Below are 144,179 nucleotides of genomic sequence, written 5' to 3' on the forward strand. Positions count from 1 at the left end.
GTGTTGAGTTATTTTGAGGGGACAACAAATTTACACTGTTATACAAGCTGTACACTCACTACTTTACATTGTAGCAAAGTGTAATTTCTTCAGTGTTGTCACATGAAAAGATATAATAAAATATTTACAATAATTTGAGGGGTGTACTCACTTTTGTAATATACTTTATATACAGTTGTGCTAATAAGTTTACATACCCTGGCAGAATTTATGATTTCTTGGCCATTTTTCAGAGAATATGAATAACACAAAAACTTTTCTTTCACTCATGTTTAGTGTTTGGCTGAAGCCATTTATTATCAATCAACTGTGTTTACTCTTTTTAAATCATAATCACAACAGAAACTACCCAAATGACCCTGATCAAAAGTTTACATACCCCAGTTCTTAATACCGTGTATTGCCCCCTTTAACATCAATGACAGCTTGAAGTCTTTTATGGTATTTGTGGATGAGGCTCTTTATCTTCCCAGATGGTAAAGCTGCTCATTCCTCTTGGCAAAAAGCCTCCAGTTCCTGTAAATTCTTGGGCTGTCTTGCATGAACTGCACGTTTGATATCTCCCCAGAGTGGCCCAATGATTTTGAGGTCAGGAGACTGAGATGGCCACTCCAGAACCTTCACTTTATTCTGCTGTAGCCAATGGCTTGGCCTTGTGTTTTGGATCATTGCCATGTTGGAATGTCCAAGTACATCCCATGCGCAGCTTCCTGGCTGATGAATGCAAATGTTCCTCCAGTATTTTTTGATAACATACTGCATTCATCTTGCCATCAATTTTGACCAAATTTCCTGTGGCTTTGTAGCTCGCACATCTGCAAAACATCAGCGATCCACCTCCATGTTTCACAGTAGGAATGGTGTACCTTTCATCATAGGCCTTGTTGACTCCACTCCAAATGTAGTGTTTATGGTGGTGGCCAAAAAGCTCAATTATGGTCTCATCACTCCAAATGACTTTGTGCCAGAAGGTTTGAGGCTTGTCTCTGTGCTGTTTGGCGTATTGTAAGTGGGATACTTTGTAGCATTTGCATAATACAGGGGGTCCCCGGGTTACAAACAAGTTAGGGACTGTAGGTTTGTTCTTAAGTTGAATCTGTTTGTAAGTCGGAACAGGTACATTTTTTAAGTGTAGCTCCAGCCAAAAAAACTATTTTTAAGCTTTTTGGATAGCATAGGGAAGGGTTAACACCCCTGTAACATTTGTTTTGCTGTGTGTGCCCCTGTTCAGAAGATTTCACCTCACTTTCTGTCCCAATGACAATTGGATTTTGAAAATTTTGGGTTGTTGTGGAAACAAGCCTTGGTAATAAAGCATCAGTGGGGGTACCTTTTCCCCAAAATAGCTCTTACAGGAGAGAATTTCCCTTCCTAGGGGTAGATTTCATCTTCCGTTGTCTGCCTCCGTTTGTAAGTAGGAGTCGTTTGTAAGTGGGATGTTTGTAACTAGGGGACCCCCTGTAATGGCTTTCTTCTGGCGACTCGACCATGCAGCCCATCTTTCTTCAAGTGCCTTCTTATTGTGCATCTTGAAACAGCCACACCACATGTTTTCAGAGAGCCCTGTATTTCACCTGAAGTTATTTGTGGGTTTTTCTTTGGATCCCGAACAATTTTCCTGGCAGTTGTGGCTGAAATTTTAGTTGATCTACTTGACCATGGTTTGCTTTCAACAGAACTCTTTATTTTCCACTTCTTGATTAGAGTTTGAACAGTGCTGATTGGCATTCTCAATTTCTTGGATATCTTTTTATATCCCTTTCCTTTTTTATACAGTTCAACTACCTTTTCCCGCACATCTCTTGACAATTCTTTTGCTTTCCCCATGACTCAGAATCCAGAAATGTCAGTGCAGCACTGGATGAAAGATGCAAGAGTCTGAAAGGAGTCCAGAAACTCATTGACCTTTTATACACACACACTAATTACAAGCAAACAGATCACAGGTGAGGATGGCTACCTTTAAAAGTCATTCAAACCCCTTTGTGTCAAGTTGTGTGCATGTTATCAGGCCAAAATCACCGGGGTCATTTGGGTAGTTTCTGTTGTGACTATGATTTAAAAAGAGTAAACACAGTTGATTGATAATAAATGGCTTTAGCCAAACACTAACCATGAGTGAAAGAAAAGTTTTTGTGTTATTCATATTCTCTGAAAAATGGCTTATGAGCACAACTGTTTATATATCTATATATATATATATATATATATATATATATATATATATATATACACACACACACTGTATTACCACAAGTATTGGGACGCCTGCCTTTACACGCACATGAACTTTAATGGCATCCCAGTCTTAGTCCTTAGGATTTAATATTGAGTTAGTCCACCATTTGCAGCTATAACAGCTTTAACTCTTGAAGGCTGTCCACAAGGTTTAGGAGTGTGTCTATGGGAATGTTTGACCAATGTTTAGAGAAGTGCATTTGTGAGGTCAAGCACTGATGTGGACCAGAAGGCCTGGCTTGCAGTCTCCACTCTAATTCATACCAAAGGTGTTCTATTGGGTTGAGGTCAGGACTCTGTGCAGACCAAGTCAAGTTCCTCCACCCCAAACTCCCTTGCTTGCTCATGTCTTTGTGTTGTGCACTGGTCCAAATCATTTGGTGGAAGGGGGATTATGGTGTAGGGTGTTTTTTAGGGTTTGGGCTTGGCCCCTTAGTTCCGGTGAAGGGAACTCTTAAGGCATCAGCATACTAAGACATTTTGGACAATTTCACGTTTCATGCTTTGGGGATGGCCCCTTCCTGTTCCAACACGACTGTCGATCCATGTGGCCACTGTGGATATCACCACTGTCAGATTTAGCTGCTCAATCAGCGCTGCAGGATATAGCACACAGTGGGGAGAATTCCCCCAACTACCTCGAATATATGGCTGGGGGAACTGGGTCAGTTTTTTTGCGTTATTCAACATTTTTTTTTTTGTGGTTGAAGTGCTGTTGGAGATTTTCCTCACTTCCTGCCTGAGGAAATTTTTGTCACTGTGGCAATAAGTTAGGATGTCAAGGGAAATCTTTCTGTCTGAGCTCCAGATAGCAGTACAAATCATAAAAGGGCTTTTAACCCTTCCCTGCTCTATCCAAAACAACATATTGTACATCAATGATACCTTTTCTGTCTTAAACCATGTACAGTATATTGTTTGTTGCTTTTTTAAATAGCGACCTGTGGAATATAACCGTTTCACATAATCCAGGAGATTTCTTTATTTAAAACAATATAAACATCAAATCTCAATTTATTTGTACTGATTAGGCAGCTACCAGGCTGCACCAGACATAGAGTTATGGCTTCCCTTCCAGGTATGGTATACCACCCCTCCCACTCATGATATGACAGTGAGAAAAGGTGTGACAACACCACCCCATATTCACAAAGGCTTTAGCATCACAATGGTCACGTCATTTCCTCAGTGCTCATCAACTATTAGATGTCACTCAGACAGATATTTCCTGTGTTTTCAAAAGATCATTGTACAAATAATCTGACCTATCTTTTTGGTGTTTACCATAAATCCCTCTCTTTCACCTCAACAGAGCAGTCCTGTAAAGCTCTGCCTTCCAGAAAAGCATTGCCTATGAGCACTTTCTACTCCAAAGATGACACATCATTGTTCCATTAGCTTCATCCACATATCTGCTACAGGAATACAATGGGTTCTTCACTTCTTTTCTTTTTCCGAGATTGACATCTGTCAGTTCTGCTAATCTTGTCAGTGGCCATACTCCTACCAGTGCACAGAACACATGGACTGCGTGCGGCACAAACTCCACAACACGTCATTGTGGCAATTTGCAAAAAATGTTAAGGGAACAAAGAGGACTATATAGGGCAATATAAGAAGGGCTCTTTATACACACAGTGTGTGTGCAGTCATACTTCCACAGTCACTTTGCACATGGTAGACAAACATACAAGGTACACAAAGCTCACATCCTTCCATGGCCTATTCCCACTTGATGCAGCCTTATACCATTTGGAGGCACACTTTCCCCATTTTATAGGGTTGTGCTATTCTACCTATAGGTTAATCGAATCTCTCTTCTCTACTTCATATTAGGAAAATTAGGATGCCAGTGCCTTCAAGATTTCAGGTTCTCATACATACTCTCAGCATAACCCTTCCCTTATTATTTTCGTATTTATCATGTTGGTGGCTCTGAACATTTTGGGTGTTCAGATCTTACTTTTTACTTTACAAGAGCATAGAGGGATGCTAACTAGCAGAGACGTATTGCTCCTGCTAAACATTAGGTCTGTGCACTCTCAGTCTAGTAATCAATGACTTGTAGAACTTGGTACATATCATGTTGAAGGTCATGAATGGAGGTCATGTATGTAGACTTGGTTAGCAGAAGCCAGGGACAGTTCTATGGCTGCACGTAGCCATTGTGACAGCTGGCCTAAGAGCACCCTGGAAGGTGGACAAAGTCTATGTACTGCCTGATTAGGGCAGTTCCTGAAATGAACAAATATTGCAATGTATGAAATACAAGAATCATTTTTCTGCAAAGTTTAATAAGTGGATATAGATGCTTAAGAGGGTGCAGAGAATTAATTAGACTATTGAGTGTTAAAAAATCGCAGCTCATGTGAGCCTTAGATGGCTTGTAATACTTACTGATGCTTAATATGGTGCCCACAGATGATCCATGATGGACCACTAGCTTTAGAGGACTTAAGAGTATACACTTACACATTATAATACTGATACCCGTTACACGTGTGCTACATCCCAGTGGGTTCCTAAACAGAACCTAAAATATAAAGTGTGGTCTGATTTAATCAAACAGGAAGGTATTGGGCAACGAGAGTAGGGTCTGAAAAATTTTACCTTATAACTTTATCCATCAGGTCCTGCTCTTGTTGCAGAATATATGACCTGAATCTGTGGCAGTTAAGCAATAGAGCAGTGACACCAGTAAAATCATTAGTCAAAGTGAATTAAGACTGCACAGCTGAACCTAATACCTCTCCCCCTGATCTTGTTTGATGCAATCAATCTCAGATAATAATACTGTATGGGTCCTAGTCTCAAGATTATGACCATATCAATGCCAATAAATGCATACTGTCTTTTCCTGGTACGGCCTTCTTATACACGTTTAATATGTTTTTTTTTTCTACTTTTTCCCAATCACCTTTATCTTATGTATCTTTATAAAATACCTTAAATAAAGAATTTAAAAGAAAAAGACTGGGCTGCCCACAACAGAGGGGCAGCTGTGTTTAAGTGATTTTTTGCAAAGTATAATTCTCCTACTTGCCTTCCCTAATATATGTCCATTTAACTAATGAAAGCCTAACATGAAAAAGGCAAGGGCTGATGTATTCTAGAATATGTAAAAAATGCAGTATGGCCTAGATCCATTATTAAAACTCTAGCAGCAGAATTACAGTGCTCATTGGGGACAAAGCTGAAACTGGAACATAAAGGCTAAACAACGCCCGATCTGGGCCTCCTGTGGTTTTCACTAGGGGAGGTTTGGAGCCTGGTTTATGGGGAAGAACTATGGGATAACATTTTGTATCTTTTTCCACCCTAAGAAAAAAGGAGTCAAAGCTTCGAGGTCATGTGGCAACGCTAAATCTGCAAATGTATAATATGTTTCCAGATGAGCCTTTCCCAAATGGCTTCCCATATGTCTATAGGCTGGAGCAGTTTATTTTCTCCACTGCAGGTGGCAATGAACCGCAGTTGCTCTGCAGCTGGAGAAGGAGTCAGAAGGAACCTGGTTCCTCTATGGTTTCCTGGGTTACTGGGGAAGCGATCCAGTTGGATGTTGTTGCCCCATATGACTCTGACAGCCATCTTAGGTCAGGCAGGGCCTATTTTAGGCCCTGCCTCCCGGGTTTGGCTAACTTTTATGCCAGTGGGTAGTGCAGGGAAAGGTACCGTCTTTTAGGGACAGTACTAGGAGCAGGGAAAGGTTCCTGACAAGGAGGGACTACATAGGGTCTCATCTCTTCTGGACATCTTTACGATTGGGCACGATGTTACCATTGCTATAACCATAAGTGCAACTGGTTGGGTAGTCTTCCCACTGGGAATGTTGTAAACTGTTGCTGCATTGCTTCAATACATATTTATTATTGCACCCATCTGTGTGAATTATTGTCACCGCACCATACTGCACCCCACTTACATGTCTAAAGGAAGAAGTGTTACCCACAGTAACCAATTAGGGTCTACTGTACTGAACCAAAAATGCAGTGAGAATTTGCTTGGTTACTATGGGAAGTTTTATTTCGGTAGTTCAGCAGTCTAGCAGGGGAGAACTCAGATAAGACTGGGATTGCATCAGAGGTAGTGTTTTCAGTTTACAAAGTAATTTTGCTTATTGTATATCTGGCAGATCAACAGGTATTTTCTGTTTTTGCAGCATTTGAAAAAAATGAAAACATAGGGAGACGTGCATGTATTGCAGAGATGCACTGTTTTTTGGGGTTTTTTTTGCACAGACATACACTTTAACTGTTATCAGAGTGAGATGTGAAAAAATTGATGTATGTGAAGTTGGACTTGACAATCAACTAGATAGTAAAATCATCAAGGCTTTGGTAAGGTGAACCAAAAAGTCTTTATGGTGGTTGGATACATGGCTCTATGTTTTAGTCTGTATCTATGGGTAAAACCAGCAGCTTTTGATGCAATTTGATATGGGAATGTTTGGCCACAAAGGCTGAAATCTAGCCACTTTTTCTCACTGGATAAATAATTTCAGCCCTACAACGGATCTTGTTAGGGTTTCTAGCGTTGCTCTCTAGCATCTCAGCTGCCATTACCCTTCAACCCATACAAATGAAGAAATCACCGCTCTAGGTGAATAAGCTGTGTCTGATAAGAGCTTTAATCAAGTGCTAGCCCTGGCCCACCTCCGTGGATATGTGGAATAGAGAAGAAATGGCTGCACATCGAAAAAGTCCAATTAGCCGTTTATTAAATCACCAAAGTGACATAAAGGGAAATCACCAAAGTGGCACCAGAATACAAGACTGTATTCTGGTGTCCTTTATGTCACTTTGGTGATTTAATAAACGGCTAATTGAACTTTCTTTCTATGTGCAGCCATTTCTTCTCTATTCCCTTCAACCCATGCTAAAATGGACAGGGACTACAAGGGCACTTTTTGAGATTAGGCCTAGGTTCACACTGCAGCGGGATTGAAATCGTCCATGTTCAGCTGAACTCGCATGATTTCATGCCCGCATGTCAGTCTGAATTCGAGGGGCAATTTCAGGGACATTTGTGCGGGTTCCTGCACAGATGTCTATCGAAGTCGCCAAACGTAGTACAGAAACTACTTTTGGGAACCAGTGCGGTGCCACAATGTCAGCGTCACACTGATTCAGACGGTGCCATTGCTGGCAATAGCCGCCTATTTGGCATACGATTTGACATGTCAAATCGCATCAATGTGAACCTAGGCTAAAGCTCCTCCAGGCTGGCTCCTCTTTCCCTTTAAAATGTGTCCTGATAGTATAAAGATCTTCCGTGCTCTTATTGCCATCTTCATGGTGAGCCAGAACAATTTTCGAATTGTCACCTGCAAGAAACATCCTTCATCCTTGGCAATCTGCTGGTCATTACCCAGCGGTCAAGCCAAATTCTCTGCATTATACACCTGCATCCTAATTAAAAATTGCTAAATTGAATGCTACGAATTCATCCTTTGCCTGACCAACTGTTTGTCCAGTTACTCATGCCCTTAAAGTGGTTGTAAACCCTTTACAACCACTTGAAACTACAGGCAAGCCTATAATTAGGCTTACCTGTAGCTGCACTGGATATCTCCTAAACCTGCACGGTTTAGGAGATATCCCTGTATTTGTATGTACCAACGTCATCGGCACATGCGCACTTAAGCCAACTGAAGCAACGGCACAAACGTGCCGTTGCTTCAGTTGTACTGTGCTGTTCCGGTGGCTCCCACACGCATGAGTTGACGTCATCGCAGCTGCGGCCAATCACAGCACCTGGAAGTAAGTCCCCGGGGAGATGTCGGCCGCCTGAGCAATGAAGGAGGACCACTGCCGGGGCTTCGATCTCAGGTAAGTCATTCATATTGAGCTAGTATGCTATGCATACTAGCTCATTATGCCTTTGTCTTGCAGGGTTTTTTTTTTAGGATTTCTAAAAACGAGTTTACAACCACTTGAATATAGGTCTATCTGTCTCTTAGTTTTGTCTTAGGCCTCTTTCACACCGGTGGCTGAGCCAAGGTTTTACAATCCCCTGGCCAACCACCTAAGCTCTGGAATATTGCCGGAGGAGGCTGTTCACATGCTGCAGCTATGGTGTTTTATGGTGTTTTACATCCCAGCAAACGTAATGCAGCATGTCAAGTTGCCAGTTGTCTAACTCAGCTATTCAAGTCATTGGAGCTATGCCATTCCAATGAGTCAAACCCTTGACTTTCAGTTGCAGTGCATTAGCCCTATTCTAAAAAAAGGCATTTAGGAGGAACGCCTGACTGCAGCTGCTTAGCTACACTCTAAAAAGTGATCCACCGCAGACCCCTTTCAGAGCCAGCCTAGTGTGAAGCTAGTCTAACTGTTCGTTCCCTGGATTATTCCTGTATTTGTACTAAACTTGCTGTGCATATGCTGATTATCAGCCTCTTGACTTTGCTATTGCTCCATTTTTTGTTTCGAACCTGGGGTCTGTTTGTCTGGGCCTGAGCTGGCCATCAGTCAGGTGACTCTGCTATTGTCTGTTGTTTGCTCTGGCCATCACTTTGAGGATTTAAAGATTATCTAAATCCAAAACCAAAAATTTAATATATTGCAGCGTATTGTGTGGCAGCTGCATTGTTTTCAATTTATTTTCACCTGGGAATCCTGCAAATAACACACTTCCTATCCCTGGGTGGCTACATCTTCCCTTCATTGTATCTATGGAGGGAGCCATCATTGTCACCCTAGGCTGCTCTGCTGATGTAGACTACAAACATGTCCTTATCTCTTCATCTCTGTTACTTTGGGGGGGGGGGGGGGGGTAGAGCAATTGGTAGCTTACAGAAGATGTCAAGAAAAGAAGAAAAGAAGATAATCTACGGTGCAGCTCACAGGAACTGAGGATGTTGCATTTCTGTCAACATCAACAGGTATTTTCTGTATTTGCTGAAAATGTCCTTATTGTGTTTCCCCAAAAATAAAATACTGTTATTTTCCAGAAGGGCTACAATATAAGCCCTACCCTGAAAATAAGCCCTAGTTTAAAATGCTTGTAAAATCCTATAATCCACTCTATTACAGTAGTATATAATATACAATTAGTGTGTTTCTGTAATATAATTGTGCCAAATACCTTCAGTACAGCGTCAGAAGAGGATCTTGCCCCCCCCGCAGTGCTCGTAGTGGGGAAGAAACCTCCAGTGGGTTGAGGTGCTATAAGAAGGTATTTGGCACAATTATATTACAGAAACACACACATTGTACATTATTTACTACTGTAATAGAGAGGATTATAGGATTTTACAAGCATTTTAACTTGGTTCACACTGGGGATTACTGACAGGGGGGGGGGGGGGGGTAAGACAGCACATTACATGGTAAGACCTACCCCGAAAATAAGCCCTACTGTGTCTTTTGCTGGGAAAATTTAATAAACGACCCAGGCTTATTTTCGGGGAAACATGGTAGCTTGAAAAAAGTATAAAACTAATGTGGCCAGGACATCTAAGAACTTTAGGCTTCAATATATTGCATTTTTGCTCTGGGTTTAGTAATTGTAATCTTTCAAGCTAGCCATGCGTGTTTAGATGTCTCTTGTTCAGCCCCATGGGGTAAACAAAAGAAATCAATTGATTTCCCCATTTATGCTTAACAGCGTGAATGGAGGAATTTACCCTGTCTGCTATTGTATTCAGTGGTATACATAGTTGTAACTAGGGGAACATGGCAGGTGAAGCTTCTTAAATCACAGCTATATACATTTTTTTAGCAAATGACACTGTTGAATTTCAAAAATGGAAGGGCTTAAGTGTGCCAGAATAAGTAAAAAATGCAATATGGTGTCGTCCTCCCTTGGGGGTTATGGGGTGAATCAATTTAATAAGAAATGCAATATGGCCTGTTTTATTAGGAGGGAATGGGGGTGTTATTACAACCTCTGTTCCCAAAATGCAAAGCCCCTATTTACAACTCTGGCAACAGAATTATGGTGCTCAATGGGGCAAAGCTGCTATTGGAACCTAAAGGCTGAACTGGGTTTGAGCTAACCCCCTGTGGTCTTTTTCAAACAAAGCCTGAAGCTGGCTCATGAAGAGAACTATTAGAATTTTGCACCCTAAAAAAATAACAAGCCAGGACTTGGAGGCCACATGGCTTCACTAAATTTGCAGAATTATAAAATGATAATTCAAATGACATCCAATGTCTCGAGATGGACGGGTCCCCAATTACTTTCCTGGTGTCTAAAGGAAGAAATGTTGCGCACAGTAACAAGTTAAGGTCTCCTGTATTGAACCACAAATTGCAAGGGAGAATTTTACTGGTTGCTATGGGCAAAAGAAACAGACTTTCAGTAATGAGGTCCGACATGTCTCCATGCACAGTCCCATTCTCACTCGTACACACCACATACAGTCACAACCAGCCTCTCTCACTCCAATCAGATCTCAGTGGCTAATATGTCCTGGAAGGAGAGCTCCATATCAGGCAGAGTCATGATGGGCCCGTCGTCCAGGTCCTCTCCACTCAGAGCCCTCAGCCTTTGCTCCAGAGCCTGGCATCGCTGGCACATGTGAAGATAGTTTTGCTGCAGCTGGCGCTGATACCGAATGACCTTTTCTTTCTCATCCCGCCATGTTTTCCTCTCCCTCTGGAACACATCGGTCATCTGCTCATTGTTCTGCCGCTCTGCCTCAAGCTCTGTACGAAGGGACTCTAGCTCGACTTCTGTTACCACCGTATCATCCCTCTCATCCCTCTCTGCCTCTACTACACGCAATCTTTCCTCTGCCTCTCTTGCCCGCTGCTCCAGGGCCTCTCCGCGGCCTTTTGTTTCCCGAAGTTGAGCTTTCAAGCTTAGAATTTCACTAGCACGTAGAGACGCCTCTTCCTGAGTGTCCCGTAACTGCTGGCGTAGGGAAGCAATTTCCCCAGATTTCTGACATACCTGTAAAAAATATCAGTATAGAAAAATTACTGGCATCTGAAAACCTGAAGTAACATTTCTGCAGCAATATCAAATCATCCACTTAACATGGATTATAAAGCTTAACTACAGAGAAACATAAAAATATACAGATGAAACACATATATTAGAGCCGTCTTACCTGCAGAATTATTTGTATTTATGTCCATTCAGTCCTGAAATTTACACAATCCCAATAGAAAGCTTAGCCAGCTTGGTGACCTGACTTTTCTATACTGCAGTTAAGCAAAACAGTTTGGTTGCTTCCCCACCCCCAGCCAGCGATTAGTTAATAAAGGAACAGCAGCAGCATGTTGGGGAGTCTTTACTCTGTTCAGTCTTCCTTCTCTTCTTGTCAGAATGTACCTTATTAGCTCAAATACTTTGCAGGTAGAGCTGAACGATTAATAAAGAATCTTTATCGCAATTTTTTTCCCCCTTGCGATCTTGACAAAATATTTCCTGATTCTTTCTATGCAAAGAATTCTCTCTGCTCTGCTGAAGCCACAGCCGTCAAAAGAAAGGAAAAAAAAAAAAAAAAACGGGCAGTCTGCCAAGAATCACAACATTCTTTAGCAGTGGAACTTAAGTATAAACATTGTAACGATTTGTCCTTTAGATCAAAGGAATACACTTTGGTGTGTAAATGAGGGAAGGTAAAAGCACTTAAACACTAAACTTTTTTCTGACATTTGTTGGTTTCAAGTTAAAAATAATTTTTTTTTTGCTAGAAAATTACTTAGAACCCCCAAACATTATATATATATATATATATATATATATATATATATATATATATATATATATATATATATATATATATATATATATATATATATATATATATATGTATGTATGTATATATATATATATATATATATATATATATATATATATATGTATATATATATTTTAGTAGAGACCCTAGAGAATAAAATGGTGGTTGTTGCAAAATTATATGTCACACTGTATTTGCGCAGCAGTCGTTCAAATGCAATTTTTTGGGAAAAAATGACACTTAAATGAATAATAAAAAAAAAAAACCTGACCAGTAAAGTTAGCCCATTTTTTTTTTTTTTTTTATATATGTGAAAGATTTTACGCCGCGAGAATCGTGAGAGAACCGTGATCTTTTTATTCTAAGCAAAAAAAATGTGATTCTCATTTTGGCCGGAATCGTGTAGCTCTATTTGCAGGATGCCTGATCTTCAGTCCTCCAGTCTTACTGTTGCATTAAGGGGGGCGTAGGCTGATACCAAATCAAATTTGGGCACCTACTCTAGCAGCATTCAAAAATACATTTATTTTTTTTTTTTTTTTTAGTTGAACCCATAACTGGTATTTTTTTTGCTTAATGGCACATTATAGATATGTTTTTTTTAAAACGTATTTAAACGAAACATATGTGAGAAAAGGTTCTTCTTGTCAATTTTTCGTTTGGTGCTGTAATTCAACCTTTCTTAACCGGGGTGTCATGGAACCCTAGGGTTCCTCCGAAGTAACCACTATCTACAATGATCTTTTCTAGCTATCTGTAAGGGGAAAGTCTTTCCAATGATCCCCAATGTAAGAAACATTTTTCTAAGTGACCATCACACCAATTTACTGTGAACTTTTGATATGGTAATTTTTAGCAGGGATTTCCTGACACTGGCATGTTATTTCAAGGGTTCCTCCATGTTACAAAGTTTGAGAAAGACTGCTTTAATTTCCGCTGCTTTTCAGCTTAAAGCTTGGTACACGTGGGCTGAATGACAGACGACATCGGCCGGTTCAATAAAAAACGGCCGACATTTGGCCCCGCTCCAATAGAAGCCGGCTGGATTCGGTCGGACAAACATGCTGGAACACCAGCAACCAACTGGCTCCCGACCGATTCTTAGCCAATGGCTCCCTATCAGAACACAATAGAACAGCAGGGGAGATCTCTGTACCAACATTGGGTTGTTAGTACAGCAGCTCCGACTGAAGCTGTTTTTTTTCATTCAACCTGCTGGGTTGAAAGAAAAAAAATCTAGTGGTGTGTACTAAGCTTAAGACTTGCTCAAAGAAACTGAGCCCATTGCAATGTTTATAAATAATTCCCTGCAAGGGAATGTCATAATGTGCTCATATGCATCATATACTAGCACATTATGAGAAACGTACCTTAGAATGAAGCCCTCCAGCACCACGCTGTCACCGCTGAGAGGGCTGAAATCTTCCCCCGGACAGCCTTCCGACTTTGCTGGCCTCCCGCTACATGAGTGGCCAGGGGCGCGATGACGTCACTCCCGTGCATGCTTGCGAGAGCCGCCATTTACGGCACAGGCTCTGAAGGTCCGGCACTGTAAGCCAGGCCTTCAGAGTGCATGTGGCGGTGATGTCACCGGCTGCATGCACTCTGAATATCTCCTACATTGTGCAAGTTTAGGAGATATTTACAGCACCTACAGGTAAGCCTTATTATAATGGAAACAGAGTTTGTCCACTTTAAGGTAAAAAACACCTTTATTCAGCTCCCCTCAGCCTCCCCATTATACTTGCCTGAGCCCAATCTCGATCCAGTGCTGTGAAGCAAACTCTATCCTCACTGGAGATTAGGCAGACTTTTGCTCTTGTTGCTGTCAATCACAGCAAGTGAGGCCGGGGCTGGTGGCGGGGCCGAGCCACGCTGTGTGTGTAAATGGACACACACATCGCTGCTCAGGAATGAGCCAGCATGAGTGCCCCCATAGCAAGGAGCTTGCTATGGGGATATTTGGGGGGAAGGGGGGAGCCAGTAGAGCTGTTGGTGGACCCCAGTAGAGGAGGATCGAGGCTGTTCTGTGCAAAACAATTACACAGGGCAGGTAAGTATAACATGTTTATTTATCTATTTTAAAATTTTCTTTAGAATCACTTTAAAACTACCCGTACAAGAATTTGTCTTGATATCACCACCTTGTAATCCTCTGCACAGCAGCACTCACACTGGGAGCCAGTCAGGATTGCATTGCTTGGTGCAGTGAGCAAAGGCATGACCTCATCAGTGTGCTATTGTTTAATCACAGGCGGAGGTGTGTTCCTGACCAAAGCTGTATTTGTTAACTCAGTGTTTCTCAACTCCAGTCCTCAAGGCGCCCCAACAGGTCATGTTTTCAGGATTTCACCTGTGCAAAATAACGGAAAGCCTAAAAACATGACCTGTTGGGGCGCCTTGAGGACTGGAGTTGAGAAACACTGTGTTAACTGCTGTGTAGTTTTCTTGCTTTGCTGGCTGATTGGGGTGCCTGAGTAACAAGGCTGAATGTTTTTGATAGAGTAGAAAAGTGTAAGAAAAAAGGAATAGGATCTCTGTTAGTTTTCAATTGTTGTCTTTGACTTTGCTGTCATTAGACAGATATCAATGCGCATGCTGTCCCTGACACAAGAAGCATGGGAAATTTTTCCCAACAGGTATACAAAGGGCCCTAAACATATGAAAAAGTTCTAAGCGCTTTTCTGTGAAAAAAATTATAATTTTATGACTCTATGCGTTTCCTTTAGGACGATTCCCCTCACTTCCTGTGTCTGTGACCACATGTGAAGGGAAAATCTCCCAGAAGAGGCACTGTCAACAGAACAAACCTACAGTTGCCACCTCATCCCTTTAAACCTGAACACATATGAATTACACAGGTTCTGAGGATAATTTCATGCAGATAAGGCACCAAGTGAGTTTAATTACCACCTTAATCAGTCACAGAACCTGTGTAATTCATATGTGTTCGGGTTTAAAGGGATGAGGTGGCAACCCTATACAAACCTGAGAAATATCTGACCTTTACCGTGCATTCGTGTTGCAAAGACAAACAAAAATCCATTTGCTTGTGACGGTGATATTTGGGAGCTGCATTGCTGGCACCCATACCACTGGTCAGCTGGCTTTAATTGATAATTTGCCCTGAATAAAAAATTTTTGAGCCTTCTGTTTTTACCCTTACCTCCCATTGTGTTTCATCCATAGAAGGGCTAATAGTGATCTTCTTCTCTTTTTCATACCCTCGCATCTTGCCTTCCATGGGCTCCCTTTCTGTCACCTGGATAGAAAGCATGTGCTGGGGTCTCTGGCCTCTCTGAGAGCTTTGCCTTGACCTGGAAATACCTCCTCGGTGACCTTCATCTGCATTTTCGCTAGACTCTGCTCTTGCCAATTTCTCACAGGATGGAGGAGACCTCAGACCTGGCTTTGTGGGTACACTGAGTATCTTGTTAGCATTGCCGCCATCTGACAAAGACATAGCCCTGAGGCTCAGCATGTTGCTCCTGTTGCTCTGAGTGATGTTGTGGGCACTACCTCCAAAACGCCCTGTTGGCATAAGTAGAGCATCCAAGTGGCATGCAGTGCCCAGCTTGCTGGGATGAGTGGGTAGGCTAGACATTGAGTTCCTGCCGGACTGTGACATGCCATCTTTACAGTGCCCACCCCGACTCTCTGCTTCTCTTGCCCGGTCTGGCCGATAGTAAAGAGAAAGTTGTGGGCCACTTTCTACAGCTGGATAACATGTGACGGCTGAGTTCCTGCGCATGCCAGGCTTCAGTGGTGATGGGCGCAGGGCATTCATTTCCTGTTTAAAAAAAAACACCATTATTGTAACACACCAAGTTTGTTCATGCCTTGTTTATAACTACTGCTAAGTATGAAAAGTAGCCTGTTTAGAGGAGCACTACACTAAGTACCGTCTGAATAAAAAAAAAAGAATACACGATACAAGTCTTATGTCATTTCACAACAACAGCAACCTTTTCTTGAAAAAAAGTATTTCTTTATAGAGTCCCTTGCCTAACAGTCCTACATACATGTATGTAGGGTCATGTCTTCTTCTCAGGGGAGCAGTCAATGGTAGGGGTAGGAACAGACACTGCCTACTTCCCGCTGACTTCTATAATCATAAAACAATGTGGGCACCAAGATTAAATTATTCTGCATGTCTGGAACAGGATTCAGCCATATATTAGCCATCCCACAATTTCAGAAACAAGTAACAAATTTGTTAATAGGTTATGTTTATTAATCAAAGCAGATCTCTTCTTGCTTTAACAGAGCTTTTGTTTGGACTAAAGCTCTTATTTAAAGCGGTTCTTCACCCTGTTTGAAAAAATTAAAAGTCAGCAGCTACAAATAGTGTAGCTGCTGACTTTTTTAAAAAAGGACACTCACCTGTGCAGGGCTCCAGCACCATCCTCACCTGAGCTGGTTCTTCACAGGGCTTCAGGTCCCCAGCACGGCCATGTTTACTGTGGGCAGCCGGCTGTGACGAAATTTGTATTTCATGAGGTTTGTATGAAATTATATAAGAGAAAGCTTTTAAGCTTTTTTAAACTTTAAAGTAAACCTGTCAGTACCCAAAGAGCGACTGCTCAAGTACTGGGGAAACCCAAAATCATGGAAGCAATAAAGGTATTTTCCACAAATGTTAGTTTTGTTGAAGGCAGGTTAGCATCTTCCTGCCTTTTTCTACTCCTATGGGTCAGTAAGACTGCTCATAGGAGTCTCACTCCTATGAGCAGTCTTACTGACCCATAGAAGTAGAAAAATCATAGCAATAGGCCAATAGGGATGGGCGAACTTGCCTGGGTTAGATTCTCAGGGGGTTCTTAGAATCCAAATAACTGAACTTAAACCTTCTGTGTGCTGCCCCCCTCCCCCCCCCCTTACCTGTGCTCCCTTAGATCCAGTGATGTTTACAATAACCTTGGCTGCAATGGGATTCTCCCGCCTCATTGGCTGAAACAGCAGCGGGTGGCCATTGCCTCCCACTGCTGTCAATCACAGCCGGTGAGCCAATAAGGAGAGATGGGGGGGCCACGGCTCTATGTGTCTTATGGACGCATAGAGCAGCGGCTTGGGAGCGAGCACACAGCAGTGCCCTGGGACAAGCAGCTTTCTCTGGGGGCACTGCTCGAGGGGGAGGAGCCAGAATTGCCAGCTGGGGATCCGAAAAGAAGAGGAGTGCAAAACCACTGCACAGAGCAGGCAAGTATAACATGTTTGTCATTTAAAAAAAAATTAAAATGAAGCTTTAATACCACTTTAAAGAGGAAGTAAACCCTGATGGGTTTTACTTCCTCTTTGTTCCTCTGCAAAGTAAAAGCATAATGGGCTAGTGTGCAGTCACGGCACTTGTGAGTGAAGAAATGGCACGGAGGTCCATTTCTTTACAGCGCATGCACCGATGACATCATCGGCACACTACAAGGTAAATATCTTCTAAACGGCGCAGGTTTAGGAGATATTTCCACTACCTATAGGTAAGCCTTATTCTAGGCTTACCTATAGGTACACATGAAAATCGGAGTTTACAACCACTTTAAAGTGGTTATAAAGGCTGAAGGTTTTTTTTTTTACCTTAATGCATTCTCTGCATTAAGGTAAAAAACCTTCTATTGTCAGCAACCCCCCAGAGCCCCCAAATACTTACTTGAGTTTGATCTTGATCCAGCGCTGTGCCCAAGAGCAGTGGTTCTCTCTGCTCTCTCCCTCCTGACTGGAATGAGAGCAGCAAGAACCACTGTCAATCAAATCCAGGGACGAGGGAGCAGGGGGTGGGGCCGAGCGCACTATTTGTGTTAATGGTTTCCTATAATGAAACACGGAGAAGAGAAGGAGCCCAGAGCTCCAGCGGGGAACCAAGAAAGAAGAGGATTAGGGCTGCTCTGTGTAAAACCATTGCAAAAGCAGGTAAGTATGGCATGTTCGTTATTAAAAAAAAAAAAAAATAAAATAACTTTAAAATCACTTTAAAATCAAATCTCATTGAAGTCTTTGAGGGGCAAATCTTGAAATCATATTCTGGTCATTTTCAGGGCTAACAGTCAGGGTATTGTAAAAAGGGGCATAAGGAGCTCGGCAATTCCATGGGGATCATTGTGGAAACAAAAATATAAAAAAAATACCATACAGTAGGTAGAGGGTCCTCCTTTTATTGTCACTTCGAGGGAAACATGGGAAAGCCACAAATCCTTCAAATTACATGCTTGGGAGACCATTCTTAAAAAAAAACAAACAGCTAAAACCCTCAACTTTGTACAAATTGGCCAGTGGCACAACTATGATTTGTGTGCTTCTTTTTTTATTGTAAAGTTTAATGAAACGGCAAAACAGAGTGCTAACCCCCTTCTCTTGTAGCCCTTAATATTCCCAAAATTATCAAAATATAGATTTCAGGCATGTCTTTGGTAGATTTTGGCTAGTGTTAGGACAGTATGTGAGCACTTGAATAAGCAGCAAATAGAAAGAGATAATGTAAGAGGACGAGACTAAGGGCCCTTTCACATGGGACGGATCTGTGATGATCCGCCCCGTGAACATCTGCTTGCTCAGCGGGGATCGCTCCGTTGATCCCCGTTGAGCCGGCGGATCACAGGGTGGTTCCTGAACCCTGTGCAGGGACCGCCCTGTCAGATCTCCGCTCTCCCCTATGGGGGATCGGATGAACATGGATCGTCTGTCCGTGTTCATCCGATCCGCTCTGCAGACGGATAGAAAAATAGGATATTCCTCCGTCTGCATAATCGGACCGTAGCGGGGGCGGATGATATCGGGTGTCAGCGGATGTTCATCTGCTGACACCCGCTATCCCATGTATGCATGTATGTCCATATTTCATCCAAAAAAGATGGATGAAATACGGACATACTGTCCGCATGTGTGAAAGGGGGGGTTTTATTGTTAAATAAATATTAGAGTGTATTATCTGATAGGCAATAGCTACAAATATTTGTGAGTGCTGGAGCACCAGAAAAGGCCACAAACTTGTAGACACAAAGCCCAGCAAACAACAGAGATTGGCAGCTGAGATTCGGCCAAAGAAACATTGTTGGCACCTTTACAGTGCTGGAGTACTGAAATAGGCTAAAAACTTTACAGTGATTCTAAAATATATATTTTTTAAATAACAAACATGTTATACTTACCTGCTCTGTGTCATGGTTTTGCACAGAGCAGCCTCAATCCTTATCTTTTTGGGTTCCCTGCCAGTGGTCCTGGCTCCTTCCCCCTGTTGAGTGCCCCCAATAGCAAGCCTGTGTCCATGTACACACATAGCATGGCTCAGGCCCGGCTCCACCTCCTTATTGGCTCACTGGCTGTGATTGACATCAAAAGCCAATGGCGCTCGCTGCTGTGTGAGCCAAAGAGGTTAGACCCGGGAGGGCCGCTGCTCTCGTGCATATTGCTGGATTGAGATGGGGCTTAGGTATGTATAAGGTGGGGCTGAGGGGGGACCTGCACCCAGAAGGTTTTTTTACCATAATACATAGAATGCGTTAAGTTAAAAAAACACTTTGAGGTACAATGCAGAATTTACTTTACAGGAACATTGGACAGTTGAGGTCCAAGTGCAAAGACATCATATGCAGCACCTTTACACCTAAATGTGCCGCAAACTTGGAGCTGCAATGTAAGAGTTACCCCGTAGTAAAATTAAAACTTTGTCATCTGAGGTCCAGCTGCAGAAATATTATGTGTGACACCTTACAAGGATTTATCTTGCAGCAAACATTACAAACTGGGCAACCAAGGTTGATCTGCGGAAACATTATGTGTGGCACTTTTTAGTGTCAGATCACTGGACTAGGCCAGGAGAGGTCCCAGATGTTGGTAATGCCAGGGCTGTCTTACTGAGTGGGCACACCTGGGCACTGCCCAGGGATCCCAGCTTCATGGGGCGCCCCTGCACTTTCCCCAAAGCAGCTGGTCCCTGAGTCCACGTTGCCCCAAAATTGGGGGCCCCATGATGGCACTGAGAATGATGGATACACAGGGGAGGCAGGCTGGCAGCGGTGCGCCGTACTGTGCAGAATGATACCTATTATTTCACAGCCAGCAGGGAGGGGAAGGGCAGGAGCGCCAGTGATGCTCTAACCCCACCCCATGCAGCTTGAATGTTTGGGACTCGAAAGCTTGAGGGGTAGGAGCTGAAGTGGGAGCTGCTGAGTCAGCAGCACTGAGAACCTACCTGCGGAAGTAGCATTGTGGATGGTGTCATGGTGAGCCCAGCTGTCCAGCACTGTTTCCACCTCCACCCCCCTTTCTGCCTGCTTGATTGGTATAGGTGAGTCCAGTGCTGGAGGTGGGCACATAGCCAAAAGTTTACATGCACTGTATCTCCACTGGAAAAGGGGGTACTACATGGATGCAATAATGGCGCTGGGGGATATGAAGGGTGTATGGGGGGAAACAATTCTGAGGGGGGGTCTAGGGTGTATAGGGGAGAAGCAATACTTGAAGTAGCTTGGGTGGCTATAGTGCTAGAGGTATCAGGGAAGTAGAGAGGTCACAACACAAAGGGTATCTTATGGTATATGGTAACAGTGCTGGGGGGATATCTGGGGTGTAGAGGGGTGAGAGTGCTGGGGGGATATCTAGGGGTGTAGAGGGGTGAGAGTGCTGGGGGGATATCTGGAGTGTAGAGGGATCAGAGTGCTGGGGAGGATATCTGGGGTGTAGAGGAGTCAGAGTGCTGGGGGGATACCTGGGCCTTAGAGGGGTCCAGAGTGCTGGGGGGATATCTGGGGTGTAGAGGGGTCAGCGTGCTGGGAGATATCTAGGGTGTAGAGGGGTGAGAGTGCTGGGGGATATCTGGAGTGTAGAGGGATCACAGTGCTAGGGGGATATCTGGGGTGTAGAGGAGTCAGAGTTCTGGGGGGATATCTGGGCTGTAGAGGGGTCCAGAGTGCTGGGGGGATATCTGGGGTGTAGAGGGGTTAGAGTGCTGAAGGGATATCTGGGGTGTAGAGGAGTCAGAATGCTGGGGGGATATCTGGGGTGTAGAGGGGTTAGAGTGCTGGGGGGATATCTGTGTTGTAGAGGGGTCCAGAGTGCTGGGGGGATATCTGGGGTGTAGAGGGGTCAGAGTGTGGGGGGATATATGGGGTGTAGAGGGGTTAGAGTGCTGAAGGGATATCTGGGGTGTAGAGGAGTCAGAATGCTGGGGGGATATCTGGGGTGTAGAGGGGTTAGAGTGCTGGGGGGATATCTGGGTTGTAGAGGGGTCCAGAGTGCTGGGGGGATATCTGGGGTGTAGAGGGGTCAGAGTGTGGGGGGATATTTGGGGTGTAGATGGATCAGAGTGCTGGGGGGATATCTGGGATGTAGAGAAGTCAGAGTGCTGGGGGATATCTAGGGTGTAGAGGGGTCAGAGTGCTGGGGGGATATCTGAGGTGTACAGGGGTCAGAGTGCTGGGGGGATATCTGGGGTGTAGAGGGGTCAGAGTGCTGGGGGGATATCTGGGGTGTAGAGGGGTCAGAGTGCTGGGGGGATATCTGGGGTGTAGAGGGGTCAGAGTGCTGGGGGGATATCTAGGGTGTAGAGGGGCTATAGTGCTGGGGAGGCATCAATCTAGCAGATATATTATATGAACAGGACAGCTTTGTTACTTTATGTATGTAGTATTTTCCCAGTTTCTTTGCTGTACAGAATGATTGTTCATGTAATTAATGCGGAGCTCCACCCAAAAGGGGGAACTCCGCTTGTCTGCCTCCTACCTACTTGATATCTGTTTACCTGCGCTGTCTCCATTGCAGGGGCCCCAGAGCATTACTTTGCCCAGGGGCCCATGATGCTATTAAGATGTCCCTGGGTAATGCTTGTAGGTACCAAACCCAACTCCCACAAATTTTGAGCAGCAACACAGGATTTACCCTGCAGCCAACGTTACAAATTTGGCAGCTGAGGTCCAGCTGCAGAAACACTATGTGTGGCCTCTTTACAGTGCAGGAGCACTGGACTACGCCAGAAGAGGTTGCAGGAGCTGGTAATGCTTGTAGGTACCAAACCCAACTCCCAGGGTTTGGGAGGATTGAAACATCACCCTGGGAGCCGGCCCCATTTCCTCCTCAGTTGGAGCACCTTAACCCTCCTTCTCCACATCTAATTCCTCCTGCTGCTTCTGCCTTAGTTTCCTGCTGACCCTGAGACAACAACAAGCCCTCCTCTTCAGCATTTCCTCCTGCTACAATGCCTGAAGTGGCTAACCATTCTGGTCATCTCTCCAAAAGGTACCAAGATGCTGCATGGGTCTTGAATGGTAAACCACTGAGGTGTAAAAAGTACCCCAGTTCTCCAGAGCCTGTCCTTGTATCGTAAATGAACAGGTAATCATTGATGGCCCACTGGTGCAGCCTTTGCTACATGGCCAACATTGAATTTCAGTGCATGCTGGTGTCACAGGTCAGGTGATTGTCAGGTGGCATGCGTTGGCACTGCATTTCTTCAACTTGGCAAACACTGGCTGGGTATGACTGTCTAAAGTGGCCACAAACTCTTCTGACCTGACACAGAACCTCCTGGAAGCCAATGTACTTAACCAGGAACCGCTGCACCACCAGGTTGGCAAGGTACATGTGTGAACTTTTTCTTCTGAAGGGCACCGATAGGTTTGTCCCATTGTCACACATGACTTTGCCTGGTGCAAGATGGCGTGAGGTTGCCACTTGTCAGCCTGGCCCCAAAGAGCTGCCACAGCTGCTGGCTGTGGCAGCTGTGGCTCATCACAATAAGCGTATATTGATTGGTTTGCGTAAAAGTTATAGCTTCTACAAAATAGGGGATAGATTTATGGCATTTTTATTATATTTTTACTAGTAATGGCGGTGATCAGCGATTTTTTTCGGGACTGCGATATTGTGCCAGACAGATTGGACACTTTTGACACTTTTTTGGGACCATTGATATTTATACCGCGATCAGAGCTAAAAATAGCCACTGATTACTGTATAAATGTCACTGCGATCAAGGGGTTAAATGTGTGTTCTCTAGGTGTGTTCTAACTGTGAGGGGATTGGACTGACTGGGGGGAGGAGACATATCGTTGTTCCTACTTAGTAGGAACACACAATCTGTTTCTCCTCTCCGTTCCTGCTCTCATGCCCACAAGCGCAGGTGCTATGGCTCTTAAGGGAGCAGCAGTATATATATGGCGATGCCGTATATATACAGAACCGGTTAAGTTAACTGAAATCTGACCTGTTCTTCTGAAAAAAATGCTATCTAACTGTCTGTCACAGTGATTTAGTCCTTGAGTCACCAACCAAGAACAAATATGAACAGTGCCTTGAAAAAGTATTCATACCCCTTGAAATTTTCCACATTTTGTCATGTTTCAACCAAAAACGTAACTGTATTTTATTGGGATTTTCTGTAATAGACCAACACAAAGTGACACATAATTGTGAAGTGGAAGGAAAATGATAAATGATTTTCACATTTTTTTACAAATAAATATCTGAAAAGTGTGGCGTGCATTTGTATTTAGCCCCCTTTACTCTGATACCCCTAACTAAAATCTAGTTAAACCAATTGCCTTCAGAAGTCACCTAATTAGTAAATAGAGTCCACCTGTGTGTAATTTACCCTCAGTATAAATACAGCTCTGTGAAGCCCTCAGAGGTTTGTTAGAGAACCTTAGTGAACGAACAGCATCATGAAGGCCAAGGAACACACCAGAGAGGTCAGGGATAAAGTTGTGGTGAAGTTTAACGCGGGGTTAGGTTATAAAAAAAATATCCCAAGCTTTGAACATCTCATGGAGCACTGTTCAATCCATCATCTGAAAATGGAAAGAGTATGGCACAACTGCAAACCTACCAAGACATGGCCGTCCATCTAAACTGACAGGCCGGGGAAGGAGAGCATTAATCAGATCCACAGTTCAGGAGGGAGAATCTGTCCACAGTACAACTATTATGCCCCGTACACACGATAGGATTTTCCGTCAGAATTTCCGTCACACAAAATTTGAGGGCTGGTTCTCAAATTTTCTGACAACAGAATCCGTTGTCGTAAATTCCGATCGTATGTACACAATTCTGACGCACAAAGTTCCACACATGCTCGGAATCAAGCAGCAGAGCCGCACTGGATAGTGAACTTAATTTCTCTCGGCTCGTCGTACGTGTTGTACGTCACTGCGTCCTTGACTTCAGAATTTCCGACAAGATTTGTGTGACCTTGTGTATGCAAGACAAGTTTGAGCCAACATCCGTCAGAAAAAAAACATGGATTTTGTTGTTGGAAAATCCTATCGTGTGTACAGGGCATTGGTAGGGCACTCCACAAATCTGGCCTTTATGGAAGTAGCAAGAAGAAAGCCATTGTTGAAAGAAAGCCATAAGAAGTCCCATTTGCAGTTTGTGAGAAGCCATGTGGGTGGACACAGCAAACATGTGGAAGAAGGTGCTCTGGTCAGATGAGACCATAATTGAAATTTTTGATCTAAAAGCAAAACGCTATGTGTGGCAGAAAACTAACACTGCACATCACCCTGAACACACCATCCCCACCGTGAAACATAGTGGTGGAAGCATCATGTTGTGAGGATACTTTTCTTCAGTAGGGACAGGGAAGTTGGAGTTGATGGTAAGATGAATGGAGCCAAATACAGGGCAATCTTAGAAGAAAACCTGTTACAGTCTGCAAACGACTTGAGACTGGGGTGGAGGTTCACTTTCCAGCAGGACAGCGACCCTAAACATACAGCCAGAGCTACAATGAAATTGTTTAGATCAAAGCATATTCATGTGTTAGATAGGCCCAGTCAAAGTCCAGACCTAAATCCAATTTAGAATCTGTGGCTAGACTTGAAAATCGCTGTTCACAAACGCTCTCCATCTAATCTGAGAGAGCTTGAGCTATTTTGCAAAGAAGAATGGCCAAAAATGTCACTCTCTAGATGTGCAAAGCTGGTAGAGAAGTACCAAAAAGACGTGCAGCTATAGTTGAAGCGAAAGGTGGTTCTACAATGTATTGACTTAGGGGGGCTGAATACAAATTTCACATATTTAGTTGTAAAAAAATATTGAAAATCATTTATAATTTTCCTTACACATCAAAATTATGTGCCACTTTGTGTTGGTCTATCACATAAAATCCCAATAAAATACATTTACGTTTCTGGTTGAAACATGACAAAATGTGGAAAATTTCAAGGGGTGTGAATACTTTTTCAAGGCATTGTAGATCAGAAGTTCTCACTGCATTTGCTTCATACTTGTTCTGAGCCAGTACGTGTTTGTTTATTCTTGCAGTCGGAGGCAGTAAAAATAGGATGTGTAGCCACTGTTTTACTTCCCCCTTTAAAGCAGTATTAAACCCAAAACCAAGGGGGGGCGTGGTCAAGGTGGCAACCTAATAGGACGTGTAGGACGGGAGCTCCGCACCTGGCAGGCTAAATTCCCCAGTCTTAAGGGATTTATAACCACCCTGATCTGTCTAAAAGGCTGAGGCTGAGGTCAGGCATGCGAAGGGGGAACTCTGGTTCACAGAGGAAAAGGTACCCAAAACACCGCCGCTGGTCCGGGGCTCACGCGTGGCTGCACACACAAACATGGCGTCCCAGACGGAGCTGGCTGAGCCACCTCCGCTGGGATCGGAACAGTTCCAGGCACTCATGCAGGCTATCATGGGATGCCAAACCACTCTGACCACCAAAATAGAGCAAATGCAGCTGGAAATGGGACTCGACAAGACGCGACATGGATAAGTACCGGGACAGGCTGTCGGAGGCGGAGAGAAGGGTAGGGGACACTGAAGATACGGTCCGAGACCACACTGCCTCCCTCCACACGCTGCAGGTGAAGATGTGTGTGCTGGAATCCTGGGCCGAAGACCAGGAAAACAGAAATCGCAGGAATAACCTGAGACTGGTGGGCTTTCCAGAGGGGGTTGAGGGGCGAGATCTGGCGGCCTACACGGAGCATTTACTACGCACGCTCCTCCCTCAGGTGCCATTTTCCCCTCACTTCGCAGTGGAACGGGCTCACAGAATGCCGCCTGTTCCGGGACCGCCAGGTGCCCCACCACACACATTCATCTTCCACTTATTGAATTTCAGGGACCGAGACCTGGTCTTGAGGGAAGCAAGAAAACTGGGAGAAATGCACCATGAGAATGTGAAGATCATGCTATTCCCTGACTACTCGGTGGAAACACAGAGGCTGCACAGGACATTCGACCACGTCAAGGCCCAGCTGCACATCAAGGGGCTCAAATACAACATAATGTTCCCAGCGTGACTCAGAGTGGTGGACGGTGAGTCTACCAAATTCTTCACCTCCCCGGAGGAGGCTTCCAGATGGATCGAATCCCTTCCTCGTGACCGCTGATCCTTCCTCTGGTGACTACTGCAGCTGCCCTTCTAATCCACCCGATATGTCCAGTGGTAAGCACAACAGACTTTTGCTCATATTTTCTCCCATTATATTTATGACCGGGATGCCTGATGGACTAGGCTCTCCTAGCCCCCCCCCCGGTGACACCTTATTCACTATTGCAATGGGGCCCTGGTTCTTGGTACTGTGTGACTTTAGACACTGACTTACCCGATAATCCGCTTTTCTGAGTTCAAGGGGGCCTGATACATTTCTCCTGCTTAGCAGCGTCTGATGCTACTGATGCCCCCCCCCTTGTGCAAAAATGAAATATGGAATTACACTATACCCCGGCTGATAGAGAGGGAGGCATGGATTCTCTGCTGATTGAATGAATGGGGATGCTTTAGCGGGGGGGGGTTGTGGCTGCCTCTTGCTCCTTTTCCTGCCATGCTGACAGGGATGCATGACTGACATGAACACTGGTCTCCCTGAAAGCCATAGCGAGAGCTTGGCCTATGTCCTGTGGTCCTGTGTTACCACTGGAAGTTATGGACTGTGAGAAGGGCCGGGAGAGAGACAGCTCCCCCTTCAGTTACGTTTCAAGTTTGAGCGTGGTTCTTTGTTAAGTACTTTGCTAACTTTGCCTTCCTTCACACAGGTTTCTTTTCTTTAAAAACTGTTGTAACTTACTTTGAGCCCTTAGAGTATTCTAAGTGTAAGCTGCTATTCAATACTTCAAGGTATGACTTGTTTTCTAAATGATCCCTAAACTAAATGTTGCCTCAAGGAAATGCTTGTGGTGGAGTGACTCCATCGATAAGATCTGTGTCCTAGGTGTGCCAATTGTTACACACTGCCCCCTTAGGAGTTTTCTCCTATTTATGAGTTTGGGTACTCAAACACCCAGTGGTTTAGTTTTCGGGGTGTGGGGTGGGATGGGATGGGTGTCTTTTCATTTTTTGTTTTTTTCTTCCACGTTTAAGTGCCTTATACTACAGACAGCCTTACAACAGCAAATGTAATGCTCATATCTTGATGTTCTCTGACCCACTGCCTGTATGCACATGCTCGAGATGGTCTTTTTGCGGGCTCTGTGCTGGGTGGGGCTTCTTCTGCCCTCCCATGCTATGGCTCCAATAAAGATCTTGTCATGGAATGTCAGAGGTCTTAACCATAAAATCAAGCGCTCCCTGGTTTTTGACTACCTTAAGAAATATGCACCTCATATCTGCATTCTCCAGGAAACGCACTTAGTGGGTGGTAGAATAATGGGCCTAAAGAGACCATGGGTGGGTCACCGCTACCACGTCACACACTCCAGTTATGCCCAGGGGGTTAGTATTCTGGTCCACAAGTCCCTTAACTTTGAACCTCTTAATGTTATCATACGTGCTGCTGCACGCTATGATAGATACGGTATTGGTAGGTGTGTATGTGCCGCCCCCAGCTAATCTTTCTCTGCTACATAAAATAAATACCCTGATTGCTCAATTCCATACAGACAACGTGGTCCTAGCAGGGGACTTCAATATTCCTCCAAACTCATCTTTGGATAGATTGTCCCCGGACCCCACTACTGACTCTGCATTGTTCTGTTGGGCTCAGGTGTTTGGGCTGGAGGATGTGTGGCGATGGAAACACCCATCAGACCGTATGTACACATGTCACTCTTCTTCCTACAACACACTATCCCACATTGATCTTCTCTATGCTAGTGTTACCATGCTCCCCAAAATTACAGGGATTGAGATGTTTCCTCTTGGTATTTCTGACCACTCCCAGTCGATGTGTACATTGCAAACTACTACCCCCCAAGCGGATAGACTCTGACATCTTTCTAGGTTCTGGATTGAGAGCCCCACTATAGATATAGAAATGGCCAAGGAGATAAAGGAATTTTGGTTACTCAATGCTAACACTTCTACAACGGGGACTGTTTGGGATACTTTTAAGGCCTACATCAGGGGCTGCTATCTTTTATCCATAGCTCGGGAACGTAGGAATGATAGGATCACACTGGAGGAGGCAGCGGCTAATTCCCAAGAACTAGAATCTCGGTTTACCCTTACCTCTAACCCTATTACAGCCCAGGATATGAAAGTAGCCTATCGTGAAGTGATGCTGCTTAGAGTAGCCCAGGCAAATAAGCGCCAATTGGCTCAAAAGCAGATCATTTTCGGGCAAGGTGATAAAACAGGTAGGCTTCTAGCTTGGATCTCTAAGGAGCGTTCCCCGGTCTCTACTATAGCCCGTCTCCGTAGGAGCAATGGGACTCTAGTGACAGACCCTGTTAATATTAATGCCTGCTTTGCTGATTATTACTCTGCCTTGTATTCTTCTAGAGCGCAGCACTCCTCTGAGGTGCTATTCGAATTCCTGGATGGGGTGAGGCTTCCTGTCCTCACTACTGCAACAAGGGAAAGCTTAGATGCCCCGATTAAAATAGAGGAGGTCCAGCAAGCATTGGGTTCCCTGTAACCAGGAAAGACCCCGGGAGTAGATGGGCTTCCCCCTGAATTTTACAAACAGTACATGGAGGAGGTGGCAACTAGAATGCATGACATGTTTACAAAGACCCTACAGGAAGACGATCTCCCACCCTCTATGGCACAAGCCATCATAGTGGTGATACCCAAACCCGGGAAAGACCCCAACCTGTGCTTATCTTACCGGCCCATTTCCCTGCTTAATTCTGATGCAAACGTGCTAACTAAAATTCTCGCTAAGCATTTAAACAAAGTAATAATTACCCTAATTCATAAGGGTCAGTCAGGTTTTATGCTGGGTAAGTGGACCGATATCAATATCCGCAGGTTGTATACTGTCTTGGCCTCCAGAGACGGAGATGGTGGGAACGAAGTGGTGGCCTCCCTTGACGTCCAGAAGGCCTTTGACTCCGTGGAGCGGGGCTATCTCTGGGAGGTCCTCCACAGATTCGGATTTGGTCCGGTCTTCGTCTCCTGGTTCAAGACTGTGTACAGGGCCCCAACGGCAAGAGTATGTACCGGCACAGTTCTCTCCCCATCCTTTTCTCTTTGCAGGCGAACAAGACAGGGGTGCCCCCGTTCTCTCCAGGGCTTTTTGCACTAGCAATTGAAACTATGGCTACTCTCCTCTGATCCACAACTGAGGTCCAGGGGATTGTTAGGGGCCCCCTTCAGGAGAAGGTGGTGTTATATGCTGACGACAACTTGTTGTATCATAGGGATGACGGGGCTTCCATACAGGTGGCCCTATTGGTTATTGACAAATTTGGACATTATTCAGGTATATGTATAAACTGGGGAAAGTCAATTTTATTTCCTCTCCACTCCGGAGCTGGCCCTTCGCAGGTGGATGGGCAGCTCGGGAGGATCTCCCAATTTAAATACTTGGGAGTGGAAATTCACCAGGATCTGAAACAATATGTTACCCGTAACCTTAGCCCAGTGGTCAATCAATTATCTCAAAGATGTAATACGTGGAAATCCCTACCCCTAGCACCGGTGGGCCGGATTAACTTAATTAAGATGTCGGTATTGCCCAAGTTTACGTACCTTTTCTGACAGACCCCTGTGCCCATACTGAATAGCTTTTTTAAACAACTGGACAGTATCATTACTTCCTTTGTTTGGAATGGGAAGGCTCCTAGAATAGCAAAAACAACTTTACAATTACCTGTTACACTAAGGGGACTAGCCCTACCCTGTTTCCTGAAATATTATTGGGCCGCGGTCTTCGTAACTGTTAAATGGTGGCTCTCCAAGAACCCGGCCAACCCTGCATCTACCTTAGAGGCGGCGCTACTTGGTTCATATAGGCAATTGAAGAATCTGGTGCACAGAGGCCCCTGATCTAACCCGCATGTAGCCCTCTATATGGGTGCGACCCTTAAGGTGTGGGACACTGTTAACAGGAAACTTATGGGGCCTAACATATGGTCTCCAGCGACTCCCCTTTGGGGTAACCCTCGGTTGCCCCATTTCGGCTCCATCCCAGACCCAGTTGTGGGGCCAGGCATGGGGTCATAACCCTGGGTGACATAGTGTCCTAAGGACAACTGATCTCCTTCGATGCTCTGAAGAGAGATCGAGGCCTACCAAACCACATGTTCTTTAGGTTTCTTCAATTGCGTCATGCCTTTCATTCTCAATTCCCCTCTCTGGTGGTTCTGGAGATGTCAAATGTGGAAAGTGCGCTCAGATCCCCTGATGGCGGGAGAACACTATCCACACTGTACAATATACTAGCTTCTCTAGACACGTCTAAGGTCTCCCAGCTGTTCGAGCTCTGGCAGAAGGACATTCCAGAATTAGCAGATGATGACTGGGAGGAGGGTATCCATTAATACCTGCCTCTTGTAATCTCAGCAAGAGACAGGTTCATACAATTGAAGTTTCTTCACCCTGCATACTATTCCCCAGCATGCTTGGTGAGGATATACCCTGACCAAATGGCAAATTGCCCCAGATGTAGCTCAGACAATGCTGATTTCTTCCACTTGGTTTGGTCCTGGCCAGGAGTGGTTGAATTCTGGAAAAACATTTTGACTGACATCAATTCTATCGGGAAATTGATGGTCCCATACAGCCTGATCCCTCTCCTGTTGGGTATTTGTGACTTTCTTGAGGCCCCTTGGGGGAAAAAACAGTTTGTTTTCTATACTACATTTTACGCTAGAAAAGCGGTCCTATTGCAATGGAATCAACCCCAACCACCCACTAGACAACTCTGGCAATCCTTAGTGAATGCAACACTACCGCTATACAAACTAATATATTTGGGAAGAAATTGATAAAATTTGGGCAGCATTGGTGAAGGCGAAACCTGACCATTGAGTAAGTTTAAAAGCCCTCCCCTCCTCCTGTCATGTGCCTCTCCCACTAGCCATCTTTAAACCTTGCCCTATACTTTAAGATGTGGGTTTGACCTTGCGGAAGGCAATCAATAGACCCCACCCCCCCTACATATACTTCTTGGTGGTTATGCTCGCAGTGGCTTATCAGATGTCTGACACAAGCAATGTTACGTTTGCTGCTAAAAAAACTCTACCTGCAATGTTATGTAAGGACAAATCTGAGTTCTGTCTGTATGTATTTGTACCCTGGTACTGTATGCTTGTTTTGTGAAACTTTAAATAAACTTTATGTTAAAAACAAAAAAAAAAAAACATTTATTATATTGCAGATTACCAATTCTTAGCTGTAATGGCTGCATTAGTTTCCCCTTTCAGGCTTTCTTTCTTCTGTTTTCATCTAATGATCCAGCAAGCACATCTGTTGTTTTTCACAGCACAAGCTCTCCAGCAGAATGTATCAGTTTACATGGATGAGACAAACCACTTAACACTGGCAGGGGTAATTAAAATGTTCCGCTTTTATTTATTCATGTAAAGCCTTTATCCCAAAAGGAGAAAACCTGTTTGCTGTAACTGATTATAAAGTGTGAGCTGGAGTTTGGCTTCAGTTTGTTAGTGGTTCTAATACTGCTAGTACATTTAACACTACTCTCCTCTCAGACTGACAATGCTGCTGTCTGCTGTGCCTCCTTTTTCTCTTTCATCCAGAGTTATGTCTCACTGAAACAGATTTGTTACTGGCCAGATCATCAGGTCAAAACAGAGGGGAATAAAGTCAAAGTAAAGAAAACTGATGCAGCCACCACATCTAATGATTGGTAAACTGCAATATATTACATTTTTGGTTTTGGGTTTAATACCGCTTTAAGTTGCAAAGACAGCCAGACAGTTTTTTTTACACATGCAGTGGCCATGGATGCTTTGATCCACAGCAAAAATGATACCCCTTGTTGCGTTCGACGTGCAGAATTGCAACAATTAGTTATAATTTTTTTAAAAATCACTGTTGATCCTGCAAGAAATCTTGTGAGCTGATAACTTCCTATGCTGCTGTCTCTACTGCATTATTATCAGTTATATTGCTTCCAGTTCTCTCTGTGGGCTAAAGAAGCCCCCTTACCCCCATGTAATAGGGACAGATAGAGGGAAGTGTTCTGTAGCCCTAACACACTTCCTGTTCTAGGGCGACAACACTACTTCTCCACAGATACAATACAGTGAGTGAGTGTTGTCACCCTATGGCAGAAAATGTGTTACTGACAAGATTACTACCTGAAAATAAAGGAAAAAGAGCCTGAAAAAAGACAACTAATGCAGCCACCGTATCTAAGGACTGGTAAGCATCAATATATTACTTATTGTTCTTGTGTTTAGCTACACTTTAATGTTTAGCATTATGATTCTAGGCTCTAGATCTTTAGATGACTTAGTGGTAAGGAAGAGAAATTGACAACCACAAATTGTTGCTGTGGGCTCTACTAAAACAGCCTTATTTTTACTGCTATGAATATTTTTTGCTAAAAAGGAATAAAGATAAACATTCAGACAACCATAACCCATTCTTACCAGCTCTAGTCGGTTGGGAAAGTGGATCATGCTGGTCTGGCTGCAGGGCTTATTTGTTGGCACAGGATATTCCTGGACTGGCTGGGTTTCTGACTCAGAGCTTGTCACTCCTCCATGATACTCCTGTCGAGGTCCTACATGGTCCCGTGGTCCAACATGATCTCGTGGTCCTACATGGTCTCGTGGTCCCACATGTTGTTTCTGACTTACTTTGATGTAGAAGAAGTCTTCACTGCGGCCCATCTTAGATCCCCCTCCTTTGGCATGCCCTGAGTCCTGGGAAAAGCCAAATCTTAGGATACCATCTGAGCAACGGCTCAGCTTCTTGAGGTGAGGTGGCTTTCTTCCACGATGCTGAGAACCTCTTCCTTGTTTGCTGCTAAGGCCATGCCCAGAGAGGAGACTTCCCACACTGCCCATAATGCACAGGATCTGACAGAGCAAAGTCTGTTAAGTGATGAGCCAGAGAAGAAATATAGGGGGCCGGTGTCATATCCGGGGGCCCCCCATTTCTAGACTGAGGTGCCTAAGAGGGACAAAAAGAAGCAACAAAGGAATAATTCATAAAGCAGTAGTAATCCTTCCAGCAGTATGCATTCTACACAGCACTACCATTAGATGACATTAGGGTTTGTAGGCTAGAAGTAAATGTAAACCATTTAAAAAGCTAACAATAAATGCTTTGACGTGTGCGAAAAGTCAAATCTCAAGATGCAATCCCACAGATCCATATAGATGTTTCATGTCAGCTAACAACAATCAGTGAAATGTATGGCAGCTAGACATGTGCAATTCGTTACGTTACGAATTAGTCTTTAATGAATTCGACAAATGCGTGAATTCGGAAATATCCAAGTTAATGAAAACCTGTTAAACAAATTTTTCCAAATATTCGGAAATTTGAATATTCGAATATTTTTAAATTTGTACATTCGTAAATTTGTACATTTGCACATTCGTAAATTCGTACATTCACACATTCATAAATCGTGCATTCGCACATTCGTAAATTAGTAAATCTGTAAATTTGTAAATTCAGAAATCTGAAATAATAATTAACTAATAACTTAACTATTACTAACTATTAAATTATAGGTATTGTAATTTCCTTTCAAATTTGGCTGTTAGTGAACGTAATGCCGTGTACACACGGGCAGACTTTTCGACCAGACAATCCGACCATGTGGTCTTCATTGGACCTTCAGCTGACTTTTTCTGTCGAAAATCAGACGGACTTTAGATTTGGAACATGTTTCAAATCTTTCCGACGGACTCGAGTCCGGTCAAAAAGTCAGTTCGTCTGTATGCTAGTCCGACGGACAAAAAAGGACGCAAGGGCAGCTATTGGCTACTGACTATGAACTTCCTTATTCTAGTCCCTTCGTACATCATCACGTTCATACCAACGGACTTTCGAACAAACTTTAGTCCGTTCGTGTGTGGGCAAGTCCGGTCGTCCGAAAGTCCGTCGTAACTCCGTCGAAAGTCCATTGGAAAGACCGTCGGACGCTTGATGCTGAAAAGTCCGCCCGTGTGTACACTGCTTTACAAATACAAATTTATCCAAAGTTACGAATTATTCGAAATAACGAATGCCGTATCCAAACGAGTGGAACGCAATGAATTAATTAATAACAATAAATAACAATAATAATAAAAACCTCTTTATTATTATTATTTATTATTAATTTGTCCTGTTCCATTTGTTTAGATGCAGCATTCGTTATTTCGGATAATTCGTAACTTTGGATAAAGTCGTATTTGTTACGTTCACTAACAGCCAAATTTGAAAGGAAATTACAGTACCTATAATTTAATAGTTACTATTTCAGATTTTCTAATTTTCGTTTTTTCAAATTTTGAATTTCCAAATTTCCAAATTTTCTAATGTAGGAATGTATGAATTTACAAATTTACGAATGTACAAATTTACGAATGTACGAATTTACGAATTTACGAATGTAAGAATTTACTAATTGCGATCATAACGAATGACCCGAAAAACGAAAAAAAAAAAAAAACGAATGAAACAAAAACGAAAACAAACAAATTTTTTGGCAGTGCACATGTCTAATGGCATCTATAGCAGCCTTTCTCTACCATGGTTCAATGAAACCCTAGATTTCCTCCAAAGGTTGCTAGGAGTTCCTTGATCAATTAGCAACTTCTGCCTTTAAAATAAGTCCCTAATCACACCAATGATCTTTTTAGCTATCTGTATTGTTCAATTTTCTTTTAGATTTACCAAAACCATATATTAAGAGTTTAAACAAAAATATTTTCAAATTGCATGCAATCAGGCAGGACCTCGTACTACACAGTTAATCACTTCCCGAGCGCCTCACATATACATATAAGGCGGCTGAATGGCACCCCTGCGCAAACCGCTGTATAAGTGTGTCAGCCCCTTTAAGAGCCATAGTAGGTGCGTGCACCCGCCTCGATCGCCACCGGCAACCCGCGATTGCGGGCATGACAGCGAGAGCCAGGATTTGTGTGTTTAAACACACAAATCCCTGTTTTGTCAGGAAAGAGGAGACAGATTGTGTGATCCTACTAATTAGGAACAACGATATGTCTCCTCCCCCAGTCAGTCATATCCCCATACAGTATGGACCTCTTTCACACTGGGGCGGCGTCGGCGGTAAAGCGTGCTATTTTTAGCTGCGCTTTACAGTTGCATTTGCGGAGGTATTCAGCCGATAGCAGGGTGCTTTTAACCCCCCGCTAGCGGCCGAAAAAGGGTTAAAACCACCCGCAAAGCGCTGCTACAGCTTTGCTGGCGGTATAGCCGCGCTTACCCATTGATTTCAATAGGCAGGAGCGGTGGAGGAGCGGTATACACACCGCTCCAAAGATGTTGCTAGCAGGACTTTTTTTTACCATCCTGACAGCGCACCGCTCCAGTGTGAAAGCCCTCAGGCTTTCAAACTGAAGAGATTGGAGCGGCTTTTTCAGGGCGCTTTGCAGGCGCTATTTTTTGCAAAGCGCCTCAGTGTGAAAGGAATCTTAGAAACACTAACAAGGGAACACATTTAACCCCTTGATCACCTCCTAGTGTTAACCCTTTTCCTGCCAGTGACATTTACACAGTAATCAGTGCATATTTATAGCACTGATCACCGTAAAAATGTCAATGGACCCAAAAATGTGTCAAAAATGTCCGATCTGTCCACCGCAATGTCGCAGTACCGCTAAAAATCGCAGATCACGCCATTACTAGTAAAAAAAAAATAATAATAATAATAATGCCATAAAAATGCCATAAATCTTTCCCATAGTTTGTAGACGCTATAAATTTTGCGCAAACCAATCAATATACGCTTATTGCTATTTTTTACCAAAAATATGTAGAAGAGTATATATTAGCCTAAACTGATGAAGAAATTTGTTTTGTTTTTTTAATTTGGGAGATATTTACTATAGCAAAAAGTAAAAAAATAAATTTTATTTCGGTCTTCGTTTTTTTTATTTATAGCGTAAAAAATAAAAACAGCAGAGGTAATCAAATACCACCAAAAGAAAGCTCTATTTGTGGGAAAAGAAGGACGTCAATTTTGTTTGGGTACAGAGTCACACGACCGCACAATTGTCAGTTGAAGCAACGCAGTGATGTATCGCAAAAAATGGCTTGGTCATTAGGGGGCAAATTTTTTCGGGGCGGAAGTGGTTAAAGTAAATCTAAAGGAAATTCAACAAGAAAATTGTATAATGTATGGCTAGCCTAAGGGGGAGGTTAATGACCACCAATATAAGGAGCATTTTTCCCAATGACCATCACACTAATGAACAGTGAGCTGTAGGTATAATGTTTAACATCAGGGTTCCCTGAGCCTGGAAAGATTTTTCAAGGGTTCCTCCATTTAAAAAAGATTGAGAAAGGCTGATCTATAGGGTACAGCTAGAGGACAAACAAGGTGGTACAAGCAGCAAGGTTTTGGTGATGTGTGCTAAAATGATCCAAAAAGGCTCTGAAGTAATAGATGCAAAGCACAGTAGACCATTCCTAAAGCAGAAGGTAACTACTGCATGTCTCGCTTCAATCACAAATCAAAGAAAAAATGGGTCATTACCTAATTTTCGGAGAGGAGGAAGAACATGCAAATCATTTCATAAGCCTTACTCCACAGAAGTCCAGGCCTATTCTGACACTTTTTGTTTGCAAGTAAAAATCAGCATTTTTTTGACAGAAAATTACTTAGAACCCAAAACATTATATATATATTTTTTAGCAGAGGCCTTAGAGAATAAAATGGTGGTCGCCGCAATTTTTTATGTCACACAGTATTTGTGCAGCAGTTTTTCAAATGAAATTTTTGGGGAAAAAATACACTTTAATGAATTTTAATGCAAAAAAACAAACAATATACAACCTAATTTATGGTAAAATAAAAAAGATGATATTACGCTGAGTAAATTGATACATGTCACGCTTTAAAATTGCACACGCTCGTGGAATGGTGACAAACTACAATGTATTGAAAAATCTCACTTTAAAAATGTACAGGTCACCAGTTTAGAATTCCGGAGGAGATCTAGCACTAGAATAATTGTTCTTGCTATAAAGTTTGTGGTGATACCTTACATGTGTGGTGCAAACACAGTTTACATATGTGTCCACCACCTATGTATGCATTTGCTTATGCGCGCAAGCACCGAGAGACAGGGATGCTTTAATTTGTTTTTGTTATTTTTTATTTTCTTTTATTCTTGCACTGTCCCTTTAATTTTTTTTATCACTTTTATTCCTATCACAAGAAAAGTAAATATCCCTTGTGATAGAAATAAGGCATGACTGGTACTTTTTATGAAGACATCTGGGGTCTATAATACCCCAGATCTCTCTTCTACCTTAGACAGCCTCCTAGACCATAGAGATGATCATAGAGGTGGTAGGGGACCTTTTGGTTCCTCGGCCAGCTCTATGATAACCCGGCGGCACCACCGGATTGGAGACCAGGCTCCCTGATCGCACGGAAGAGCCTGGAGAGGTGGCGTCCCCTCCCGCTGCCTGTAAAAGTAAATCAGCAAATCAGCTGCTAGAATTGCTTTCAGATAAAAGAGTATCGCCAGCTGAAAAAAACCACAACCATAACCCCAGTATATCCACTTGAAGCCAATCACGTACATGTACTTGATTTGGCGGCAAATGGATATTAGGCTTTATCTGTACTTACTTAATACACAAATGGTCTCAGGGACAAATAAGGAATGATTTGCATGCTCTGCTCAGTATCCTAACATGAAGTATAAACCTGTTATTTTCTTGTGTAGTACTTAAACTCTTAGGGAGGCCACTGGAATTTGACAGGCTTTATTACCTTTCCCAATGGTCACCCACTTTGTAGCAGCACCCAGCAACACCGACACTCCAATGACAGCAATAAAGCTTTAGTCACTTTAGTCTTTCATGCTTTTATTTGCTCAATAAACTTATGGATAGAGGGTTTGGGTGCAGGATACCAAAATAATAAGAACAAAATAATCCCAGGCTTTTTTATGGATGGTGGCCCTAATTTCTTAAGCAGCAGCCTCCCAGTAATAGTTAATGGTGGCCCTAGATCCTTCAGCTGCTGGTTCCCAGTTATAAATTGTTCAGTTAAGAGCGACAATTGGTGACTCTAGATTCAACAGTAGCAAGAGATAAATCTGGGGACACTCATTTCCCGGTAAAAGACCCTTCAAACTGGGAATTACCCCTGGGAAATGTGGAGGTATGGTAACTTAGTAACGTCTAGTAGAATGGTCACAATACCTTTAAAAAGCTGAATATTAAGGTATCTATGGAATGTTCATCAAAAAGCAGCTCCCCCCAAGCTCTCCTGGACATTCTTTCACATCACAGAGTCCTTTGAATATGCCCCGACAAGCAGCCAGGTTCCAGATTCTTCAGGCCCTAACACAGGCCTGCCTAAATTCTTTGGGCTTTGGCTCATGCTCCAAGAAATCATCATGCTCTCTAGGCAAAGGGAAAGACTGTTTTAGAAGGATAGAAGTTGCACACTAACTACCGGAGCCAACCTAACAGCAGTAGGCAAAATAATGTCCTGAGCTTAGGAGACACCCAATGAACACCTAAAACATAAACAATGCATAGGCTAGCTACAGCTTAACTGCAAAAACTAGATTTGGCTTGAGACACTCCAGCTTAAGGCAGGTTCCCTTTATTTGGATTTCTAACTTCTATTTTAGCAGCTGTATGTGACTCTTTCTAAAATTACCAATTCCACCCCCAACTCACACAACCACATGATGGTCCCCCAGTGGGTTTTCCATGATGTGGAAGGAACAATTAATTGGTGAGTTCAGCAGGAAGTCAGATTTGTTGTAGCTTTGTAGAAGACAAAACAATTGAAAGAATTCTCACTATTGTAGCCTGAGACATACATATAAAAGGCCAGCAGATTAATTAGCCCAATACAGCCAAAAATAACCAGTTTTGGCCATAGTCAATTCTAAAATGTTGTGTTTCTATTCTCCCTTTCAAATTCCCGTGGGGAGTATATTCCCCCCTCTAGTGATCAGATTTGGAGCGGCGCAAGTGTAAAAGTTCCTATCCAAAACTTTGTGAAGGTAAGAAAGTCCCAGTACTGGTGATAAATGTGATCCTCGTTTGTGCTCTCAGAATTGAATATTTCAGATAATGATGATTGGGGGGGGGGGGGTTAAAAAGCAGCCCCATGGTATGCTATGGCTCTAGTTATCTCTCTACTCCAATCCATTAACTTTATTTATATTATAAATTGTGTTTATTATTTGTAGCCGGGTATGCTGCTGGCTGCATGTGCCTCTCTCCCTTTACTTCCCTCTCCCCATGGTCACTGTGTGTGTAGCAGCTGCTTCTCACCCTGAGCTTTCCTGCTGTTTGAGCATTGTGTGATCCCGCTTACTCCTGCCCCCCACCCCTTTCCTCAGCTGCAGTATACCCGAATCAATCAGAGGCTGGGGAGAGCTTGCTAGCAGACACTGAGGATCATGGGAAATGTACAATACAAGTGAATTGCTGCAAGACCTACAGGAGCCAAAATCAAGGGGTCGCTTCCTGTGCTTTGAGACCAGAGCATAAATCATAAACTTTGACACATATCACAAAATATTAAGTGCTAAAGTGCAAAGTGAAACAGTTGTTCAGTACAGCAATCATAATAATCAACACATGGTGATAATAATAACCACTAGACAATAATGCATAACCACACAAATGGTAGGTGTATAAAAGTGCAGGTGTTGTTGGGTGCAATCTTAGAACAAAGAAGTATTATAACACATGGTGGTAATAATAAACAGATAAAATGTCCACTGAGCCACCCTGGGCTCTGATATCAAAGTATAAAACAGTCCCAAAAAAACTGTGTCAAAAATTATTGAATGAGTGGTATTTCCCTTCACCGTGAAACGTGAAAAAAACGGCTGAGGCCAGGCCAATCCACTGCAGTGACACCTTAATGTGCACAAGCCCCTCACCTTACTGCTGTAAGGTTACAGTATGAATAAATCAGATGCTTTAGACAAGGGTCTTCAGAGGGTCCCTCTTTGGTGGATGCAGCAATGGATCATAGATATGGGCACAGCCTTCACCTCTAGTTAGCTCAATTGAGATAATAGAAATGGAAGAAAGATCCCAATAGCATAATACCGCTTAACATTTAAATTTATTAAAAGTGCACAATGTAGATATACTCACTTTGTATAAAAAACGCTGAGATAACACTCCACGAGCGGCGAGCTTGTATGCTTACATCACTTCCGGTTCCTGCCTATTGCTCCAATCCCAAAATGAAGACCCCTGTCTAAAGCATCTGATTTATTCATGCTGTTACCTTACAGCAGTAAGGTGAGGGGCTTGTGCACATGCAGTGGATTGGCCTGGCATCGGCCATTTTTTTCAGGTTTCACAGTGAAGGGAAATACCAATCATTTAACAATTTTTGATTGTCACAGTTTTTTTGGGACTGTTTTATACTTTGATATCAGAGCCCAGGGTGGCTCAGTGGACGTTTTATCTGTTTATCCTGATAACAACAACAGTGGACTATGCTTGAAACTGCCACTTGTTTTCATCAGAATCCTGCCTGACTTAGTGAACATGCATGAACTCAATTGAAAAAACAGAGATAGACCATTGTCCCTATATAACTGGAAGTACCTGAACAAGAAGCTTCATGGCAGGATCACCAGATATTGTTTGAATGAAAGCTGCAGATTAACCACTTGCCGACCGCATTATATCTGAAAGACAGCTACAGTGAGGTTGTCCAGTTCTGAGAGGGCCTCTATTGCATCCTCCCAGAACTCCGCCCTGCCCCTGTGCGCCCCCGTGGGTGCGCATCGGCCCGCTCTGTGATTGCCGTTGCAGCATATCAGTGCCCATCAGTGCCAACTTATCAGTGCAACCTTATTAGTGCCCATCTTTGCAGCTTATCAGTGCCCATCAGTGCAGCCTCATCAGTGCTAATCAGTGCAGCCCATCAGTGCAGCCTCATCAGCATACATCAGTGAAGAAGAAAAATTACTTATATGCAAAATTTTATAATAGAAACAAAAAAAACTTTTTTTTTTTTTTTTTTTAATGTTTGATCTTTTTTTGTTTGTTTAGCAAAAATAAATGTAGCAATGTGGAGTACAATTGCCTAGCATAGCGATTCCCCATCATTTCTATGTACTGTATTGTTCCTCTAGTGCCCAGAGGCATTAACTGACATCATATCTGTGAGCCAAACCAAAGGGATTGTGGGATTAGTAGTTCCTCAGAATGGAAACTGCTCCATATGACTATGCACCCGGACTACATATCCCAGGGATCTTTGCCACCATCAGAGAGAATGCTGGGAGGAGCTATAAAAGAAGCCAGAGACCCAACCCATGCTCTCTTCCTCCTGAGCCTGGTGTGTGACGGACCTGTCTGTACAGGGAGGGTGAGGTCGAGGCCTACCACGCGGTGTATGATGCTTGCCAACCATCAGACATCTATCCAGCACCTCTCTAATTGTCTGACCTGTGGGGGAAGATGAATTCAAAACCTGGATGAGCCAGGCCCTTCAAGCCATGGAAGAGTGGAGTGTTTCAGAGGCTGTGAAGCGGCAACGGCTCAGTGAGAGCCTTTGAGGCCTGGCGGCTGATGTTCTCCATAACCTGAGGATGGGAAAGAAAACTTGTGTTGCCATGGACTACATAGATGCTCTGTATGCTGTATTTGGGAGGGTTGAGACTACCGCAGACCTGATGTACAAATTCAGCCACACTCACCAACAAAAGGAGGAGAGTCTCTCTGAATACATATCTCAAGTAGACAGAATGTTGCATCAAATTATCCTCAAGAGGGGTATTGATCCCAAGGATGTTGATCAAGCTCGTCTAGACCAGGTTTTGCAAGGGGCCCGGCCAAACCATCCTATTGTACTAAAGTTGTTATTGAAGATAACCAGGGTGGTGCCTATGTAGCCTGAATTGATAAGGGAAATACGAGAAGAGGAGGCTCTATTGAAAGAGAAAAGCCAAAGATCGAGAGAATAGAGCTCTATCACTGAAAATAGAGATAAAGTGGTGGCTCAAGCTGTTCATGGGCAGATGGGTTTCTCGAAAGAGGATAGCGGGACTGAGTCTGCACCGGCAGGACTGGCCCTTCCTGACACTAATAAGCCAGTATGTGAAATTGGGCCAACCGAACTGATTGCCCAGGTAGCTCGGGCCCAAACCCAAATGTATCATGCTTTAATGCGCGTGATGGAGACCCAAGCGAAGATTCAAGAACAAGGGACTTGTCAAGGGGAGCCAAAACTTTACCTTACCAAGGGCGAAAAAAGAGATGTTACGGGTGTGGAGAAGGTGGCCACTTTTAGGCTGAGTGTTCCAAGACCAGCCTCAGCCTTCAATTACTCACAGAGGTTCTGATAGCCTTACAGAAATTACTCTTCCCAAAGCCGGCAGGAAACTTCAGGAGCTAGTTGAGAGTCCCGAAAGAAAACTTCACTGCTAATTCAAGGGAAGATCTAAGAAGAAAAGGGGGTGCAAGCCACCTGTTGCCCCTTACCCTACTTTACCCAAAAAAACAAAAGAAACAAAACCTTCGGGGAAGGAAAGACAGGGGCAAGAAATAAATGCACACTTTACTGAGTGAATAGTTAGACCAACTCCACCGCTTTCAAAGAGGCTGTTTAGAGCACAAACTATAGAGTCACCCGCTGGGAACCTGCCAAAGAACCCAGTGGGGCCCCTCCCCTATAGTCTCGATACAAGTAGAGGGCATCTACACTCAAGCCCTGCTGGATACTGGAGACCAGGTGATGATGCTGTACCGAGACTTTTACCACAAGTACTTGAGGCATATCCCTTTGTGCAAACTCGAGGAGATAGAGATTTGGGGCATAGGGACCCAGAAGTGCCCATAAGATGTATACATACCCATCAAGATAACATTTGATACTGCCTTGGATGGAAAACCATAGACTTTTGATATGTTGACAGTTGTATTCCCCCCGACCTCCTGGGACCGGCCGAAGATTCCTGCTGATAGGCACCAACACTAATCTTGTGCGGAGGCTACTTACTCCACTGGCATTGGAGGGTGCTCCAGTAGGAAAAATTCATCCTCAGCTGCGGCAGGCTTTCCAAAGAGTGTTGAAAGGGAAGAAGGCCCTTGTGGAAGTGGTAGGAAGACTATGGCGATTGGATACTCAGGAAAGGGTGTTGCAGCCAGGCAATAGAGCCTGTTTGAAGGCCACAGTTAAGCTGTCATGGGACCAACCGGGTCCCTATGTAGTGGTGGTGGAAGCTGATTCAACAGAGGAGAAAACTGGAATAGAAGTGGTCCCGGAGATCATAACCATTAGGGCCTTACTGAGAAGCGGGGGGCGAATTCCTGTCAGTGTGAGGAAGGTCACTAGTCACCCAATCAGCCTAAAGCCCAGGATGGTGATTGGGAAAGTGAGTGCTGGCACTCCAGTGACAGGGAATGAGCTAGTCCAAAAGGGAGATGGAAGAGCAACTACCATCCACTGCCCGAATCTACCTTCTGGATGGGAAGAGAGGATCAAAGCTCAAATAGTCCTATGGGAGAAAATGTTCTCCAAGAATGATTTTGATATAGGTTGTGCCCGGAGTGCCCAACATTGAACTCGGCTAACCGAAGATAAGCCTTTTCGTGAAAGAGCCAAGCAAATTCATTTGTGTGATCTGGAGGATCTTCGAGAACAGCTGGCTGAACTGAAGAAGTCAGGGGTCATCAAGAAGTCCAGGAGCCCTTATGCTTCCCCGATTGTGGTAGTGAGAAAGAAGAATGAGTACCTCAGGATGTGTATTGACTACCAAACCTTGAACCGAAGGACAATTTCGGATCAGTATACAACCCCCCACATAGAGGAGGCCCTGCAATGCTTATCAGGGGCCAAACGTTCAGTGCACTTGATCTAAAGAGTGGATACTACCAAATAGCTATGCAAGGATGACCGAGAGAGCTGAAGCTGTCATTAGAGGAGTGTCAGTTCTACCAGACTTCGGCCACATACCTGGATAGTATCAGCCAAGGGAATAACTGCTGACCCTCAGAACTTGGAGGCGGTTACTTCCTGGCCTCGCCCAAGCACCGTCACAGAGTTGAGGTTGTTTCTGGGCTTTTGCTCTTACTATAGAAGATTTGTAAAGAATTTCTCACTGATTGCCCGGCCATTGAATAAGCTTTTACAGAAACAAACGGAGGGGGATCAGCAGAAAGCCCAGAAGGGAGGTCCCAGGAAGTCTCGGGAATCTATCAAAGAGCAATGGACGGTGAAGTGTGAAAGGGCTTTTGAATGACTCAAGGGGAATCTTGTTGAAGCAACGGTGTTAGCCTACACTGATCTATCTAAACCTTATGAATTGCACATGGATGCCAGCAGAGATGACCTCGGGGTAGTGTTGTATCAAGAGTCGGAAGGAAAACTTTGCCAGTGGCCTATGTGAGTCGCAGTCTCACCCCCCACCCTCCCCAGAAGAATTATCCTGTACACAAATTGGCGTTCTTAGCCCTCAAGTGGGCTGTGGTAGATAAACTACGTAATTATCTGTATGCTACCTTTGTGGTGAAGACTGATAATAACCTCTTGACTTACCTATTATCCACTGCCAAGCTGGATGCCACTGGACATTGGTGGTTATCCGCACTGTCTGAATTCCAGTTCAGTTTGAAATACCGATCAGGAGTAGGAAATCAAGACGCTGGCTCTCTTTCCTGAAGGACTCATTTCACCAACCCTTGCCAGAAGAGTTGGGTCCATCTACCCCTGGAAGGAGTATGGGCTGTGTGTGAAGGAGTAGAGCATAAGCACCGAGGGGCCAAAGCTGTGGGAGTCACAGCTACAGGAGTACCAAGATATTACTATGATTTGACTCAAGTGTGCAGCCAAGAACTGCCTCAGCTGACAAGAGAGGGCATGAGACGGGACCAACGTGAAGTCCCATTGGGGAGAGTGGGAACAAATGCGGTTGGAAGATGGAGTCATATACCGGAGAGGACTATCTGAGGAATTAAAGGGTGTTCATCAATTGTTCCTTCCTGAGAAACACCGACTAATAGTGTTGACCACTCTTCACGATGATCATGGTCACTTAGGCCCAGATAGGACTTTCAAGTTAGTCAGAGATCGGATTTACTGGCCATCCATAAGAGCTGAGGTAGAAAGCTACTGCCACTCTTGCATCAGATGCATTCAGAGAAAGACTTTACCAGGAAGGGCAGCCCCAATGGGCCATCTTTAAAGCCAGAGACCAAATGGAGTTGGTGTGCATTGATTTCTTGTGCTTGGAACCTGACCTGAGTGGACAGGGTAATGTCCTGGTTGTGACAGATCATTTAACCCATAATGCTCAAGCTTTCCCCACTAGGCAAGCCAGTACTGTAGCAAAAACTCTAGTGGAAAAGTTTTTCATTCACTATGGACTGCCTCAGCGCCTACATTCGGATCAAGGTCGGGATTTTGAGAGCAAGCTGATCAGAAGACTGTGTGAACTCTTAAATATAAAGAAATCCAGGACTACTCCTTACCACCCTCAAGGGGATCCACAACCTGAGCATTTCAACCGTACCTTGCTGAACATGTTGGGAACCCTTCCCTTGGAGAAGAAACAGCATTGGGGAGACCATATAGCTGCAGTGGTTCATGCTTATAATAGCACCTGGAATGATTCTACTGGATAGTCCCCCTATAGATTAATGTTCGGAAGAGAAGCTTGTTTACCAGTGGATCTGGCCTTTGGAACATCGTTAGATCACACATCTCAGGCCTCCTACCGGGGGTATGTTGATAATCTTCGGAAGAATCTAAAAGTGGCCTATGAGAACGCCAAGGAAGCCTCTACCATCAGAGAACAGAGGAACAAGAAAAACTTTGATCTCAGAGTAAGGGTTCAGGATCTACAACCTGGAGATCGGGTGTTGTTGCGCAATCTATGGGGGCCTGGGAAACATAAGCTGGCTGATCGATGGTGCTCTCAACCCTACATTGTCTGTAAGCAATTACCTAAGCTCCCTGTGTATCAGATTTGGCCCTTTGAAGACTTGGCATTGAAACCATCTGCTACCCATATCCGAGGCTGTCCGAGTACCCCCATCCTCTTGCTCAGAGATTTATCAGTCCCCTACACTGAGGTCTAGGGCAGAGGAAAACCTGACCACCCATACCACCTGAAGAGGAGAGCGATGAAGAAGAGTTAACTCTTGATTGGTTGTGGGTTCCCCCTCTTGAAGACAATCCCATCATTCCTGGGACTGATGAGGAAGACAGTCAGGGGACACTATTTATGGGGGAGACATGTCCTCCATTGCAGGAAGTGGAAGCACCAGATCTTTGCCCATCAAGGGGAGATGATGAACTCAAGATGGAATGAAGTGTTTGAGACTGTTCCTGAGTTAAGCTAAGCAGGGCAATAACTTCTCCCCAGGATGTGGAAACCTTGCAAAAAGATCTGAACAAATTAATGGGGTGGGCGACTACATGGCAAATGAGGTTTAATGTAGAAAAATGTAAAATAATGCATTTGGGTGGCAAAAATATGAATGCAATCTATACACTGGGGGGAGAACCTCTGGGGAAATCTAGGATGGAAATATTGGCATGTGTCATGCCTTCAGCCTATAAAGAAAAAATAATATCTTCTGGACTTGCAATATCAACATTGCCCACTAGATGCCACTCTCAACAAAGGACTATTGATGGGTATTGTTCTATGGTTAATAGACATTTCCTGTCATAATACTAAGAACTAGCCCACTTCCTATTGCAACTCTTTCATCTTTACCATGAGGGGAACAGACTGCAATGGAGCCAGCTAAGTCTGTACTGCATGTTCTTAGGAATTCCTAACCCTTCTAGGGCAGCATCACTGTTTATTCTAAAGACTGTTTATTTGTATACCTAGTAGACATTTGTTATGTTCATGTAATTCTTATATATGTTCATTGTTTATTCCAAATTTCACAGCGCATATCATAACCTACTTATATGACCACCACCTGTTCATCGTAATAAAGATCCAAAGTTACAGACAGTCTGGTTATTGTAGGATTCAAGGTTTAAACTGTATGTTGAGCTACATACACACAAGGGGCAAACGTGTAGCAAGAACAGAATGCATTAAAAAGAGGATCAACTCCAGAGATAAAACGATAATTCTCCCACTCTACAAGACTCTGGTCCGGCTGCACCTACAGTATGCTTTCCAGTTCTGGGCACTAGTCCTCAGGAAGGATGTACTGGAAATGGAGCAAGTACAAAGAAGGGCAACAAAGCTAATAAAGAGTCTGGAGGATATTAGTTATGAAGAAAGGTTGCGAGCACTGAACTTATTCTCTCTGGAGAACAGACACTTGAGAGGGGATATGATTTCAATTTATAAATACTGTACTGGTGACCCCACAATAGGGATAAAACTTTTTCTCGGAAGGGAGTTTAACAAGACACGTGGCCACTCATTAAAATTAGTAGAAAAGAGGTTTAACCTTAAACTACCTAGAGGGTTCTTTACTGTAAGAGCAGCAAGGATGTGGCATTTCCTTCCACAGGCGGTGGTCTCAGCTGGGAGCATTGATAGTTTCAAAAAACTATTAGATAAGAACCTGAACGACCACAACATACAGGGATATACAATGTAATACTGACACATAATCACACACATAGGTTGGACTTGATGGACTTGTGTCTTTTTTCAACCTCACCTACTATGTAACTCTGAACCTGAGCCTGAACCTGAGCTTGAACCAGGACCTGAGCCAGAGCCTAACTCAGAGCTTGAGCCTGAATCCAGATGTAATTTCTTGGGAACGGATCGGGGACCGGAGCTGTTGAAAAGTATTTACTCCAGATTGAGACAGAAAATATGCCCTTCAAAAAGACTGACGTACCATACCTTTGGAGAGAATTATGATGAACTCATCCCTACCGCTCAAAGTTCTAGTCAAGCACTTGCCTCCTTTATTGAACCTTTAGTAAAGGATGACCGTGATCCACCCCCTGGCACTACTGGGTGGGCCACTGACTTGTTACTGGCCTTTCACAAAATTAATATGACTTCGCCTGACAATGTATATAATTTACTGTTAGAAGATCCTTCTTTGGGTCAGTTGTTGGCTGTTACAACTTCTGGTTTGTCATGTGTTTAACCATTCATTTCTTTTGATACAGTAGGATGATCCCGCAGGTTGTGTTCTGTCTTCAGGGACCATAGACTTTCAAGTGGGGGGAGGATGTAGCAATGTGGACTACAATTGCAAATCATAGCGATTCCCCATCATTTCTATGTACTGTTTTGTTCCTCTAGTGCCCAGCATCACTAACTGACATCATATCTGTGAGCCAAACCAAAGGAATTGTGGGATTAGTAGTTCCTCAGAATGGAAACTGCTCCATATGACTATGCACCCGGACTACATATCCCAGGGATCTTTGCCACCATCAGAGAGAATGCTGGGAGGAGCTATAAAAAAAGCCAGAGACCCGGCCCACGCTCTCTTCCTCCTGGGCCTGGTGTGTGATGGACCTCTCTGTACAGGGAGGGTGAGGTCGAGGCCTACCACGCAGTGTACAACATTCCAACCCGGTTGAGAAGGGCCCATCACTGCTTGCTGTTCATCAGACATCTATCCAGCACCTCTCTGATTATCTGACAACCCTTGATTCGTGCTTCGCATCAGATGATCATCGCAAGCTGATCAGCTGCAAGGATGCCTCTATGGGAACCGCTGTTCTTAAGGCATTGAATTGGCCTGGTCGTTGGTGAGAGGGCAATAGCCCACCTTTGCAAACCTTTCTTTGTTGCTTCACTGGGACACTATGCACAGACAGATTTACCCTGGGGAAGCACTTTACCGCATTTCTACTTGAACATTGTACATAGTCACCTGTCACATCATTCCTTCCAAGAAATACCATTGCCTTGTTGCTGCACCTTATTGGATATAGTTAATGAGCTCCGACTGCTGGCAAAGACCATCAGGCATGCAACTGGGACATTACTGTCATTACTACTTAAAGGGCCCTCATACCGTTCTTGCTTAATTGATCTCTCATTAGGATTAAAAGTTATATAGGCCGGCCTGGGTTTACCCCCTTCAGAAGTCTTGCCAGAATTAATGTTTTAACTCTCGCTTATCCTTTCAGGTCATATTCAAGTTGGTACTCCATTGTACATACATCAAAAAAATGTGAAAGATTGGGCATATAAACCATATAAGCTTGTGAATATCAACCAGACCCACATAAGTGTGACATAATAATCAGCACATATATCATAAATTGCCACAGCGGCTCAATATCCTGTGGACGTCATATGACGCCCAGTCAGGATATTGAAACTACTTTGCCGCCATCATTCTGCTATATGGCGGGCGGCAAGTGGTTAAGATAAGGATAAGGAGCGTTCGGGACTTGCATTGAGTGTTATTACCAGAGGATCACCATTCACCATCTATGAATGTATGATGTTTGATCGATATTGGAGATGCTCGATTAAAGTTCTTATTGGCTTGGAGGATCCTGGTTTGCTGAGGAAGTTTTTCCAACTTTATGCCTGGTGGTCACTCTGTGGCTAGATACATCTGGTGAGCAGATTTATTTGTCACTTCGGGTGAAGCTTTTAATCACAAGAAATGAGTATACTGCACTTTATGAAGGCACGGTGTTGGAGATTTTACCCACACAGAAGAAATACACCCATCTATATTTGTCTCACAGATATAAATATATATTTTTTTCACATTCTTTCATATTGGACTGGTTTATATAATTTATGATATATGTGCTGATATATATTTTATTTTTTTTTCACATTATTTCATATTTGGCTGGTTTATATAATTTATGGTATATGTGCTGACTATTATGTCACACTTATGTGGGTCTGGTTGATATTCACATGCTTATATGGTTTTGCGCCCAATTTTTCACATTTTTTTGCTTTATTAGTTTACTAATTTTTGGTGCAGCATCACTTTATATATATATATATATATATATATATATATATATATATATATACACATATTTATTTTGGCGCCGTTTCTCATTCTTCTTTTTTCTACATTGTACATACATGTATATAATATACTGTATTGCCAAATTGTCTTAACCTGTATTATTTTAGAGGAATTCTTCTACTGATCTAGGACTGTCATCCCAAGTTCAGTTGATCTATTACCTCCTCTGTTCAACAAGGTCTTCTTTGAGTTATTCGGTAAACGTTAATAGAATATAAACTTATGAAGTTGTTGACCTATTATTTTAAGGTGGTGCAAAGATGTCTGAACCCAGAGTGTCAGGTGGGTTGAAATGTTCCCAGGGTCATGGTGGTGCAGATGAGCAGGTAAATATAAGCAGTCCGTGCTGTGAAATGAGATATTTCAACCTTACTATGGTGAATATTCTCAATAAAATTGATAAAATTATACAAATAGTCCATTAAAATTGATAGTTGATCTCCACTGTGAAAACAACACACAATGCACCAGGAATGGTGATGAGAGAAAAGATCTGACTTCCAACCTCCACACACACTGCCACTTACTGACTCCTGTTGATCTCTTATTATAGTAGATCGCTAGCGCTTGTGGCCTAATACCTGGCCCGGGCCTTAGGCCACAAGCGCTAGCTATCTCCTATAATAAGAGATCAACAGGTGTCGGTAAGTGGCAGTGTGTGTGGAGGTTGGAAGTCAGATCTTTTCTCTCATCACCATTCCCGGGTGCATTGTGTGTTGTTTTCACAGTGGAGATCAGCTATCAATTTTAATGGACTATTTGTATAATTTGATTTATTTAGAATATTCACCCTAGTAAGGTTGAAATATCTCATTTCACAGCACGGACCCACTTTATAGCGCAACTTGATATTTGAAATTGTTGATTGATGTGTGTACCTTGCAGAGAAGTCGCAGCTGGTTTTATTCACAAATTTGTTATTAATCACTATTTGTGTCACATAATACTTGGGACAGTGCAGTAATTTTAAATTATTATTTAATCTAAGCAGTCCCCAAGGGGTTCGTGCTACATAAAAAGAAACCTCAGTGGTGATTAAATACCACCAAAAGAAAGCTCTGTCTAAAAAAAATGCTAAAAATTTCATATGGGTACAGTGCTGCATGATTGCGCAATTGTCGTTCAAAGTGTGATAGCACAGAAAACTGAAAACTGGCCTGGGCAGGAAGGAGGTGAAAGTACCCAGTAGGCAAGTGGTTAAAAAAAAAATGAAAATGACTTTTAAAATTACATTAACATGTAAGGCTTATATGTGTTTGGGTATATACATGCTTTACTAAACGCAGGGCTTTTTTCTCAGAGAATAGATGCGAGCCACGCTGCACATTGTGAATGGTTCCGTAGTCCTCTGGGACCTGTGATGTGTCCCAGAAGACTGCGGGGGGGGGGGAGAACTTCCACTAGGATTGTCAAAACCAGATACCCACTACCCTCTCCCCCCCCCAAAAAAATGTGCGAAATGTTAAAGAGGAACTGCAGTCTGCTCACATAATTTGTAATAAAAATATCTTTGCCATTCTGAAGCTTCCCTCCAACCAATTTGCATATTATTTTATATATACTGTGATTCTGTTCATGTCAAATATGCTGCAGAAATCTCCCTCCACTGAGTCTGGCTGCATCCATTTTAACTGTGGGCAGCTGAAGCTGCTGCCTGTTTACTTCCTGGATTTAAACAGACACGCAGAGGCACACCTCCAGCTCTGCAGCTCTCATTCGCTCTCTTATGACTTATCCCCCCTCCCTTCCTGGCAAACTCTCACGAGAGTTAGAGAGAGAGATGTGCATGATGTCATAAGCCTAGGCTTTTTACCAAACAAGAAAGAGGAAGTGGACTGTATAAGGTATTTACTGGTAAAAAAAAAAGATTTACTATCCAAAGTTAAAACAACAAGGACAGAAGATTTAATAGATGGAAAGTTGAAAAAAATGACTGAAGGTCCTCTTTAAAGAGGAAGAGGAGGCCTTAAAGGAGAACTTCCTCTTTTGGGTGAAGTTCCACTTTAAGTACAAAGTAGGGTTGTCCCGATACCACTTTTTAAGACCGAGTACAAGAACGGATACTTTTTTTTCAAGTACTCGCCGATACCGATACTTTTTTTAAATGTCATGTGACAGTGACACTAATATGAAGCACTGATGACGCGTGGACTGTGTCTGTTGTTTTTTTTACTTTTTTTTTTACAATTTATTTTTTTAAATTATATATATATATATATTTTTTTTTTTTTTACAATGCTTTCTTTTTTTTGTTGGGGGGGGGGGGGGGTTGTTTTTATTATTTTTGCAATTTACCATTTTAAATATTTATTTCAATTCTTTTTTTTTATCAGCCCTGTTAGGGGGGCTTTGGTGAGATATCAGGGGTCTAAACCTGACATCTCCCCTTTGAGACAGGGAAAGGGACTGAGGGCATAGATTCCCCAGTCCCTTTCTCTGTAACCTCAGCTGCACTGGAGATGAATGGAGAGGGGACAGAAGATCTATAGTTTATCTATATATCTTGTATTATCTAAAACTATCTGACCCTATTTAATTGAAGGTTATATTATATCATCAAAGAAAAAAAGGTTTAGTGGTATAGGCAGCTATACTTTTGATCAAGCTACAATACATTCAATTACAATGGGATAGAAACCTTTTATTTACATGTAAGTTACACGTGATGCCGACTATCCTGATTCGCTAATAGTATGGAATGGCAGGCATTTATACGATATAATAATCATATCCTGTGTATGAGCACAACGCTATAGTTTGTCAATCACAAAGGCCACAGTAAAAATACACACACTGTACAGCGTGTTCCAAGCAGCGCACTCAGTTTCCGTGGAAACATGAAGTCTGATTTCTCTAAAAAGAGCAGGACAAAAGGCTCTGCTGGGGTGTGGGGAAAGGGTTAAGTTGCTAGAGTTGCCAGCAGCTTTGCCTAAGGGAAAAGAACCATGTTTGAGAAATGTAACACTAGGGCCTTAATAGGACACTTAATAGGCCAAGGATCAAGGTGCAAGCTGAAGGGACCAGTAACACCCAGTTCGAACAATTCCTCTAATTTAATACAGTAGTGCAAAGTGCAGTAACCCAAGGCAATTGGAAACTAAATGTTCTCATTATCTTCCATTTAGCAAACTGACCCTCCATATAAATTATTTATATATCTAGAATTCACTGCACACTCTGTGAGCTATTTGGCATCTAGGAAGGATGCAGCAAAGGTGTTTTTCTAATTTTCAGGCATCGTCACAATTGTTGGAGATGCTGCCAGCTCTACCCCCTTTCTATTATTGGCTTATTATGCCTTGTTCTGCACTGTGTCTATGTGGAGGTGGGCAACTTGGTAGAAAAGCAGGACTTTGCTACCTAATATCAGAGCGGCCCCTCATTCCCCCGATGACTGGTGATCTGATAACTGATGATCAAGAAGCAGCAGGACAGATGGAGGAGTACAGCTCTATAACATGGCTGAAGCAGAGAGATGCATGCAGTGGAGATCACCAGGTACAGCTGTCTCTCCAGCAAAGATTAATGACATCCCAAAATCTTACCCCAAATCTTGTAAGACAAGCAGTCACAGGCAGTGCCTCTCACACTGCAAATATTCAGCTATGAGGCAGAAGGGACAAGAGTGACTAGGCCCACTCACATAGCAGGAAGTACATTGCAATTTTTTAGGAGGAATTGAAGAAAGTAGTTTTATCAGAAATTTGCTCAACATTGTTAGATAGCACCCCCTCTTCACTACAAGGCCCCTCTGAAGGAAGTAGGGCAAGCTCCCTATATGACGAAAATAGAAGAAAGAGAGTTGGGATGCTGGAGTGAGGGGAGGAAGACATACAGGAACATTTCAGCTATCCTCTGTAGGGGCAACTGACTCTGGGACCTAGACAATTTGTGTTTTATTGGGTCCTCAAGCTGCATTGTCTACAAAAAGACTAACTGTACTGTATATAAGTCATAAAAAAGAGGGACCATTATTGCAGGAACCACCTTTTTGGATAAAACCAAAATCTGCTCCCATCAACTAGATATAGACCAAAATGCACAGGCAGCAACTGAGCCTAATGATCACTTTTTATATAGGTTCCAGAGTTAATACTGACACCCTGGGGAGTAGGGAGCCCACAGACAAGTGGGTGTTTAGGATGGACCACTGACAGGAGCTGGCCCAATATGCACTTCAGTTGCTGCCCTGCCCTGTTACAAGTGTCATGGCTAAAAAGGTTTTCTACACAGCAGGTTGAGCTGTGGATGACAAATACATCTGCCTATCTCCAAAAGAACATGGGCCAGCTCACAGAGATGTATGCTGATGTGAATTTTAGAGAAAGGTGGGATGGGTACACTTCAAGGCATCCCCAAATTTAAAAAAATTGGAGTCAAACCCAATTTTGCCCAATTTACTTATCACTACGACAAAACATGCAGACTGCAAGTGCTGAACTGTGCTTTTGAAAATGCTGCTTTCTGAGTTAGTAAGCTGGTCTAATGGGCTTAACAAGTCACTGACCCTGGAAACAAATGTTTTAAATAATTTATTAGGTGAGATCCATTGGAACTTTGCATGTTGTATCTTTTCTATATTTAAAAAAAATAGTATTGTTAATGGAAAAAGCTGAACCCAGGTAATGGATTTTATTGTATAGTAACAGTAGTCCAGCTTGTATTGCCTATTTCATACCTGTGGGATCCCCATGGAAGTGAAGAATCACTGTATTAGTTGTTACAACAGGCATTATCCAATTGGATGAGGTGGACAGGCAGGGCAGTGATGTCACACTTTCCACCTCGTCCAATCAAAGAATGCTTTGCATTTGTTGAAAAAAATGTAAGGCATTCTGTGAATGGCTCCTGTGTCAAGTAAGCAACCCCCTGTGGTTACTTTACAGCAGGGCAGCTGCTTGGCAAGGGAACACAAAGACAGTGGCGATCACTGCAGTAGCATGGCAAACTGAATTTGCTGCAGCTGAACGGGCTGAATGCTGTACCGAATGCTGGTACTCAGGTACAGTATTCAGCCTCGTCTAGCTACAGTGTATTTCAGCCTGCCATATATGTTGACAGGCTGCAGGCAGCGGGGCTGGATGCTGCACTTGTGCCTCCTGGGCACACTAAAATGCTGGGATTGGATACACACAGGCTAGATGCCTAGTGTACAAAGGATCTTAACATTCCAGTATAGAGCTGCTATAAATGAAACCAAAATTACCCACCCTATGCTAAAAATAAATAAAAAATCAACCTACAAAAAAAAAAAATGCTCTCAACTTTTTACAGCACTATCCTATTTATACATCATAATATACAGTATGTGATTCCACAATGCATTATATTGAATAATAGAGTGTAATCAATTAATAATAAAGTATCTATACTGGCAGTTCATTAAACAGTGCTCAGTGCTAAAAGAATCCACCAATATAGTGCAATAATGGATTGAACCGTGGTTGCTCATGAAAAACTCCATGACCCCCCCACAAGTGTTCCCACACTCACCAGAAGACATCCATTGTTTATGACGAAACGCGCTAAGAGGCTTCCGGTGATGTCACTTCTGCCCAAGGAGTGCACGCTGAAGCGGCTTCCCCCTTCCTATTCTTTTGAGCTTTACAGTTGAGTGTTACTTGCAGATTTTTGATGTAGGGATTAACCCCGGACCAAACCATCTGAGAAGTACTGGAGTCTAGAAAGAAACCCTGGAAGGGAGATATTTAAATGCTTGGCAGACTCTTATGAGTCATATACTTCTGGTGAGTGTGGAAACACCTGTGGGGGGCCATGGAGTGTTTCACGGGAGCACCCACAGTTCAGTTCATTATTGAGCTATATTGGTGTTTTTTTAGCACTAAACACTTTCTATGAACTGCAAAAAGAGAGACTTTATTATTATTCGATAGTTGGTTGTGGAATCAAATATTATGATGTATAAATAGTCGCTCTTCCATGTGCTCCTTGCTGCAAATGATAGTTATAGGTTGGGGTGGCTGCCATTCATTTGTATAATTGGTGAACTGGTGCGGGGACACACGGGATACCTTCAGCTGCCATTGTGCCCTTGCTGTGTGTTCCCTGCGTCCCTATACTGTTAAGGATGGGTGAGCTCCCTCCAGGCACACCTGCTCTTGATCTATCCACTGCTATATCTGTTCCAATTTGGGAGACTCTCAAAATTAATTTAGGACTGCAGTACACTGGGGTGCCTTGATGTGGCCACTGCAGCTTACACATACATTTGCAAATGCGTGTGACTAAACCCCTTGTTTTTAACTTGAACTGTTAGACAGGGTCAATTGAGTTTTGTTGCAGGCTGGCTGGTAGGTGAGCTGGGAATTTTTGTTTGTTTTTGATGGTGTATCAATAGGATAGCACTGAAAGGTTGTCAATAGATCTGCTATAACCACAAACCTTTTCTATGAATGAACAAAAAAATTTGTATACTTTTTTTTCTTTTTCAATATTTTTATTGAAGTTTCAAGAATCATACCAATGTGTATAATTTGAATAGCAAACTGTTTAGACCATATAGCCTTTTAACAATTTTGGCTCTATTTCTGAGGCTGAGTGGGCTGATAATATGCAAATTAGCTGATGTTCTAAAGCAGGCACTGTGAATAATTTGTCGCTGAGGGTCTGTGAGAGCCATACTTTGTGCCTGCCCCAATAATGGCATCATTAGAACTTCACATGAAAAACAAAGCAGAAGTTCCCACTGCTTCACGGAAATAGAACTTTTAGTGCTTGTTTACACTTGCGTGGATTAGTAACACACATTAATATGCCTACCGCTTTAACCTGCATTTTTTATCTGATTTTGATGCTTTTGTGATGCTTTTTTGAAGCTTTAACCACTTTAGTACAGGGCACTTTTACCCCCTTCCTGCCCAGGACAAATTTGAATGACAATTGCACAGTCATGCAACACTACCCATATGATTCTGTTCTATTTTTTTCACACAAAAAATGTATTTAATCACCACTGGGTTTTAATTATTTTGCTAAATACATGAAAAAAGACTGAAATGTTTGGGGGGAAAACAAATTTAGACCAAAATGTATTCTGCTACATTTCTTTGGTAAAACTAACCCAAATCAGTGTTTATTATTTAGTCTGTAGGAAAGTTATAGAGTCCACAAACTAGTACCTAAAAGTTGATCAATCCTGATGTACTGATGGCCTGTCTCATTTATTGAGGCCCAAAAATGTCAGGACCACCAAATGAAATGTTTTTGGAAAGTAGATAGTCCAAGGTATTTAGTAAGTGGCATGGCGAGTTTTTTGAAGTTTAATTTTTTTTGTCATAATTTTTACTGTCACCTGTGCAGTACAGCATGATCGTATAACTGGTGTGGCAGTGATCAAGGACACTGACTGGTGACAGTATGTAATGTAAATTAATACAATTTTTTCAATTTCTTGCAATTTTTTTCATTTTTATTACATTTTTTTTGTTTGTTTTACGATATTTTTTCTACCACACCAAGACCAGAGCAATACAGTGTTACCTTAGTAATATTCTACTACACTAGGAAAGTGATCAGGCATTTGTTTTGTTTTGTTTTTTTGCACATTATGATTGCTTATACCAGTGACTTTCATTGGTATAAGCAACTACTTTTGTTGAATAAAACTGATTCATTCAGTGTGTATTGTGATTACTTGGCTACAGCTAATCACCTGGTACAGATGGTCTGTACCATGGCTCTGTACCATGTGATCACTGTGACTAATCACAGCTAATCACAGCTAGCAACACAATTGTACACAATGAATGGCATGAAAGGAAGCCATCTATTGTTTACAATTGTCATGCAATCTGCTGCGATTGGTTACAGCAATTACATGGTACCGGCAGTGGGCCAGTACAATAATCAGTCATCAGTTGTGTCCGGTGGACACAGCCGGTGACAGATTGTGCCATAGCATGGTGGGGTGCATTCCAGGAGGACGTCATATGACGTCCACCCAGAACGACAAATATCTCACCCAGCCGTCATTTGACAGCAGGTTGGGTGGGAAGTAGTTCATGAATCTTGGCAAATTCCCTGTGTGTTGGTTTTCTATTTTTTTCCAATACATGAAATCCAAAGTCAAGCTACCTCTGAAGTGTCCCTCTGTCATTGCAGGTGCTGTTAGGGAGTGCAGTGATAAATATCTATGGAGGCTTGGAGATGCGGTGAAGCACCAGGAAAATGACATGGGGTATAATTTCTGAAGCAAAGCAGCACACATTCAACAGTGTGTACAGGACTGTCCAGTAACACTTTTATAACTGCTTTGATTGACATTCAGAGTACTTGGGTTTTTTAGAATAAAGAAAAAGTACAATATGCAAAGTACCAATGGATCTCACCTACGAAATCATTTAAAGCATGTTATGGCTTAGGAGGCCTGAATCAGGAACTCTAAGGACTCATTTACATTTACTTCAAAATGTGGCATTTCACTCTCTGTTTTTCAAGCAGCCTGAATGCCAATCAAATCAGCTATCACTAAATAAAATGTTTTGCCTTCCAGTTCTGTGTACATTGTTGAGTTTATACTGTCCTGCTTAACACTTATAGGCTCTAATCAGAATCCTTCAACGTATGTATGAACACAACCCTTTCTAGAAGTGATGTTTACCTGAATTTGGGTTGGGGTCGTGTTATGTGGCAGTTTACCTGCAAATCATAAAGCATCAGTCTTTTTGCCTTCAATCTCTCTCTCTCTTAGCTCTTATTAAAACCTAAGACAGAGCAGTCTGAACAGGCAGCCATGGAAAGAGGGTGAGCAGTCACTGCTCTGACTTGTCCAGTTATATTTGCAAATTTCAGATGAGGTTACTGAGATCTGTAAATGACCTTCTTCTTCAACAAAGCAGATAAGGATAGCCTGGAAAACAGGTGTTGGAGCTTAGAGCTCCACCTCATGGCTGAAAATGAGAATACAAAATATTTATAAATATTATTTCATATGTAACAAAAAAAAACATTTTTAAAAACAGAAGTTTTTTTTTTAGTCCTGACCACAAAAAAAAAAAAAATTCTGTTACGCATTTTATTTATAGGTGGCAAAACAGTATTGTTCATTAAAACTGAAATTTAGCTTAAAAAAAAATACCCAACAAGTTTAGTCACATCACTTACCGGCAATAAAGTATTGCGTGTCCCATGTACAGACAGCTAAATCCTGGAGAAATCTTCACTTCAGGAATGCCTGTCTTCCCGTCTCTGAACTTCCTAAGCTACAATGGTTACAAGCTTCAGGTCTTTAGGCAGAACAGTAGTAGTAGAGCAGAGTTCTGATAGGGACACACCTATTCCTGCCTTCCTACCATTGAAAAAAGTTTGTTCATAGATTATACTGCTTGCAACGTGATTTATAAATGGAGGAAAGAATCCTGTGATTTATTAGACTCCCCCATTTACAGATTGTGTTACAGGCAGTGTAATCAACAGTGGCGGCTGGTGCTCAGTTTTCTTGGGGGGGGGGGGGCGACCCGCGGCCCTCCAGCCACATAATAACACCACCCCCCTGTCGCACGCTCAATCGCTGCTCCCCCCTCTGGTGCTCGATCAATTGCCCGCCGCCCGCCAGCCCCGCACTTACCCCATCCAGGTGGCGGCTCCCCCCCGCGTCTCCACCTTGAGTCCCAGCGATCGTTTCCCCTCCCAGCCAATCAGGAGTTAGAGCTCACGGCTAATCGGGTCTTAGGACCCGCTTCCTGATTGGCCAGGAGGAGAAACAGGAAGACATTAGCGAATATACATTTTTGAAGCCAATTATAACCTCCGGCTCTAATCATGTTCTAAAAAAAAACAAAAAAAAAAAAACATTGGAATCCATGTGTCTTCTGTCCTGCATGTAGATTAGGTACCAGGTGCATGGTTTAGGGGGGACTGGCCACCACTGGTAATCAGTGTAAGAACTTCTCATTGGAGGAGAAAGGGGGTTGGTGTGTCCCTGTCAGATTATCTGTACTGCTGTTCTGTTTGAAGGTTCAAAGCTGTTAACCACTGAAGCTCTGAAAGTTCAGAGACAGGAAGAGGACAGGCATCCCTGCAGTGAAGTTTTCTCCAGGATCCAATTGCCTGTACAATGTGGGACCTACTTCATTATAGTTACATAATGTGAATAAAGCTGTAGGGTTTTTTTTTGGCTAAACTTCAGTTTTAACCAATTTTAAACCTACAAAAATCAGATTTAATTTAAACTCAGGCTAAAATTTTTTGTAAACTTGAGGCATCACCATGAGGTAACTATGTTGAGTGTTGTATCTTCTATTTGCAGAGAGTAATTTTTGTTGACCATAAGAGTCTATCCTCCATGCATGCTTCTGCAGAGACTACTTTCTGCTGCTGGTCTCCTTCTCTCTGCCTTCTACCCCCAAAGCACTCTATTGCCCACTGGCACTCTCATTGGCCCATTAATGACCCACCACATCACCACCACTGACTCTCACAGAATATGGTTCTGTCCAACACACTGCACTGCCTATTTTGTTCATTATTAGTGATCTGCAATGATGCCTGTATAGAGCTGCAACAAAGCATTGTTTAAATTGTCAAGGAGCCACAAAGCAACATAAAACCACAAGGTTAAAAGCCATTTAATATGTCTTCTCTCTAAACACATTCAAACATGGTGCTGGATTGGCTGCCTTGAAGAGCTATACACCACCACACCTGAATATATTCCAGTAAAATCTGGTAATCTATGAGAACTAGAGTCAGGTGGGCAGTTTAGGTGAAAATAGTATTTAGCAGAGAGCTCTTGATCTAAATTTTTCTGAAAGTCATATATAAAGATCCATGTTTGGACCAAAGCATTGCCACATTTGTGCTAGATAGATGCAAAAAACTGATGTTGGGAACGCTGCTTTTTTATGATTGACCTCTGTGAAAGCCATGGGTCAAATCAAATGTTACACATAACATCTAGGGTGCGATCTGATCTTAACTAATATCTCAGTATTTTTATCAGTGTGTGAAATTGGTGTGGCAGGCATCATGAATGGACTAATTTAGAATTTCATGCCGCAGCAAGGTTCTTTCTATCATTCTCATGTTCCATGCAATGAGTTTATGACAGTGTTAAATACCTGATATGTGAGTAATGGGGTATTGGTTACTTTCATGAATAGGGTGCCCAGAAGTTACTATGGCAATGGATTTTTTTATTTTCAGTTTGCTATTTTCTTTATGAGATAAACTTGCGTCAGTGTTGTCTTCCGGCCCCCCACCCTCCTTTATAGTCAATGCCATATACACGCACACTAGAATAATCTATTCTTACATATTAATAGAATGATTGTTCAACGCCCAGATTGAGTAGGATTTAAATACATGAGTAGGTGAAAGAGAAAAGTAAAAGATATTTATAAAAATATGTTTCCTGCTAGTCTGGCCAATCAGTTGCTTGCCAGGTAGTTACCCATCAGCGGCAGATGGTGTTCCATCATGACTTTGGCGTTTGCACTGCCCTAGTGTTTGTGGCTATTTGCACTCATCCTGCACTACTATTTGTGGCCCCCTTGTTTACTGTCTCTGCTTCTGTGTCTTATGCCTCTGCTTCTGCCACTTCCATCTGGCCTGTTGCTTTCCATGTGCACTATTGCTATGCTTTCCCTAAGCCAGAGTACATGTATCAGGGCATACATAGTGACTGACCATATACGTTTTTAAAAGTTCGTCTGGTTGCCCATTGCAGAATACAAGGTATATCTATTAAATAACGAGACTGTGATCCCACCTAGTAAACAAAGCAGTCAGAACCGGTTCTAACTGCATGCGTGGTGTGACCTTGAACATGTTTGAACCTGCATGACAAGCAGCAACACTCTATGACGTTCAGTTGATTGTGAGTCGCCATTTATTTGGTTGTGTTTTCTGTAGTGTGCAAGTGTGTAAGTTTAAAAGTTGAACAATGTGTAAATTTGAAATTTTTTGTAAAATTGCACAAAACATCAACAGAATGTTTTCAAATGCTTACTACAGCTTATGGTAATGACTGCCTGTCTCGTGCGCATGTGTTTGAGTGGCACAAAAGATTCAGCTAGGGACGTGAGAATGAATTCCCAAAAGTTAAATTAGTGCTTAAAGGGACACGTTTTGAGTCATTTGATGCTGTAAAGAAGAAAACGTCGGATGTGTTGAAACAGCTGACAGAGATTGATTTTCTCCATGCCTTCAACCAGTGGAAAACAAGACTGCAGCAATGTATTAGTGCAAATGGGGAATATATTGAAGGGGACAAGCATTACATTTGTAATACATATAAATAAAGGTGAGTTATTTAATCAGTCTTGTTATTTAATAGACACGTCTTGTATAGTTTGGTTTATAGATGCACTTCTTCTAGCCAGTTTCCTAATCTCCTATTGCTAAACTTTGCTGACTTGTGTCTCAGTTGAGCTCCACTTGGTCTTATCTTTGCTTAGTTTCTTAACTCCAATTATTCTTCTCAGTTCCTGCTTTGACACTGAGCTAGTGACTTTCTGGTATTGACTATTGGCTTAAATTCTGGCTATGATTTTGGTCTATCTTATGGTACTGTCTCAGACCAGCAAATTGACCCCTAGCAATACTCACCTTCTCATTTCTCACATGAAAACGGTAAATCTATTTGTTTTTTTTAATTACAATCTAATGGATAAGAACCCTGGGGCAGCCATGTACATGGTACATAAAGCTTCCCTGAAAGGTGACTGTTAAAGGTAAAGAGTACTGCAGTAGTTTTCACTAAACGTGCACAACTGGATGCCTTTTACAGAAATCCTTTGGAGACATAAGGGTGCTCTAATTATGTATTTATTATTACAGATAATTTATAATGCAGTACTTTATTATTGTACATTCACATCAGTCACTGCTGTCCAGGTCCCTATCGCACACACATACATTCTAGGGCCAGTTTAGACAGGATCCAATTAACCTTCCAACATGCTTTGGGATTTTGGAATCCAACTGAGTACACAGAGGAAACCCATGTAAACACAAGGAGAACATGCAAACTCTATGCAGACAAGACAAGGAAAACCGTTTTTCAAAACAACTCCACTGAAGATATCCTAAATTACAAAAAGCTGAAATCCAAACATGATCTGGTAATTCTTTATTAATTGAAATCTAGACATTCCAGTATAGCAACAAAATGCTAATGCATTTCAATTTTACAAAGCCTTTATCATAGCTATGCAAAGAGGGTCTAGGACCCGCCATTGTGCAGGTATGTGGCAGACCTAGGGGTCTGCTGTGAGCATCATTACTGGAAAACTGATTTGCAATTAAGGTTCCAAAGTGACTGATTTTACCGAGTTCAAGCTGCAAGGTTTTGCCATGAGGAATAGCTATGGGGCTCATACAACCATGAAAAACCAATGTTGATCACCAAACAAAGCCACTACTGCTTTTCAATATTCCATATCCTAAAACTTATTCTGGCACCTTGAGAATGAAAGACAATGCACCAGCATCACGGATACCATGGTTGTTTACTTCAGAAACAGCCCTGCCCTGTCTTTTTGATAATAACCTGAGGCTCATTTTTAATACCACCCTCTTTTACTGATGCCTCCTCCTTCCCATTAATCGGTTTTATGTCCTATCTACAACTTCATCACATTTTTGTAACTTTTTTCTTATTTCTTTTCAGGTGACAACACTGAAGAAATGAGACTTTGCTACAATGTAAAGTAGTGAGTGTACAGCTTGTATAACAGTGTAAATTTGCTGTCCCCTCAGAATAACTCAACACACAGCCATTAATGTCTAAACCGCTGGCAACAAAAGTGGGTACACCCCTAAGTGAAGATGTCCTAATTGGGCCCAAAGTGTCAATATTTTGTGTGGCCACAATTATTTTCCAACACTGCCTTAACCCTCTTGGCCATGGAGTTCACCAGAGCTTCACAGGTTGCCACCGGAGTCCTCTTCCACTCCTCCATGATGACATCACAGAGCTGGTGGATGTTAGAGACCTTGCGCTTCTCCATCTTCCGTTTGAGGATGCCCCACAGATACTCAATAGGGTTTTGGTCTGGAGACATGCTTGGCCAGTCCATCACCTTTACCCTCAGCTTCTTTAGCAAGGCAGTGATCATCTTAGAGGTGTGTTTAGGGTCGTTATCGTGTTGGACTACTGCCCTGCAGCCCAGTCTCTGAAGCGAGGGGATCATGCAATGCTTCAGTGTGTCACAGTACATGTTGGCATTCATGGTTCCCTCAATAAACTGTAGCTCTCCAGTGTTGGCAGCACTCATGCAGCCCCAGACCATGATGCTCCCACCACCATGCTTGACTGTAGGCAAGACACGCTTGTCTTTGTACTCCTCGACTGGTTGCCGACACACACGCTTGACACCATCTGAACCAAATAAGCTAATCTTGGTCTCATTAGCCACAGGACATGGTTCCAGTAATCCATGTCCTTAGTCTGCTTGTCTTCAGCAAACTGCTTGCAGGCTCTCCTGTGCATTATCTTTAGAAGAAGCTTCCTTCGGGGAAGACAGCCATGCAGACCAATGTGATGCAGTGTGCGGCATATGGTCTGAGCACTGACAGGCTGACCCCCTCACCCCTTCAACCTCTGCAGCAATCCTGGTAGCACTCATACATCTATTTCCCAAAGACAACCTCTGGATATGGCGCTGAGCACGTGCACTCAACTTCTTTGGTCGACCATGGTGAGGCCTGTTCTGAGTGGAACCTGTCCTATTAAACCGCTGTATGGTCTTGCTCACCATGCTGCAGCTCAGTTTCAGGGTCTTGGCAATCTTCTTATAGCCTAGGCTATCTTTATGTAGAGCAACAATTCTTTTTTTTAGATCCTCAGAGAGTTCTTTGCCATGAGGTGCCATGTTGAACTTCCAGTGACCAGTATGAGAGAGTGAGAGTGATAACACCAAATTTAACACACCTGCTCCCCATTCACATCTGAGACCTTGTAACACTAACAAGTCACATGATGCCGGGGAGGGAACTCAGTGAGGGTACTCACTTTTATTACCAGCGGTTTAGACATTAATGGCTGTGTGTTGAGTTTTGTTGAGGGGACAGAAAATTTACACTGTTATACAAGCTGTACACTCACTACTTTACATTGTAGCAAAGTGTAATTTCTTCAGTGTTGTCACATGAAAAGATATAATAAAATATTTTCAAAAATGTGAGGGGTGTACTCACTTTTGTGAGATACTATTTATTGCTTGAGAAAAATAACAGAAGCTGTGGCATCAAAAGCAGCTCCTTACCCACTGTCATTATTCCCAACACTTGCCACATCTACACACAATAATAAATGTTTGACTTTTAATGCTTTCCACCTTTTAAGACTACTTCCTCACATTCCAAATATTGGCAGAATTCATACTTGAAACCCTTGATATCCCATCTCCATTGCTGTCTTCACTCACAAAAAACTCCATGAGTAGGGAACATTGGAGACTAAGAAGACAAGAAACATACATTCAGGTACAGAGCTCTTTAATATGTTGAGTATAGGGAGAGTTGTTTGGTACCCTGGCACAAAGTCAGAGACATCAGCCAAATTCAAACTGCAAGGTCTATAAGCCATATCAGGTGTTTGGGAGTCATGAATTGGACTCTTTGCAGCTTGCAAGGGTTGAGCCTAGAAGCATTCTCTTGCTGCTGGTGGTTCATTTAATGCTGCTTGTTCTCTCTTCTCTAATGTTCTGGCATATTTATTGTGGGTGGAAATGGCACTAAACTGTTGTTTTAACTAACAGCGTGCAAGGAATATCAAGTGTCTGGCTGACTAAGAAACTGAACCCGAGTCAAAGGATATTCTAATTTTTGGAATGATGTGCTTTATGTTTGTGTTAGAACCTTGGTGAAAGTATATTATTATACAGGATTTATATAGCGCCAAAAGTTTGCCCTGAAGAGATGGGTTTTCAGGGATCGCCTAAAAGTGGACAGAGTAGGAGATGGCTGGACAGATTGGGGTAATGAGTTCCAGAGGATGGGAGAGGCTCTGGATAAGTCCTGGAGACGAGCATGGGAGGAGGAGACAAGGGAGCTTGAGAGCAGAAGGTCTTGGGAGGAGCTGAGAGGACAGTTTGGGTGATATTTGGAGATAAGATTGGTGATGTAGCTTGGGGCAGAATTGTGAATGGCTTTGTAAGCTATTGTTAGTGTTTTGAATTTTATTCGTTGGGCAATGGGAAGCCAGTAGGGAGATTGGCAGAGAGGCGTGGCAGACACTGAACAGTTGGTAAGGTGGATGAGTCTGGCAGCGGCATCCATGATATACTAAAGAGGGGATAGCTTGCGGAGAGGTAGGCCAATGAGGAGGGAGTTACAATAGTCAAGGCGAGAGATAACAAGGGAGTGAATAAGTTGCTTAGTGGTCTCGACAGTTAGAAAGGGGCGTATTTTTGAGATGTTTCGGAGGTGATGTTTGGACGATTTGGACAGTGATTGGATTTGGGGCTGAAAGGACAGGTCAGAGTCTAGGATTACACCTAGTACCTTGGCATGAGGGGAGGGACTGATGGTTGTATTATTGATCTTGATGGAGAAGTCAGGGGGAGGGGCACGGGCTGGAAGAAAAATTATGAGCTCAGTTTTTGAAAGATTGAGTTTGAGGAAGTGGTGTAACATCCGTGTTGATATGTCAGTTAGTAAGTTAGTAATGCGAGAGGAGAGTAAAGGAGTGGGGTGAGGAGTGGAGAGATAGATTTGTGTGTCATCAGCATAGAGGTGGTACAGGAAGCCATAGGAGTTTATTAACAGACCAAGGGAGGAGGTGTAAATGGAGAAGAGAAGGGGTCCGATGACAGAACCTTGAGGTACCCCTACAGAAAGAGGAAGTGGAGAGGAGGAAACAGAGTTATAGATCATACTGAAGGAGCGCTGTGATAGGTAGGAGGAGAGCCAGGAGAGAGCAGAGTCTTGAAGGCCAAGAGAGTGGAGTTTTTTGAGGAGGAAGGGATAGTCAACAGTATCAAAGGCTGCAGAGAGGTTGAGTAGTATGAGTATGGAGTATGAGAGTGGCCATTGATTTTAGCAGTTAGTAGGTCATTAGTGAGTTTTAGTAGGGCAGTTTCAGTGGAGTATAGCAAGCGGAAGCTAGACTGTAAGGGGTCAAGAAGGTTGTTGTCAGTGAGGTAGGAGCTAAGACGATTGTAGAATAAGCGTTCTAAAAGCTTTGACGCAAATGGGAGCAAGGAGAGGGGTCTTAAGTTGTTCAGGCTGGTGGGATCCAGTGAAGGCTTTTTAAGTATGGGGGTGATCAGGGCATGTTTTAGAGGGGAGGGGAAGGTGCCAGTAGAGAGGGAGAGATTGAAGATGTGAGTGAGGGAGCATAGGATAGAAGAAGAGGGTGACTGTAGTAGATGTGAGGGAAAAGGATCCAGGAGACAGGTGGTAAGGCGGGCTTCTGAGAAAACTTTAGAGACCTCTTCAGTAGTAGCAAAGTCAAAAGAGGAGAGTGTTAAGAGTGGATTAGTACAGAGTATGTTAAGTGGGTTAGATGTCTGTGCAGTGGAGATGTCCCCACAAATTGCATCAATCTTTGAAGTGATTGTCAATCTCGTGAGCAGTGAGCGAGTTACTGGGTGGAGATTGTGGTGGAGAAAAGTAGAGAGTTAAAAGTAGAGAAGAGACGACGAGGACTGGAGGACAAATATTAATGAGGGTGACAAAGTAGGTTTGTTTGGCAGCATGGAGGGAGGAATTGTATTTTAAGAAGGCAGATTTATATTGGGTGAATGAATACTGGGAGTTGGTTTTACGCCACACACGCTCCAGTGCTCGGCTATGTCTCTTAAGGTTTCTGGTGTTGTCGGACTGCCAAGGTTGTAACAGTCGGGGCCTGACATTTTGTGTGGTGAGAGGCGCAAGAGAGTCCAGTGAGGATGAAAGTGAACTGTTGTAGATAGAGGTGGCCAGGTCGGGGCAAGACAGGGGTGAGATTTTGTCATGGAGGTGGTCAGTTGCAGAGTAGAAAAGAGAAGGAATAAAGTGGCGAAGGTTTCTGCGGGTAATTGTTTTCTGCCTGGTGAGACAAGTGGTTGGAGACAAGCACATTGTGAAAGTAATGAGGTTATGGTCAGAGAAAGGAAAGGGGGTGTTGGTGAGGTTGTAGAGGTTACAAAGATGGGAGAAGGGTATTACCATCAGAGTGAGTGGGGGACTGTGTCCATTGTGTAAGGTCAAAGGATGAGGTTGAGTTGAAAAGTTGGGATGCAACTGGGCTGCTAACATTGGCGGGGATGTTGAAATCACTAAGGATAATAGTGGGTGTCTGAGTCTCTCCTGCTTGTCCAGGCAGCCAGCATGTGAAGCTCTATGGCCGGGTCAGATGACGGGCGACGTCAGTTCCGGCGAGGGCGGGCACTTCCAATGATCCCGCGTCTTCTGGTTCCGGAAAGGGGATGGGGAAAGAAAACGGACTGAGCGTTCGGCTGGTGCGACCCCTTTGCTTTGCTGTAGAGTCAGATGTCGGGGGAACGATCGATCACCATCCTCAGCGGACATGTCTGAGGCAGAGGTCTCTCGAACTGCTCCAGGAGACAATAGCACTAGCCATGCTAAGGTAAGTGGAACCCTGGGGTGGTGTTCCCTTATCTAATCCCGATAGCTTCACAGGTGTTCTCCCCTCACTGGTGGTCAGGGGGAAGGGGAGTGTGTCTGGGACCCTGGTGGTGTTGGTCCTGGGGAGGGCACTCCTGGTGGTCCTCTGTAAAGGCACTGGTAGGATTGGGCATTTATGGTGGCTCTCTCTCTCTTTCTTTTTCAGAAAGCCACAGAGAAAAGCAAGTCGCCTCATGGTTCAAAGAGAAAATGTCCCTCTTGTAGGATTAGCATGAGGGAGTCCTGGAACAAGGCACTCTGCAAGGAGTGCATTGAGGGATTAGTCAGGGAACAGGCAGCAGAACAGGGTACAGATCTTGCTGCATCCGTCATTGAGCTTTCTAGCACCTTTCAGTCCTTTAAAGCACTCTTTTCTAGCTTCCAGTTGCCACTAGCCCAGAGCAATCCTTCACCAGTGCAGCAGAATGTGACACCTAGCCCTGTGGATACTCCCTCTGGTAGTGGAGAGAGACCAGGGGGCTTCAGAGAGGAAATTGAGGAGGAGCCAGACAGCAGCGCTTCAGATTCCCAAGGGGAGTCGGATGCAGAGGAAGTGGATGGGGAATCCACAAAAACCTCTCGCTACAAACTTTCTCTTGACGAAGTGGAGGATCTCTTGGGAGCTATCCACTCCACTTTGGGGATACAGGAGGAAAAGAAGGCGTTATCGCTCCATGACCAGATGTACAAAGGTCTAGGGGAACAAAAAAGGAGGGATTTCCCAGTCCATGATGTCTTGGTCGAAGCCATAAAGAAATAAAGAAAAAATGGAAAGATCCTGAGAGGAAACCTCTCTTTTCAAGGGCTTTGAAGCGAAGGTTTTCCTTTGCAGAGGAGGAGACTCTAGTCTGGAATAAAGCTCCTAGACTAGATGCTGCCTCTTCTCAGGTTTCCAGGCGCACGGATCTAGCTTTCGAGGATATGGGGGTTCTTTCAGACCCCATGGATAGAAGAATGGACTCTCCTTTGAAGAAGTCCTGGGATACGTCGCAGGGAAACCTTAAGCCTGCCATGGCGGTTACAGTAGTGGCCCGCAACATGGAATATTGGCTTACTCAAATTAAAGTGCATATTGAGGCAGGGACGCCAAAAGAAACTATTTTGTCTTCCTTCCCAATGGTACTACAGGGGGTAGCGTATATTGCGGATGTGTCAGTGGAATCAGTGCGCATGTCTGCAAGGCCTTCTGCCCTCACTAATTCAGCCCGAAGGGCCTTATGGCTTAAGACGTGGCAAGGAGACAGCGTGTCTAAAGTTAAACTCTGTGGAATTCCACTCACAGGGGATCTTTTGTTTGGACCAGGGTTAGAGGCCGTTTTGGATCGGACGGTCAATAAGAAAAAGGCCTTTCCCGTTAAAAAGAAATTTGGGGAGCAGGCTAAAAGAAAGTCTGGCCCTCAGAGAAAGTTTGAAGCCCCAAAAGCAGAACGGCAGAAAAAGGCTTGGCGGGAAGAAGGGCAAAGGGCATGGAGGGGCGATTTTTCACCCTCCTGAACAGCCCAAGAAAGCCCAATGACGGGGTAACCACAGTGGGAGGAAGATTGGGGGCCTTCCTTCCACAGTGGGAGATGATCACCTCCAACCAGTTTGTGTTAGGGATCATAAGAAGAGGTTACCAGCTGGAGTTCTCAGAACCTCCTCAGCACAGACTCCTTGTCACTGAGCTGCCAAAATGTGCAGAAAAATCATCAGCTCTTCTATCCTCCCTACAGGAGTTAGAGGAACAAGAGGTAGTGGTAAGAGTTCCTGTAGAGGAGACAGGCAGAAAGCCTTCGGGAAAGTTCAGGCTTATCATGAATCTGAAGCTTCTGAATGTCTCAATTACCTACAGGAAATTCCGGGTGGATTCTATCTATTCGGTGAAGGAGCTTCTTCCTCCAAATTGCTTCATGGCGTCGATAGACTTGAAAGACGCTTATCTGCACATTCCAAACGCAGAAAGTTATCAGAGGTTTCTCAGACTAGCGGTAAAAACCAGAGAAGGAACGTTTCATTTACAGTTCAAAGCACTCCCCTTTGGACTATCCTCTTCCCCCCCGCATCTTCAAAGTGATGGTGGAGGTCCTGGCTTTCTTGCGGCTCAGAGGCATCTCTGTAGTCACATACTTAGACAATCTACTTCTGTTTGCCCCTTCCCCGGAGCAGTTGTCCCAGGATCTTCAGGTAGCAAGAGACAGCCTATAAAGTTTGGGGTGGCTCTTGAACCTGGAGAAATCCAGTTTGGTTCCGTCCCAAAAGGTCACCTTCCTGGGCTATGTATTGGATTCGACAAAGCAAAAAGTATTCCTTCCAGTAGAAAACATCCAGAAGGTGGACAATGTTATTGCTCCAGGGCAGCCATCAGATCTCAGTAAGAAAAGCGATGTCAGCATTGGGCTTACTGACTTCCACGCTCCCGGCAGTACAGTGGGCAGGACTACATTTTCGCCCTCTACAGCTGTTTATCCTGAGGGACTGGGACCACAGTCAAGGGTCCCTGGACTCCCTAATATCCGTGCTGAGTCAGGTCAAGAGGTCCCTCTGGTGGTGGAGAAAAGGGTCCAATCTCTTGTAGGGTCTGGAGTGGGTTCTTCCAGTCTCCAGGATGGTCACGACCTATGCGAGCGGCACAGGTTGGGGAGCACACCTAGATTCCAGGATGGTGCAGGGTACTTGGAGGAGAGAAGACGCAAAGAAATCCTCGAATTGGAGGGAACTGAGAGCAATAGACTTGGCTCTCAGAACTTTTCAGAGAGAACTCCTGGGACAGCACGTGAGGGTCCGTTCGGACAACTCATCAGCAGTGGCCTACATCAACAGGCAAGGTGGTACCAGGAACAGATCCTTGTGGGTCATGGCGGAATCCATCCTCAGGTGGGCCGAAGCGAGCATTCTCTCTCTTTCGGCAGTACATTTGAAGGGGGAACAAAACCAAGTAGCGGATTTTCTCAGCAGAAAGATGCTGAGGGAAGGCGACTGGGTCTTGAACCAGGACATCTTCGAGAAGATCACTCAGAAGTGGTGGTTCCTTCTGTGGACTTCTTTGCCTCGAAGGCGAACACAAAAGCTCGTCTGTTCTTTTCCCTAAACAGGTGGGACGGAGCAGCCGGGGTGTATGCACTAGCTCAGAGCTGGCGTTTCTCAAGGTGTTATGCCTTCCCCCCTCCTGTACTGATTCCAGCAGTTCTGAGAAAGTTTCTGTCAGAAGACACAACCCTCATTCTGATCGCACTTCACTGGCCCAGGAGGCCATGGTTCTCCATCTTGAGTCTGGCAGTGGAACCTCCCTGGATCCTGCCTATCCAGGAGGATCTTCTTTCTCAGGGTCCAATCTGTTGCCCTCAGGTGGAGCGATGGTACCTCGCGGCGTGGCTACTAAGGATGAATTGCTAAAGAGCAAGGGTTTCTCGGATCGACTAGTGACAACTCTCCTAAATTGCAGAAAAAGGGAGACGCAAGCTATCTACCTAAAGGTGTGGAAACGCTTCGATAGTTGGTACACAGAAAGCTCCTTCGATGTACACAGTTCTGTAGCGGTATTGGAGTTTCTGCAGGCAGGAGTGGACAAAGGATTAGCCCTTAGCACCTTGAAGGGACAGGTGTCGGCACTGAGCGTTTTCCTGGAAAAGCCACTAGCTATAGTTCCTTGGGTAGCTAGGTTTTTCAGAGCCTTAGGCAGACAGAGGCCAGTTAGAATATCCCCCTTCTCAGTGTAGGAACTTTCTTTAGTTTTACAGACTCTTACAGGGGATCCTTTTGAGCCATTGGAATCCTGTACTTTGAGGTTGATCACCCTCACCCTCAAAACGGTGTTTTTGGTGGCGATCACCACAGCAAGGAGAGTGAGTGAACTCGAAGCCCTTTCTATTAGGGCACCTTTTTTTCAGGTTTTCCCGGACCGTTTGATTTTTAAAACGGATCCGGCCTTTTTGCCAAAAGTGGCCTCTAGTTTCAATAGAGGTCAAGAAATAGTTTTACCTACTTTCTGTTCGAATCCTGTGAGGGAACAGGAGCATATTTTCCACAAATTGGACGTTAGAAGGTGCGTCCTTCAGTACTTAGATAGTACAAAACAGTTTAGGAAATCTGATTCTTATTGATGAAGCATTACAGATTGGACCTGCTGTCAGCCAAAGACCAAGCCTTTGGGCGTAAAGTGCTGCAGGCAGTAGTCCCTCCCTAAGGTAAGGTGCTCGCTTATCCTCTCTATGGCGCTGTCCTGAAAGATGAATGGGGAAAAACTGAGATACTTACCGGTGACATCCTTTTCCAGGAATCTTTCAGGACAGCACCGGTACCCACCCAAATTGTTGGTTATCTATGAGAACTCATCGCATGAGAGCGTCAGGTAAGAAAAAGATTTATATGACGTATTCTTGTGTCTCCCCAGCTGGCTGGAGGAACTCTTGAAGAACTGAGGGGCCGGTGGGACGGTGAGATTTAAATATTGAATTGAAAGGCGGTGTTTCCTAAGAGGGGAGGAGCCAGTGTCTCTCTATGGTGCTGTCCTGAAAGATTCCTGGAAAAGGATGTTACTGGTAAGTAACTTCCAGTTTTTTTTTTTCCGTTCAACCATGCAGGGTTGAACGAAAAATAGACTACTGGTGTGTACTAGGCTTAACACTGCTAGAATTGACTTTTTGTAGCAGTGAGAGTGCAACACACACAGGCATAACTCCCAACTGTTCCTGGTTGCAAGGGACTGTCCCGTAACAGTAACAAGGGTCGCTGGTTCGAATCCCAACCACGAAACTACCTGCCTGGAGTTTGAATGTTCTCCCTGTGCTTGTGTGAGTTTCCTCTGGTTTCCTCCCACACTCCAAAGATATGCTGTAGGTTAATTGGCTTCTGTCCAAAATTGGCCCTAGTATATGAGTTGGGGACCTTGGATTGTGGGCTCCTTGAGGGTAGGGACCAATGTGAGTGTGCAATGTATGTGTGGAGCGCTATGTAAATTGACAGCGCTATATGGGTAGCTTAAATAAAATAGGGATAATTGTAGACACGCACCCACACTCACTCAGGATGGACTGGTGTCTTTATTCAACCTTACTAACTATATACTACTTGGTCTGATCTATATAGCTGTATATAAAATGCACTTTTTATCTTTCAAAAAGTGTTTCCCAATGCTTTCATCCAATTTCTAAATTGCTGCATTTGTAAATTTCAAAAGCCAATATAAAGGAATAGTAGTGGTAAAAAAAAAACACTTGTGGATTTAACTTATAATTTTTTTGGCATAATTCTCCTTTAAGGGGGCATGGCAGGGGAGGGGGGTGTATCATGCCTACATACTTTTGCTAATAGGTGTCCCTCGTCCCCATCTCAAAAAGTTGGGAGGTATGCACAGGACAAGCAGAAAACTATCATTCTCCTAATTTTGTCCATATAACCTTTAATTCTCTCACTTCTGGTCCTTAGTACTCATACTGAAGTCTAGGATGGAACTATCCAGCATGGGAAGTAATGTCCAGCATCAGGGCAACCATTGTGCCCCTGCTGTGATTTATAAGTGAGTTTCTATCTGATGACACAACTTTGGCTGGCACAGGGGAAGGACATACAATGCAGCATAGAGGAGTGTGGTAAAAGTGAATAGGAATTTATTGGCATTCATTTTTCAGAGGAACCACCTAACTTTTGAAGATATTCATCTCAAATGAATCTGCTCAATTTAGGCCAAATCCTGGTTCTTACAAACTGTTTTGCTTATCTCTAAGATCCATTTACAATGTTGTGTTTTAACGCATGCGTTCCAACACGCTTACCACATGTACTGTAGTTCCTTGTATTCAAATATTTTATTAAATGGAGTATCAAAAAATCACATGTAGCATAACAGCTATCATAAATAAAAAATGCTTCCACGCAGGGGTGGTACATTATCAAGTGCCATTAACGTGCCCTGGTTCCTTATAATAAATATACTGTGTGTGCCCATCTCAGTGCAGTGCAGTGCATTTTGATAAATATGTCATTTTTGTCTTTGTTTAATGCATAGGGAGGCTGATAGAAGTAGCAGTGTATCAAAATGCCCTATCCACCCAAATTTTGCATGTCATAGCACCAGGGAGGGAAAATGGCTAATTGGGCCCAATTTGGACATTTTCACTTAGGGGTGTACTCACTTTTGTTGCCAGCAGTTTAGACATTAATGGCTGTGTGTTGAGTTATTTTAAGGGGACAGCAAATTTACACTGTTATACAAGCTGTACACTCACGACTTTACATTGTAGCAAAGTGTCATTTCTTCAGTGTTGTCACATGAAAAGTTATAATAAAATATTTACAAAAATGTAAGGGGTGTACTCACTTTTGTGGGATACTGTATGTTGAAAGGGGCACCTGCCTAACACTCCAAAAAAAAATCACATACGCATATGTAGATCTAAATGGGCCCTCAATCTTGCCTAACTGGATGGCATTTAGTTTGCTAAAGCACTGTGTATCGTAAAGCATTTTTCCCATAAAATTGTGTTTTTCACCTTCTTTTAGCTTTTGCACTCAGTGCTGCAGATCTCCTCAGCCTCTTTTAGCTAATTTCCTTCTCCTTGCACTCACTCTAGTGTCAGCCACATATCATTGCTCTGTGCTGGTTTCCTGATAGTGGCAACGTTGCAATATACATGTGCCACCACTTGTAGTTACCACCAAGGGTGCATAGGACAATAGATACACATTTAGGAAGCAGTGCAGGGACAGGAACCTTTATGAGAGGAACACCAAGTGTTCTTTTATTTAACGTTATAAATGTTTAAGGATTACCCACTTTAATACCAGATGCTTTTATCCCCTTCCTGCCCAGGCCAATTTTCAGCTATTAGCGCTGTCACAGTTTGAATGACAATTACTCAGTCATGCAACACTGTACCCAAATGAAATTGTTATCATTTTTTTCAGACAGATAGAGCTTTATTTTTGTGGTATTTAATCGCCACTAGTTGTTTTTTTTGCTAAACAAAAAAGTATGACAGTTAAAAGTTATAAAAGTTTGCAAATAAATAATCTTTCTTTATAAATTTAGACCAACATGTATAGTGCTACATTTCTTTGGTAAAAAATAACCCAAACAAGTGTATATTGTTTAGTCTGTAGGAAATGTAGGAAAGTCCACAAACTGTGGTATATATATTTGAAACTTGTTCAATCCTGATGTACTGACGGCCTCCTTTCTTGAGGCCCCAAAATGCCAGGACAGTACCCCCCAAATGACCCACTTTTGGAAAGTAGACAGTCCAAGGTATTTAGTAATTTTTTTGTCACAATTTTTGGAAAATTAAGAAATTAATAATTTTCTTTTTTTATAACTTTGCCTGACAATACAGCATCAACATTTAACTGGTGTGGTGATGATCGGAAACACTGACTGGTGACAGTATGTAAAAAAAAAAATTATATATATAAAATTTTGTTTAAACATTTATTACAATTTTTCAGAAGTTTTTAATTATTTTTTTTACATACTGTAGCACCATAGTGACACTGTACTACTCTGAGGAGGTGATCAGAATTTGTTTTTTTCTTTTACACACTATGATATCACTGTTGTAAGCAACCATTTTTCATTAATGACATCCATTCATCCAGAGTGTACTACTGTGAAGCTGTTAGTAGCCACAGCTATCACATGGTACAGATGCACTGTGATTGGCCCTGTCTGTACCATGTGACCAATCACAGAATTAGCACCCTCCTAGGTAGGTGCTAAGATTAGTGTATAATAGTTTTTGGTTTCTCTGCTTAACAGAGAGACAGCAAGGTACATTTAATTGCTGTCTGCTTTACTGAGAGCTGTGATGGGCTAGTATAGTGTGCTCTGGTACAAAAAGGAAGGGTGACCCCTGGAAGTTGCACATCATAGATGTGCGACCTCCAAGGGTCACCTTCCTTTCTTGTACCTTTACAGGAGCCAGGATGGGCTACACCCCCTGTCAGCACTCTAGCAGCAGCTGCGGATGCACTGTCTACATACTCCCTCCCTATCGAGCCTGAGCGGCCCACACACTTTTCCCAGGTCATAGTGCGCTCTGGTGCTGCCCATGCTGTATTGAAGTTTCACTGTATCCTAGCAATTATGGAAAGTGCTGAAAAATAGTCACAAACCATGCATATGGGAGCATGAATATTTATACAGCCCTGGACAATTACAAGTGGAAGTGTCCCTATGCATGCTGGCTGCCTGTATTTTTATTCTAGGAGCACATGGGCTTGTGGCCTCAGATGGGTGACCTAAGGGCATGAATCAAGAGATTGTGCAGCCATGCAGCCTCAGATGGGAGTCCTGAGGGCCTGAAGTTAGTAAGAGAGGCCCTGGTTCTGCAGAGAGCTGGCTGAGGGGGCTGTCTATTGAAGATCTGGAAGTTGGAAGGAGGCAACCAGCTGTCCCTGGACATTTTGTGAGTACAGACAACCTAAAGGATCTATAGACTTGCGCTTTAAACCCCTTCTTGTGTGCTATATAGTCAGCTGAGGGTCTGAACAATGGGAACACTGGCTAGTGTTCAGAAGAGCTTGTCCAACTGTTTGCTGTTCTACTACTTTTCTACTTTTCTGCTACTTTTAGACTTAAAGTGGAGTTCCACCCAAAAATGGAACTTCCGCTGTCCGGATTCCACCCGCCCCCCCCCCTCCGGTGTCACATTTGGCACCTATCAGGGAGAGGGGGGAGCAGATACCTGTCTAATAATAGTATTTGCTCTCACTTCCAGCAAAAGATCTACGCCATGTCCGGCCCCTCCTCCATCCCCCCTGCTGTCTTCTGGGAGACACACAGGTCCCAGAAGACAGCAGGGACCAGTCAGAACGTGCAGCGCTACTCATGCATGCGCAGTAGGGAACCAGGCTGTGAAGCCACAAGGCTTCACTTCCTGATTCCGTTACTAGCAATGCCGGTGCCTCCACCCGGAGCCGAGGGACGGGTCAGCTTCGGGTGAGGACATCGTGGGTGCCCTAGACAGGTAAGTGTCCTTTTTTAGAAGTCAGTAGCTGCAGTATTTGTAGCTGCTGGCTTTTAACTTTTTTTTTATTAGGCGGAACTCCGCTTTAACTGGCTGGAACGTGAAGAGCTTTGCCCTGCCAATACTTCTACTGAGGGACTTTGCTCACTTCTGAAACTACTGTGTGCTATTGCTAAGGAGGAGTCTGCTATCTGCAAAGACTTCACCAGAGCTTAACTGAGAGATCAGTTAGATATCCTTACCTGTGAATATTTCTATGTCTTGGAGTATCCCAGGTTCTCCAAAGATAAAACAACAAAAACAAAATCCCTAGACTGATCATTGTAGATAACGAGTGGAAGTGTGTGTGCACCTGGCTGTGTGATCTACCTTGGCTGTGGAGCAAATGTGGGGAAGACCTGGGCAACATAACAGCGGCTCATATGGTAGTGCTACACAGAGATCAACACAATGGTACAAAATGAATGGTTATGAATGGAAGCCATTCATTGTGTACAATTGCCATGTGATTTGCTGTGTTTGATCAATGTGATAACATTGTACTGGCAGCAGCCTGGTACACTGATTCGTCAGATTGCGCTACAGCGCAGCCTGTGGGGCGCACGCAAGGTGCGATCCTGGGATGATGTCATATGATGTCATATGTCACCCAGGATAGTAGCATACATCCCAACTTTTTGAGATGGGAATGAGGGACACCTATCGGCAAAAGCATGCAGGCATAGGACACACCCTTTGCCACGCCCCCTTAAAGGAGAATTGTACAAAAAAAAACAAGATTGGTTAAACACACAAGTGTTTTTTTTACCACTACTATTCTATTATATTGGCTTTTAGAATTTACAAATGCTGCAATTTAGAAATCAGATAAAAGGTTTAGCGCTGGAAAACACTTTCTGATGTATATAAAATGCACTTTTTATCTAACTATATAGATCAGACCAAAATGAGGGACAAATGAGGAGGAATGAGGGACAGAGGGACATTGCTCCAAATCAGGGACAGTCCTTCAAAATCAGAGACAGTTGGGAGCTATGTAGTAGCACTCCCACTTATCTGTCATAATACTATAGGCTGGGCGGGAAGCGGTTAAAAACAAATTTTACAGCTGAAATTTATTTTGCTTATATTTTACCTTCTCTATTCCCCACCCCATCAACATGCTAATCGCAATAAAAAAAAGACTTTTCCATATTTATTACATACCTTATTTTATACCCAGTGATGTCATCACTGGGTCTATGTGCTTCTCTATGCGATGCTTGATGATTATGGTGGCAAGGGCATGGTGGCAGGGGCCAGCAGGGTGCTGTACATAATTTCCAGAAACCATCACAGCAACCTACCCCAGTATTCCCGTCAAGAGCCCCATGCTGGCTCTTGGGGGGGAGGAATGCAAATATAAAAAGCCTATGCTGGGCTGATATCAGTTTGGAATGCAGAAGTTCCTAGGCTGGATGCAGTGCCCTAGGTAATGCCTGCATGTGGTTTTTTGCCTCCTTGATTAAAAGAACTGAAGTCCAAAGAATGAAAGGCTCAGGGACAGTCAGGCTGGGGAGGAAAGGGTTAGCCACAAGTTGATGCCAAATGTGCTTCAGCCAGGAAATGAGGTGGGCTCTATTTCATTTGCTGTAGCTTCTAATGCACACTGTTAGAAGCTTACAGCGTGCAGTAATTTCAGATTTTGCAATTTCAGTACAGAAAAGGAGTCTGTAAAGCTATACAAGACTGAAGGCGAGGCTGGAGTTCAGCTTTAAAATTACATTAATATGATAAAGCTTGTGTAAGATGTTAGTGATTGGGGTTGGATGTGCTTTAATCCCTTCACGCCGACCATAAGCAAATATGCGGCCACACTGGACTGGGCTTTTTTCTGCGGGGCCACATATTTGCATATATCCCTATCCCGCATGGCACGCTCCGAGCACAGAGACCAGATCTCACAGAGATCTCACTACCCCAGTATTCCCCTCAAGAGCCCCATGCTGGCTCTTGGGGGGGAGGAATGCAAATATAAAAAGCCTATGCTGGGCTGATATCAGTTTGGAGAAACAGAAGTTCCTAGGCTGGTAACAGTGTAAATTTGCTTTTCCCTCAAAATAACTCAACACACAGCCATTAATGTCCAAACCGCTGGCAACAAAAGTGAGTACACAGTGAAAATGTCCAAATTGGGCCCAAAGTGTCAATATTTTGTGTGGCCACAATTATTTTCCAGCACTGTCTTAACCCTCTTGGGCATGGAGTTCACCAGAGCTTCACAGGTTGCCACTGGAGTCCTCTTCCACTCCTCCGTGACAACATCACGGAGCTGGTGGATGTTAGAGACCTTGCGCTCCTCCACCTTTCATTTGAGGATGCCCTACAGATGCTCAATAGGGTTTAGGTCTGGAGACATGCTTGGCCAGTCCATCACATTTACCCTCAGCTTCTTTAGCAAGGCTGTGGTCGTCTTGGAGGTGTGTTTGGGGTCATTACTATGTTGGAATACTGCCCTGTGGCCCAGTCTCCGAAGTGAGTGGATCATGCTATGCTTCAGTATGTCACAGTACATTAACTAAAAAATAAAAGTGTAGCGCTAACGTGAAAACAATGAAAAAAAGGTCTATGAGGGTTTGGGATAGAGGAAAGTCAATCCACATAGGAAGAAGCGGGTACCCCCGTCTAATCTCAAACCTACAATGTAGATATGTGTATAGTGCATGTGAATTTTACCATATCTAAAGCAAAGACAATGCCCCTAAGAGGTACAAGTGGTCATGGAAATAACATAAAATGACGAAAAAATGCTAGTGAAAACAGTTAAATAAATAAATGGTGTCAAACAATGTCCATAATGTTGGTGAAGAGATATAACTCTCAGAAAGACCATATACACATAATAAATCAGTCCATATAGTGCATGATGTGGTTGACCCAACTTGAATCCAAAGCAGGTGGTGTCACAGGAAAGTGCAAACCAGAGAGAGAGATGTAATACTCTTACCGACTTCGGTGGACTCACAGGCCGTGGGCGGTGAGTCAAATAGGCTTGTACTGTCCTCAAATGACAGTGTGAGGCTAGTTGGTATACCGGAAGATTTCCTCCTCGAATGGGGGGCCAGGAATCTGCCCAAATAATCTGCTCGATCACCGTCTTTGTCAGCAGGTGTGGACCATGTATGAAGAAAAAACAAGGAACCTCCACATGGTGTAAATCCAAGATAACTTTTTAAATGGTGTTTATTAGATCGTTCAAGATCATCAAACATGCCATTAAGCATAAAAAATAGTAGAATCGATTCAAAAGATATAAAAACAGCAAGCGTGGTATAGGTGGCTGGGTACAGCAAGAAACCCGACCGGTTTCGTCCGCAAAGACTTCGGCTGGGGTATAAGCCATCCCGCCACCTCCACGCTTATATATATACATTATAATGTTTAACTAGAAACAGCTGATTACAGCATCGTCCGTGCTGACTTCCTGGATCGGTAGCGTGCGCTCCATTCAGAGTCATGTGCTAGCTAAATTGGCCAATAGGAAGATAGAGTAATGGATCCGCCTCTCTCTACCAAGCCTCGATGTGAGTGTCCACTCGGCGTGCGCGCTCATTAGATGGAAGAACACGCATCTCAGTCATTCACCCAATCAGGGCTAGCGTCATATGACGTTCACGTGACCAACGTCACGTGATAGCGCCTGAAGTATCCATAGGTGTGCATCACTGCGTTTAGGCCGGAAGTGGGAACACGTCTCTGAGGTTAATGGAACGCATACTGCGTTCCAAGCGGGTCATTGAGAAAGGAAGTGATGGTAAAACACAAAACGGCGATAATTATAATCAGCCGTAATATTAAATATATGATCCAATTTAGATTTAATCATATGAATTTGTTATTTATACAAAAGTATACAATCTGGAAGTCAGTACGGCCATATCACAATCCGTGTGAACAAAAAGACAAAAAGTATGTATTAATTGGCCTATTTCTATTCATGAAATATATATATATAAATTAATGTTCTCCAACAAACTGAGTGGCCATACCAAAATATGTATTTAATATCCTCAAAATCAATGGAATAAAATAAAAAAAAAAAAAAAAAAAAAAAAAAAATTTATTTGTAGTATGATGTGAGATCAGAAAAAAATCCTATAAAATTATTGTTAAAAAATATTAATAAAAAATAAAAATATTATAAAAAATACATAATAAATTTATTAATAAAAATGTGATGACTGTTGAGCAAAATAGTGGTAGTAGAACTAATCTTAGAAATACTGGACAACCTTGCCCTATTCATCAAGGACAAAGATCACTTGTGTCCTCAAATGAAAGGACTTAATTTTTTGTGGGTAATTGAAAACAGAAATGGTATGAGGGAAGAGGAAAGGGGACTGTACTCATGATTGATTAATAAATGAATTGATGTCCCACTCGACATTTAATCCATGTGGCATGAAACATCTTAATTGGTGTATCCAAAAGGTTTCAAGCCTTGACACTCCTCTTATACATGACTCGCCTCTCCAATGCGGGATAAATTTGTCTATTATTTGAAATTTTGTGCCGGTGGGATCTCGATTATGACATGTTAAATAATGGTTGGGAACACTATGATTTGTACGTCCCTTTTTAATAGATTGAATATGTTCATTAACCCTTATACCAAAAGTACGGATGGTCCGCCCTACGTACTGTTTCCCGCAAGGGCAAGTGATGAGATACACGATGTACCTCGTCGAACAAGTGACAAAATGTTTAACAGCATACTCTTTCCCCGTGGTGGTTGATCCAAAAGTCTCGATCCTCCGGGATCTAAGTGTATTGTGTTTACATACCTTGCACCTTCGGCAGGGGAAGAAACCCTTCATATTTTGAAAGAAGGAGGGGACCGAGGGGGGGTCTGTTACATTGGGTGCAATCTGTCCCCTCAGGGACATAGCACCTCTGTAAATCACCCCGGCTTGTTCCGGGAGAATGGGTCCAAGAACAGTATCATTTTTCAAGACCTTCCAATGCCTATGGAAGATATCTTTGACCTGCTTATGTTGAATTGAAAAATTAGTAAGAAAGGACCATTTGTGTTTGTTTTCTACCATAGGTTTAGGTTGTTCGGAGATAAGTGAGTTTCTGTCAACTAAGGAGACATTGTAAATAACTTCGTCTATTTTAGATGCATCATAACCTTTGTCTATAAATCTCGACTTCAGGGTATTAGCCTGTTCGAAGTAATCGGTGAGTTTTGAGCAGTTGCGTCTAATCCGCAACATCTGACTTCGAGGGATGGATTTCAGCCATGCCTCGTGATGGCAGCTGTCGATCGGAATGTACCCATTCCGATCGGTGGTCTTGAAGAAAGTCTTGGTAGTGAGATGGTTATCAACCACTGAAATCTCAAGATCAAGGAAGTGAATAGTCGACTGACTCGCTTCATAGGTTAATTCGATCCCGATCTGATTATTATTCAAGATACGAATGAACCCATCCAGAGATTCCATACTTCCTTTCCATAGGAGGAGGATGTCGTCAATGTACCTAGCCCACAAAACTAATTGTGGTGGGTCTAGGGCATAGACGACATCCTCCTCCCATTTAGCCATAAATAAATTGGCTAAGCTGGGGGCAAACTTTGCCCCCATCGCTACCCCCTTCTTTTGGAGATAAAAGTCTCCGTCGTACCAGAAGTAATTGTGTTTAGTGGCAAAACACAATAAATCCATAATGAACCTCTTCTGGGTACCTGGAATTGTGGTATTCCTAGAAAGAAAGGAGTTAACTGCTTCAAAACCCAAATTATGGGGTATACAAGTATAAAGCGCCTTAACATCGGCAGTGGCCAGAATAAGGTCGTTGCTATAAGTGACACATTGAAGTTTGGCAATAGTGTCCTTAGTGTCCCTTAAATAAGATGGTATAGATTTCACTAACGGTTGTAGGAAGAAATCAATGTATTTTCCGATGCGGGATGTTATAGAATTTATACCACTAATGATAGGGCGACCGGGAGGTTGTGTAACATTCTTGTGGACTTTTGGTAGATAATAAATTATTGGAATACGCGGAGCAACGGGAACTAAAAAACTTTTTTCTTTCTTGTCAAGAATTCCCAGTTGAGAACCAGTATCTATCAAATCCACTAGACCTTTCTTAAACTCAGATGTAGGATTTTTAATTAGCTTAAGATATGTATCTGTATCATCAAGAATTCTCATCATCTCCGTGTGGTAATCCGTTTTATTGAGGATAACGATCCCACCCCCCTTGTCAGCTGGACGAATGACAAGGTTTTTACGTTCACAAAGGGACTTAAGTCCAGTATTTAGGTTGGGATCATTGTATATTCTTTTATCAGGTAAGTTATCAAGGTCTTTAAGGACCAAATCTCGAAAGACTTTAATGGAGGGTGCCACTGAACCCGGGGGATTAAACAGCGATGGGTTCGCAAGGCCTGAATGAACTGCATGTGACGTGGTGTCAATAGTCCGAGGTCTAATAGGATTAGACATGATATATCTTTGAATATTCAACTTCCTAATGTATTTATGTACATCTATGAAAGTTGAAAACTTATTTAATTTTTTTGGAGGTACGTATTTCAACCCTTTATCCAGTATTGATTTCTCGGCTTTTGTTAGTTCTACATTGCTCAAATTAAAAATGCCACTGTCTTTTAGACACGTTTTCTTTTTCCTGGCGCGCCACCCCCCTCTGGAGCCGCGCCCGGATTTTGATTTCTTGGATGGTTTTCCCCTTCCTTGTGAAAATCCCTCCTCAGGAAAGGTCCTGGTAAATTTTGGTTATAGTTAAATGGTGATCTCGTATGGTATCCGTCATCCCTATCAAAATAGGGATGTCTGGAACCTCGATCATCATCATTAAACCTTCTCTCTCCAAGAGGTGAAAATCTATTCTGTGTTCGAAGCGGAGTTCTTTGAGGATATTGAAAATCCGGATAATGATCGTAATAATCATTGTTTCTTCTCCAAGGTGACGAGTCCTGTCTATGATGATCATAGTAAGGTCTCTGATTCCTATTTCCCTTAGCCCTACCCCTGTTATTTCTCCCTCTTCCCCCATTGTTGGAGGATATGTTCCTATAGTGGGGTAAGGGTGTAAGGGGTCTAGTAGGTAAATGGTGCACATCCTGTATGTTAGGTTCTACCCTATTAATTGATTGTTGTGAACCTAGGGGAGCTAAACTGCTATTGGGTACTTGTCCCGACTCCGGGGCCATGATTGGTGGATTCTTATCCTGCCAGCTAAATACACATCCATTTTTATAATCACAGGTGTCCCTTATGTACTTTTTTTGCTTTTTAACCCTCTGTTCACGTTCTTCTTTTTCTAGATGGTCTTTAAGATTTGTGGAAAGCAAATTATATTCGGCTAATTTTTTATGTGGGAGGAGCTTAGCCAATTTATTTATGGCTAAATGGGAGGAGGATGTCGTCTATGCCCTAGACCCACCACAATTAGTTTTGTGGGCTAGGTACATTGACGACATCCTCCTCCTATGGAAAGGAAGTATGGAATCTCTGGATGGGTTCATTCGTATCTTGAATAATAATCAGATCGGGATCGAATTAACCTATGAAGCGAGTCAGTCGACTATTCACTTCCTTGATCTTGAGATTTCAGTGGTTGATAACCATCTCACTACCAAGACTTTCTTCAAGACCACCGATCGGAATGGGTACATTCCGATCGACAGCTGCCATCACGAGGCATGGCTGAAATCCATCCCTCGAAGTCAGATGTTGCGGATTAGACGCAACTGCTCAAAACTCACCGATTACTTCGAACAGGCTAATACCCTGAAGTCGAGATTTATAGACAAAGGTTATGATGCATCTAAAATAGACGAAGTTATTTACAATGTCTCCTTAGTTGACAGAAACTCACTTATCTCCGAACAACCTAAACCTATGGTAGAAAACAAACACAAATGGTCCTTTCTTACTAATTTTTCAATTCAACATAAGCAGGTCAAAGATATCTTCCATAGGCATTGGAAGGTCTTGAAAAATGATACTGTTCTTGGACCCATTCTCCCGGAACAAGCCGGGGTGATTTACAGAGGTGCTATGTCCCTGAGGGGACAGATTGCACCCAATGTAACAGACCCCCCCTCGGTCCCCTCCTTCTTTCAAAATATGAAGGGTTTCTTCCCCTGCCGAAGGTGCAAGGTATGTAAACACAATACACTTAGATCCCGGAGGATCGAGACTTTTGGATCAACCACCACGGGGAAAGAGTATGCTGTTAAACATTTTGTCACTTGTTCGACGAGGTACATCGTGTATCTCATCACTTGCCCTTGCGGGAAACAGTACGTAGGGCGGACCATCCGTACTTTTGGTATAAGGGTTAATGAACATATTCAATCTATTAAAAAGGGACGTACAAATCATAGTGTTCCCAACCATTATTTAACATGTCATAATCGAGATCCCACCGGCACAAAATTTCAAATAATAGACAAATTTATCCCGCATTGGAGAGGCGAGTCATGTATAAGAGGAGTGTCAAGGCTTGAAACCTTTTGGATACACCAATTAAGATGTTTCATGCCACATGGATTAAATGTCGAGTGGGACATCAATTCATTTATTAATCAATCATGAGTACAGTCCCCTTTCCTCTTCCCTCATACCATTTCTGTTTTCAATTACCCACAAAAAATTAAGTCCTTTCATTTGAGGACACAAGTGATCTTTGTCCTTGATGAATAGGGCAAGGTTGTCCAGTATTTCTAAGATTAGTTCTACTACCACTATTTTGCTCAACAGTCATCACATTTTTATTAATAAATTTATTATGTATTTTTTATAATATTTTTATTTTTTATTAATATTTTTTAACAATAATTTTATAGGATTTTTTTCTGATCTCACATCATACTACAAATAAATTTTTTTTTTTTTTTTTTTTTTTTTTTTTTATTTTATTCCATTGATTTTGAGGATATTAAATACATATTTTGGTATGGCCACTCAGTTTGTTGGAGAACATTAATTTATATATATATATTTCATGAATAGAAATAGGCCAATTAATACATACTTTTTGTCTTTTTGTTCACACGGATTGTGATATGGCCGTACTGACTTCCAGATTGTATACTTTTGTATAAATAACAAATTCATATGATTAAATCTAAATTGGATCATATATTTAATATTACGGCTGATTATAATTATCGCCGTTTTGTGTTTTACCATCACTTCCTTTCTCAATGACCCGCTTGGAACGCAGTATGCGTTCCATTAACCTCAGAGACGTGTTCCCACTTCCGGCCTAAACGCAGTGATGCACACCTATGGATACTTCAGGCGCTATCACGTGACGTTGGTCACGTGAACGTCATATGACGCTAGCCCTGATTGGGTGAATGACTGAGATGCGTGTTCTTCCATCTAATGAGCGCGCACGCCGAGTGGACACTCACATCGAGGCTTGGTAGAGAGAGGCGGATCCATTACTCTATCTTCCTATTGGCCAATTTAGCTAGCACATGACTCTGAATGGAGCGCACGCTACCGATCCAGGAAGTCAGCACGGACGATGCTGTAATCAGCTGTTTCTAGTTAAACATTATAATGTATATATATAAGCGTGGAGGTGGCGGGATGGCTTATACCCCAGCCGAAGTCTTTGCGGACGAAACCGGTCGGGTTTCTTGCTGTACCCAGCCACCTATACCACGCTTGCTGTTTTTATATCTTTTGAATCGATTCTACTATTTTTTATGCTTAATGGCATGTTTGATGATCTTGAACGATCTAATAAACACCATTTAAAAAGTTATCTTGGATTTACACCATGTGGAGGTTCCTTGTTTTTTCTTCATACATGGTCCACACCTGCTGACAAAGACGGTGATCGAGCAGATTATTTGGGCAGATTCCTGGCCCCCCATTCGAGGTGGAAATCTTCCGGTATACCAACTAGCCTCACACTGTCATTTGAGGACAGTACAAGCCTATTTGACTCACCGCCCACGGCCTGTGAGTCCACCGAAGTCGGTAAGAGTATTACATCTCTCTCTCTGGTTTGCACTTTCCTGTGACACCACCTGCTTTGGATTCAAGTTGGGTCAACCACATCATGCACTATATGGACTGATTTATTATGTGTATATGGTCTTTCTGAGAGTTATATCTCTTCACCAACATTATGGACATTGTTTGACACCATTTATTTATTTAACTGTTTTCACTAGCATTTTTTCGTCATTTTATGTTATTTCCATGACCACTTGTACCTCTTAGGGGCATTGTCTTTGCTTTAGATATGGTAAAATTCACATGCACTATACACATATCTACATTGTAGGTTTGAGATTAGACGGGGGTACCCGCTTCTTCCTATGTGGATTGACTTTCCTCTATCCCAAACCCTCATAGACCTTTTTTTCATTGTTTTCACGTTAGCGCTACACTTTTATTTTTTAGTTATTGTGCACAATTTTTGTCATATTGTAGTGTTGGCCGCTATCCTGATGTGTTAGATTGGCGCGGTATTTTACACACCCACATGTCACAGTACATGTTGGCATTAATGGTTCCCTCAATGAACTGTAGCTCCCCAGTGCTGGCAGCACTCATGCAGCCTCAGACCATGACACTCCCACCACCATGCTTGAATGTAGACAGTCTTTGTACTCACCTGGTTTGCCACAACACATGCTTGACACCATCTGAACCAAATAAGTTTATCTTGGTCTCATCAGACCACAGGGCATGGTTCCAGCAATCCATGTCCTTAGTCTGCTTGTCTTCAGCAAACTGTTTTCGGGCTTTCTTGTGCATCATCTTTAGAAGAGGCTTCCTTCTGGGATGACAGCCATGCAGACCAATGTGATGCAGTGTGCAGCATATGGTCTGAGTACTGACAGGCTGACCTTCATCCCTTCAATCCCTGCAGCAATGCTGGCAGCACTCATACGTCTATTTCCCAAAGACAACCTCTGGATATGAAGCTGAGCACGTGCACTGAACTCCTTTGGTCGACCATGGCGAGGCCTGTTCTGAGTGGAACCTGTCCTGTTAAACCGCTGTATGGTCTTGGCCACTGTGCTGCAGCTCAGTTTCAGGGTCTTGGCAATCTTCTTATAGCCTAGGCCAACTTTATGTAGCACAACAATTATTTTTTTTAGATCCTTAGAGTTCTTTGCCATGAGGTGCCATGTTGAACTTCCAGTGACCAGTATGAGAGAGTGAGAGCGATAACACCAAATGTAACATATATATATATATATATATATATATATATATATATATATATATATATATATATATATATATAAAATATATACATACATACACACACATATACACACACACTATACTGCCTGCACGCCACTAAATCAGGAAGTATTCAATACCATTTACCACCAAATAAAATCCCAATTTATCCTAAAAAAAAAAAAAAGGGTATAATCCACCTGGATGCACAAAGTACCTTTTCTCCTTAAAATCGGGGGAAAATCGTGTGTGTGTGTTATACGCCGAATGGCTGCCTCGGAAGGGAAGGAGTGTGCAAGCGCCGCTGACATAGACAGAGCCGAATCTCCTGTGTACCCTGCTTTGCTCGCAGTCACGCCCAGTCCCGCCTCCTAGCATTGACGTCCCGCCATTGGACCATTGTTCTGTCCAAGCCAAGTACACAGGAGATCCGGCTCTGTTTATTTCGGCAATAACAAGGCTGCAGATGCGCACTAATCGTGCTGCAAAGAGGGACAAGACTGCAGATGGACACTGATCATGCTGCAAAGAGGGGCAAGATTGCAGATAAGCACTGATCATGCTGCAATGATGGGAAAGACTCTTCGGTCTGGTATAGCTCTTCAGGGGAACCCTCGCGCCAATGAAAAAAACAAAAACAAAAAAAAACGCGTGGGGTCCCCCCCAGAGTCCATCCCAGACCCTTATCTGAGCACGCAGCCCTCCAGGTCAGTAAGAGGGGGCGAGAAAGCATCCCCCCCTTCTGAATCATACCAGGCCACATGCCCTCAACATGGGGAGTGCTTTGGGGCAGGGAGGGCTTTGCGTCCCCCACCCCAAAGCACCTTGTCCCCATGTTGATGGCGACAAGGGCCTCTTCCCGACGGCCATGGGTGGTGGTTGTGGGGTTCAGCGGGCAGGGGGCTTTAACAAGGGTGCCCCAGATCCCTGCTCCCCATATGTGAATGAGTATGGGATACATTGTACCCCTACAAATGCACACAAAAAAGTGTCAAAAATAAATAAAAACAGTACACAGGTTTTTGACAAAGTCCTTTATTAAAAAGAAGACTGTCCCCCATCGTAGTGTCTTCTTTCTCCAGTGATGGCTTCTCCCACCGGTTCTTCTCCCTCCAGTGATGTCTTCTTTCTCTGGTTCTTCCTCTGGTTCTTCATCCTCTGCTGTCTTTTACCTTTGGTTCTTCTGCCGGTTCTTCTCCCTCCACTGATGTCTTCTCCCAATACTGGCTCCCGCTGTTGTGTTAACTCCAGTGAGTGCCATTTCTTATATAGTCATGGGGCGTGGCCATCCAGTGACGTAATCCACACCACCGCCTCCTTGTGACGTTACTGCCTGGGGCATGATGGGGCAGTGGTGTCACAAGGGGTGGTGGGGTCTCTGGATAACGTCACCAGACGGCCACGCCCCATGGCTATATAAGAAATGGCACACACCGGAGCTAAGAAGAACCAGAGGAAGAAGACATCAGTGGAGGGAGAAGAATCGGAGGAAGAAGACATCACCGGAGAAAGAAGACACGTTGGAGCTACAACAGGGGGCATTCTTCATTTTTAATAAGGGACTTTGTCAAAAACCAATGGACTGTTTTTATTTATTTTTGACACTTTTTTGGGTGAATGAGTAGGAGTACAATGTACCCCATACTGATTCACATAGGGGGGCAGGATCTGATGGCCCCCTTGGTAAAGGGGGCTTCCAGATTTCCATAGGCCCCCTGCCTGCAGGCCCACACAACCACTGCCCAGGGTTGTCGGGAAAAAGGCCCTTGTCCCCATCAACACGAGGACAAGATGCTTTGGGGTGGGGGGGCGCAAGGCCTCCGTGCCCTAAAGCACCCAGCCCCCCATTGTGAGGGCATGTGGCTTGGTATGGTTCAGGGGGGGGGGGGGGCGCTCGCTCGTTCCCCCCTTTCCTGACCGTCTGGGCTGCGTGCTCAGATAAGGGTCTGGTATAGATTTTTTGGGGGGGAGCAACCCACGCTGTTTTTTTTTTTTTTTTGCCGTGAGGGTTGCCCTGAAGATTCATAACAGACTCATAGGGTCTGGTATGGTCGGATCAAAGTCGGATTCCATTCATTGAAGTTGCATGGAAGTCGGACATTAAGTCGTAGGGCAAAGTCGGATCAGTCGTCTGACTTCCATGTCGAAGCAGTGTGAACCCGGCCTTAAGGTAGAATGTTGGAACTCAGAGTGGTGCTAATAATTCAAAGAGAGAAGCGCTAATTAATCAAAGAGCAAGGTGCAAACTCCAGCAACCAGTGTACACAGATAAGTGTCATTGTTGATATTATGGCTCAGAGCCAGATTGGTACCAAATATCTTTCCTGCCTATATAAAGGACAGAGGCTCACATTCGTATTTGCAAGTAAACTCTCCAAAGTCTAATGCCGCGTACACACGAGCGGACTTTACGGCAGACTTTGCCCGGTGGACTTTTCGACGTACTTTACGATGGACATTCTGAATGAACGCACTTGCCTACACACAATCCACCAAAGTCCGTTGAATTCGTAAGTGATGACGTACGACCGGACTAAAACAAGGAACTTCATAGCCAGTAGCCAATAGCTGCCCTAGCATGGCTTTTTGTCCGTCGAACTAGCATACAGACGAGCGGACGTTTCGACCGGACTCGATTTCGACGGATTGATTTAAAACATATTTCAAATCTAAGTCCGTCCAGCTTTTGAGAAAACAAAGTCCGCTGGAGCCCACACACGATCGAATTGTCCGACGAAATCCCGTCCGCCAGGCAAAGTCTGCCGTAAAGTCCGCTCGTGTACGCGGCATAAGGCTTCCTTTGCACCGACGATTAGGGTCATATGCAGGATTCTAGCGACAAAAATCTTTTGATTCTTGCAGCTGGAATCACCAGTGTGTGCAAACGGTTGCGGCTGTTCAGCCTGTACAAAGTTGTGATGGCCTGAGAGGAGCCTTCACAGTTCGCATGTATCTCCACATGCAGCAGTACCTGCTGTTAAGGAAGTATGTTTGAGCCATTCCGCTGGAATTCGCAGACTAGCCCTAATCGCCCGTGAGAATGAGACCTAATTAAGCAATAATATTTATGTATTGGTGCTGTTGGTTTCCTCCTACACCCCAAAAACATACTGGTAGGTTAATTGGGCTCTGACTAAGTTGGCCCTAGTCTGATTTTCCTATTCTGCCGTGGCCAGTCCATAGCCTTCACTGAGAAAGGAGGAGGATTGGGCACACAGCTCTGTAAAAAGATGCATCAGCCACTACAGAAACAGCAACTATTGCTGCCCAATATACTCTGCAGCAAATCAAGGGCCTTATTCATAAAGGTGCTACCACATTTTTGTGTAACATAGAGAAAGAAGAATATATAAAGACTATAATAAAACAGAAGATACTGAGATATTGAGACTGAACAGAACACACATTAGTCTACAGATACTGTCATTTCTTTCTTTCCTTCTAGCAAATGTCAGAGCTGCCAGATTACCATATTAGGTCTCATTTGATTTCTCCAAACTTCATGTCTGTGGATTTCTGCACATTATCTAGTCTGCATGAAACTATTTAATTTAAGTGAACCTGTCAGCTAAAATAAGACATGGTATACTCACCTCTCCAAGTGCCCTTGTGTCCTATCTCCCCTCCATCCTAGCGCCAATGCTAAAGTGGCTTTTCTTATTCGTTTTAAGTTAACCCAGAGGAACCCTTGAAATTAATTTGAAGTCTCAGGGAACCCCTGCTAAATATACATTTTTGGGGGAAGTGGGAAGGTCGGCCCCTATGTCAGTGGTTAGTAGAAAGAATGCCCCTCTTATGCCCCGTACACACGGTCGGATTTTCCGATGGAAAATGTGTGATAGGACCTTGTTGTCGGAAATTCTGACCGTGTGTGGGCTCCATCACACATTTTCCATCGGATTTTCCGACACACAAAGTTTGAGAGCAGGATATAAAATTTTCCGACAACAAAATCCGTTGTCGGAAATTCCGATCGTGTGTACACAAATCCGACGGACAAGTGCCACGCATGCTCAGAATAAATAAAGAGATGAAAGTTATTGGCCACTGCCCCGTTTATAGTCCCGATGTACGTGTTTTACGTCACCGCGTTCAGAACGATCAGATTTTCCGACAACTTTGTGTGACCGTGTGTATGCAAGACAAGTTTGAGCCAACATCCGTCGGAAAAAATCCTAGGATTTTGTTGTCGGAATGTCCGAACAAAGTCCGACCGTGTGTACGGGGCATTACCATGGTGATTCCAAGCCACCCTTACTGACTCCTACAAAAATCAATGGTGTGATTCCGCTGACTCTGCAAAGTGACATTGGACATGGAACTATCCAGGTACCATCAAAACATCAAGATAAAAGGTCAAACAGCCACAGGTCAAGGAACCCCTAGCAACCACCAGAAGAACCCTGTCTGAGAATGGCTGGTTTGAATTCATTACTATTGTAGGCAGCTGCCTACAAGAGGTAAACATGTTTTTCTGTGTAAGCTCTTTGTTTTTCCTGGCTGCACTCATTTTCTCATATTTATTGAGCCAGCCAGGTGGGGAAATGTTGTAAGGTCTTCATGTTTTCCTGTTTCCGAAAGTTGACCAGAGAGCTGGGGGTAACCAGGCTTGGCAAGGTTACTGCCCCCTACAGGTCAACCAAAATAAAAGAGGCTGACTGCAAGCTCCTGGGTTGAGCCATGATTAAATACTGCCAAAATGTAATTGGTTACTCTGCTGGAGAGGTCACGCCAATTGGAGGGGGAGAGGGTGATTGGAGCCTAATCGAGATTCCTGAAGGGGGTTTCAAGCCTGGGGACCCCATGGACTTATAGCTGTTAATCATGGACTAATGCCTTTTTGGATTACTGCCAATCACGGAGTCTAAAGAACTGGTAGTGCTGGATGTGGATTATTGCCTAAATGGACTCTTGCCTTAAAAGGGACTGCTTATGGACTTGCCTCCTGTATAAGATACGCACACTCTATGGGATATTAGAAGAGCTCTATATAGGAACTGTGTTGTCAGTTGAGAACTGTACTGTTATCTGCAACTACCTCAGTAAAGGATCTTGTTTGTTTACTTGCTTTGCCTGGTCTGAAGTCTCTTAAAGGGGTGCATGCACAGTGTATAAAAAGAACAGGGCTTGCAACACAACAAACGGGACAGGGCTAGAGGAACATACAATACATGGGTCTAACACACAGAGAACTGTCCAGTGGAAGTTGCTAAGGACTACTGTATTTGTGTCACATGCAAGGCACCCAATCAGCAAGGAGATGTGTGACTGGCAAAGATGACAGTTACTCTGATAGTGCCCTTGGCACCTCCACTAGTGGGCGGTACCCCACTCTTTGGTGTCTTGGGACCCAGTCTGAAGTCACGCAGAAAGGAGATATGTATGAGGTACCTTGGGAAAAAGAGCAAACACGAAGAATAGGAAGAAACCATTTCCTGTATCCCATAGCAACCATGGGATCAGTCACCTCGAGAGAGGTGACCTGAACGGCTGGATTGGTGGAGACCTGTACATGCTCAGCAGTACAGGTTCCTAAATTCTTCACACCTGGGGTGGAAGTGGTGTCCTCTAAGGAGAGAGGTGTCAAGTGTAACAGCCACGGAATAAGAGAGCGTGAACCGTAATGCCGCATACACACGACCGGACTTTCCAGCAGAAAAGGTCAGACAGAACGAATCCGTCGGACATTCCGATCGTGTGTGGGCTTCATCTGACTTTTTCTGTTGAAAAATCTGATGGACCTTAGAAATAGAACATGTTTCAAATCTTTCCGACGGACTCGATTGCTATCTAAAAAAACGTTCGTCTGTATGCTAGTCCGACGGACCGAAAAGGACGCAAGGGTAACTATTGGCTACTGGCTATTGAACTTCCTTTTCTAGTCTGGTCGTACGTCATCACGTTCGAAACAATCGGACTTTGGTGGGATCGTGTGTAGGCAAGTCCGTTTCGTCGGAACTCTGTCGAAAAGTCCTTCGGAGTTCAGTCCGACAAGAAGTCTGCTCGTGTATATGCGGCATAAAAGTGCTACCCTTTTCTAAGTTGTAGTGCCGCCTTAATGTTGTTTTCACATGAAAGCGGCTCTGGGTCTGTGTTTCAGGCATTAGCAGGTACAGTTCTGTAGTGTCACCACTAGGGTGCCTAAGCCCCTCCCACACTTTTTTTGGGGGAAGGGGGGACAAGTTCTTGTAATCATTGCTGCTCGCTGAGGAGGTAGGCGATGTGGGCAACCAGAGAGATGAGTGTGTAGTGTTTTCTTTTGCAAAAACCTTTAAAGTTTTATTAAACCCAGGACCCTGCATTCACTATATCTGGTCTCCCACAGTACACAGAACATGGAAATGCAATTATTTTAGTAAATATAAACTGCTAAATACCTTTTCTTATCAGCAGTATATAGCAGTCTTGTGACTTCTATTAATGTCTGGCCAAGCACTGGTTAAAGCTTGTAGATGTTTTCATTCTCCTCCGACTGTCCCTGAGGCTGCATAACCCCTGACTTTCTGTCTGGAGAGTGTTAATTGGCCCTGTGCCAATCACATGCACCTTCCCAAAAAAAAAAACCTCTCTAGGAATATACACCAAAATGAGCATGCGCAGAGTGTCTCAAAGGCTCTATACTTTCAGAAGATGGATTGGGGACAGTGGAAGAAGACAGGATCAAACAGCCTTTTTACACAATGTGGAGGATTAACCCCTTATGCCGCATACACATGAGCGGACTTCTCCTCAGACTGAACTCCAAAGGACTTTTCGACGGAGTTCCGACAGAGTTCCCAATGAAACGGACTTGCCTACACACGATCCCACCAAAGTCCGATCATTTCGAACGTGATGACGTACGACCGGACTAGAAAAGGAAGTTCAATAGCCAGTAGCCAATAGCTGCCCTTGCGTCGTTTTCAGTCCCTCGGACTAGCATACAGACAAACAGTTTTTTGATAGGAAACGAGTCAGTCGGAAAGATTTGAAACACGTTCTATTTCTAAGGTCCGTCAGATTTTTCGACAGAAAAGGTCCAATGAAGCCCACACACGATCGGAATGTCCGACGGATTCGTTCCTTCAGACCTTTTCTGCCGGAAAGTCCGGTCGTGTGTATGCGGCATTAGGTTCAACAGGGAGTATATCAAGCATGCTTTACTGCATATACAGACTGATTTTAATGTTGTGGGTTTAGTAACACTTTAATCTTGATTTATGTTGTATGTTGACAAGGTCATTTGAAAGTAGAGTGCAGGACAAAAGTGTTTTTTATAGTTTTACGTAGAGTGGTGTGACCTTGGTCAGGTCTATACCCTGTTAGGGAGATTCATTCTCCCTTTTTGTCCTGGAGCCTGATGCCTGCACAAACCCCACTGCTATGGTCAAATCCAGGCTGTTCTGATTTTTGTCTAAAAGATTTACCTTTTATCCTGAAAAAAGCAGAGCACTTTCTGGTAAGTAAGGGTGTTCCAGCATTCCTGTGCCTACAGTCTCATAGCTGAACATCACTGTCACCTCTAACTGCTAGTCTCAGGAGATCTAGTGTAGGATTTGGTGATTTTACTGCTGTGCTGCTCTCTGTTTTCAATGCTGGAGAGAAATCTAAAGCTAAGGACCTGCGCTGCATGCATCTCCCTGATTCTGCTTAATTCATTCTGGGGATATTTAGGATCCACCTTTCCTGGTGCATCCTAAATATCCCCCTTATCAGTTATCAGATCACCAGTCATCTGAAGTAGCTCTAACATGAGGATGCACAACTCTGCCTCTACCAAGATGGCCACCTACACACTAAGACACAGAACAAGGCAAGAACCAGGCATGGTAAGTTAGCAATGGAAAGATATGATCTGCAGTCTTACAATAGGCAATAATAGTGACTAGTCCTTTGCTCTGTGCTTGCTTTTTCTGTTCAGTTCAGGTCCTCTTTAAATGCATACCTGCTAAGTAATATGAAAGTATAACACTTGCAGTGCATTCATTTACACTTTTATTCAAGTTATGTCATTTAAAACTAACCTTTGTTTAAGCTACTTTAGTACCTACTTCCTGGACTGAAATGGTTGGATTTTACTGCTGTGACTCCATTGGCTATTTGCTTTATACAGTGCATCTGGAAAGTATTCACAGCGCTTCACTTTTTCCACATTTGGTTATGTTACAGCCTTATTCCAAAATGGATGAAATGAATTATTTTCCTCAAAAATCTACAAACAATACCCAATGGTGACAACATGAAAGAAGTTTGTTTGAAATCTTTGCACATTTTTTAAAAATAAAAAATGAAAAAAATCAGTATTTACAGCCTTTGTTCAATACTTTGTTGAAGCACCTTTGGCACCAATTACAGCTTCAAGTCTTTTTGAGTATGATGCTACAAGCATGGCACACCGATTTTTGGGCAGTTTCTCCCATTCTTCTTTGCAGGACCTCTCAAGCTCAGGTTGGATGGAGAGCGTCAGTGCACAACCATTTTCAGATCTCTCCAGAGATGTTCAGTTGGGTTCAAGTCTGGACTCTGGCTGGGCCACTCAAGGACATTCACAGAGTTGTCCTGAGGTCCAGAGTGCTCTAGAGCAGGTTTTCACCAAAGATGTCTCTGTACATTGCTGCATTCATCTTTCCCTTGGTCCTGACTAGTCTCCCAGTCTCCAAGTTTCTGCCGCTGAAAAACATCCTCACAGCATGATGCTGCTACTACCATGCTTCATTGTAGGGATGGTATTGGCCAGGTGATGACCGGTGCCTGGTTAACTCCAGACATGATGCTTGCCATTCAGGCCAAAGAGTTCAATCTCTGTTTTATCAGACCAGAGAATTTTATTTCTCGTGGTCCCAGAGACCTTCAGGTGCCTTTTGGCAAACTCCAGGTGGGCTGTCATGTGCTTTTTACTGAGGAGTGGCTTCCATCTGGCCACTCTACCATACTAGCCTGACTGGTGGAGTGCTGCAGAGATGGTTGTTCTTCTTGAAGGATCTCCTCTCCACAGAGAAATGCTGGAGCTCTGTCAGAGTGACCATTGGGTTCTTGGTCACCTCCCTGACTAAGGCCCTTCTCCCCCCCGATTGCTCAGTTTGGCCAGGTCGCTCACTTCAGGAAGAGTTATGGTGGTTCCTAACTTCTTCCATTTACGGATGATGGAGGCCACTGTGCTCATTAGGACCTTCAATGCTGCAGAAATTTTTCTGTACCCTTTCCAAGATCTGTGCCTTGATACAATCCTGTCTTAGAGGTCTACAGACAATTCCTTGGACTTCATGGCCTGGTTTGTGCTCTGAGATGCACTGTTAATTGTGGGACCTTATATAGACACGTGTGTGCCTTTCCAAATCATGTCCAAGCAACTGAATTTACGACAGGTGGACTCCAATCAAGTTGTAGAAACATCTTAAGGGTCGGTTCACACATGGGCAACACGACTTTAACGCGACTTTGTACCGCGACTTCAACGCGGCTTCAGCGCGACTTTGGCACGACTTCGGCAAATTACGAGGCATGACGGGCGACTTCGCTGGCGGCCCCCCCCACCGTACCAGGCCGCATGCCCTCAACATGGGGGGTGCTTTGGGGCATGGGGGGCGCAGTGTGCGCCCCCCCCAAAGCACCTTGTCCCCATGTTGATGAGGACAAGGGCCTCTTCCCGACAACCCTGGCCGTTGGTTGTCGGGGTCTGCGGGCGGGGGGCTTATCGGAATCTGGGAGCCCCCTTTAATAAGGGGGCCCCCAGATCCCGGCCCCCCACCCTATGTGAATGAGTATGGGGTACATGGTACCCCTACCCATTCACCTAGGGAAAAAAAGCGTCAATAAAACAAACAGTACACAGGTTTTTAAAATAATTTATTAGGCAGCTCCGGGATCTTCTTCCGACTTCGGGGGTCCTCTTCCGACTTCGGGGGTCTCTCCGCCGTCTCCTCCCGGTGTCCGCATCTTCTGCCGGCTCCTCCGCTATCTTCTGCAGCTCAATTGCTAGCGGTGGTCCGGACTTCTGCCTTCTTCTTTTCTTCCAGAGATGTTGACACGACGCTCTCTCCAGCTGGAATGGTCTCTGAACGCTCCGCAACGGACTTATATAGGCGGTGACCCCGCCCCCTTATGAGGTCACTGTCCCAGGGCATGCTGGGGCTGTGCCATCATAAGGGGGCGTGGTCATCACCCGGTGACCACGCCTCCTAAAACGTCACAGACCCAGCATGCCCAGGGACTGTGACGGCATAAGGGGGCGGGGTCACCGCCTATATAAGTCCCTTGCAGAGCGCACAGAAACCATTCTGGCTGGGGAGAGTGTCGTGTCAACATCTCTGGAAGAGAAGAGGGAAGAAGATGATCCAGAGGTCCGGACCACCGCTGGCAAAAGAGCGCCAGAAGATAGCGGTGGAGCCGGCAGAAGATGCGGACACCGGGAGAAGACGCCGGAGAGACCCCCGAAGTCGGAAGAAGATCCCGGAGCTGCCTAATAAATTATTTTAAATACCTGTGTACTGTGTTTTTTATTGACGCTTTTTTCCCTAGGTGAATGGGTAGGGGTACCATGTACCCCATACCTATTCACATAGGGTGGGGGGCCGGGATCTGGGGGCCCCCTTATTAAAGGGGGCTCCCAGATTCCGATAAGCCTCCCGCCCGCAGACCCCGACAACCAACGGCCAGGGTTGTCGGGAAGAGGCCCTTGTCCTCATCAACATGGGGACAAGGTGCTTTGGGGTGGGGGGGGCCGCAGCGCGCCCCCCTCCCCCAAGGCACCAAACCCCCCATGTTGAGGGCATGCGGCCTGGTACGGTTCAGGAGGGGGGGGGGGCGCTCGCTCGTCCCCACCCCCATTCCTGTCCGGCCGGGCTGCGTGCTCGGATAAGGGTCTGGTATGGATTGGGGGGGGGAACCCCCACGCCGTTTTTTCGGCGTAGGGGGTTCTCCTCAAGGTCCATACCAGACCCAAGGGCCTGGTATGCCCCTGGAGGGGGAACCCATGCCGGATTTTTATTTAAAATTTGGCGCGGAGTTCCCCTCAAGATCATCTGAGCACAAGTCGCATGCCGAAGTCGGATCATGCGAGACGGCGATCCGACTTTGATCCGACTTCAATGATAGTCAATAGGCTGAAGTCGGATCAAAGTCGGATCAAAGTAGTACAGGGAGTACGCTCTGAAGTCGGAGCGACTTCAGTAGTGTCTATTAAGACGCTAGCGTTAACTCCCATTGAAACTATTTCTGGAGCGACTTGGGGCGACTTGAGGGCGTACAAGTCGGATCCCAAGTCGCCCCAGTGTGAACCGAGCCTAAGGATGATCAGTGGAAACAGGATGTGTGATTTTCTCGTTTCTTATTTTTAATAAATTTGCAAAGATTTCAAACTTCTTTTACATTGTCATTATGGGGTATTGTTTGTAGAAATTTGAGGAAAATAATGAATTTATTCAATTTTGGAATAAGGCTGTAACATAACAAAATGTGGAAAAAGTGAAGTGCTGTGAATACTTTCCAGATGCACTGTATCTTGTTCCAGTGACCGTGGTCATAGAGACAGGAGATCTCTACAATGGGGACACATACAGCAATAAAAAATCTTTATTTTCACTAGAGCAGAGAATGGTTAGAACCTTTGTAAGGCTTTCTGCTTTCACGTTGGAGAGATTCCCCTCATTTCCTGTCCTAGTGACCATAGTCAACGTCCTGAGGGGAAGTCTCCTGAAAGGAAACATAAATTAAATACTCGACAGAGGTTTTAATCTGTTCCAAGCCTATCCAAATTGGTATCCAAATTGGTAGAAAGTGCAGAGGAAGGTTCACTTAAAATTGTATTAAACCTTCAGTGATATTTAGCAGCGGGGAGCAAACGGAAGGTAAGTATAGGTGTGTGTGGGGCAGGGTTGGTACAAGGGCAAGGGTAGGTGTCCTTTAAGGTGAATTTATAGTGTCCATAGATGTTAGATGATGTGTATCTTGTTGATGATTAGGCACATGCGATTTGTTTAGTTATGATTAAAAATTCAGCCTAAATTGTCATTATTCTGAAATTCGGATGTACAGTAAGTGGTTTGGGAGAAAAAACATCAACATTTTGGGTCCACGGCCAGGAAACTTTCCAGACCCTAATCCCATTAAGAACTTGTGGTCAATCCTCAAGAGGCGGGTGAACAAAAAAAAAAAGCACAAATTCTGAGAAACTCCAAGCATTGATTATGTAAGAATGTGCTGCCACCAGTCAGGATGTGGCCCAGAAGTTGATTGACGCCATCCCAGGGCAAATTGCAGAGGTCTTGAAAAAGTGTCAACACTGCAAATATTGACTCTTTGCAAAAACGTAATGTAGTTGTCAATAAATGACACTTATAAAATGTTTGTAAGTATACTTCAGTATACCATAGTGACATCTGACAAAAAGGATCTAAAAACACTGAAGCAGCAGACTGTGAAAATATATATTTGTGTCATTCTCAAAACTTTTGGCCATGGCTGTACAGCTCGCCTCCAGGTAGCCATATTGCATTGCATTTTACAGAAAATGACAAAGTTGCAGATTGAAAAGGAAAGGTCATTTTTAATAACATTCAATTACAATATGACTTGAGTCGCAATTGTATACACTATATATGTATATATTTTTTTATTTGCTATTTTTTCACCACCCTTTAAGGCCCACCCTCCCTGCTGCTGCACATTCATTATTTGGTCGGCATAGAGGTTAAATGCTCTTGCAAAAATGGTCAGAAATTTCAGTGTGATCCTCTTTGGGAGTCAGGAGAAGATTTGGCCTGGTTTTTATTGCTGGTCAGGTGTTACCATTCCTTTAGAAAAAAAAATGAAATCAGGAGCATCAGCTCCCTGTATACATATTGGGGGTTATTTACTAAAGACAACTCCACTTTGAACTACAAGTGCAAACTACAAGTGCAAAGTGCACTTGAAAATGCACTGAAAGTGCACTTGGAAGTAAAGTCGCTGTAGATCTGAGGGGGACATGCAAGGAAAATAAAAAACAGCAGTTTAGCTTCCACATGATTGGTTGATAAAATCAGCAGAGCTTCCCCTCATTTCAGATCTACCCCTCAGATTTACAGCGACTGCACTTCCAAGTGCACTTTCAGTGCATTTTCAAGTGCACTTTGCATTTGTAGTTTGCATTGTAGTGCAAAGTGGATTTGCCTTTCGTAAATAAGCCCCATAGTGTATACGACTTATGCATTATATTGTCAAAAGTATTGGGACACCTGCCTTTACATGCACATGAACTTTAATGGCATACCAGTCTTATGCCCCGTACACACGGTCGGATTTTCTGACGGAAAATGTGTGATAGGACCTTGTTGTCGGAAATTCCGACCGTGTGTAGGCTCCATCACACATTTTCCATCGGATTTTCCGACACACAAAGTTTGAGAGCAGAATATAACATTTTCCGACCACAAAATCCGTTGTCGGAAATTCCGATCGTGTGTACACAAATCCGACGGACAAAGTGCCACGCATGCTGATGTTGGAGATGTTGGAGGAGAAGTCCTGGCTCGCAGTGTCCACTTTAATTCATTCCAAAGGTGTTCTATTGGGTTGAGGTCAGGACTCTGTGCAGGCCAGTCAAGTTCCTCCACCCCAAACGTAATGTCTTTATTTATGGACCTTTCTTTGTGCACTGGTGCGCACTCATGTTGGAACAGGAAGGGGACATCCCCAAACTGTTCCCACAAAGTTGGGAGCATGAAATTGTCCAAAATGTCTTGGTATTTTGACACCTTAAGAGTTCCCTTCATTAGAACTAAGGGGCCAAGCCCAACCCCTGAATAACAACCCCACACCATAATCCCCCCTCCACCAAATGATTTGGACCAGTGCACAAAGCAAGGTCCATAAAGACATGGATGAGCGCGTTTGGGGTGGAGGAACTTGACTAGCCTACACCCGATAGAACACCTTTGGGATGAATTAGATTGGAGACTGCGATCCAGGCCTTCTCATCCAACATCAGTGTCGGACCTCACAAATGCTCTTCTGGAAGAATGGTCAAACATTCCCATAGACACACTCCTAAACCTTGTGGACAGCCTTCCCAGAAGAGTTGAAGCTGTTATAGCTGCAAGGGGTGGGCTAACTGAATATTGAACCCTACGGACTAAGACTGGGATGACATTAAAGTTCATGTGCTTGTGAAGGCAGGAATCGCAATACTTTTGACAATATAGTGTACACCCTTGGATCGTCCTCATGTAATATTCAATGAGATTGTACAGCGATCAGATCATGCAAGCCCCATTTGTTATCATTTTTATGTTTGAGTCCATTTTGCATCATACATAACCTACATATATGAAAAGGGCAATGTGTAAGGATCAGAGTGAACAACAATAATGGAGATAGGTTCAAAATCTTCCAGCTAGCGAGCTCCCACACACTCCTCTGTTCAACCCTAAGAAAGTCTCGTTGTCCCTGATTTTTCAGCTCTAGTCTTTAGAGGTAGCTGAGCCTCCCACGCACACTCTGTGCTGCATGAGTCAGGCAGGAGCAATCGTCAGGGACAGCAGCCTCTACCAGATCAAGTCAAATTCTGACAGAATCCTATGGCAACAGACCCACACATTACAGGAAAAAAAAAAAAAACACCCAGCATTTAGAAGGTCTCCCCCAGCTGCTGCTATGTAAAGCTTGAACCAATAACAACATCCAGCGCCAACCTCCATTTGATCTGAATTGGAATATATTATAAGGAAATCCAAAACGAAAACCTCCTGAATTATACAAAATACTCCTTCTGATAATGGCAGTCGGTTTGAACATTCGATTTTTAATAAAGAAAAACTTGTATGACGCAAAATGGATGTTTTTAAGGAATTGTCCTCACGGTGACTGGTGGTTTGCCACACTGCATAAAAGCTAGTTCCCATACAGGACATAGAAAAACAGTTGTGCCACAGGAGGCACGGTGCCGTGAGTTGCACTACAATGCAGACATGTAGCATTTTACCGCAGCTCACAGGAAGGTACTGCATGTCACCGCAGCTCACAGGAAGGTACCGCATGTCACCACAGCTCACAGGAAGGTACTGCATGTCACCGCAGCTCACAGGAAGGTACCGCATGTCACCGCACTGGTAGGTGGAGACAGGAATGAAGTGTCTCTTTGTGACACTTCAAATAAAGTTTAAAAAAAAAAGTGAATGCACTGAAATGCACATCACACCGCCCCCTCATTGCAGCTCACTGTAAGTGAAAACTGACAGCTTCCCACGTGAAAAAAATGGAACAGCTTGTGGGCAGTGCAAGCAAGGCCTAGGAAACCGGAGGGAGTATGAAGGATGTTATTACCAGCTGCTGAAAATAATAGATTCTGGGCAGATCCAGCAGATTCAAGCCCATCGCTAGGAACTAGAAATATATCTGCCCCTGCCGCAAGGGTTAAATGTTTGCTATGTCTAGGGACAATGGAATAAGTACTATTACCTTATTCCTTGATCCAGCAGTGCAGCTGGTCCCCCAAAACCTCCTCCCTAAGGCACTTCTGGCCATGGTCACATATTCATTCTGGTACAGTGGCATGAAGCCCAACTTTAGAAGGTAGAAAAATCCCCTTTACACTACAAAGGTTAACGTGGTTCTAAAGGCAGAAGGTTTTTTACTTTATTGCATTCTCTTCATTAAAGGTAAAAAAAAAAAGAAAAAACCTTCATGCAGGTCCCTTCCCAGCCCCCCCCCCCTCTCTTTATACTTATGTGAGCCCGATCTCGATCCTGCGCTGTGCATAGGAGCTGTGACTCTCTCTGTCCCCACTGGACAGAGGAAGCTGTGGAAGCCATTGGCTCCTGCTGTTGTCAATTACATCTAGTTAGCAGACAGCAGGGTAGGTGGCAGGTGGGGCCAAGCCACACTCTGTGTGTCCATGAACACACAAAGTGCGGCTTGGGATCGAACCCGCACGAGTGCCCCCATAGCAAGCAGCTTGCTATGGTGGGTACTCTGCATGCAGGGGGAGGGGCCAGCAGTGCCGGCGGGAGACCTGAGAAGAGGAAGATTATGGCTGCTCTGTGCAAAATAAGTTTACAATCACTTTAAAGTGTACGTAAACCTGATTCATGCAATTTGAGCTGGGCACATATATCTGCACTTTTTTATGTATCTCTCTTCAAAGCACTGAGCGCACTGAGCACTGAGTCCCGTGGCTTTCTCCTGCTCCGTTCTTCTGTTATCATCATGATAACTTCTGACAAGTTCTCTGTCAACTGAGATGAAACCAGCCTGAAATTTGTGTCGAGGGAGGTTGTTATAAATAGATTGCTTGCTGTGTCACAGGACAGATCTGAAAGTCTCTGCCTATAAGGAGTGGGGGTGTGTGCCTTTCCTCCAATCAGCTGTCTTGGGTGTGTGCCCAGACTTCACTTCCAGTCCTGAACAGGAAGAGAAAATCTCTAAGACAATCTGAACTTTCTAAAGAACATATAAAGCTGAAGACAGCAGATATGCATATAAAACCTATGTAGGGAGATTTGTTTCATCCCTGTGTATCATCTGAGGCTGTTCACTTCACTGGGTATATGTGAAGGTTTACATCCACTTTAAATGCTTGTTTTGTCTAGGGACAGTGGAATAAGTAGCAATACATAATTTCAGCTCCAGCATGGTCCTTCCAGTGGTATGACTGGTCCCCCACAACCTTCTCTCCAGGGCACTTCTGGCAATGTTTGCACGCTCAATGCTGGTACAGTGGCGTTAGTCTAGGGCCAATTCCATGGATTATAGAAGATCTGGAGTGGGTGGGGGGTGGGTAGTGCAAGGATTAAATGCTTGTTATATCTACACTATATATTATCAAAAGTATTGGGATGCCTGTCTTTACACACACACATGAACTTTAATGGCATCTCAGTCTTAGTCCGTAGAGTTCAATATTGAGTTGGCCCACCTTTTGCAGCTATAATGACTTCAACTACTCTGGGAAGGCTGTCCACAAGGTTTAGGAGTGTGTCTATGGGAATGTTTGACCATTCTTCCAGAAGCACATTTGTGAGGTCAGGCACTGATGTTGGATTGGAAGGTCTGGCTCACAGTCTCCGCTTTAATGCATTCCAAAAGTATTCTATCAGGTTGAGGTCAAGACTCTGTGTAGGCCAGTCAAGTTCCTCCACCCCAAAATTGCTCATCCATGTCTTTATGGACCTTGCTTTGTGCACTGGTGCCATCCCCAAAAACAAAACCCCACACCATAAACCTCCTCCACCAAATGATTTGGACCAGTGCACAAAGCAAGGTCCATAAAGACAGGGATGAGCGAGTTTGGGGTGCAGGAACTTGAACTTGGCCTGCACAGAGTCCTGACCTCAACCCAATAGAATACCTTTGGGATGAATTAGAACAGAGACTGCGTGCCAGGCCTTCTGGGCCACATCAGTGCCTGACCTCACAAATTCTGGAAGAATGGTCAAACATTCCCATAGACACACTCCTAAACCTTGTGGACAGCCTTCCCAGAAGAGTTAAAGCTGTTAAGCCACTTTCACACTGAGGCGTTTTACAGGCACTTTTGCGCTAAAAATAGCACCTGAAAAGCGACTGTAAACTGCCTCACATGCAGCCCCAGTGTAAAAGTCTGAGTGCTTTCACACTGGGGTGGTGCGCTTGCAGGACAGGAAAAAAAAGTCCTGCAAGTAGCATCTTTGGGGCGGTGTGGGAGCGCTGTATTTAGCACTCCTAAACCACCCCTGCCATTGAAATCAATGGCCAGCGCTGCCAAAGTGCCTGCAAAGCATTTTGGCAGCGGCGCTTTGAACCCTTTTTCGGCCACCTGCGGGGGTTAAAAGCGCCCTGCTAGCAGCCGAACATCGCTGCTAAAATTAGCGGTGCTTTACTGCTAACGCGGCCAGCGCCTCAGTCTGAAAGTGCCCTTAGAGCTGCAAAGAGTGGGCCAACCCAATATTGAACCCTATGGACTAAGACCGGGGTGCCATTAAAGTTCATGTGCGTGTAAAGGCAGGTGTCCCAATACTTTTGACATCAGAGTGTATATCTTGTTATATCTGAAATGCTTGTTATATATACACTATTCCCCTACAGCCACCTCTCTAAGATGCTTGTGACCCCCCGTTGTGTGCTTGCCCCTACTATGTACTATCCAGGGGTAATAGCCCTGCATTGTATGGGATGACACTGGGGGACTGCCCACAGACCGGAGCATGGGGCAGCACTGAAGCCAACCAGAGCAGGGGATTGGGTAAGTAATCCTGCCTGTTCCTGTAGATTTTTTTCTTACTCCTGGAGTTGGGCTTTAAGTACTTTCTGAGTCACTTACTAGGATCTCTGACTTTCTTGGGTTGCATTTGCTTGTTTTGGGTCATCAGAGACTCAAAAGGTATTGAAACCAGAAACAGTAAGACAACTAGCATTTTCGGGGGGGGGGGGGGGGGGTCACCAGGCACTGAAACACCAGGATTTGTCTGGACCCTTGATTTCACCCACAATGCCTTTCAAGAAGACACTTCGGGGTTGATTTACTAAAGGCAAATAGAATGTTGCACTCCTCAAGTGCAGTTGCTCCAGAGCTAGGTAAATGAGTTAAAGCTTCACTTTGCAAAGAATATCCAATCACGTGCAAGGAAAATGAAAAGAACAGCATTTTTGCTTGCACATGATTGGATGATAAAAGTCAGCAGAGGTTCTGCTCATTTACTAAGCTCTGGAGCAACTGCTCTTGCAGAGTGCAACTGCACTTTGCAAAGTGCACAGTCTCTTTGCCTTTTTTTAATCAACCCCTTCATGTCTGGCCAGGGAAGGCTGAAAATCTCCAAAGTCCCTCTGTGCTTGGCAAGCCATCTTCTGTCATTAGTGCATAATTCCAGCCACAACTAACAAGATAACATGAATAGCCCATTGAAAGATTAAAAAAACAAAAAAACATTACCATTACAATATTCACCTTCAATACAGAGATTTTCCGTCAGTATGTTAGATGTCCTCAGTCTGATGGCCAGCATCATTTAACCCCCTTCCCCTGAGCCCAGGTAGTCCTAGACATGCCCCAGCCTGTGACTGTACAGTGAAAGGAGAATCAGCACAGCGATACATTCATCTCTCTGTCGCTCTGCTTTCTCCTTAAATCAGTATGGTTCTTGTCAGCATATAAACAGATTGGCTTCTTCTGCTGCTTCTTCCTTCCACACTCTGGCTCTGTTGTACAGGGGCTACAAGAAGCTGATACCATGCAAAATTCAGCTACTTACATTGCTTGCATTAAAAAAAAATACATATGAACTCTAGGAATTAGATAAAATCTACCCTTTCAGCAGGGCCCCCTAAATTGAAATGGTAACATTTTAATTTAGTCTAGCAGTGCAGGGGTATGGTGTACTACTTACCCTATCTCTCGCTCCAACAGGCTTGAGTACTGTCCTCAGTCTGTGGGTGGGCTGTGACAGTCCCTGAGTGTCAAGGCAGGGGCCCGGAGCTAGGAATGAAATGGATAAGCGCAGGGTATACATGACAGGGTGGAAGGGGTACCTTACAGCATGGGGTTAATCGTGTAATAAGTGGTCAAGTTATGGTGCTTATCTGATTGGCTGAAGAGACGGGGTTATGGGAAGGAGTGTAGGAGCATAGTTTGCAGGCAGGAGTGTGACAGAATCAGTTGGAGAATAAGATCCAGCAGATGAATTCCCTCCCTCCCTTTTTTGTTTGGTTACTTTGGGTTGGTTGTAGTTTGTAGCGGATGTTTGGCAGTTTGGGGTCCTTGAAAGGAAAATCTGGTGTTTTGGAAAAAATGTGGGGAACCATTGTTGGTATGGTGCCCTCTAGTTGGTGGTCCAATAATAGTGACCAGGTCATGGTAGACCAGTAATGTGTCTGAGGTCAGCTGGGATTGCCCCCCGAGGCGGCATCTTGCGGCATAGCTAAGCTAGTGGGTGCCACAGACACAATGTTTCAGTAATATGGTACCTTTAAGGACTTCAAACCCAAGTTGGCCTGTAATGTTATGTTTTATTTCTTCATATGTTGTTATGTTTTATTTCTTCATATGGCCTTACGGCCATTTAATCCCACTTGGAGTGAAGTGTTTATTGGGTAGTGGGAGGTATAGCTTGAGAGGCAGGCCAGAGGTTATTGGTAATGGGTGACCCCTGATCTACCCTAGTCATGTACAGTGCATGGTTATTAACCCTGTATTCTATGTGAGGAGGCGAGCATGTGAGCATACAACTACAGCAGCACAAAGCACCTTAGTGAGGATGCTGAGCTGGACCGATTGCACAATGGAGGGACCCTGCCAGTCCAGGAATGATGTATGTAATGCACCTTATCCATGCACCCCTAGACTAAACCAGCATTTAACCCTTGTAGTGCAGGGGATGGGGACACCACAAGGATACATTTTGTCTAATACCTGGAGTTTAGATTTAATGATGTATTACTGATTACAGATCTGCATTAGTTTTTCTACTTTTATATATGTTTAGCTTTTAGCCATTACATAATCATAAAAACCTATATACAAATAAGTTTACTGTATATTCACTAAGGAGACATGCACTCTATTCATAAAAAGATTCACTATATATATTTACTAAGGAGACATGCACCCCATTTATAGAGATTTACTGTATATTCATTAAGGAGACAGGCACCCTATTTATAAAGAGATTCGCTGTATATTCACAGAGGAGACATGGACCGTATTTTTAAGAAAATTCACTGTATATTCACTAAGGAGTCAAGCACCCTTTTTATGAAGAGATTCATTGTATATTCACTAAAGAGACATGCACCCTCTTTATAAAGAGAATCACTGTATATTCACTAAGGAGACATGCACCCTATTTATAAAGAGATTCACTGGAAATGAATTAAGGAGATATTGACCATATTTATAAAATGATTCACTGTATATTCACTAAGGAGACATCCACACTATTCATAAAGAGATTCACTGTATAGTCACCAAGAGGACACGGTTCGTATTTATAAGACGATTTACTATATATATTCACTAGGGAGACATGGACCGTATTTATAAGGAGATTTGCTGTATATTCACTAAGGAGACATTCAACTTATTTATAAAGAGATTCACTGAATATTCCCTAAGGAGACATGGGCTGTATTTATAAGAAGATTTGCTGTATATTCACTAGAGAGACATGGACCGTATTTATAAGGAGATTCACTATATGTATTCACTAAGGAGACATACACTCTATTTATAAAGAATTCCTTGTATATTCACTAGAGAGACATGGACCATATTTATAAGGAGATTCACTATATGTATTCACTAAGGAGACATACACTCTATTTATAAAGCACATTTACAGGTTTTCCAGAGAATGTGCGGTGAGTCCTGCCAAACCTATGTGTTCGGATTGGTTAGGACCTTTATAAATAAGCGCAGTCATGCTGGATTTATATATATATGCGATAAGTTGACTTTCTCATTCAAGTTTTGGTTGCACCCCTCTAACGAAATAATCCATATTAATAGAACGTGTCTTTATAGCACAGAAGACAAGGATTTCGGAATACTTATCCAAGGAAGAGAGGAAATCTTACCTACAACCAGCAACAGACTCCATGTTTAATTCTCCAAGCAACTATTAAAAATTAGGGACTAAAATCTGCAATTCTGACTTGACTCATTGCTAGGGACAACCATCCTGTGTTTTTTTTGTTGTAAATTAGGTTTCATGGAAACAAAGTGTGGTAACCCATAGCAACCGAGGAAATAGCATCTTCCATTTCTCTGATGACTTGATTAGCTGCTATGGGTGAAGAAGTGCATGGCCCTTTGCTCTGGATACACAATCACCTTGTTTTTGCATCGCTCCTAGATAGTAAGTGGCGCAACTATTGAGATTATACTCCATTAACCCCCCACCAGCATCAATCATTTCCCTGCCAGAGATGAGAAATATGAAGAGCGGTGCTGAGAGAGCCCCACAGAGCACAAGCAGAATAATAGCTCACCTCTTCGAGACCACACAAGGTTTGCTGGTCCCTGACTACAAGCTTCTTCACTACATCAGCTCATTAATCCCTGCACATTGTACAGGTGTTATCCCCTCTGCCTTTCTACAACGAGCTGGAAGTACAAATTAAACCGAGCCTGCTGTGTTCCCAAGTCTAATAATTGCTGTCAGTACTTTTAGACCTTTATTGCCACCACTGGGCATCCATACCCATCAGGTTGTCAGGTAAGTAACAACCTACTTACCCTTCTCATAATTTCTATGCTGTAGAGCATCATTCCATCTTCACTACCCACAAACTGCAGAACATTGCACCACCAAAAGCTCAGCAACCCAAACCATAATGAACATTGCTCCTCTATTATTTTCTCTGCTACCTAGACAATGCAGAACATTGCACCAGCATAAGCTCAGCTACTTAAACCATGAAGAATATGTTTCCATCATCTCCTACACTACCTAGACATTGCAGAATATTGCATCACCAAAAGCTTAGCTACCCAAACCATGCTCCACCATCGCTCCATCGTCTTCTCCACTATCTAGAAACTGTAGAACATTGCACCACCATAAGATTGCCTATCCAAACCATGAAGAGCATCTCTCCTCCATCATCTCCTCCACTACCTAGATAATTCAGAACATTGCACTACCGTAAGTTCACCTGCCCAAACCATGAAGAACATCGCTACTCCATTGCTCCATCATCTTCTTTACTACCTAGACACTGCTGAATATTACACCAACATAAGCGCAATAGCCCAAACCATGAAGAACATCACTCCTCCATCATCTCCTCCACTACCTAGGCACTGCAGAACATTGAGCCACAATAAGCTTAGCCACCCAAACCATGAAGAAAATTGCTCCTACATCGCTCCAATTTTCTCCTCCACTACATAGACACTGCAGAACATTGCACCAGCATAAGCTCAGAAAACCAAACCATGAAGAACATTGCTCCTCTATCATTCACTACCTAGACAGTGCAGAACATTGCACCAGCATAAACTCAGCTACTCAAGCCATGAAGAATATGTTTCCATCATCTCCTCCACTACTTAGACACTGCAGAACATTTAACCACCATAAGCTCACCTACCCAAACCATGAAGAACATCGCTCCTCTATCATCTTCAAAGCTACCTAAACATTGCACCACCATAAGCTCACCTGCCAAAACTATGAAGAACATCCCTGCTCCATCATCTCCTCCACTACCTAGACACTGCAGAACATTGTACCACCATGCACTCAGCTACTGAAACCATGAAGTTCATCGCTCCTCATTTGCTCCATCATCTCCTCTGCTACATAGACACTGCAGAACATTGTATCACCATAAGCTCACCCACCCAGACTATGAAGAACAACGCTTTCCAAATTGCTTTATCCTCTCCTCCACTACCTTGACACCACAAAACATTGCACCACGATAAGCTCAGTTATCCAATACAATGAAGAGTATCGCTCCTCCATCCCTCCACCATCTCCTTCACTAACTAGATGCTGCAGAACATTGCACTGCCATCAGCTCCTCTACCTGAACACAGCAGAATCATGCTCCACCATCACCTACATTACCCAGACATTGCAGATCATTGCACCACCATCAGTTGTGCTACCCAGCCCTGCAAAGCACTGGTGCACCTCCACTATCGAGACTGCAGAACATTGCTCCACGATCACCTACGTTACCCAGACACTGCAGAACATTGGTCCACCATCACCTACATTACCCACATGCTGCAAAACATTGCACCGCCTTCAGCTGTGCTACCCAGACCTGCAAAGCATTGGTCCACCTCCACAAACAAGAGACTGCAGAACATTGCTCTACCATCACCTTCATTATCCAGACACTGCAGAACATTGCCGTGCCATTACCTCCATTACCCAGACACTGCAGAACATTGCGCCACCATCAGCTCTGCCATCCAGTCCTGTCCACCTCCACTAATCTGAATCTGCAGAATATTGCTCCAACATCACCTTCACTACCCAGACACTGAACAATTATACTCCATCATTATCTCCATTACCTAAACACAGTAAAGCATTACTCTGTCATCATCTCTGCTTCTCAGGTGGTGGAGAAGATTGCACCACAACCATCTTCGCACCCCAGGCACTGCAGATCATTGCAACACTATCAACTATGTTACCTAGACACAAATGAGCATCGCTCCATCATTGCCTTCACATAGAAATAAAACTTTGTTGATATGTTGATACAGCAGTACATACCTCTACCATCACCTCTATTACCAAAAACTGCAGAACATTGCCCCACCACCAATTCATCTACCAGACACTGCGGGGCATCAAACCGACATCCCACCTACAACCCAGAGACTAAGATGCATTCTACTACTACTCCCGTCACTAATAACACACTGCAGAACATCATCACATCTACTAACCAGCACCACAGCTCTAACATCACTATCACAAACAAGCCAATGCAGAGCATCGCTCCAATATTGCTTCAACTATCTGACACTGTCCCATTATCACTTCTATTGAGTGACAAAAGAGGACAAGACTCCATTATCATTTTCAATAAGTGGACTCTGCAGACCATCTCTCCACTGTCACTTCCAAAAACAGACACTGTAGATATAATGTTTCCCTAACACTTCACCTCAGCCACAGCAGAGTATCATTCAGTCTGACACTATAGACTATCACTCTTCCATTACCAACAGAGCCAGAAACTGCAGAGTATCACCTCACCATCATCTCCAGTACCCCATCACTACTTTCCCGCTTCCTCTAGCAGACACTGCAGAATATCGCTCCATTGTCACTTGTACTACCAGATGCCGCAGAGCATTTCTTCAAAATGATCTTTACTACCTTATCACTTCTACTAATCATTACTGCAGAGCATCAATGTATTACTCTTTCTACATTTCAAAGCATCACTCCAGCATCATCGCACTCCTCAGACAGCAGAGCATTGCGCTACCATCAATTTGACTATTCAGTCACTACAGAATATCGCTTCACCTTTTTTTTGGCTACCAGAAACTGCAGAGTATTTTTCTATTAACTACTCTATTAACTGCAAACGCAGAAAATAACCTTTTTACCTTCTCCACTAAGACTCACAGCAGAGTAGCAGTCTATTAACAGCTCCACTAGTGTCAGAACAGAGCATCACACTATACCTTTAAGTAATAGGCATCTGAAGAGCATTCCTCTACCATGCTGCCAAAGGAAACATGCAGATCATCTTCCCAATTCCACCCCAGCCATAATCTGCCTACATACAAGAACTCATTAGCAATGATGCAGAACATCGCAGCATAAATGGGCTAATGAGATGTCCCCCCACTTATTAGCCCCCTGCTGAGCTCACTTCTTTTCTTTAGCGTGTGAGATATCCTATAGAAAGCCTTTTCATTGCCTTGTCTGACAAAACTTGCAGAGCATCACTCTAGCAGACAGTCGCTGCCTAATATCTGACAGATTGAGTTCTCATTTCAACATCTGAAATGTAATTCTTTCCTGTCATTGGCTATTAACTCTACACTGACTTCATCATCTGTAGACAGACATCTTGATTAGAAAATAACTTCTCCTAATTCATTGGTACCATCAAGTCTAGATCTTTGCAGTCTACCTGTTGAGGAACTACAAGTTACAGCAAGCCTTAATATATTAAATACGCCAGGTCATGCTGGGACTTGTAGTACATCAACTATGGGTAGTCCACTCTAACCCTTAGATATGCAGAACATTGCATTTCTTGTGTCTCCTACCGGCAGAATATTGCTCTGTGCTTTGTCCCTGCAGAATATCACTGCTTCCACCCAATTCCTTAAATAGTATCCCCCCTCCCTTTTTTTGCTTGCAGAACATTGCATGCTCCCCCACATGTATGCAGATCATCAGCCTGTTCCCATCAAGAATAGAGTCACTTGGCCCTACATTTTAGCTTGGAACATATATTTTTTTTAATTATAGCCTTAATATTTTGAAATCTTGAAACATTCTGATATGTCAATACATATAAAGTTACACAAAAAGCATTTCTATAGAGGAGCTGTCATCACATACATTGGGAAATATCTCTTTCATGCAGAATGAAACATATTAAATCAGGAAAAGAATAAAGTGTAGTAACCCATAGCAACCATTCAGAAATCACCTTTCATTGTTCCGGCTGCCTTTAGCTTGATGACAGGTGTAATCTGATTGATTGCTGTGGGTTATTGCACTTTGCACATTCAGTGATCGCCAGCATGCAGCCAATCTTCTATGACCACCAATGTCCCCTGCTGAATAGGTCATGGTCCCTATTGCTCTTTCCACTCACCTGCTCCCATTTATTGCCTGTCAGTTGGAGGCCAGACCTGTAGCTCAGAAGATTTGATTATCCACTGAGAGCGGAGTCTGGTAGCCAAATTGGCAAGCGATGAAGGGCTGGGATAGGATTCAATTTCCCCTTTCTGATTGGCCAGAGGAAAAAGGCAGTATTTACATAAAACTCCATCTGACTCCCACACACTTTGCTGCTCCTCTCCTCCCTCATACACTCGCTCCAATATCCTGACATTTTTTTCGCTTGATTATGCTTGCTTTCTCCAAGCACCCACTTAAAAATGCATTTGTTTTGTGATTCATTATATTAGCCATTTGTATAAGCTTACTTTATTATGCTCACGTTCCTCCGTCTATTATACCTTTTTTTCTTTTGCTGGAACACTAAAAGCCTTATAAAATAAAATAAAATAACATGCAATGCACATTAGGAGTTTTAAAAGACCACTATCGCTTTTCAATTGCTCGTGTCTCAGTACCGGTTGTCTGCACCTTTTGTGATTAGTGAGTCTTGCTATTGTATAAGGATCGGCAAGAAACTGATGACAGCAGCGTCTGTGAGTATAGGTTCCAATTAGATACATTTTCATTGAAGCACACGCTGTACACATGTGTGGGGGGGTCAGCTTACAAACCAAGGGGACTGTGGGACACCCCTTTTAATTGTATAGGTTTAATTGATTTTGCATATCAAGATTAAGATCAAATGTTGACATCATCGGTTATTATAATTTATTACTTCATATCCAGTCACAAAATAATATTACATCAATGTCCATATCCATCAAATGTGCAAATCAAGGATAATATATATGTGAATATAGGATCTGCTGCAGTTATAGGTTCCCCACTGAATAGTGTGGCATGGTAAAGGATGTGGGTATGAGGGATAACTGTACCAACCCTAAACATTTACCAAGTGTTTAAACAATTATATCATATAGTTCATGTGAATATACAAAATTGGGTAAATACATAGAAAAGAACATAAACAAAATATAGATGTTAAAAAAATATCGTGAAAAAAATAAAAAAATATATATTTCAAAAAGTCACAGAGCTGTTCCTTTTCATAAATAGTGTGTCCCTTGTGCTCAAAACTTCATGCTTTTATGCACCACCAATTCGTGATTCACCACCACCTTCCAAAGTCTGCACTCAGCAATGATAAAAACACCTCAATATTATGCCAGGATTAGTTTTCCTTCCATAGGGTATATCACATATGTATATCTGAGTACAATTGCGGGTAGTCAAGAAATCATTTTCCAATGATCTCTTCAATCAAGGGCGATGGAAGTAGATTTAATAGAGAATGCTTTGATAAAGAGTCACTCTGAATAACTTCATCTGGATAACTTTAAAAGAACGCTCCATATCTCTATGTGTGTGCTTGCAGCTTCACCGCTACCTCTTTACCACTACTTCCCACCGACATGGTACTTCCAAATTAAGCTAAAGGAGAGCAAATCTGAATAACTCCTCCCGCTTGACTGATTGGAATCCCGGGGCAATGCTGAACTCAAAGTCATAGGCCATTGCTGCCCATCTCACTGACTTGTGCACCAACAACCCTCAGTCTCTGGCAGTACCTTTCCCTTGGGCTTTCACTCACGTGATCGATAGTCCATGTGCCACTCATAAACGATCAATCGCCCAGTTTCCTTCCGCTTTGTTGCTATTTCATCCGCAATGATCCTCAGCTTTCTCCATCTCTTGGTGGCCCGCTCCCCTCCCCGCAGGGGCGGCCTACGACATCCATGACTACACGCGGCAGAATGTCATCTGTTCCTGTTCTGTCCATAACTTGTTCCGAGACATATGGATAGTCAAAACCCCATTCTTGGGCCACCTTTCGCTGAACCTCTCTCTGAAATCTGGAGAGTCTAGGTAAGTCTTTAGCCTTTCCTCGGCCAGGCAAGACACACGCGTCAGTAGCTCTACTGACCCATTTCTGAAATGTAGCTGGCCTGCTAGGAACAATGGTACTTGTCACATTAAATGGAGGTGCTGAAACTTTAAATGAACCAGACACTCCTGTGGAAGCCTCCACTGAAGTTGAACTCTCAATAAAACATTCCTTTTCACTTGAATCAAATTCTTCCGGGGATTACCATTCAAATAGATCACTCATTGATCTGTATTTCTGCAAGATCTGTGGTGATCCCCAATCTACAACCCGATCTTCGCTCACCCTGTCCGGCTCACCCGAGGGATCCCCCTCCTGTGGTTTAGGCTCCTTCCGGACGGGCAAATTAAATGGCTCACTGCTAACTGGTTTCTCAGGGGTTCCTTCCGAAGACTGGACAACAACTTTAACAGTCCCCGGATCCCCAGTCAAGTCACAGGCTTTCTCAGTAGATCCTACCTGATCTCCTGATGGCTCTGATTCAACCGAATCAGACGGGAGCTCCTCTACTGCTGCTGCAGGTGACAGACCCTCTCCGGCCTTCCGAATCACCCATTCCCGCGGCAGACAAAGTCCCATTTTCTCTTTAACAAAATAATACTTGACCTCCTATTGGACGGGTCCCAATCTTGTTAACTGGATACCGCAATGTCCACACTGAGCCCAGGCGACAACTCCAACTGTAGGCCTTCGACATCCAGGATACAGCAAACAGAGTTTCTCTACTCCGTCAATTACTCCCAACGCCAGTCCTCCGGTTAGCTCCAACCGAACACCGGTGTCAACCAGAACCCGGTCCTGCACATCAGATAGCAGCTGTATAGCAAACGTGTTCTCAACACCTTCCGCCATCTTGCTCTGGCGCGTGGCACGCTGAACACTGAAACTTTTTCCTCTGGGGCCTGGCTTCACCCCCCACTTGTTGGTTCAGTGCGTGAGGAACTGTAACTGTATATTTTCAAAGTCCTCCCCAGCGACCCCTGGTGGCAGGTACTGTTATACTGTGTGGCTATCTTGGCAACAATCACTGAAATGCAGGTTTTCGTTGCTATGGGAGATGGTCAGCGGCAAACGTGAAAAAGATGTCCTAGGACGAGCCCCCACATGTAGCGCTTACCCCGGAAGGAGCGGCTCAATATTTGCTATATCTGTAATTCACGTTTACTACTCAACCGTCGCAGCCCATAGATTTAAAAGTCACAGTCCTTAGTGCTTTTTCTTAAAGCTTTATTCATCAACATAAACTGAGATAGGAGAAGGACTTCATTTGAGATGCTCTTCTGTTACATTGTCATCTTTTAATGAATCATACAGGAAAATCTGAGTACAATTGCAGGTAGTCAAGAAATCATTTTGCAATGATCTCTTCAATCAGGGACGATGGCAGTAGATTTAATATAGAATGCTTTGATAAAGAGTCACTCTGAATAACTTCTTCATCTGGATAACTTTAAAAGAATGATCCATATCTCTATGTGTGTGCTTGCAGCTTCACCTCTACCACTACTTCCCACCGACATGGTACTTCCAAATTAAGCTAAAGGAGAGCAAATCTGAATAACTCCTCCTGCTTGACTGATTGGAATCCCGGGGCAATGCTGAACTCAAAGTCATAGGCCATTACTGCCTATCTCACTGGCTTGTGCACCAACAACCCTCAGTCTCTGGCAGTACCTTTCCCTTGGGCTTTCACTCACGTGATCGATAGTCCATGTGCCACTCAAATGATCAATTGCCCAGTTTCCTTCCGCTTTGTTGCTATTTCATCCGCAATGATCCTCAGCTTTCTCTATCTCTTTGTGGCCCACTCCCCTCCCCGCAGGGGCGGCCTAGGACATCCACGACTACACGAGGCAGGATGTCATCTGTTCCTCCATGAGGATCGGATCTCCACCCTTCTCGCTAAGGTGAAGCTCCGTTGGCTCCCCGGAGGGGAAAACCTCCAACTTCCTCTCCGGGAGCCAGGCTGCCTCTCACGCTCCTCAGAGCATGACTGGACTGGACCTGAACACCTCCCTGGACACCACGTGACCCCCCTTTTATATGAGAGTCCCGGGATTACCAAGCAAGTTAATGATTGGCCAAGACCAACACATAAACCACCTGTCACTCAAATATAGAAATCTAACGAAACGGGCCTGCTGCAAATAGCATCAGAATGTCTAAATTTACCTGTAACAGAAATTAACAAGAAAGGTCACCTGCTTAAAAGTAGGTGCCCGCTACACATACATAGCTCCCAACTGTCCCTGATTTCAAGAGACTGTCCCTGATTTGGAGAAATGTCCCTCTGTCCCTCTTTCCTCCTTATTTATCCCTCATTTTGGTCTGATCTATATAGTTGTATATAAAATGCACTTTTTATCTTTCAAAAAGTGTTTCTCAGTGCTAAACCTTTCATCCAATTTCTAAATTGCTGAATTGTTCAATTTTAAAAGCCAATATAAAGGAACAGTAGTGGTAAAAAAAAGCACTTGTGGATTTATTTAACCTTTTTTTGGTTATTTACCCTTTAAAGGGTGTGGCAGGGGGTGTGTCTTATGCCTACATAAGTTTGCTAGTAGGTGTCCCTCATTCCCATCTCAAAATATTGGGAGGTATGCACATATGTTTTTCAGGATGTGCCATTCCCAGCGAAACATATGTCGGAGCAGAGGATCAGTCATTCCTGGGTCCACATTTGATACCCCACATCAGGCTTTGCACCCTCAGAGCGAGACGTGGAACGCACGCTACCCCCCAGGGATCAGCTGACTCACACATGCTGTTTATACCTAGTGCCAAGCCAGGCACTATCACATGTGAATGTAACTGCTATCATTGCTGCTGTTTTTACTTTATTAAAAATTACTACACTATGAGACTTTTATCCGTGTCTCCTGTGGAGTAATTTTTTACATTCTAGCTCCTTCCTGAGTGGCCATTGGAGTGGATTTTTTCGGTGTTCCCAAAGCGTTTTTTTGTCCGTCCTATAAAAAGGGGTCAAACAGCTCTGGTGAGTGGCCATCTTCATAGTGAGCATGCGTGATGGAAGATCTAGAAGTTTTATATCAGATTATTCTGTTTTGGTGTTGGGATTCATTCGCTTATGGATTTTATACTTGCTGATCTTTTCATTCATTAATGTGCACATTTAAGTTTGTCGCAGTGTTTTCTTTGTGCCAGTTTTTATATGAACATGTATAGTGTCTTATTCTTTATTTCATAATTTTGCACAGTTTAGTGATTTGTTCACTTTAAAGGGGGCAGCTGTTGGTATATAAAGTGGGGACGGAAAGTATTCAGACCCCCTTAAATTTTTCACTCTTTATATTGCATCCATTTGCTAAAATCATTTATGTTCATTTTTTTCCTCATTAATGTACACACAGCACCCCATATTGACAGAAAAACACAGAATTGTTGACATTTTTGCAGATTTATTAAAAAAGAAAAACTGAAATATCATATAGTCCTAAGTAGTAGTCCTAAGTATTCAGACCCTTTGCTCAGTATTTAGTAGAAGCACATTTTGATCTAATACAGCCATGAGTCTTTTTGGGAAAGATGCAACAAGCCATTTTTAGGTCTCTCCAGAGATGCTCAATTGGGTTTAAGTCAGGGCTCTGGCTGGACCATTCAAGAACAGTCACGGAGTTGTTGTGAAGCCACTCCTTTGTTATTTTAGCTGTGTGCTAAGGGTCATTGTCTTGTTGGAAGGTAAACCTTCGGCCCAGTCTGAGGTCCTGAGCACTCTGGAGAAGGTTTTCGTTCAGGATATCCCTGTACTTGGCTGTACTCATCTTTCCCTCAATTGCAACCAGTCGTCCTGTCCCTGCAGCTGAAAAACACCCCCACAGCATGATGCTGCCACCACCATTCTTCACAGTTGGGACTGTATTGGACAGGTGATGAGCAGTGCCTGGTTTTCTCCACACATACCGCTTAGAATTAAGGCCAGAAAGTTCTATCTTGGTCTCATCAGACCAGAGAATCTTATTTCTCACCATCTTGGAGTCCTTCAGGTGTTTTTTAGCAAACTCCATGCGGGCTTTCATGTGTCTTGCACTGAGGAGAGGCTTCCGTCGGGCCACTCTGCCATAAAGCCCCGACTGGTGGAGGGCTGCAGTAATGGTTGACTTTCTACAACTTTCTCCCATCTCCAGACTGCATCTCTGGAGCTCAGCCACCGTGAACTTTGGGTTCTTCTTTACCTCTCTCACCAAGGCTCTTCTTACCCGATTGCTACGTTTGGCTGGATGGCTAGCTCTAGGAAGGGTTCTGGTCGTCCCAAACATCTTCCATTTAAGGATTATGGAGGCTACTGTGCTCTTAGGAACCTTAAGTGCAGCAGATTTTTTTTGTAACCTTGGCCAGATCTGTGCCTTGCCTTCTGTCTCTGAGCTCCTCAGGCAGTTCCTTTGACCTCATGATTCTCATTTGCTCTGACATGCACTGTGAGCTGTAAGGTCTTATATAGACAGATGTGTGGCTTTCCTAATCAAGTCCAATCAGTATAATCAAACACAGCTGGACTCAAATGAAGGTGTGAACCATCTCAAGGATGATCAGAAGAAATGGACAGCACCTGAGTTAAATATATGAGTGTCACAGAAAAGGGTCTGAATACTTAGGACCATGTGATATTTCAGTTTTTCTTTTTTAATAAATCTGCTAAAATGTCAACAATTCTGTGTTTTTCTGTAAATATGGGGTGCTGTATGTACATTAATGAGGAAAAAAAATGAACTTAAAGCGGTCCACCCACACCGCCAAAAAAAAAAATATTAAAAGCCAGCAGCTACAAATACTGCAGCTGCTGACTTTTAATACATGGCCACTTACCTGTCCCAGGGTCCAGCGATGTCAGCAGGGGATGCCGAGAACCCGCTCGGTTCTCGGCAGCTGCCGCCGCCATCCTAGGTGAGGGAATCAGGAAGTGAAGCGTTGCGGCTTCACTTCCCGGTTCCCTACTGCGCATGCGTGAGTCGCGCTGCGCATCCCAAGTGGTCCCCGCTCTCTCCTGGGAGCTGTGTGTTCCCAGCAGACAGCGCGGTGGGGACGGGAAGAGGCGTAGACTCCCATGGGAGTCTATGCCGGAAGTGGGTGCAAATACCTGTCTTAGACAGGTATCTGCACCCCCCTCCCCCCTGAAAGGTGCCAAATGTGACACCGGAGGGGGGGAGGGTTCCGAAAAGCGGAAGTTCCATTTTTGTGTGGAACTCCGCTTTAAATGATTTTAGCAAATGGCTGCAATATAACAAAGAGTGAAAATTTTAAGGGGGTCTGAATACTTTCCGTCCCCACTGTATGTTCTCATCCCCACAAGGCGCCATTTTTTTGGTACACATTTTTGGCATAAATCACAGGTTTGTCAGCAATTATCACAGTGTTTCATCCATGCTTCAACAATCTCCAAATCTCATAGAAAACAAATAGCCATCATTGCGCAACATCCTTAGCTATATTGTGTATCTTATAAAATCGTAGATGAATGCACTCACATGTTATTGTGTCTATAAGACAGGCACTATCCAGTGTTCCGAGTGAAACCTTTGCTCGCCGTCCCGTCTCTAGGAACCAGCTTGCGGTGCAAGCCTCGGTTTGGTGTGGGTCAGTGGCAGGAAGTGAGGTTAACGCTATTCACCTGCCTCTATGCGTTTCACATCATTCATGCATCATCAGGAAGCTGGTGACGCCATTTTACTTTAAGTATTTATGCACATTCTTCATTTCATTTGACCAATCGGGTTTTCCACGGAACTGGAAGTTCGCAAACCACCATTTTGGTTACTAGTGTTTCATGGCCATACTATGCTTTGTTTACTTCCTGTTTCCCCCTTACTACAGCCTGTGTGAGTGCACAGGTGTGCAGGGTCAGTATATACTCAAGCCTGAGGATAGCTCAAGGCTCCCAGTTTGGAGACAGCTCCAATATTGGAGACAGGAGGTCTCACCCAGGGATCAGAGGGGGCCCTGATAGGAGTCAAGAGACAGGAGGTCTCAACCAGGGGTCAGGGGTGCCCCAGCCCTAGTCAGGAGACAGGAGATCTCATCCCAGGAGTTGGGTCAGCTCCTATTGGGATGTCAGCAGAACCACTATCCAGAGGCCAGGAGTGGGCTGTGCAGTAGGGTACTGTGGCTAGAGGCTGAGTGGGCCTCTAGAGAACCGGAGAAGCTGGACAATACAGTCAGAAGAAATGGCAAGGAGAGCAGCTGTGCTGCTGACAAGGGAGCCAAGTGGCTTGGAATTTTCAGTTGACGTTCATATTGATGTGGAAGAACCCCTGCATGGAAAACTGATGTTTCTGTGAACTTTCCATTTTCTTCAATAAAAGTGGGCTGCCATGCCATAAAATACAGTTTGGACTGGTGCAACTCATTGGGAAAAGCACCTATCACATGGCTATAATCACCCCAATACCACAATATGTATTTCCTTAGGGCTTTTCCAGAAGAGCGGCCGGGGGGCTATAAAAACAGGCGGCTAAGCTTCCCAGCTGCCTGCCCAAGTATGTAACGATACAGCCAGACAGGGCTGTACACATGCTGTGGCCCAATTTCTTTTTTTTTTAACCCGGGATGCAGAGTTTGGCAGTCAACCCCCGATGTCAATCTTTTAGCCTGGCTGCACTGCAACGGCAATGTAAAATTGGTGTTTGGCAATTCAAAGATAATAGTAAGAAAAATAAAAAAACAGGCATTTATGAAGCCAGAGTAGTACAGAGTTGATAAGACCAATAAGGCCCCTTTCACACGGGCACCTCAGTTGGACAGACTTTGCTTGCTCAGCGGGGGAATCGCTCCACTGATCCCCGCTGAGCAGGCGGATGACAGGTCCATCTCTGCTCACTATGCAGAGCGGAGATGGACCCAGTCCCGCTTTCCTCTATGGGCAGATCGGATGAAAATGGACAACTGTCCGTTTTTATCCGATCCGCCAGACAGATGGAAAATAGAACCATTATCCATCTGGATTTTGCGGACAGGATCAGAACAGATAGCGGCGGATGTCAGCGGACATGTCACCGCTGACATCCACCGCTCCATAGGGGTGAATGGAGGGTCCAATCAGGTCCGCCTGAAAAACTGACAGGCGGACCTAATTGGACAGCCCATGTGAAAGGGGCCTAAGCAAAATGTGAACGAAGCCTTGAAATGAAGACATTGTTACAAAATGGTGGGTAAATAGTGATTCAGCAAGCTTTGTCTATAATTTTCCTACGCACTCTAACATAGTAAAATCCGCTATTTTTCCTGCTGTGTCAAATAAATGTGACAGCACTTGAAGCAGAACAAAAGCTGGCATCTACTCCCAGAATTTTTCTGGGTGCCGGTCTTCATCCATCTTGATTGACTTGTGCAGGATGACATCACTTCTATTCACATGCAGGAGTTCAGTCATCTTAACAGGAGACATTGAATGTCTTTTCTGCAATACAGAGCCTGTCTACTCACAGTTTATTTCCACTTTAAATCAGCAGCTACATAAAACAGTGTTTACAAAACCCCCAAAAATGGGTTTGTGAGTTTTTACCGAATTCCCTGTTAAATCACTAAAGTGTACCTGTACCTGGCAATTTGTTGGATAATCCCATTTTATTTAGAAATTTCCATCATTTCAGTTTACAAGATATACTGCTGAACCACAAGATACAAATTCTGTTACACTCCAAGGATGTCTCTAGTGATCAAACAAGACTTCAGTATGTCTCTTAGCTTAAATTGGAATTTTTCCCATAACAGTTTGATAACAATTGATGCTTTTTAATTAAAGAACATACATTCCACATTATTAATTATGTTACCAAAATGAGTGTGTGCTGTAAATTGCCTCCAGCATTGCTCCTGCTTCTTCTTGCTGGAGGTTGCCATTTTGCTGAAAGCCCAGAACAGTCATTTACATACTAAAAACTCTCTCCCTCTCCTTGGTCTCAAAAACTAAACCTCACATTTTGTAATGAAAATGTGTACATTTCCAGCCTTGATTGTATGTCTTGGCCCAGCTAGAGAGGAAAGCTGCACAAGCTTTATGCCCCGTACACACGGTCGGACTTTGTTCGGACATTCCGACAACAAAATCCTAGGATTTTTTCCGACGGATGTTGGCTCAAACTTGTTTTGCCTACACACGGTCGCACAAAGTTGTCAGAATTTCCGATCGACAACCACGCGGTCACGTACACCACGTACGACGAGACTAGAAAAGGCCGGTTCAGAACCAAGCGCGGCACCCTTTGGGCTCCTTGTTTGGTGAGAGACGATTCGCGCTTTTTCAGACTCGTGGCTTTCAGATCGTTTTCTGCCGTTCAGTTTGTGCTTGTGGGTTTGTATCTGCTCTTCAGTGCGTGCAAGCAAGTTCCTCGTGACTTTAAGTAGTCATTGTATTCTTGTTCGTTCGTTACTGGTTTTCAGGTCGCTCTTCACAGGCCTTGCTGTTCTTCAGTGCGTTCTGTTACTTCGTTCTGAGCAGCCGACCGTTTTCTAGCCATGTTTCGTATGCGTACTCCTCGTAGAGTTCGTGCTGTGCGGGGGCTTGGTGTTGGGGTCCTGACCTTGACACAAGTCCAGTCCGTGAACAGGGTGGGGAGGAGTTCATGGACCAAGAATTGGTTGCTTCAGCGTGACCAGTTCTGTCATATGCCTTTGCTCCGTGAGATCCGTGAGAATAATCCTGATGATTTCAGGAACTTTCTCAGGATGACGGACCCCGTATTTCACCGTTTGTTGGCTTCGCTGACCCCTTATATCAGCAGTCAGGATACCTGCATGAGGCAAGCCATCACTCCGGAGCAGAGGTTGGTCGCTACCCTGCGGTATTTGGCCACAGGGAGAAGTCTGCAGGACCTCAAGTTCTCGACAGACATCTCCCCCCAGGCTCTTCTTTGTGGACATTTACTGCTTGTGTTTGTTTTAGCTGACCCTGACAGAAATGTGTGGAGTGCAGAAAATGTCGTGATTGTGTAACCTTATACAAAGCACTGTTGGCTGTTATTTACTAAATGCAAAGACACTTTTCACTACAAGTGCACTTGCAACTGCACTGAAACTGCACAAGAGGATTTGCCCTTAGGAAATAACCCCCATTTTCTCATAAAACAACAATTACATCACCCCAAAAGTGTTGTAGCGTTGAGACAATAATCCACACATTCTTGATGAGCAATCTTTTTAATACCTGCACAATCACATGTGCATTTACCAAAGGTTTTTCTGATAAACCAACATGTTTGTTGTATAACAATTTTTGTGGTGTCATTATCCAAAATCAAAATGTGCATTTTATAGAAAACAGGCCTGTGTAAAACCAACAAGAAAAGACACAAATCTTGATTTTACAAAGTTCACATTTGGTAGAACTTGAAGGCAATATCAGACATGAGTATTTAGGAAATGTGTTTGATATTGCGTTCAGATGGGGGGAAATCACCCCAGGAAAAGCCAAATTTGGAAGATGCACACAAATTTCCCAATGTCAACATGTGCTAGCTGCCATCACGGGGGATCAAGGGACGTGTTTTGGGGGAGAAAGCCCTTCCTCACAGCTACTTTATTATTGAGGAAGGGGTTGCACCCCCAAAACGCGTCCATTGATCTCCCGTGATGGCAGATAGCACATGTTGGCACACTGTGTGCATCCTCCAAATTTGGCTTCGGGAAAAATCACAAAAACATTTCGCACATTGTAGCACACAAAAGAAGAAAGTGATTTGGAGGGGCTTTAAACTCGCCCCAAAACATCAATGATGTTTTTATATTTTGGAATAACATCATTGATGTTTTGCTTGATGTTTTCCAATTGTAAATTACACCCCATGATCTCCCCGATCAGGATCTGGGCACTTTCGGATGTGAAAGGATCTTCATCCACAACCTCACGATCACCTAAAAAGAGAGGAACCCCAAAATAAATTAGGTCTAAAAAATATGCCGCCATCCATCTCTTATCTGAGCCTGTGGTCGCAGACACTCACCTGTTGTGGTGACTAGTTCCACCACGTCTTCTTCCTCCTGCTCATCTTGTGTTGGGGGGATTTCCCCTTCTTCCAGAGGGGGGGGGGGGGCTCTGGTCTCCTCGGATGAGGGGTGTCCTCCGAGTCTTTTCTCCCCTATGTAAAACAAAAATGGTATACTTAGCACACAGATATTTGATGGCAGAACTATAAAGATGAAACATTGCTTGGAAGTGGGGTACAATTGTCTATTTTAGCCGAGTTCCAAGATGTAGCTTTTTTAGTGTCCTTTGTCAAGCTGCAATACTTTACCTGTTTGGTACAAGCTTCACAGATGTAGCCCCCCCTATAGTATACACTGGAGCACCTGTGTGGCCCCCTAATAAAAATGGCGTTTTTTTGTCCCACACTAGTGCTCCTGCGTCCAGATGTGTAAACAGCTGCTGAGTGTCCTCTCCTTACACAGAATCTAGTTTGCATTTCATTCTAGTAACAAAGCCATCTACACAACCAAATTCTTTGAAGACAAGTATAGGGCCTCAAAATGGTGGCCAAATGCATATGGCCTAAACAATGGTATTTTATCGTCCGAAATAAAAATGTGTGATCCGAACGAATATTGTGCCCATGAACATGAAAGTTGCCATTTTAAACTGTACAACAGTTCCTAAAAGCACATGGAGCAGCACGAACGTAATAAACACAAGAACAATAGGAACACAGCACAACTACTTACTTTTTTGCAGCACTCTCCGGATCTTTCTGTACTGCTCATGTTCTCGTAATTTCAGGTCCGACCACCGCTTCCTGAGCTGATCTTTCGATCGTCGTACCCTGAATTTCCGGTGCAGACTTCTGACCACTTTCGCCATGATCTTGGCCTTTCGGACATTGTGGTTGGGGTAAGGCCCATACTTTCCATAATAGTCGGCCTTCTTCAGGATGTCCACCATCTTCAACATCTCCCCAAAGGACATATTTGAGTCCTTTAATCTCTTTCTGGATCGGGACGTTTCAGGCTCTGGCCTTTCCTCCTCCTCCTCGTTGCTGTAATTAGCACGATCCTGCTGTCTATCCGCCATGTGCTCTTCCTCCACTGCGCCAAACGAAAAGGGGCGGGGAATAGAATAGAAAGAACATCAGGGGTGGGCGGAGTTATACGCATGCGCAGTGTGTATAAATCGTAACGCGTGCGTCTTACGTACGATCTGTGAGCGGAGGAAGGAGCATCGGAGACGCCGATCGTGCTAACGAAGGTAGGATCTAAACTTGGGCCTATACTGCTTCGAAATGGAAGCCTATATTGTAACAAGATTAGGGGAGTTTGGCCTGACATTAGGGTTTGTCTTGTGTTGTGTCTTGCAGAGAAAATGGATGGGTTCAACGACCACAATTTCCTGCCCCTGTTTATTGACAAGTACAGGGAGCTGCCCTGTCTGTGGCAAGTGAGACACCCCCACTATAACCATAAACAGAAGAGGCAGGCAGCGCTGGAGAAACTGCTGGAGTTGGTGAAGCCGGTGGTCCCCACAGCAACCATCCCTTATTTAAAAGCTAAAATTGGTGGCCTGAGGAGCACATATCTGAGGGAGCGCAAGAAAGTCACAGATTCCCCGAGGTCCGGAGCTGCAGCAGATGACATTTATGTCCCCAGGCTCTGGTACTATGAGAGACTGCGATTTCTGTCAGACCACACTGAAGTCAGGGAATCCCTCTCCACTCTTCCTTCCACTCTTCCTTCCACCCCAGCTGAGGCTTCCGATGTCCAACCTGGGCCTTCCAGCCAGGAAGAAGTGGAGGAGCCCAGCTGGAGTCAGGTATAGCATTCTTCGACAGATTTCTGGGCAATAAATAAATGATCCAGGAAGGCCACTCCCAGTCCTGTGCAGGATTCAGCATACAGGCTGATCCAGGAGGCTTCGGCGTCCCTCAGAGCCTTCCCCAGTCTTGAAGAGGCCTTTGCCTGCATGGCTGCCACCAGATTGCTGGGCATGCAGGAGGGCCAACGCAAGATCTCTGAGGACCTGATTTATAAAGTCCTTCGTAAGGGGGAGAGTGGGGAACTGACACACAAGACGGATGTCATTGAGATCGACGATCCTCCTCCTCCTCCTGCTGCCACAACTCCACCACCACAGCCACAGCGTGGAAGGAGGCGTGGAAGGAAGACCAAAGAGGGATGACCCTGGGTTCAGTCTGGTCTGACAGAAGATGCAGTCTCTCGTATGACCACAGCCTGGGGACACAGATGTCATCTGCTGCTTTCCGGATCTCTGGGACTTCTGGACCAGACTGCCCTCCCTTAGATATGGACTCCTCTGGCCACCAATTTTGCTTTTAAATAATTGATGTCTACCCTGGGGGTCCAAGGCTTCGCCCACTTCTGCAGTTTCTCCAGCGTTGCCTCCCTCTTTGTTTATAGTTGTGACCCCTTAATAAAATATTTTTAGGTAAATTCTACTCTCCTGTGTGTGTTTTCATCCAAAAAGGACAGTTTGTTGGTGACGATTCAGGTACATTTCTAACATAAAATGTGAAATTAACAAGGGACAACAACACCAAACAATCTCCTACAGATTAAATAGAACAACATATCAATGGTGTTGTGGGAACTTGTCACAAAAAACACACAAACATTTTCGGGAGTACAAATCAAAATCCCCAAAAAAAAAAATTAAAAAAGAGAAACACAAAAAAAGATTCTACATTAAAGTCAAAAAAAAAAAAAAAAAAAAAATATGTTGTCAGATGTGAGAAATCAAAATATATTGAGGGAATCCCGATAAATAGTAACGAAAGAAGTTTGTGAGAAGTGTGTGTGAATATGAGCAGCAAAACTACTTAATTCTTGTCACATTATAAAGAAGAAGAGAGTGCGCTGTATTAAACCATTTTGAACATTGCAGCGTGACGAAAGTGCTGTATCCATTGCGAACGCTAAGTTTACCAGAACGAGCTGTCCCATGTCGGAATTTCTTCTGAGCATGCGTGGCACTTTGTGCGTCGGAACAGGCCACACACGGTCGGAATTGACGCGATCGGATTTTGTTGTCGGAAAATTTTATCTCCTGCTGTCCAACTTTGTATGTCGGAAAATCCGATGGAAAATGTCCGATGGAGCCCACACACGGTCGGAATTTCCGACAACACGCTCCGATCGGACTATGTCCATCGGAAAATCCGACCGTGTGTACGGGGCATTACAGTGTTGAAGTTCATAGAGAATATCAGGGAAATTTGATCATTTGAGATCCTTGTAAGTTTAACTCCTTTGTGTCTCCCTGGCAGCAGAGTTCATCCTGTCACCTCTCCTGCTTTTCTTTTCTCCCTCCATAATCTGTCCCTCCTGATCATAGCCTATGTCAAGACTGAGGGACCTGCAGAGTGTAGAGGCTCCGATTATCTATAAAACATTAAACACTTGACCAATCCCTAAAATTATGATATAACGTCCTGTGAGCCACTACTAACTAACAGACCATAAAGGTCTCCAAAACCAGTGCTTCTATTTTGAATTAGCCACTAGCGTTACACATGTCTCATAAATCATGCAAAAGGTCAAAATGAAATATACAAATACGCTGTGCTATCAAAAATATATAATACGGCATACAGTGCTAAATGTGCAATCCATGCAATATTGCAAAAAAAGTGATAATGTGCATACACGTGAACAATTCTGTGAATATAGCATTCAAAAAAAAAAAAAATTATATATATTATATATATATATATTATAATCAAAGTCCTTAAAAAAAAATCGCAGAAAAAAAAAATATGAATAAAAAATATATATAACAGTGAAAATATGCTAAAAAATGAAATATTAAGTGCTGTAGTGTACTTTGCAAAATTCAAAATAGTCCATAAGTACTCCAAAAATCCATGCGATTCAGTGAAATGCCAGAGGTAAGGTGCTGTATTCACACAAAGTGCTCCCCCCTAGGTGAGAGCCGCTCACCTTAGGACATGTGACCTTGCTGCTAGGCTTAGTCAAAACACGCCTTTGAACCACTAAAGGGTTCAGTAGTGCATCTGGGATCCTGGGTTGATCTTATGTCACTGTACATCAAAGGAGTGCCACTTTTACCTCGGTATATCAATAGAGAGAGGGCTTCATGGTGCAGTATGTAAAAACTTTTATCTATAATACACAATAAAATCCCACACAGGGTACTCACATTAGCATGGCGCTACAGGGCTCCACTCTAAAATAGTACTAAATGGGTGGGATAAGCCGGTCGATATCGTGATTGTATGCTGATCATTCACGGCAGGTCCTCTGCCCAGTGTTCCGTCCTGTCCCCTTCCCCAACGCGTGTCGATACAAGGGATTTTCCGTATCTTCCTCAGGGGGCAATGTGATTGGACAATAGAACTGTTAATTATTATAGAGCGTCCGTGGCCATTTTGTTGTGGCCTAGGGACACTCTAGTGATGGGCTAATGTAATTCAATGCTTCCACCATTGAATTACATTAGCCCATCACTAGAGTTGACAGTTGTATCGTCCAATCACATTGACCTCTGAAGAGGATAGGAAAACCCCTTGTATCGACACACGTTGGGGAAGGGGACAGGACGGAACGCTGGGCAGAGGACCTGCTGTGAACGATCAGCATACCATCACAACATCGGCCGGCTTATCCCACCCATTTGTTGCTATTTTAGAGTGGCACCCTGTAGCGCCATGCTAATGTGAGTACCCTGTGTGGGATTTTATTGTGTATTATAAATAAAAGTTTTTACATACTGCACCATGAAGCCCTCTCTCTATTGATATACCAAGGTAAAAGTGACACTCCTTTGATGTACAGTGACATAAGATCAACCCAGGATCCCGTATGCACTACTGAACCCTTTAGTGCTTCGAAGGCGTGTTTTGACCAAGCCTAGCAGCAAGGTCACACGCCCTAAGGTGAGTGGCTATCACCTAGGGGGGAGCACTCGTGTGTGAATACAGCACCTTACCTCTGGCATTTCACTGAATGGCATGGATTTCTGGAGTACTTATGGACTATCTTGAATATTGCACAGTACACTGCAGCACTTTATATTTCATTTTTTAGCATATTTTCACTGTTTTATATATATATATATATATATATATATATATATATATATATATATTTTCTGCGATTTTCTTTAAGGACTTTGATTATATGCATATAGATTTTTTTTTTAATGCTATATTCACAGAATTGTTCACATGTATGCACATTATCATTTTATTTGGAGTCGAATGGCCATAGCAGCCTTTTATTACAAACCATTGAATACAACATTCACAAGAAAACAAGTTTAATGCATATAATACAGTCAATGCATAACAAATAAACCAACCTCAGCTTATGCCCGGTCTAAGGTCTTTGAAGGCCTATATACTTACGCTTAAATGGTTGTATCTGCCACCCAATCAAAGGCCCCCAGCCGCAACTACACCGTCTCAGGGTCAATTAACCACTTACGTACTACCAGATACAACCTAAGTAATACTGTGATGTTACCAACGTATTGTTAGGAAGGGACACCCATACCTCAGATGGGCCCAACCCACAATTATTTAACCAGTACCACCTTCAAAGACCCAATGGACCCCCTGCCACAGCACACCTTATGCACGTGTTGCCCCCCAAACCGGAAGGCCCGCTGAATACCCTTCTGCAAAAAACTAGCTGCCTCCTAGTTCACCTTTATCCTGGCTTTGTTGATCTTTTCAACAGAGCGAGCCATACGCCACGCAGACCTGGCAACTATATCAGACCACACAACTTAGCCAACCCAACAGATAAAGAAATGAGAAGAACAGTTGTCTGCACTCCAACCAGCAGACAACAGGCATTTCCTGAACACCGCCCTAAACTGGAATCAAGGCATGAAAACTCCCTGAAGATTTGCCCAAAACTGTGAAAAAACCCCACAACCCGGACAGGGCAAATTGGAGAAGAGGGAACCCCACAACTCAATCCAGGAACCCCTCCCCGACTGATCAGTGTTAGATTTTCTTAACAGAATACCCAAGTAGTGACCCGTAATCACAAATCCTGTACGCTCAAACCACCCTCACCACACTTGTTATGGCTTACCAATTCCCACAACCGAAAAGCCCCAACCCCCCAAAAAAAATGGCCAGCACAAAGACGGCCCAGAACAAGGTAACCTCATAGGCGGAAAAACCACGTGCACATCATCTTCCTTACGAGAACACCCCCCATTCTTATTCACTAGATCACTCTATTCCTGACACACTCTGCAGTACGAGGACCAAGTTGATGCACATACTGAATGATGAATTGAGAACTTGGAAGCGGCAATGCAATGCTCCACAGCTGCTTGGGGCATGGAATTCCACGCTGCTCCGCTTCCAGTGCCAACTGATGGAATCTGTCCCACTGGAAACGAGACAAATCATCAGCCAGGAGTTATCAACTCCTGAAACGTGCACAACTCCATGGAGAGTGCAATGGGAAAACAGTTTCCGAACAGCCAAATTACGCACTAAACCAACCTACCTCCCTTCCACTGGCCAACCAACTCTCAGCACTTCAACGACCCTGACAGCAGGTTCCATAACCAGCAGTGCCCGCCACAGCAGTGAACAGGTCTAGATGAAAATTGGAAATCACCTGCTCCAGCCAAAGAGACAGACCATTGTAAGAAACCAGAAATGAATCCCACACTCGCAAGTCCTTACGCTGATCCCACCCCAGCCCAATATAAGGATGTGGCGCCTTAATGCCAGCTGTAGCAGCTGCCAGTCATCTACAAAAAAATGCGGCCCATGGGCATACTGCAACAAGCCGAATTCAACTTGCCCAAGAGAGAGATTGCACAGCATGAAGTTGAATTTTTTTTTTCCTTGCCCGGTGGCAGAAACCGTCCCCTTCAGATCTTCAAGTTTGCCCAAAGGCAAATAACATTTCATCACCACGGTGACGATGGCAATACCCAGAAACCACAACTCAGTGGCCGGGCCCTCCGTCTTGTTAGGGGCCAATGGCACACCAAAAAACTGGAAAACATGATGGACCATGGCCAAATGTGAGGCATACATAATACTTCCAGCAGGCCCTATGCACAAGAAATCATCTAAGTCATGAATTACTGAATTAGGCCGGAAGCATCCCAAACCGCCCATTCCTAAAAGGAACTAAACATTTCAAACAACAAACAAGAAATGGCGCAGACCATTGGTAAACATCTATCAATAAAATTCTGTCCTTGCCATTTGCATCCCAGCAGATGGCAACCGGATGTACCGGCAGCCAATGAAAGGCTGCCGCAATATCAGTTTTGGCCAACAATGTACCTTTACCATACCTAGGAGCCCACAACACCTGCATATCAAAAGAAGTATATATAGTATAGGACACCATGCAAAGCTCAGGATCAATGGCATCATTCACTGAACCCCCTTTAGGATGCAACAAGTGATAAATGAGGCCTAACTTTTTCGATTCTTTTTTGGGTATAATACCCAAAGGGGAAATACTGGCGGTGAATCAAAAGGGGGCCAGCCAAGCAACTACTTTCAAAAGTTTTTCTGAAAATGATCACTGGAAGTAAACAAGATGACTGCAAGCTATAAGAGGAACAACCAGCAACCAGCAACAACCAGCATCAGAAAAACCCTACGAGAAACCCAGCTGCAACACACGAGCTGTCTTCCTGTTAGAATAACGCTTTAGGAAAGGTTCCATCTTTTCTAACTTCACTTCCCTCTTTCCAGCGTCACCTCCTTTTCCTTTTCCATGCTTGAAGCATCTGGACAGCGCATGAGACAGCGGTGCCAAACTTGCAAGATCTAGCATGAAATTGCCAACATAACCCCCTGCAATTTTTGGCCGGTTGTGAAGAGGCTGCGGCACCCTCAGCCCCACCCTGAAAGGGAGGAACCGAACTCTGTGAAGACGACATCAGTTTCATCCAAAGAATGACGTTTTTGTGGTCCCACTGTAAAGAGGGCAGGACTGCCGCGCCCTGACAAAACTGCTCGTCATAGAGGACCAAGCAACCCCACCATAGACTCGCTGGGCTTCGCTGATAGAGTCCAGATAACAAAATAAAAAGGGGGGAGCAATTCTCAGGGGCCTTTTCCCCAATGACACTAGCTAAAATTGCACACGCCTGCAACCGGTTTGAGAACCATAGGCGTGCGCACAGGGTGTGCCAGGTGTGCCTGGGCACACCCTAATTGCCTTGTGTGCTGCATATTCCCCCCTGTTTTTACCACTGACATTTCATCCACCCCAAAAAATGTTACACAAGCCCAAAAATTTGGGGAAAAGAAAATTAACTAAATTACACTGTCCACTGCCCTACTGACACCATCAGTACATATACACATGCATATGTATTTAAGCTTTGGGGTGCACACCCTAATGCAAGAGGCTGCGCACACCTATGTTGAGAACGTATGGGTAATCAACCGATACCACAGTTTTCTTCCTTCTTCTTACTTCCATTTGGTCTAACTGTAAAGTTACATTTCTCCAATGGCAACAAAGAAATACATTTCCACATACTCACCCTTCCATATATGCTCCTTCACTTACAGTTTTAGATGCGCACCCAAAGGCCCTTCAAAAAACACATACACATTGAATTTTTGCAGCATTTGCCATACTTACCCCGGCGACTCCTTTGTCAGTCGCTTTGTCGTCCAAAGCCTTACCGGCTGTAGTTACCGCAGACGCTGCCTGCCGTTGACCGGAGGAATCCGACGGTCCCACGCCCGATCCCTGCTGAGCTGTCAACTAAGCCCCCCGGAGCCCTCCTGAATAGAGATTGAATAAGAACAAGAAAGAGGACATGAAAAAAAAGGCTCATCTGGCTGCTTCTGTCCCTCAGGACATAAAGCCGCAGATCTGGATCCCTGTGCAGCGCGCGGGAGTTCAACATCTTTAGCACCGCTGAGCACCCCTTCAGAGTGGCTCTGTTCACCAAGCCACGCTGTCGCTCTCTCAGCAGGCTCCAGGCTGCAGTTGCCGGCAGCTGCCGCCGCCACACTAGGTCCCTGGGTGCTCCCTCTCTTACTCCCACGTTGGGCTCTGTGAGGGGTGGAGAAAGCCTCACCAGCTGAGTGATGCCTAGACACAGGGAAAAGCTGCCACCCACATCTTCTGTGACTGGGGGCCCTGGACGCTCCAGGGACCTGGCCAGCACCCGCCGCTCTGCCACTCCCACGCCGAGCCACACCAGACATGGACAGGCTGTATAGTCAGCCGCACCATCCGTACTGCGAAGGTGTGAGGGCAGGGGAGTGGGTGCCAAATGAAAACACTCCCACCCTGGGTTCGCCGTAGATGGGGATTCCTCCTGACTTGCACACCAGGGGAAGCAGGCATGCGTTTGGCTGGTGGGGTCAGAAGGTCCCTTGAGGGGCTCCCAGACTCAGGAATGAAGCGCTCAGAAGGCCTAAACCTCCTAGCACATGGGTGACTAAAAGAGGGCCCAGGAAAGACCTGCCTGGGCTCCTGCAATAAGTCTGATAGCCAGCCACTCAGGGCCTCTGGCCACAGCTGCAGCTCTAAACTGGGACAGCATGTTGTCCAAGTCACCAACCTTTTGTTCTGCCTACAGGTGAAGTCCAGGAACAAAGGAAAAAACTGTCTGATGCTGTGATGAGCTCTGACTGAGCTCCGGCACGATCCCTCTGTTAGCAGAGTATTGAAATCATGCTGGAAGTTTGTTGTATGCAGTAATACGGCTTATCAATGCATGTCTTTACAGAATGGAGAAACATTAACACAGGAACAAGGAGCATCCAAGTACATAGAGAGAAGATAGACAAACATCCTGTTATATCATAGATAACATAACTATACACTATAATACTACAGCACCACCTGCTGCTTAGACAGGCATAATGCATATGCAGTATATAGTCAGTTTATAAACAACTTTTCTGTTGTACTTTTCCAACACCCCCCTCCTCTCTACCCACTACAGGACACACCCTCTGCCTTGAACTCTTCAATCTGCTAAGCAGACTGCAGCATATCAAAATCACCCACTAATACTCCGCCTCTTCTGCAGGCCCCAGTCATGCTGGAACTCCTCCTAGTTTCACTCAGCTCCAGGCCATGTACTTTCCTGTTGTTTAGCCCCCCTCCCCAGCAGCAGTAAATCTTTAGGCTGTCAGCAGATTAGCCTCTAGAGACTCATTGATTACCGGCACAGTGCCAAGAATACAGGTCAACTGAGGCTGTGTAAAGTAGGGCGAGAAAGTGCCTTATTGGATTTTAAACTGTATAGGTAATCACTGTATGTTTACATATCTCCCAACTTTCTGAGGCCTATTAGCAAAAGTATGTAGGCATAGAACACACACCCTGCCACGCCCCCTCTTAAAGGACAATTATACAAAAAAATTATTAGTTAAACCCACAAGTGCTTTTTTTTACTACTACTATTCCTTTATACTGGCTTTGGAAATTTACAAATGCAGCAATTTAGAAATTGAAGGTTTAGCACTGGGAAACACTTTTTGAAAGATAAAAAGTGCATTTTATATACAACTATACAGTTAAGACCAAAATGAGGGACAAATGAGGAAGAAAGAGGGACAGAAGGACTTTGTTCCAAATTATTATTATTATTATTATATAGGATTTATATAGCGCAACAGTTTGTGCATCGCTATACAACTTGAGGGTGGACAGTACAGTTACAATACACATGAGGAATCAGAGGGCCCTGCTCATTAGCGCTTACAATCTAGGAGGGAGGTTCAAGTGATACAATAGGTATTAACTGTGGGGGATGAGCTGATGGAGAAAATACACATACAGTTGTTAGGTGTAGGCAGGATAGGCTTCAAATCAGGCACAGTCCCTCAAAATCAGGGACAGTTGGGAGCTATGCGTTTAACATTCTACATAGCTATACCTTCAAAATGGGCCAGCGTGAAGTGATCTATCAGGACCTAATTTTCTGACTAAAGTTCCACTTTAAGGTTAAGCAGACAGAAAATGTTACCCTAGACCTTGCAGGTAACCAAGTAAAATGCTAAGTTAAACATAAAGTAAAGAAAAATAATTAGGAGAAAAACATTAAAAATACTCAACTTAGACCACAGCTCCTGGCCCTCTCACTAGGTGCTGGTGAGGTCTTACCACAGGATTCTGGGAAATCTATAAATCATTAGTCTTGTGAGAATGCTCTTCTACACAGTGCAAACCAAATGTTATTCAGTTAGGGTTTACATCATATTTAAAGCCCAGCTCTGGGCAATTAAAAATTGACCTTTACAATGGGGTTGCACCCACATTGCAAGGGATAATTGCTCATTTATTTCTAGGGGAACAAAAAAGATGTACTTACCCAATCCTCTGCTCCTCCTTGCTGCTACTCTTCTCTCCTATGCTCTAATGGTCTAGAATCCTGATGCCATCAAGACCGAAGTAGGGTTCACAATGGACTTGTTGACGCTGAGGGACAGTCCACTGCTGGAGCACAGGGGAGTGGAGGATCAGGTAAGCAAAAGTGTTTCTCCTCTCCCCTAGATAAAACAAGCAATTAACCCTTGCAGTGTGGGAACAGCCCCACTGCAAGGGATAATTTTAATTATTCCCAGAGTCAGCTTTAAAAGACAATTATGAACTTTAAAAAAAACAAAAAAAACATTTATATTCACCTAGGTAGATGCAGCATCGATCTGAAGCTGCATCTGTCCACTCCCAGCTCTGCAGTGAGAACTGAGTGATCAAACACCACTGATCACTCAGTTCTCTGCTCCGCTACAAGCAGAGAGCCGTGAATGTCAGTCACTGGCTCTCCGCTCTCCCCTCCATTGCCCAATTCAGTGATGAGCTGTGGAGGGGGGGGAGTGGCCTCCTCAGGCTCTCAACGGATCGCTGAGAAGCTGAGCCAGCTGCCAGCCCAGGCATCTGGGTGGACCCCAACCATATGGTTAGGATCTTTTCAGAGCCTGGTCTGGCTCTATTACGTCAGTCGACAGCAGGCTTTAGTCCACTCTCAGCTGGAAACATGTCACAGGAGTTGCAGAATGAACTGCACTCCTGTGATCTACTGGAGAGAAGTATGGCCAAAATAGCTTTGGCCATACTTCTCCTTTAAGTGTTAGAATTAGAGAAGGATCAAAGTTCAGTGTTATGCAATAGATTAAGTTTTAAGGTTTAATTTTAGGGGGCAGGTTAGGAGGAAGGATACGTGGAGGAAGCCTTTACTGTACCTGGGAGAAACATGGGGGCTGCCATTGCTGGCCTTCTGATAATACTGCTAGCTTTCCGTCTGTCTGTGGATTCAATCTTTTTCTGAATCATTGCCATACAACAAGCATGCAGATTTCCAAATGTTCTCTCTGTAGGTTTCATTTACCTAAGAGGATGAAAATACAGGCTCGAGTATTGTTGGAGAGTTAGAGATATATAGAAGTGTCTATATAGTGTATAGTATATAGTGTATAGTGACATTTGAGGTTATTTTTGGTCTGGTCCTAGGTTTCAGGTGCTTGAAAAGTAACATACCACACCTATACGTCGCTAATGTGTTTCTCAATCTACCTAAAGGCATAGTCCAATCAAATCTAGTATTTAAAACTGGATTTCAATGTGTTGATGCAAACACTCACCTCCCACTTTCCTTCTGGGATCTTCTGAAGTACCCGGATAACACATTTCACTTTCTTTTTCAGTGTTTAGGCAAATAAGGTAGTCCGCTCACTCTCTGTGGATAGACTGTGAAGAAATCAATAGGTGGAGCTTGATTATATTGTTTGGCCTCGAGAACAATAAGCGCACTGCTGGAAACCCAGAATAATGCGCTCAAGCCGGCTATACACATGGAAATCCAATTGTTTAAATAATTATAATTAGATTTTCCATTTCAATTAAAAATAAAACCCCTAACCTACAACTAAAAGTACCTTGGAAAAGAGTTTGACTAACTTTATTATACAGAAATGGATGAGAAGCAACAGGGGATATAAAGCAAGTACATAAGCTAATTATATTACAAAAAATATTTAAAAAATTAAAATATAAGGCTGGCCATACAGGCGGTCCAAATTTCTTTCCTGCAGCCAGGGTTAGCAGGAAAGAAATTTGCACAATCCCCCCCATCAGTACAGACAGGGGAATCCCTTCTGGCAGGCCATTGTCTGCTCCCAGGGGGGAGGAGGAACGGGTGGGGGAAGCCTTCCTCACGGGAAGCAAATCCGGCAGGCTAGTTGTACCCAAGTGGATCGATTGATCCACTTGGTACATCCAGCCTGCCCATTAATGGTTTGAACCTTGGCCGGTTCCTGCTGAACCGGCCGAGATTCGAACCGTGTATGGCCGGCCCAACACACTGTCTGGTAATCCAGGCAAGGTTTCAGATATATTCAAAACACACCATTACCCATCCTCACTATTCTCACTGATCGAAGCTACAAACCTACTGTATTAACCTAGTTTTACTTTCAACAATCCTCTTGGAATCTGACATCAAGGATGTTGAGGTTCAATGAGCCAAAAGCGAACACAACAAGAACACAAGACCAGGAGGTTTTTTGACCCTACAAAAAAATGTTTCAGACACCATAGCCCCCCATTTAACCACTCTCTTCAACCATATTAAGGAAGGGAATTCTTAAAACCCAGCTATGTTACATTCAGTATTATTGTGACGGTTTGTAAATTCAACAAGTACCCCTCAAAATATTGCCCATTAAAGGCCAATTTCACTGCTTAGTATCAACCTAAATCTTTTAATAAATATAGGCCAGCCAATTAAACACCTTTCTTATAACAGCTTATACATAAAGACCATAAAGACAGGTTTATCCCAAGCAGACAAGTAGCGGCTTGCATTTGTAAAACCATCCAACTTGCCACAATACCAAAATCGCATTCAGTGGAAATGATCTTGCTCTTTGATGTCTGGAAGGCCTTTAATCCACTACCATGACCTTTTTTACATCCTTCTTAATCCTTTCTAATTTGGATTCAAGCCTTATATAATAACCTCAAAAAAGGTTGAATAGAAGCGGCACTTCTGACAGACCTTTAATAATTGGTGCTGTGCCGTGACCAGATAAGAAGCTATAAAGTCACCAGCATTCCAAATCAATGCATTTCACATATTTATAGTGAAGACAGCATAAGTGATATGAAACTGATGTTTCAGAGCCTCAGAGGATCCCTTCTTCAATTCTTGACATTGTAACACCTTGAGGAAGGGCCTCTAAAAGGGTGGTTTCTTATTACTTATATGACACTGTATTCACAATAAATAAAGCCTAAAATATTGTGGGTTTGAATAAAAAAATTCCCAAAAGAAAGGGTCAAGGCAATGTTGACTACTATCTCTATCCCAGCCATTAAGCCATTGGCACATCAAAGGTCATAAAGCTAGGCATCAAAGTACATAAAATTACAGACATTTAGCCCATTCAAACAAAATTGCACTGTGCTGCAACACACTTTTTTTGCATTAGGGTGAGTTAGGTAGCCCATTCAAAATGAATGAGCTGTAACACACATCAATGCACCTAAATAGGTCCTGCTGAATTTTTTTGCAGGACACCCCAATGCACATATGTGCTATAATGTAGCTGTGTTTTGAAGATTTGTTAGGTTGCCATTCAAAATAAATAACACTGCAATGCTAATGCTCAAACAATTTTCCAGTCTTTCATGCTTGCAGAATAATACATTTAAATCAGATGCCGATATATCTGTGAAGGTTGTTATTTATCTAGGTCATGGTATTCCTAGTTCAAGATATTTTTCTAGACTTATTCTGTAACATTAAAGATGTAGAAGATGTTTTGCTAATAATCCAAGCAGATTCGTAGATTCCTCAACTCTAATGAGTGTCAAGGACATGCCCTAGTATTTATATCCACACGAGTAATCCAGTCACCTTAAAGTGGAATTCCAGCCTAACCCTAACTACTCTTAAAGTGATTGTAAAGTCTTGTTTTTTTTTTCTTTAAGGCTGGGTTCACACTGCTGCGGTGGCAGACATCGCATGTGATTCGCAGCGCACTGCTGTTCACATCACATGCGATGTCTGTGCTGTGCGATATCAGCCATACAGATAGTATGGCTGATATCGCACCGCATTCGGTCCAAACTCGCACAGGACCCTTTTTTTTGTTCGGACCAAAATCGGATCGCATGGGTGTTCACACCTATGCGATCCGAAAATGTCCGAATTGTCAGTTCGCATTGCGATATGCGGGCTGAACTGGGGGTGTCATTAACATTGTATGACACTCCCCAGCAGTTCGCATATGGCAGTGTGAACTGCCGTGCGAGTTGGTGCGATGTGGGAACCCGCAGTAAATTCGTTGCGTTCCCGCACCGCAGCAGTGTGAACCCAGCCTAAAAGTAACAAACATGTTATACTTCTACTCTGTGCAGTGGATTTCCACAGAGCAGCCCAGATCCTCCTCTTCTGGGGTCCATCTTCGGTGCTCCTGGCCCCTACTTCCTGATGAGTGCCCCCAGAGCATGCAGCTTGCTATGGGGCACCCAAGCCGAGCCACAGCTTTGTATATTCCATTCAGATATGGAGATGTGGTCTGGCCCACCCCCTTTCTCTCCTAATTGGCTGACTGACTTTGATTGACATAAGTGGGATCCAATAGCCCTGCGCTGCTGTCTCAGCCAAAAAGGAGGGGAGTACCAGGCAGACGAGACACTCCTGCAACATCTCTGGATCTAGATGGGCTCAGGTGAGCATTAAGGGACTGGGGGGGTGCTGCTGCAAACAGAATATTTTATAGAACGTATTAAGATAAAAAAAAAAAATCTGCATTTACAACCACTTTAAAACTGCCCCCTTTCCCCTTTGTAAGTTCCCAAGTTGGGTATTGTTTTATGGTTTTAAACATGCCTATTTAACACAAAAAGGTGATTTGTACTGTCTATACCAAAAATGTTATTCCAAAAATATGTTGATTTGTTCAAAAACCCTTTTCTAAAGCACATGTGAATGTGCACAGAGTAAAACATTTTTAAATCAACAATGTGTGGCTTCTTTCAATGCTCAATAGCAGTTTTGGTACTAAGTTGGTGTTTACAGTGACAATGGGGGTTATTTACTAGAGGGAAATCCACTTTGTACTACAAGTGCACTTTCAGTGCAGTTTCAAGTGCACTTTTGCAGTGCACTTGGAGTACAAAGTGGATTTTCCTTTAGTAAATAACTCCCCCAGTGCTTTATAATTTGCCACAATCACGCCATTTTCTTGACTCCCAAAAATTAATTTGTGGTGATTAAAATGATGATTCTTTTTATCATTAATGCATTACATACATTAACAACAAAAACAAGGTGTGCGTGTAGCAGACCCACAACATAATAGTTGGCTGAAGAAGAGATTGTCACCTCATATGCACTATTGAGGAAAATGGCCAAAAATAAACGCCCATTGAAGAACCTAGGAGACAGCTAAAAGAAACATAAGCATTAAATCATAGGAAATATTATTTCAGTTTAACAAAAAAAATTATTTTAAAAATGTTTCTTAAACATTGTCTGGCATATCAATGGCCCCCCCTACCCACAAAGTACTCTAGATACTTTTCGCAAACTTCGCGGGTGTTTTTGGGGGGCAAGCCAGAACGGCCAGCTTCAAAAGCCATCAGATGTGTTGGATCCGGTAATAAGCCGGCCTCAGTCCCAACTGAGGCCACATAGTTTGATGCATTTTTTCTTAAAAAGTTATGTAATATGCAGCATGCAAGAACGATGTGATTGATGTTATATTCTGCCATGTTTATTGCAGTGAGGAATAGGCGGAACCGGCTGGCCATTATCCCGAAAGCATTCTCCACCACTCTTCTGGCTCTGGCCACCCGGTAGTTAAAAACCCTCTGGTCTAGGGTGAGGGTCCTCATCGGGAACGGCCGCATCAGGTGATCACCCAGCCCAAACGCTTCATCAGCAACAAAGACAAACGGGAGTCCTTCCACGTTCTCTTCAGCGGGTGGCAATCCCAAGTCACCATTCTGGAGCCATCTGTAAAACTCAGTCTGGGCAATAACTCCACCATCTGACATCCGGCCATTCTTCCCCACGTCCACATAGAGAAACTCATATGTTGCAGACACCACCGCCAACATCACAATACTATTAAACCCCTTATAGTTGTAATAGTATGACCCTGAGTAGGGAGGTGGGACTATGTGGATGTGTTTCCCATCAATTGCCCCTGCGCAGTTGGGAAAGTCCCACCAC

General features: G+C 43.7%; 1 protein-coding gene across 1 annotated transcript; it reads right to left on the bottom strand.

The window, feature by feature from the left end:
- Positions 1-6,234: 6,234 nt before the first annotated feature.
- Positions 6,235-115,294, bottom strand: LZTS1 (leucine zipper tumor suppressor 1). Its single transcript, XM_073622256.1, has 4 exons — positions 115,139-115,294; positions 32,652-33,177; positions 15,099-15,722; positions 6,235-11,136 (listed from the first exon to the last, which is right to left on the bottom strand). Exons 2-4 carry the CDS (start codon positions 33,069-33,071, stop codon positions 10,630-10,632), a joined length of 1,551 nt encoding a protein of 516 aa, XP_073478357.1. The 5' UTR covers positions 33,072-33,177; positions 115,139-115,294; the 3' UTR covers positions 6,235-10,629.
- Between the last annotated feature and the right edge of the window lie 28,885 nt (positions 115,295-144,179).

The sequence above is a fragment of the Aquarana catesbeiana genome, linkage group LG03, assembly GCF_042186555.1.
Source record: "Aquarana catesbeiana isolate 2022-GZ linkage group LG03, ASM4218655v1, whole genome shotgun sequence".
Taxonomy (NCBI): Eukaryota; Metazoa; Chordata; class Amphibia; order Anura; family Ranidae; genus Aquarana; species Aquarana catesbeiana.

Excerpts from the sequence above, each read along its gene's own strand:
- LZTS1 (XM_073622256.1), bottom strand. The coding sequence starts at position 33,071 with ATGGGCAGTGTGGGAAGTCTCCTCTCTGGGCATGGCCTTAGCAGCAAA. Across the intron at positions 15,723-32,651 it reads TTCCCAACCGACTAGAGCTG|GAAATGAATGCCCTGCGCCC; the intron begins GTAAGAATGGGT and ends TTTTTTAAACAG. Across the intron at positions 11,137-15,098 it reads TGGATGAAACACAATGGGAG|GTATGTCAGAAATCTGGGGA; the intron begins GTAAGGGTAAAA and ends TATTTTTTACAG.